General features: G+C 39.6%; 14 protein-coding genes, 2 long non-coding RNA genes and 1 other non-coding gene across 67 annotated transcripts in view; 8 read left to right on the top strand and 9 right to left on the bottom strand.

The window, feature by feature from the left end:
* The first annotated feature begins 2,788 nt into the window (after positions 1-2,788).
* On the top strand, positions 2,789-16,444 carry LOC111248360 (uncharacterized). 2 transcript variants are annotated; one of them, XM_086985575.1, is made up of 6 exons: positions 2,789-2,927; positions 5,397-5,527; positions 8,993-9,190; positions 9,939-10,168; positions 11,088-11,191; positions 13,611-16,444. In XM_086985575.1, exons 1-6 carry the CDS (start codon positions 2,925-2,927, stop codon positions 13,737-13,739), a joined length of 795 nt encoding a protein of 264 aa, XP_086841701.1. In that variant the 5' UTR covers positions 2,789-2,924; the 3' UTR covers positions 13,740-16,444. The 2 variants fall into 2 exon arrangements, with proteins under 2 accessions (XP_086841701.1, XP_022656297.1); XM_022800562.2 differs by lacking the exon at positions 2,789-2,927.
* LOC147756968 (uncharacterized) lies at positions 2,917-8,996 on the bottom strand. Of its 2 annotated transcripts, none has more exons than XR_015325154.1 (3): positions 8,098-8,996; positions 7,625-7,804; positions 2,917-4,463 (listed from the first exon to the last, which is right to left on the bottom strand). It is a non-coding gene; the product is annotated as an uncharacterized LOC147756968 (long non-coding RNA). The 2 variants fall into 2 exon arrangements; XR_015325155.1 differs by having other exon boundaries at positions 7,594-7,804.
* A 10,315-nt stretch (positions 16,445-26,759) lies between the features above and the next one.
* LOC111246577 (uncharacterized) lies at positions 26,760-38,793 on the bottom strand. The gene is made up of 3 exons (XM_086984582.1): positions 30,871-38,793; positions 28,228-30,394; positions 26,760-27,656 (listed from the first exon to the last, which is right to left on the bottom strand). Exons 2-3 carry the CDS (start codon positions 28,228-28,230, stop codon positions 26,895-26,897), a joined length of 765 nt encoding a protein of 254 aa, XP_086840708.1. The 5' UTR covers positions 28,231-30,394; positions 30,871-38,793; the 3' UTR covers positions 26,760-26,894.
* Positions 38,794-38,945: 152 nt separating this feature from the next.
* On the bottom strand, positions 38,946-43,347 carry LOC111248428 (thiosulfate:glutathione sulfurtransferase-like). Its single transcript, XM_022800768.2, has 5 exons — positions 43,236-43,347; positions 42,269-42,381; positions 41,420-41,596; positions 41,149-41,311; positions 38,946-39,542 (listed from the first exon to the last, which is right to left on the bottom strand). Exons 2-5 carry the CDS (start codon positions 42,375-42,377, stop codon positions 39,470-39,472), a joined length of 522 nt encoding a protein of 173 aa, XP_022656503.1. The 5' UTR covers positions 42,378-42,381; positions 43,236-43,347; the 3' UTR covers positions 38,946-39,469.
* A 3,318-nt stretch (positions 43,348-46,665) lies between these two features.
* On the top strand, positions 46,666-49,518 carry eIF2A (eukaryotic translation initiation factor 2A). Of its 2 annotated transcripts, none has more exons than XM_022800765.2 (3): positions 46,666-46,814; positions 47,694-49,019; positions 49,188-49,518. In XM_022800765.2, exons 2-3 carry the CDS (start codon positions 47,835-47,837, stop codon positions 49,329-49,331), a joined length of 1,329 nt encoding a protein of 442 aa, XP_022656500.1. In that variant the 5' UTR covers positions 46,666-46,814; positions 47,694-47,834; the 3' UTR covers positions 49,332-49,518. The 2 variants fall into 2 exon arrangements, with proteins under 2 accessions (XP_022656500.1, XP_022656498.1); XM_022800763.2 differs by having other exon boundaries at positions 46,764-47,080.
* Positions 49,144-67,844, bottom strand: LOC111248425 (uncharacterized). 4 transcript variants are annotated; one of them, XM_086984557.1, is made up of 14 exons: positions 67,092-67,844; positions 65,057-65,429; positions 64,670-64,878; positions 64,101-64,323; positions 62,431-63,483; positions 61,734-62,198; positions 61,396-61,582; positions 60,931-60,989; positions 55,509-56,141; positions 54,153-54,882; positions 53,519-53,997; positions 53,051-53,356; positions 52,462-52,627; positions 49,144-52,085 (listed from the first exon to the last, which is right to left on the bottom strand). In XM_086984557.1, exons 2-14 carry the CDS (start codon positions 65,411-65,413, stop codon positions 51,394-51,396), a joined length of 5,559 nt encoding a protein of 1,852 aa, XP_086840683.1. In that variant the 5' UTR covers positions 65,414-65,429; positions 67,092-67,844; the 3' UTR covers positions 49,144-51,393. The 4 variants fall into 4 exon arrangements, with proteins under 4 accessions (XP_086840683.1, XP_086840682.1, XP_086840685.1 ...); XM_086984556.1 differs by having other exon boundaries at positions 65,057-65,420; positions 67,092-67,843; XM_086984559.1 differs by lacking the exon at positions 55,509-56,141 and adding an exon at positions 57,934-58,518 and having other exon boundaries at positions 65,057-65,420; positions 67,092-67,837.
* Positions 67,845-68,063: 219 nt separating this feature from the next.
* On the top strand, positions 68,064-74,391 carry LOC111246857 (uncharacterized). Of its 3 annotated transcripts, XM_022797162.2 has the most exons (8): positions 68,064-68,386; positions 68,662-68,794; positions 69,245-69,363; positions 70,729-70,849; positions 71,545-71,777; positions 72,307-72,516; positions 72,857-73,163; positions 73,436-74,391. In XM_022797162.2, exons 2-8 carry the CDS (start codon positions 68,666-68,668, stop codon positions 73,565-73,567), a joined length of 1,251 nt encoding a protein of 416 aa, XP_022652897.1. In that variant the 5' UTR covers positions 68,064-68,386; positions 68,662-68,665; the 3' UTR covers positions 73,568-74,391. The 3 variants fall into 3 exon arrangements, with proteins under 3 accessions (XP_022652897.1, XP_086840699.1, XP_022652898.1); XM_086984573.1 differs by lacking the exon at positions 68,064-68,386 and having other exon boundaries at positions 70,683-70,849; XM_022797163.2 differs by lacking the exon at positions 68,064-68,386 and having other exon boundaries at positions 70,707-70,849.
* Positions 74,387-83,343, bottom strand: LOC111246856 (acetyl-coenzyme A transporter 1). 3 transcript variants are annotated; one of them, XM_022797160.2, is made up of 9 exons: positions 83,088-83,343; positions 81,117-81,246; positions 79,962-80,146; positions 78,149-78,308; positions 77,590-77,790; positions 76,963-77,300; positions 76,587-76,879; positions 76,080-76,292; positions 74,387-75,942 (listed from the first exon to the last, which is right to left on the bottom strand). In XM_022797160.2, exons 2-9 carry the CDS (start codon positions 81,167-81,169, stop codon positions 75,778-75,780), a joined length of 1,608 nt encoding a protein of 535 aa, XP_022652895.1. In that variant the 5' UTR covers positions 81,170-81,246; positions 83,088-83,343; the 3' UTR covers positions 74,387-75,777. The 3 variants fall into 3 exon arrangements, with proteins under 3 accessions (XP_022652895.1, XP_022652896.1, XP_086840698.1); XM_022797161.2 differs by lacking the exon at positions 81,117-81,246 and having other exon boundaries at positions 83,088-83,341; XM_086984572.1 differs by lacking the exons at positions 81,117-81,246; positions 83,088-83,343 and adding an exon at positions 82,222-82,786.
* A 75-nt stretch (positions 83,344-83,418) lies between these two features.
* Positions 83,419-98,024, top strand: LOC111248398 (uncharacterized). 9 transcript variants are annotated; one of them, XR_015324476.1, is made up of 11 exons: positions 83,419-83,616; positions 84,736-84,888; positions 85,478-88,407; positions 90,826-91,097; positions 91,525-91,643; positions 92,184-92,402; positions 92,893-93,067; positions 93,641-93,766; positions 94,125-94,658; positions 95,495-95,558; positions 95,772-96,265. XR_015324476.1 is itself a non-coding variant. In XM_022800681.2 (10 exons), coding segments are annotated over exons 1-9 (4,221 nt in total). In that variant the 5' UTR covers positions 83,419-83,614; the 3' UTR covers positions 94,350-94,374; positions 97,581-98,024. The 9 variants fall into 9 exon arrangements, 4 of the variants coding, with proteins under 4 accessions (XP_022656416.1, XP_022656413.1, XP_022656414.1 ...); XR_015324477.1 differs by having other exon boundaries at positions 94,125-94,374; XR_015324474.1 differs by having other exon boundaries at positions 94,125-95,558.
* LOC111248400 (ufm1-specific protease 2-like) lies at positions 96,000-100,925 on the bottom strand. Of its 2 annotated transcripts, none has more exons than XM_086984571.1 (9): positions 100,784-100,925; positions 99,642-99,845; positions 99,270-99,471; positions 98,795-98,964; positions 98,239-98,448; positions 97,533-97,994; positions 97,204-97,408; positions 96,690-96,814; positions 96,000-96,129 (listed from the first exon to the last, which is right to left on the bottom strand). In XM_086984571.1, exons 1-9 carry the CDS (start codon positions 100,823-100,825, stop codon positions 96,088-96,090), a joined length of 1,662 nt encoding a protein of 553 aa, XP_086840697.1. In that variant the 5' UTR covers positions 100,826-100,925; the 3' UTR covers positions 96,000-96,087. The 2 variants fall into 2 exon arrangements, with proteins under 2 accessions (XP_086840697.1, XP_022656417.1); XM_022800682.2 differs by having other exon boundaries at positions 96,000-96,140.
* LOC111248401 (uncharacterized) lies at positions 100,591-107,520 on the top strand. 8 transcript variants are annotated; one of them, XM_022800686.2, is made up of 8 exons: positions 100,592-100,734; positions 101,649-101,733; positions 102,593-102,700; positions 102,891-102,995; positions 105,930-106,023; positions 106,223-106,372; positions 106,739-106,879; positions 107,178-107,520. In XM_022800686.2, exons 1-8 carry the CDS (start codon positions 100,662-100,664, stop codon positions 107,277-107,279), a joined length of 858 nt encoding a protein of 285 aa, XP_022656421.2. In that variant the 5' UTR covers positions 100,592-100,661; the 3' UTR covers positions 107,280-107,520. The 8 variants fall into 8 exon arrangements, with proteins under 8 accessions (XP_086840701.1, XP_086840702.1, XP_022656421.2 ...); XM_086984575.1 differs by having other exon boundaries at positions 100,591-100,734; positions 106,739-107,520; XM_086984576.1 differs by having other exon boundaries at positions 100,591-100,734; positions 102,596-102,700; positions 106,739-107,520.
* Positions 102,142-112,132, bottom strand: LOC147756969 (uncharacterized). Of its 3 annotated transcripts, none has more exons than XR_015324481.1 (3): positions 111,819-112,132; positions 108,600-108,800; positions 102,142-103,629 (listed from the first exon to the last, which is right to left on the bottom strand). XR_015324481.1 is itself a non-coding variant. In XM_086984588.1 (2 exons), the coding sequence occupies exons 1-2, from the start codon at positions 112,130-112,132 to the stop codon at positions 108,734-108,736; spliced, it is 381 nt and encodes a 126-aa protein (XP_086840714.1). In that variant the 3' UTR covers positions 108,394-108,733. The 3 variants fall into 3 exon arrangements, 1 of the variants encoding a protein (XP_086840714.1); XR_015324482.1 differs by lacking the exon at positions 102,142-103,629 and adding an exon at positions 108,394-108,499; XM_086984588.1 differs by lacking the exon at positions 102,142-103,629 and having other exon boundaries at positions 108,394-108,800.
* Positions 112,133-114,647: 2,515 nt separating this feature from the next.
* On the top strand, positions 114,648-118,402 carry LOC111248402 (RNA-binding protein 1-like). Of its 10 annotated transcripts, none has more exons than XM_022800690.2 (5): positions 115,047-115,397; positions 115,812-115,862; positions 115,959-116,107; positions 116,293-116,465; positions 116,661-118,026. In XM_022800690.2, exons 3-5 carry the CDS (start codon positions 115,994-115,996, stop codon positions 116,902-116,904), a joined length of 531 nt encoding a protein of 176 aa, XP_022656425.1. In that variant the 5' UTR covers positions 115,047-115,397; positions 115,812-115,862; positions 115,959-115,993; the 3' UTR covers positions 116,905-118,026. The 10 variants fall into 10 exon arrangements, 7 of the variants coding, with proteins under 7 accessions (XP_022656423.1, XP_022656425.1, XP_086840712.1 ...); XR_002672546.2 differs by lacking the exon at positions 115,812-115,862 and having other exon boundaries at positions 115,049-115,397; positions 116,661-117,201; positions 117,878-118,026; XR_002672547.2 differs by lacking the exon at positions 115,812-115,862 and having other exon boundaries at positions 115,049-115,397; positions 116,661-117,201; positions 117,892-118,026.
* Positions 118,403-122,025: 3,623 nt separating this feature from the next.
* LOC147756970 (uncharacterized) lies at positions 122,026-123,306 on the bottom strand. The gene is made up of 2 exons (XR_015324483.1): positions 123,148-123,306; positions 122,026-122,870 (listed from the first exon to the last, which is right to left on the bottom strand). It is a non-coding gene; the product is annotated as an uncharacterized LOC147756970 (long non-coding RNA).
* A 281-nt stretch (positions 123,307-123,587) lies between these two features.
* TRNAL-UAG (transfer RNA leucine (anticodon UAG)) lies at positions 123,588-123,669 on the top strand. The gene has a single exon. It is a non-coding gene; the product is annotated as a tRNA-Leu (tRNA).
* A 5,149-nt stretch (positions 123,670-128,818) lies between these two features.
* Positions 128,819-134,744, top strand: LOC111248133 (uncharacterized). Of its 4 annotated transcripts, none has more exons than XM_086984583.1 (3): positions 128,819-128,922; positions 133,170-133,412; positions 133,797-134,744. In XM_086984583.1, exons 1-3 carry the CDS (start codon positions 128,893-128,895, stop codon positions 134,196-134,198), a joined length of 675 nt encoding a protein of 224 aa, XP_086840709.1. In that variant the 5' UTR covers positions 128,819-128,892; the 3' UTR covers positions 134,199-134,744. The 4 variants fall into 4 exon arrangements, with proteins under 4 accessions (XP_086840709.1, XP_022655670.1, XP_022655669.1 ...); XM_022799935.2 differs by lacking the exon at positions 128,819-128,922 and adding an exon at positions 131,685-131,804; XM_022799934.2 differs by lacking the exon at positions 128,819-128,922 and adding an exon at positions 132,602-132,888.
* The window catches only part of LOC111248072 (uncharacterized), a 14,975-nt gene continuing 5,584 nt past the window's right edge, over positions 129,949-139,339 (bottom strand). For 7 of the 11 annotated variants that reach the window (XM_086984563.1, XM_086984569.1, XM_086984568.1 and 4 more), the window contains exon 7: positions 138,613-138,825. In XM_086984563.1, coding sequence (XP_086840689.1) covers positions 138,748-138,825 — 78 coding nt within the window. In that variant the 3' untranslated portion in view covers positions 138,613-138,747. Of the gene's footprint in view, positions 130,174-137,825; positions 138,253-138,364; positions 138,536-138,612; positions 138,826-139,339 lie in introns of those variants that run through there. The other 4 variants (XR_015324479.1, XR_015324480.1, XR_015324478.1 and 1 more) reach the window with 4 other exon arrangements.

The following is a 139,339-nucleotide window of genomic DNA, read 5'->3' on the forward strand; positions in this document are numbered from 1 at the left end:
TCGGTAAAGCGACTGAAGAAGTTAGATGGTCCGAGAATGAATGCTTTGATTTGCAAATTTTTTTCTTAAAATAGACCTCAAGCTTCGGACCTAACTACAGTGACAGGCAAAGGTCTAATGTGGTTGTGCCTTTTAATCTATTTTATCTCATTGGCAGTGCTATCTTTGTTATTGCTATTGTCAATCTACCTCCATTGGCGCTTTCGATGAATGTACGGCTGTCATTTCTGGTAAATGCGGTCGTAGCAGAACCAGTCAACTGCCGGCACGTGAAAAATGTTCTGTAAATTTATCATGGCTGTCGTAGCGTTCAGAAAAATTTTCCAATCTTAATTCTACTAGCCTTCTTTTTACTACTTCATCCTTGCAGCCAGTCTCATCCCACCGTTTTTTTATACCAAGATGACAATGAAATCGAGTAGATGACTACAATACTATGGAAAGAAACGGTCGAAAGACGTGATTCACTCAACCATTCGACGCTGTCTGAACTGAGTGCAAGACGTTAAATATTCCAAAATAGGGGCGAGTCGACCCGATCCACGGAGTGGGTGGGCTACCCTAAATCCCACACGCTCCGACACTCAGCCGGCAACAATAACAGCAATAAGAATGATAATTTCAACTGAATGGATGTCCATGTACAAGGGCTGTCAAAGAGAGCTTATTGTTCGACCGAAGCAAAATGCGTAAAACATATCGCTCATCTCTCAGTTCGCGATGGTCTACCTGCGAGGAAAAGAAAGCGAATCGGAATAATAGCAAATAGTGTGCTCCGAGAAAACCACAAACCGGTATAACTATGACTGGCCTACATAAACTCGCTGGCCAAGATTCGACCTGGTGAAGATCGTACGTTCATTCGCCAGATACAGTAAACACTACCAACACCGTATCTATGATTTTACTAGACACCTTTCTCGTGGGCTCATTTTTCTCATGCCTATAACACCTCCCGTACGTACTACCCATTCTAACTACATTCATGAGAATGTACAGATGTTTTGTTCTGCACGTCTATATCTACAGAGTTTGTCCTCTCACCGTGACTACACGATTGCTCAGTGTTGCTTTTGAATGAGATAAGGCTTGAATAAGATAGATAAAACCAAAATCTCAGTAACAATTCACATAATAACTTCTTCTTTATAATACTTAGAGCATTTAAACTATTTTGGTTGCTCGCTGTAACGAAATGTTTGCCATTGAAACGTAGTCTTGTAAATGGCCCGTTATTGCTTTACTGCGGTTAATATCACAAGCCGCTATTTGAACCCCGTTTCGAAGCAAGCGCAGCGCCACCAACGCAAAATTACAATCAACTTGGGCCCTCGGAACTTATCCTTTTAGCGCTTAAGTCAGCCAGGCGGATTTTGTTGAGTCACAGAATGGCTATTATTGTTATCAATAGACACCTTCGAAGGCATCGTGTTATCGTACGTTAACTAAATGCCCGAAGCGCGCAGATCTTCGAGCTGAGCAGACAGCTATTCTACTTTGAAATTTTTTACGTAATATCCTTCTCTATAATGCAGCTATCTTCATTGAAGTAACGAAGAGTAGCCAAACAAGTGAGTGGCTTTATTGAACCGTAGTGAAGAAAGAATTCAGGCTATTTCAAAGCTGCACCGTATTAATTTGTCTGTCTAACCAGATCTGTGAGTGTATTCTCATGTAATGTATCTCAGATTTTTTTCGAAATAAAACACACTATTAATATAAGTTAGACTTTCAAGTCTCGCACTTCTCAATGGCTCCGCCTCAACGTAACAAGCAACGTAAACTAGCTTTTTGTAGACGTCTTAGCAGCTTCGACTGTTTAGCACGTAAGAACTATTGCACGAACGTCAATATTGTGCTCTAATAATAGATGACATCGTCAAATCAGGTTAATCTACCTCGTTGTCGTCGTCGTCGTCGTGTTAGTGGATGAAGCCTCATCCGATGAAGCAGACGAATTCTCAGTAGACAAGACTCAACTGCGAGGCAGAAAAATTGCCTCGTCCCACCAAATAAGTTAAACAAGCACCATTCGGTAATTCAAATGATCGTAAATCTTCAATTCGATAAATTCTAACGGGCATAGTCGTTTCTGAATGCAGACTGAGCTGTTTTTTACAGACTAGGATTATCAGGGATCGAGTTGACTAACATCTCGACCCAAACATACCCTACGGGGGCTCGAACTGAATATGACATTGTTACTTGCCGTTTGAACGCCGTCGGTACTAGTTAAAACAGCGTATTGAAGTTGCGAATTAAAGAAACGAAAGACTACAAGTTATTATTGAAGCACTACCTCAATGTAGGGTTGAGGAAAACAATGACCCGACGTTTTGCTGGTTCGGCCTTAAATAATTGCACCGTTTAGTTAGAGGACGGCGCAACAAGTAGCTCGCAATCGAGTAATGATCCATTGCTATTGTAGGAGTTTGCGCACATTTCGTTACTATATGAGCAATATTCTCAGTGATTTGCTATTGTACGTAATTATCCGACTTCAGCGGTCACGCTCAATACTCATTGCATCGTGTAACGGCAATGGACAACATTAATCGGCATTACAGAGCATGGCTGGCCGGCAGTCAAACGTACCCAATGGCAACCGTCATTTTCATCCGCCCGCGTTCTATCTTAACAATACCTCATATACACTATGAAGATCAATGTTATTTCAGATTATGAGTAAAATTAAAAAAGAACATCGTTATTAACTACATTAATCTTGATATTACGGCTCCAAGCCAAAACGAGCGTCACGTCGGGAAGGGTCTCATGGCGAGGGCCTGATACGGCGGTTTGTAGAGTATTATAATAACGGATACATAAATATGAGCGTACGACCTGATCGCCATAAGCGAAGAACTTTGTGAAAGATCGTTGGATAAACCTAAGTGAACCGGAATAGCAGACGACACCCGAATATGGTATGACAATATACGAAATTAATTACTATTATTTATTGACTTTTTAATCAAGCTATCATAATTCAGGCTGAAAGATAGGACGTGACGTGAGAGTCAAAGCAAGATACATTGAATTACTTGTAAAGGTAAATACTCTATAGACGAGATCAAATATTTTCTGTTACGCTTGATATCTGTTACATGCTCGATACTTTATATATATATATATATATTTAAGGATTTTTGTATGCAGGAAAACAAAACACTTCCTCATTTTACACAGTCAGTTGCAATCAATGGTCCGTTCACGTCCAATTGTAAGCGTAATATTAAAGAATCTCGATGAACATTAGTTAATGAACATTAACTATGAACGTGGGGTTGAAATCCAAAGTCTATATGTAGAATGAACTTTTGCATTTGGTCCGATAACAAGCGATGCCAGAAAGACGGAGACATAGATAAACTGTGGCTATCTCGTTTTTAGACGAAACATGTTCGACTTAGCAGACTACTGCTACCAATCTCTAAAAATCACTTGCATACGAAGCAAGGGTAATCGAACCTTAAGTCCTTTTTGAAGTTTCGAACATTCTGAAGTTAACATCTATGTAACTTATGTATATATAATTCAGTTCAAGTCGGTTATAGGGCATAAGGCTTACCGGTCCTTGAACGAGCCTAATGACTCACACCAAAACTCATTAGTTAATGGGTGTAGATATTTTCATACGTGGGTTTGGTGGGTAATGAATATGTGGACCAACGAAGTTAGGGAAACTCGTTTCCCACCGATAGGTTATACTTGTTAGGTTTCCCAAACTTCTATAAATCTATGATTCTTTAAGTTAAAGTAAAACGAGATACAATGTGTAGAATTATGATGTGTAAACAACGACAGGGTGCCCGATCTTAGGCTTGAAATGTACAGAGAGCATCATCTTTCTTACGTATTAATGTGACGATTGGCTTACACTCGTTGAAGTTGAAGTTGAATCCACATGCAACTGGACAATGAATAGTCAATAAGGACAACAAATACAGAACAAGTTTTTTCATAATTAAACACATTCAGTTTCTTGTGACTACATCTCTAAATCGATAGGACTACATTAATCAATGCGTAAGATTGCACTAGTATCTGTATTTCGGTTAGCCATTATCATTTTTCGTTTCAGTGTCTATTCGACTTACTTAACAGAACTGTATTCTTCCTCGGCCCGCCCAAGGCTAAAGCTTTTACAAAGGGACACTTTTTTAGTGGACCCTTTTGTCGCATCAGCTTGTGGCGGTATGTCGCCATTTCGTTCCTTCGCGTCCCTCAATGACCGTCGATGGCGATGACGACGTCCACCATAGGAGGGTTCGGTCCGTCACTGGCGTCTGTGCCTATGCTGAGTGCTTCTAGCCGTCATCGGCGTATCTGTCCTCCACCATTGCCTTCCTCTATGTTTTATTTACAACAGCCGTTTACAACAGGCTTGAGAGCGCTTGTTGCTTTGTTTGTCCGGTAGTAAAAATGTCAATGTTTTTTCGATGATATCTTTCGTTCACCCCCTAAAATAGAGAATTGATCATGTTAAGACGTGCTAGCCCTTCGGGAGCCATCTAGTCGAACTAGCGGTGGCAGCAGTCTGCTACAACTGCCATAACTGATAACATTGCCACAGTCAGTAAAATTAAAAAGACCAACACTGAGTTCCTTGTCGATGAGCCTTTGATTGTTGTTCACGCCGCGCTCTGCGTCCAGTTAATCGAGTCGGACGAAGGCCGAAGGGGGCTCATTAAACTGGATATAATATAGAAAGTGACCATGAGAGCGGAAATTAAGATATATGGTCTTGCATATTCATGATACTGTACATTTCTAAACTAAAAGTCGAAAAAACGTTGACAATGATAAATGAAGTTGATGAAGACTAGACCTGGATCCAACGAACTGTGATGTAAAAATATTCTCATTATAGTATCGTTATATCTCTAACTACTATAATATAGAGAATAGTTAGTAATTGCTAGGGATATTCTTAATTAATTCGTTAGCAAATGAATGTGACGGAATTTACTCTCACTTAACTTACTATAAATTAAAGTGTTGTTAATATTAGTTACTAATTCATTTCTAAGATGCATTTCTTACAACAAACTTTACGTAAAAGCCTTCAGTGTTAAATCTAGAACGAGCGCTGACAGCGTGTACTGATTAAAGACAAAACAGAGTTCCGTGGATTTAAAATAACCCTTGTTTCAATTGGAACCTACATGAAATGTGTTCTCTAAAATTATCTATCGTATTTACGAATAGATCATAAGAGTGAAAATGGTTGGATGTTGACAATCCTGGTAGCCGAAAACAAAAAAGGTACCTCATTTAATAGATAACATACTCCTTTTTTTTTTATAAATTAATTGTTTAACAGTTTTGTCTTTATATAGTAAGATTTGTTCGAATGTGCCGGCAATTAAACTGCTATTATGCATTCATTTCAGTTGCTTTTAATACTGTTTATAATGCCCGGCCTTGTGGCTCTCGCTTTCGATCAAGTTCGGACCTCGTTTACTAGCCCTTATGCTACTTACACAACGGACTATAACCCAGATGGGTCCCACTATCACCCCAGGTAAGCTGCGTAGGCCAGATACACGTCATAAGTTCTGTTCGGTGCCTAAAAACTGTGCAGTACGTTCATGAAGATTAATGGTTGGGGAACGCGAATACTTCTTCGGAGGAAGATTCTTCCTTCAGTAGTTTTATTGAGTTCTATAGCGTTGAACAATGAGTCACACGCCAGCTTTTTTCCAAAACGAACGATACGATAATAACCTATCTTTTTAATTGCTTTCAATGTTGATACGCGAAGGCAAATTTAATTTATATATTGGAAAAACATTCACCTGATAAATATAGCCAACCTTTTTAAGGAGAACTAGTACTATGATACAATATATCTACTGGTAAGTTATATGTACGAATATATATATGGGCTCTAATCGGTTTGCTTCCGGCCTACGAATATGCTGAAATTTCGGTCTTGATTTTTCTCAGTGGTCAATTGTTCACAGAATATGTAGTAGTAACCAAATAGAAGAAATGCTTACGGAAAGCAGCCAAGGAACAACGTTAATTTCTCGTATTAAGACGAGTAGCAGTCCTAAATCTGTACGAAATATGAAATCTTTTAGAGACATGTATAATCGCATGCAACACCGTCTCGACATTATTTTGAAAAAATATTCGTTTTAACGGTACCAATGGACACGACCGTTTTTCCTATGACCGACCGGTGATCCTAGGAGCTTATTCACATATATAACGTAGCAATGTAGTTTTGGTGGAAACGTATTCTACGTGCGTTATCAACTGCAATCATCTGAGCGTACCCTATTTAGGCACGTCACGAATGTTCTCACTAATCTATACACTCACTGTCATGCGTCTTCGAAGTTCGCGCGACTGAAATCAACACGACGTTTGTCAAGCAGTCACTGATAAATTTGACCTGCTGTATACGCCTGTCATACCACCTCAGTGGTGTAAACAACCTTTGTGAGGGATAAGCCATATCGTGTTTTCCCATGTTAAACAGCAAGCACGCTTTTTCTCTTATTGTTCCCGAATTAACAAAGAAATCTGGCAATTTCTCACTTCCTTGAGCATTAGGGCGTGCCGCCTATTTCACTGACACCTAGCGGAAAAGTTCACTTTATCTGACAGCAAGCACTAGAGAGCACCACTCCCCTTGAAGCTGTCCTACTTCCCTTACAGTTAAGTTAACGCGACAGCTACCGCTCGGCTAAGCAGGGCTACCTTAATTTCATTTTCCGCCGTTCCTTTCAACCCAAGTCTCTTGTCGTAAGCAATAACTTAACCGTTACTTCAGCTTCGGCAGTTACCAAAAAAGAGGATCACGACCCGCACAGCAGTAGTTGTAGACAAGCTGCTTTTACCAAATAGGTGGTTGTCAAGCCTAGTTTTTTAGTTGTCGACAAGAAATGACAAGGAGAAAAAAGGATTCTTTCTAAATATTTTGATACTGATCTTTTATGTCTGCTTGCACTTTTTTAAGGTCCTATAGCCTTTGGTAGTTAGAGAAACCACAGAAATAACACCTGCTACTGACGTTAGCAACTATTAATTTCGGCAGAGCGATGACAATGCTCAAAAAAAAAGAAGGATAAAAAACGTATCGAGAATTTGGCTTTATGCCGGCAGCAACTTTCTATATTCCCAAAGTCGCAGTTGTCTCTTTCGAAGTAATTTCCGGCGGATCCGATGTACTTGTGCAACCGTTCTCCCTAATAGCTAAAACAGTTTTCGTACTCCATCGTAGAAATAAAGCTCAGCTTGCTCTCGTTTTTTCGAATATTCTCGGTCTAACTTTTCACGCTTTCTTGAGCTTCGACACTGAAGGAACGATACATAGCACTACATCAGGTTAAGGTAGAGCTTTGCACAACGCAGGCGTTAGGTTTTTCTACAAAAACGCAGGTAACGACCTGACGAATCGGTACATTACAATGAAATGTATACATCCGGCATATTTAGAAAAACGCGCGTCTACTTGGGATGAATTCCTAATCGACAATTTCCCGTTATTTAGTAAAAACAGTTCTGGTTTTTAATCTAGACCTTGTGCATTTCGCTCGAATTTAACACGATATTCAGCCCTTTACGTTTTCGTATTACCTGCATATTTACGTTTTGCACCTGTAATGACCTGTTAAGGCAAATCCTCTTTGAGCAGGCCAAGCTTGTTCTAAGACAGCTGTTGACGGGCCTGCATTTGCTCGAAATTCAGATCCTTCGACACAGTGCGTACTGTGAGCCTTCGTCCTTGTAGATTACTTTTCGAACTGGTCTGGCATTAATCATGTGAGATGTCCAACTCCTCTGCAAGCTTCGTAAAATAAATTTGTCAACGTAAGTAGTCTTGTTTTTTGCACGCTTTGATCCGTACTTGCCGAGACAAGCTGTTTGGTACGTAAATCGCTTTCAGTTGTTTCGACATTTACCAAACTGTTGGTACTAACTGTACACCTAATCAGTAACTTATTCCTAAAAGCTTTTTTGGATAATGGAAACATTTGTGGGAACTTGGCTTTGTTTTGCCACAAAACATAATGCAGGGTCTTTGCTATCCCATTTTTGTTTTCCAAAAAAAAGAAAACAATTCGGCTGAAAATACCTTACCTCAAAGTGGAAAGCAAACGTCAGCATGCCGCCAAATTTGAACGGTGTATAGCAGAGCATTATCCGACTGGGACCCAACAAACTCAGTTCCGGATCGGCGTTTAACCGACAAAAGTCGACCGTTTTATCAATGTTGGAATGTTTCCCCGGCCAAGCTCTGTTTCGTGCGTCACTACGTCGGCTTCAACTGCGCGCCTGTGCTAAACAACTATTATATCATAAGCCCACATATATGCGTCTATGGATATTCGTTAAGGTACAACAAATTTATCAACACAGAAAAACGAATCTGAAGTTAATCTTTGTCACCGGGAGCGGACCCTAATTCTATTCTAATCTTAGTTTACATCATGTTTCTATACCGGGACCCCTTTGAATACAACGCAAGACTTGGAAACGAGGGAGGCTAGAAAACTCTTTTGGTGTTTGTCTCTTTTTTTTTATCTTTTATAATGAGAACAATTAGAGCCATAGCGAGTGAGGAGAAGATGCCTATAAAAAGTATATATAGAAGTTATATACACTTAAAGTTAGCGCTACGGTTATTATGTTAATTATATGAAATCCGTATTCGCGATGATTTCGGTCTCGCTACTATGCTAAATGCATGAACTGCTACCTCTGTAGCCACTAATAATAGAAATAGAATCTCGACATTGTTTACGTATGTCTGCTAGTGCAACTTGAACCAAATTGATTCTGTGTAACAATGAAACATTTTCTTTTACTTATGATTTACGAATAAACAGCGAGCTCGAATAAAAGCACCGCCTCACTTCGCGTTAGACGTAAGGAGGAATTGTGTTGGAAATAGGAAGAAGTCGTCTATGACAAAAATTGTTTGCTACATATATTTGTTTGTCGGGCTAAGAGAGGTTTATCCTAACCCTTTCAGGCATAATGACGCAAGACACGCATATAATCACGCGTATGGTCGTTATGAAGCGTACGCGATTTTGCCTTACGATTTTCGCCACGATCATAGCCGCAGGGCCTATATAGCAAACGGGCACTACCGACCTGAAACAAGCCATAGAAACAACTATCATCGATACGGCGGCTATGGCTATCCTTATAACAACTACTATTACGGGTAATGAAAGCAATTCTTGTTCTTAGATTAGAAAGAAAAAAATTTATCTTTTTTAAGAGAGAGAGGGATAGAGACCTGTCTCTCGCCAACGTCCCGCAACGAGCGGTGCCAAGTGTGATTTACGAAATGTCGTCTTAGATTATTTCGTCGAAGACAACAAACAAAAACGCAAGACAATGCACGTAGGTACGCCTGCATGGGCGATAAACTACATTAAACTCAATACATACGGCGTGTGCTTAGGGAACAAGCAGTTAATGGTATACTATTTCTATAGGTCATATTTTAGGTTTGATAATACGTGAATCCGTTCTTGTTTTATATATATTATATTGTATAGTATATATATATATATATATATATTGTATAATACGTGTCATCGCCCTTGTTATTATCCTCTGTTCGTTTCCAAAAGTATTCAAATTGTGAGGACTATTCCTTTTGTTCGACTCATTTATAACGATCTATACTTACATATGAAAATGGCATTAACAGTATGGAATACAAAGCATAATATACAATGTATGTTATAAAGGTCTATTCGATGAAAGAGATGGCTTTGTTCGGATACTCACAATCGCCAATGAGATAAAAACTCCCCAATAAAACATAACGTCTTCTATAGACACTTATGGCGTCACCATTTGTGTCAATCAAAGAAGATAGTCAGTTAGTTTATAAAGCGAACAATACAGGTTTTAAAATATGCGGCCTTCAGGTATATTTATGGTTAACGATATGTCTGCAGGTATACCCCTTACGGCACTGTTGCACGTTATATTCCGCCGATATTCAACGCTGCGATATCATCACCGCTCACTGCTCGCACAGTTGAAAGCAGCCGAGTTACCACTCAACCTGTGGTAACCATCCCACGCACAAGTCGGAAGTTTGAGGTTCGTTCTGCTACTCCGACTCCGTATCACTTCGTCTATTTGATCAATGGTGCTGATGGTGCCCAGATTCGACAAGAGTCAGGTGAGACAAAAGATCGTATTTCTAGCTAGTTGTAAAATAATACGCGAAGAATTCTTCATATTTACTACAATAGAATAGTTTCGGATCCCTTGGAATCCACTTGAAAGAAGCCTGGTTGTGATGGATATTCTGACCGTGATGAATCGATTGCTGAACCTGCACTTGGCACTAGCTGCGAGATTGTCGTTGGGCTAAGAAAGAAATAACAAAACGAGTCGCTGGCTTTGTTTACGATACCCCAGTTTCGATTACGAACCCGATTGAGACGTCCGCATTTGAGGAACGATGAGACCCCAGAGAGTCCGGCTCTCTTCAGCCTTGAGACGTATATAAGCACATGTACACACATCCGTTTCCCTGCGTCTCACTTCTTCCCGCTGGATAAGACATCTGATGTTTGTGTCGGCTTAATAGTGACGGAGAGAGAAAAACAAAATACGAGTCAAATACATCTATGTACGCGTAAAATGTTTGTAATTAAACATATAGCAACATCATCTTGCGTATCGGTTGTTTTATATCCGTATACGAAACCCTGCAGTCTTGCGTTGCGAAAGTATAATATCCCTGTAAGGATACGAACGGTTTTTAGGTTGCCAGCTTTTCGACGATTAACATAATAGAGACTTTATAGCAGCGTTCGTTTGTTATGCACCCTGCTACGTACTGAAGTATAATCCCGTTAGTCAGCGCAACATTCGCCTTTATCGATGAATAAAAAGTTTACGTGCGCACAAAACTGGTGTTCGGCCGAAGCAATGCCATTGTGTTCCTTGTGTAAGAACTCGGCATATCAAGTCACATTTGATATATATCATTATACTAAATAAAAAAATACTGGCATTTTATTGTTTGCATAAAAATTTCTCTTTGAATTAACTTTAATTACATGTCTCATTGCAATTGGATGATTTTTTAGGAGATGGAGCTAGCCATATAAATGGAGCGTACTCGTTTGTTCTACCTGATGGGCGCCAGCGACGGGTTGAATACGTGGCGGATGAGGATGGGTTTCGAGCCAAGGTAAACCCTCAGTAGCCTACCTGGCCTTTGGCACTTTTTGCAAACCGGCTGTTCTTAGCGGATTTTTCCTCTATGATACTACCGCTCGACAGTGAGTTCTAGCCGGCCTAAACGTTAGTCTACAATGTGGGCCAAACGTAACAGGGATAGAAACCTAATAACTTTAAACTATACCTATTCTGTCCTTTTTTGAAAAACTGACTGATGCGTCAAGAGTCGATGTTAGCACAGCGAAAAACCAACTGATAAAAAAAAAGTTATAGAACAATGCTGCTAGTACTATTATTGCCAAAATCGTTTAGCTCAATTTTCGCGGCAAATTGACCGAGCTGTCGCAGTCAATCCATTTGACATACGAATCGAAGAAAAATATCGAGCGCATTGTTAAAAACGTTCTTTAGGAGTGAATAATTAGTAGTTAGACAGATGAAAATGTCAATCAATTTTCTGCTTGTTCAGTTTCTTGCTGTTTGTATTAGCGCCACTTCATCTGTTCTACACTTATTCTGGCCCGGGGTAGCGTAGAAGCTCAGCATAACGTGAAGTGCGTAAGTGGATTTACGTTGTACTTACATGATAAGGTTGAGTTAATAGGATTTGTCATTGTTCTGAGATAGGGTAATCTCCGCAGAACACGACGTTTTACCCTACGCAGTGGTTTTGAGCCCTGCGTCCAGCTGGGCTGCAGGCTTTGCCGTCGCGGCTACCATCAATGGTACCCTGGCCATCGTTGCTAAAGCTGTCACGGATGTAGTCGTTATGACTTTTTGAGACGTTTATTTCGCTATAGTTAGCTAGCCAGCAAACCAACTGCCTTGGGCCTTCGGTCCAGCCGGGTAAGCGTGTCCTTTAGTTTAATGATTGTTAAGAAACAGTGTGCATAATGCTCAAATTTAAAACAACTCTCTAGAGTGGCTTGCAATAAATTTCTCCGCACTGATTACCTACCAGGCATCAGTGTCTCGCCGGGTATATCTGGCTGCTCGCGTGCATATCGCCAGGCTACACTGCTTGACTGATTAAAACCAAGGCAATAAAAGAAATGGCAAAAATTATTCGGAAGTTACGCTATCGGCTTTATTTTAAGAGTCACCCGCCGTTACTACGAAAACTGAAACTGTACGAAGTCAGAAGATTTTGACATGTGCAGTTAGATACAAAAGTTCAATTTTTGGTGTCTATATAGAGTATAGTTTGGCTGGTTGTTCGTTAGGTGATTCGCTCCTCTCGGCTCTAGAAAAAAAGCCGATTTTGTTCCAGGTAAAAATCACCAACCACCATCATAGAGAAGACAGAGGTTTGGCTTAGATCCGCCTGTTTTCGATCTGAAACCGAGGATTAGTTTTTGTCTAGTCTTTACGTCGGACGAACTCCTATCTAGTTTACAAACGTTCTTCGTTAACGGAAGTCGACGATTCACCACAATGCGATAACGTACGCTGCTGCGGAGAGAACAGAAGCGGGTTCTTTATATGCCATAATGGGAAGAGCAAACTAAGAGACCCGCTACACCAACCTCACAGCTGCCTAAGAGATGCAAAGGTGTATTTTTAGCAATACTGGTATTTTTGGACGCGATTTGATTAGGCAATCGCTCGAATTGTGCACGAAGACCACAGGAACAATTCCCATGCTATTGAAGCCAGGAAAAAGCTCTTTGAGGGCAATGGGGTCGAGAAATTTGACCAATGTTATTAGTTCCCGGGTCTTCTCAAGGCGAGAAGAAGTTCCCTTTAATGCTTTAGTGACGAAAAATCATTCACTGAGGTCGCTCATCCACAATCCGAAAAGTGTACTTATTGTACGTTAAAGTCTACCTGTTCCGTACAATAGGAGTGATGTCGCCATAGTTCTTTTAGGAAAGCTTACCTGTTACAGAGTGCTGCTTATACACTAGAAAGAAATATTTTTCACAAGCTGCGGCAAAGTCTGTATTAAATGGTAGGGCATACGTTTTCCCTTTGCTGGAATAAATTTGCTGCGGTCCGGATTAGAATTCGTCAGACAACTATGCAGGGGGCTTGTTCGCGCAAAGTTCTAAAAGAATCTGAATATGACAGTTTCGTTCGCTGTAGCTAGCAAAAAAGCCTTTCAAAAGACGAATGAACACATTTAGGCACGGAGTTGTGAGCAATTGAGGTTTCATAGGCAGTCGTTATTATGATACACCAAATAAATACATTCTGACTCTATCGAGGGAGGCAATGCGTTTGATTTTCGCTTCGTACTAGAGTGACATCATGCCAATATACAGCGAACTGGCTAAATTTTTTTAAATACACTACCGCTTTACAAGTATGTAAAGCAAGGGGCCAGCGTATATTCCATACTATAGAATGAGAAAACACTCTGAGGAGCATGTCGTTATTAAGAAGCTAACTCGTTTTCGTTATATATGTGTATATACAACTGCCTGCAGGTGGATACGAATGAACCAGGAACTGAAAGTCAAAATCCAGCGGCTGTGCTACTCCGTTCAAATGCCATTCCAGCAGCAGAGGCCGCTATCTTGTCCGATCTATACAGCTATCGCTACAAACGACAGTAGCCTCAGTAACACAAATCGATTTATTGTTTTTCAGTCACTGAGCTATTTTTGCTAAATCCCGCTCGTATGAAGTTCTACTTCATCTGTACTGGTTGCACTTAGGCATGCGATATGCTCCGAACACCTTCATTCAGTCAGTTAGTTAGTATACGATATATACTATACCATCTATATAAAGAGAACACATACATACATTTTCCACTAGGTAATGCTAGGATCGTAGTGAACGAGGGCAGTGTGAACAATTAATAATGGGTCGTATGTTGTTATAACGCGCCTTTAAAAGTTCTACGCGAAAACAAAAAAAAAAGGCATCTAAATGCCGACGAAATGGAGAAGCGCCGGAAGCGTTTTTGCCTTATAATTGGTCATATGTTCTACAAGTTTTAAATTGCAGTCCCTAGCGTAGCATACAGTACTTTGATATATACTGTTTTGGGCCTTGGGTGAAAATATGGAGAGTAAGGGTACAGAATAAGTCGGTTTTTGTTAAAGGGAGTCAGCATGCGAAGTACGAAGACAAGGCACATCCCTAACGTTATCAGTATATAGGGCCTGAACTTTGTACGAGGCATTAGATCAAATAAGCGCTAAATAATAATACTCCGTCGAAAGCGTTTTCATTTTGCGTTCCCACGAAAAATTTAGTGTTAAACATCCCATTCACTGATACTGCCGAAACTATTTTTATCGTAAGGCCACTTTCCCTAAAAGGTTGTTCTTAAAACACCAATAGATTGGCGCTATATAGGAATGTTTATTGAACCCGATGGATATTGTCAAATACGTTTATTAACTAGTGAATAAACAAATGAGTTGTGTACGAAAAAAAATTCTACCTATATTTTCCATCAAGTCATCACTTGCCCAATGTATGTCAGTGGCACAAGTAAAAAAAGTATGACATCATTAGGAGGGTGCTCTTACTTGAAAATCCCAACTGATGTACCGTCGATTTAATTCGAAATTTGCCGCCTACCAACAAATAACGCGGTCAATGTAAATGCGTACGCCAGCTAAAATCTGCTATCGAAGATAAAACGGCATAAACGTCGTACATCACAGTCAAATCAATTCATACGAGCGATCTTTACGTCGTTGTCCATGCCAAATTTCAACTATTTATTTAACATAACTATTTATCGTTAGAAGTCGAGAAAAGCCAATTTCAATAACAATCTAATAGCCGCTTGACCGTTTATTCGCAAGCACTACTTGTGATAGTTATTTATCAAGTATCGGTAGAGTATCGGCTCCGTCAGACAGATATTTGTCGTGCAGAAAAATAGCCGAGACGCTGTTCTAATGCTGGTACATTAAACGCTTGTTACAGTAGCAATTTCAACGATTGTGATTTGGGCCCGAAATTTGTCGACATTACAGGTGCTAGGGTTGTTAGAAACTGGGTTTTCTAATTAAATGTCCTAAGTAAATAGACGTAAAACGATACCGTTCGTGTTCAGTTCCTATTAGGTTAATTTGGCCCAGTATATATATATATATATATACATAATATTCAAAACGTATGAGTGTTTATGGTATAAACATTACACGACTATTATTTAAGCTTATGATGCCTTACACTGCTTTAGTAGGTAAATCCCCGTTGTCAACTGGACGAGAGTATGCTTATAAATGTAACTTGATGAGTTTGCTTCATCTAAGTTAAAAAGCATCCAGTAGCCCGATTTAAGTATCGTTTTATTTACTTTAATTATTAATTATGCTTTGAGTAGTGCTGTTTCTGCACAATCAGGCCCAATAGAGGGACACACTGTAATAAGAAGTTACGCAGTAAACGAGCTAAATAAATCAACAACGATGCTTCAAGATTTACGTTGCGCCTTCTGCAGGGGATGCATACACTGTGCAATGGTTTGTTTTTGTAACAAACGTATTGCATGCAATTCAGTAAGCCATTTTCTTTGCTGTTGTCATTTTTCGACTTGACCGCCTTTCGTATTGACGATTTGGCCTTGTTTCATTATGCATTTCTATATAAAATGACTCTAGCTACTCCCATAATTGAACACTGTCCAAAAGGGTAAGTGGCAGCCGACATTTATCAGTAGAATATTTTTTACCTTATTATACATGTATATGTAACGTTACGATATAAACTTTAAAGCTGTTTAAGAAATGTTCAATTTGGACATACATACATACATGCATAGATGCAAACGATTGTCGCGGACTAGCTTTCTTCTTCATCAACAAAGCGTAAAGCGTTTTCATACTGAGGAATTATAGTGAAAAACAAAGAAACAATCGAAGTTTGTGTGTGTCAAAAAGACTCTAGCAGGGCAAGTTGAGGCATTCCAGATCTAGGGTCTGTCAGGGAAACACTTATGTCCTAGATCATACATGTGAATCTGATCTCTGGCTGCGTATTGCTTGGCTGGCATAGCCTGATATACTGTTGGTCGACGAATCAGTCTATTTCACCACGTATATATGGATCAGGTTGGAAAACGTGCGAGTAAATTCACAATTCACTTTATTATAACTAAGTAATTTCTGGAAATAAATATGTATGTTATCCGTACAAATAGCAGTGGATTATTTTTCAGAAACATTAGTTGTGATGTATCTACAAACGAAGCCGGTTTCCGGTTAAAACTCATACAGAAAAATTAAAACGATTATTGTAAAATTTACTTAAGGACTTCAAATAAATGTTTCGAGTTTTACGCGCAAAACTGCAACTAACGATCACTTCATACGAGCCCTTGACATCAGGTTCGTTCTCATGCTTCTTACTGTTGTGACGACGATAATTATGTACCCGTCTGCTCGTGATGACAATAAACCCGTTGAGCACAAAAAAATCTGAAAAGTAATACAAAACACGAGGTCGTTTCTTGAAGTGACTCCAAAGTATTCTAATTGTTAGATATGAGGAAGACTTGCATAGTAGCCCTCTAGTGCGCATGCGCTGATGGTCATGTTTACGTCGTGCTGCCGACGGAATGTATACATGACGAGTAGGGATATCCACTACGGGTATAATTGGAGGAGGAGTCAAGTTCTTCTGATATATCTCCAGCGGGTAGTTTCACCACTGCAGGTTCTCAGGTTTGTTCGAAGGTAGGCAAAGGTAGAAATAACAGGTAATAAACAAACAGTAGGTAGATAAGGCTACGGGCAATCATTAGACGGGCAGTTCAAAAACAATGAACGTTCTCTAAGTAGGACTACGTAGAGCTCCGAAAGCAGCTTCAAAGATCTATCGCAACGTTGATCACGATGCTCGTGGATGGAAAATCATATGATTTGTTAAAAAACGACTGTGAAACTTCTGTGCTCTATCTTATCATGATCATGCGTTTGTAACTTTTATCAGACAAGACAAAAGTTGAAAAAATCGCACAGGTGCGCGTATTGCATTATGAATCCATAATCGAAATGCGCAATAATTCAAGCAGCTTCTTCATTGATCCGAGCATTTACAGATCCTGGGCTAATGTATCAAGGCCGCCATACGATGACAACGCATCCTTTGTTAACAGCTACGATATACCGCTCTACAGAAATAATCAGATAGTAATTTATTTCTAAATGAAGCATTGGCATATTTGAAGTTCTGTGTTTAGCTTTGATTAGTGTTGGAAAGTTACCCTCGGAGCATTTGTTTCGCCCATGAGTCATATCACGTCGGGCAGTGGAACGTGATCGCTTTGACCATCATTTGTCAATGGCTTTTTGTTCACATAGAGCTTTAAGACGTTGACGCTACGCGGTGGTGAGCGGGGTCGCACATTTCAGTTCTCATAATTGTTTAGCAGTCATTTTGTACGCTAAGCCTTACCTCTGCAGAAACCATGGACTTTCACCGTATTCAAATAGCGCAATTGAACACTTGTGGAATCTTTAGAAATGCTTGATTGCCTTATGTGTTAGCCATATCGTACGTAATGTAAAATATACATATATACGTATATATGCACACACATAATAAAAAAAATATATATATATATATATATAAATTTCGAAGGGGCCTTGGTATAACCTAAGTTAACAGGACGCCACTAGGAAAATGATGTTGCAGTTCTGTCTTACTTCAAATCCAACATACAAGACTTCAAACTTTAGAATTATGTATTCTATTACTATACATACAATGCAGGTGTTTTTACTGGCAGAATAGAGCAGAATGTCGCACCATTGTCGTTTTTAACATTAATTACAAGTGGCCTCATTTGCATGTTTATTTCCTTGTATGTTGGAAACTTGAAAATAAATACTGTTCGTTACAGTCCAAGATGGATTTCATATTTTCTACTAATTTGGTTAAACCGTAACTTTAAAATGCTGTTTGGGAAAACTCGCGCTGATCCAAAACGGAAACGATTTCAAAAGGAAACGTTCAATAAATCATTCTAATGGCTGGTGCCCCTTTAAACTATACGTGTAATTTACATGAAATATATTGTGGACATTGTTTTTTCAAATTCAGATTTGTTAGTTGTGCCGATCGGAGTGTTGTGGAAAATTATCGCCGTTCTCTAATATGCCAGTACTTTTTCTAGGTCAATAGGCCCCTGTACGTTATTGCGGACGTTCTGATAGAGGAAGTTATTTTGCGAGAAAGCGAAAGAAGCTTGCTTTCGAATTCAACAGAAACGCGACATATGTCCAAGGGGCGTTTAAAAAATTACTATTGCAATTAAAAATTTGTCACCGTATTGATTTTACAAATTGTTTACAGATAGTGGTAATATTTAGAATGGTGAAAATGACAGCTTGGGATTGTTTGTCTAGATCAGTGGCAGTCAATCAGGTGCAGAAACGCAAAACACTAACTATATAAATCTAGTATAAATATATACGCAGAATCTGTACGTGGCAAATTGTGCGACGACCAACCTGTCCTATTTCTATTCGTTTCATTCATTGCTGAACTTCATCGTCACAGACACCGTTCGTCGCAATGCAATGGCTCATGTGCTATGGCTATACTATTACATCGTTTAGGCAAACTCGGTGCTCAGCTGTTTCCGCTCAATTCCCCAAAGTGGTACTGCCTGAATCTAAACCATTGGTCACTAGGATCGCCGTTTCTTCAGCTGGACAAGCGGCCATTTAAGCTGGAGTTCGATTCACTCAGACACCCAGTTGGGTGATGGTCGCGAGCATGCGATCGAGCGCATGGCCGACGAGGTTAACGAAAGCTCAAACATATGAGTTTGGTGTCGGAAGCCAGAATCCTGGCTGGGTATCCTTTTCCGTTCGTCAGCCAGTCAGGCAAAGGAGGGGCCGTTGTGTCCTACGATTTTTCCAATTTCAAACAATACGGGCCAGCCTACCGTAGGATTCGAACGGAGATCTAATCCGATTACTACCAGTTCCAGAGCAAAGCTATATTTATTACGCAGAAGTAGCCCGATTCGTATGGATGAGCTATCAATTTGACTTCAGAAGAACGTAATGTAGCTTCTCTTACATACTTAACACTGTTGTGTTTAAAAACCCTACACATCCAGTGATGCCTTTCGCATGTACGTGATTATTCGCTAAAACACTTCTCATATTTTCAGATCGGCACTGATACGTTTCTAGGGAAGTTATCGGCGCTGCTTTGGTACGCATTAAAGCTAAAACAAATCTTCGATTTCTCTTCAGTATACTTTGCCAAAATAAGATTAGAAAACATTTGGAGACAAATGGCCGTTTAGGCATACATCTGTTCAATTCTGCTGAAGAAACTAAGCAAAAGTCAAATATTTTTATTGTAGATTAGTTTGTTCGGTTGAACAGACATCTCTGTGCTAGTAGATACAAATATAATTATATTTCTAGACTAAATCTATTTTGGATAATTTAGTTATGTTTGTAATACCCCGCGTCTCTAGCAGGCCTTAATGCTAAATACTGTTCACATTAAAGGCCCACAGTAAGAAAGAGTTTTCTCAGAGTGAGCAAAGTATCCGGCTATTGTCAGGTGTATCCTCTTAGATCCTGCGCCAGTCCTTACATTGACAACGTATTATAATAGCATGCCGAAAGTTAGCCTTTAATACATTCAAGGATCGCTCACCTGGATACAAGAATGTGTGCCAGCCAAGACCCTGCTTTGCTTAACTACATACGCCATATTATAAGAAGTATTATAAAATATATAAATTTTCATTAAATAAATTTTTGATAAATATATATCAGCGCAAATAACGTTATCCGTAAATAGGCGTTCTATCAAAAAAAATAAACATTCTTATAAGCAAAAGTTCAAAGTACATACTCTCTAAGAAGAGCAATTACATTGTACCGTTTGGTGGTAATTTGGGAAAAAACAAGAAGCAAACTGGTGGATGAAAAATGTGGACAAAAGGCAGTCTTTTAGGCATCCTTCAGTATATTTCGCTCTGTTAAAGAAGGCATAGCCAAATTCTCTATCGATTATCCCATACGCTGTGCAACTTAATTGACCAGCTGTAGCACTCTTCACAATAAACCTACATAGATCATCATCATCATTTTCTATTATGCAATAGTGAGGGTCATTTGGTAGAAATTCATCGACAAACCTTAGAAAACGAAAATATAGACACGTAACTATAAGGTTAGAACGACTTCCAATAGCAGAAGAGAGCCTAAAAAGCCTATTACAGTATATAAGTTGATGTATATTTATACGAATATAGCGCAAGGGTCCGCTCATGAAAGCTTGCTTTATTAAAACCTTAAGGCGTACACAGATTAGAGGATGTATATGTTACTGATCTACCTATTATTATTATTAACGTAAACACACTTTAATTAATACGTGGGGCATTACACGAGGATCTAAGTAGACTTGCTACTGTTTCATTATGTTATCAGGTCACGTAGGGCATCTTTCTGCATAAACACGCCGTCCATCACGCTCAGTATACAGCGGTGCCACGCCTTCTCCAACCTCCTTCACATATCAACGTATGGCACACACCAATGACAGCCGCCGGATACGAACACTGCGTTCTGTCTGAACCCTGCCCACTAAACGGCGAAGACAACAGGATACTATGGAATGGTGCAATGCAGCACCGTGACTTAACTGAAGTATTAGTCACAACCTCTAGGATCTTTTAACATCTTTTTGTGATGTTATAGCGTAAGCATCCATCCCCCCCCCCCGTTTGATAATAAAACTAGAGCTTGAACTAGAAAGCGGTACCGCTTGGAGTGCCATCGCGGTCATAGTAGAATTAATCTGCTCGTTACAATTTAGATGACTGCCTGTGGTGCAGAGAACATGTCAGCGTACATCCGGCATTCTTCTCAGATGTCTCTCGGGAAATCCTTGATAGTAGCGAATAAGTATCGGCATAAATTTCCTATAAAAAGGTACTGCCGTATTTGACGTATTCCCAGCTTTTAGAACAATGCTACGTGTCATGCTATAACGAATATCAGACTAGCTTGAGTTATGCACAGTCAGCAAGTGACGCATTGGGTGCGGACACTGAGCATTAAAAGTAAAAGGCATAACTCGCTTTCCCATTACATGAAATTAAATTTACAGTGAAAATCTTCATTTTGGCTTTACGTTACGGCTGGCGTCTATTACTGTCACCTTATGTGTACGAATTCTAACGCTGAGCCAGCAGGTGAAGACCTTCCATTCAAGTCCAGCGTCTTCATATAGGGTCGAGAACGCACTCGAAAGGGCGCCCTTACAACAGCAGTCTCAGGCAGGACTAGTCAAGCAGACGAACTTCGCGCATCTGGCGCCGATTACGCCAGCGCCTGCTGCGATGCCCGCAGCTGTATCCCTTGCTGCAGTAATTTTTAGAGCAGCTATTTCTGATGGCGTCCTAAATGCAGCTCCACGGGCGCTCACATCCCTCTACTGGCGCCCATGAGCCGTGCTCAGTTCTACCCCGCTGAACAAATCGCATCTATATGACCACGTACAGCGCCTTTCGACGTGCTTGTTAACAATATTAAGACAAGTGGCGTCACAGCCATCCCAGCGTTTCCTCTAAGTGGTAGAGTAAAAACTGCAACGTCCGTATGCATGCAACGGTTCCATCATTTCACGACCGCACCAATTACCCTCCGACCCCGTAAGCTTTTAAGTATTAATACAGCCAAAAGCAATCACGGTCGACAGGAGAACGGTGATGATGCTGGCAGGGCGACGGGAAGCTACACGACCCAGCTGGCGGACGGCCGAACGCTGGTTGTGGAATACAGCACTGATGAGATCGGCTACAGGGCAATTGTGAAAATGAACGAGTTCGGCATTGAAAGCCAGAATCCAGCCGGTGCCGCTTTTCTCTCGTCGGACATTCCCTCACGTGAAGCTGTACTACGTGTCGAACGCGGTTTGCCTTTGCAACGGTACAGACCTGCTCCTTATGCGTAGGCTTTAAATAGAATTAGAACGCCCTAGCACTGTTAATTATTGTTATTGAATAAATGGCGAACCAGTTTAGCGCGGCGATATGTGTTACTGTACTCGACATATAGATGCGCGCTCTAAAAATTGCAATAGGTTTTTTGCATAACAATAAAAAATCGTCTATTTTTTGCTTTCTCGACCAAACGTTTACTTACTATTTGGCGCCAAATTGCAAAGATGCTCGAATATGCTAGGTATGTTGAGATATACATAAGATTAAAAAAAAAACTTTTAATTCGAATTGGCGCCCGTAAGTGATGTTTTTTCGTTCGAAGCGGAGTGCAATTGGAATGCGTAAAAGTATCCCCACTAAACACAAAAGATTCTATTACGAGGCGAGCAAAACCTCTCAATACAAAGCTATCTATATCTCTGCTCGTAACCAATCCAGGTTGCGCTTTTGGAGCAGTTTCTTATGTGTTCTTCCTCCGGTGTGATACAACCTAGATGTATGCAAGTAGCTCATGGTAGTTCATTCATCAATTTATTGTCAATGATCTATATAAAAGATACTTGTTCTTGCAGCGAGACCGCTGCGATTCTCTGATGCCACGTAAGTTAGGTCCTATGGGGATTTGGTGTATACCTTAGGCGCTTAGGAAAAACAGCCCCATTATTTGCCTAGATTCTGAGATGTTTGCTACTGTTGCTGCTGCCGGTACACAGGAAACCGATCCTGCAATCTACCGGAAGCGCAACTGGATTCGCTGACATTTCAAACGAATGTCTATCGTGGGCTTTGGAGCAAAAGAAAAGATACGTCTTTCATATTATTCTAATAATAGAAAGCGCATTTCTCTCAAGACTACCCACAAGTACGCCTAGCAAAAATCACAATATGGTCACAACATAACGGTGCCTTAAACAAAGGCATTTCCGAACAACTTACGTGTTTGCTCTCGAATGTTGACGCTAGACGCAGCCAGCATTAGCGCGACGCTCGATTTTTTTTATCTGTTTATTCCATGAATGGGGGAAATGGTCTTACGAAGAATATTGGTAAATGGCTCCAGTTAACTTCATAAAAAGTTTGAGGTCATTTGGTATGTGAAACGCGTTTCGATTTATTCCTCCAACAGAAACCATTTGAATCTTCATCGGTCGGGTCAATTATCGTCGAGTTTAGTATTCGGCGAGACTGAACTCACGGAGGAACTGCTACCCGATAGGTTGAGGTCGTATGGAAATAGGCCGACCGAAAATGAACTTTGGCAGCTCTTAATGTTTGCTATTTCTCAATTTTAGTTAGTCAAATTTGACATGTTCCTTTGATGAACACTCCTGCGTTTGTGGCCCTTCTGACTCCCACTTCGCCGGAAAAGTTGTGCTCTAGTATTGTTCAGATGCATGTCTGACGCTTCCTAACGGGAGTTTACAAAATAGGACGAAAATCTGTTGTTAGCTTGAGAGCTTTCATTTTATAAGCAAATATCAAACATGTAGGAGAAATAAGAGTGAACAAACAAGGTAAACTGTGCGTATACACACAGGTGTTTTTCTTAACTTTCATACGAGCTGTGGCTTTTGGAGTAGGACACAAATTAAAGCGTATACAAATCCGAACCTAGACTTTCAGGTCCACTTTTATATTCACTCCTTCAAAAAATATTCAACTCATTTTTGCGTTGTAACGCTAGGGCTTGTTTGCCTGCTGCAGCCAGCCAGCCAGCCAGCCATACCTTTGTATCACTTGAATTCAGACAATTTTTTAATCTTTTCTATACAGAAAGCTTCCACGTTCCAACGCAATTCATCGTATGAGATTCATGTATAAATTTCCCCCTGTCGGCTTTTTGTAGGGAGTCAACTAGCAACCATTGTCATGCAAATACACCTGAACCCTATAGGTTCTAACTACAGTGGCTTTTTACCAGTCCTTCAAAGTTATATGCCATTTTCCCTCTACGAACGGAACACAGGTCAGTGTCGGTCCTTCGAATATTTTCAAGCATGAGAAGCATTATTCCGTCTCGGCCGCTTATGACTCAATCTATTAAGTCCCTATACTGAACCTCGTTTATTTCTCGATTGAGCCACTGGATTGCTCCAAGAGCTAGTTGAAGCCGGTGTCTATATACCTGTATCTAGAGAAGAAGATTGAAAAATTCCAAACCCCCGTTGAAAGTCATTTCATCGAATGGCTTTGTTACAATGATAAATTTTTTGGTATAGTGCATGTACCTAGAAAAGGTACTGCTTTACTACGAAACAATCAATATACGCTAGGAAAAGATGTCTAGGATACTAGTTGTAATTATAATTAATATATAAGTATATAATTCTATCTGTAATAATATCGATAGCCTAATAAGCGAAGCCTGATATTGGCTTATCTATGCGCAACAGCTGCCTTGAGTGCAGAAATGAACGCGGGAACAGCTTTAAGTGGTGTTGATCTAGAGAAAAAAAAAGCTGTTATTATCAAAAAAATAGAGAAATGTATGCCAAATTTTGGAATAATTTGTACAGCGGGGAGTGTGTGGCACATGTAGTAGGCATTTTTTTGTGATGGTACGCAGCCTTCCCCTTTTCCAAAAGAGGTCCTTGTTACGAACTGGCGAAGTATTTCAGTTTTTTTTTCAAAGATACATCCCGGTTTGTCCTGCGTTTTAACGAGTTTGAACTGCCCGAATGAAAAGTGCGTCGACAATTTAAAGATGTGGCCTAGCGTGTGCTACGGCGAAGTGCAGGCATTGAGTCCTTTACATCGGTGCAGCTGATAACGAAAAGTTTTATAAACCTGTCGTATTCACACATGGTATGTTTGTCTTATGGCACTGTCTGTGCAAAATGCTTTTTCTGTGTGTGTGCGAAAATGGAATTTTCGATAAACAGGTAGCTATAGGTAATGAAAAAACAGTGTAACTACTATAACATATTAGAATATAACACCAAGTTTCTCAATTATTCACAACTCCAGGTTTATGGTACCTCCCGCAAAGAGGTAAAGGGCAAAAAAAAAAGCTTAGGCATTACAAAAGTGTGTTTTCTCTGCTTTTGAGGCCGTCTTCTACATGTGACTAATTGTAAAAGTTATCAAGTTAATATTGATTAGTTAACTGATTAAAACTTAATTCAATTAGGAAAGATTGTATATAAAACCCAAAACTAGTTTTAATCTACCATTTAGGGTAAACTACGCATTTACTAACTAGCTAAATGATCAACAGTCCTATCTCGTAGTGATTAACACAAATTTGATTCACTGGAGAAAATTTATTCCTTTTTGAAGAGGAAGGCAAAATCAACCAGTAGCGCATAGAAAACATCAGAGTAACTTAGAAGATTTACTCTGTTATCAATAACACCGCTAATAAATATGATAGTCAAGTGGGTCGTCTTTCCGAAAGGCAGTATGTGATATTACTATGGCAGTTTTTCTCTGTCCTTTTCGACGCAGTCCCTTTACTTCGATAGGCGACTTACAGGGCGTAAGTCGCCTATCAAGGCAGGTATCGAGGGCTGAACGGGGAAAAATTAAGATGTACGAACATTTGCATACCCAAATGGCGTATGTGTTGTACCAAACTGATCAAAGTAGTCAGACTGTTTAGATTAAGTAGACATGCGGCTATGTAGAATGATAATAACTTCTCAACACTCCAGTTTGGCAAGCATACAACTGTGTTTTTTTTTTTTCTAAACAAACAACATATTAGTGACCTATGAATAAATGTATGCACTGTAGGTTCGTGGGACATAATAACTGTAATATAAGCAATTTAGTCTGTTTAGGTATACCATTTGCAACTATAAGAAATTATCTAAAAATATTAGACCTATGATACTAGCACTTTAAATTTTATGCACATGATTTTCATTTTTTTTTTGTCCGACTATTTACCCAAAAAGTTATATGCTTGGCAATAATAACTGATATTCTAAAACACGTTTTCGACCATTTAGACGGTCACGTTTATCTAAAAATTCGTGTGAATTTCAATGTTCTAACAGAGTAATGTAATAGGTTCGCGTAAAGAACAAACTGGCAGTGGTTTGTATAATTCAGAAAAATTCAATCCAACATAAATTAGAAGTAGTTAACTTGAATCGAAATTGGGATGCTCTTGTGCAACTTACGTTATAATCCATACGTAAAATGTGCATTCCTATTTACTGTCCGTGATAATTACGAAAAATATAAATACTAACTCTTGAAAAGATGCCAGTAGCAATTTAGCTGTTAGTATCTGATTTTTAAAACGCAACGCACTTTGGCGTGTCATACAGTTAAAGTTGGATCATATTCAAATCCTTCAAATTCGAGTGTACTGAGGTTAGACAAACGAGAATGAATATATTTGCAAGTATTTATGTCATGTAGCGTTGGCGGAACTACAAGAACGATTTGGGCTTCAGAAGAGTATTCTGCATAATTACCCTCTGATCCCTTTCGAGGAGTAACACTTGATTTCAAGTTCGAGCTCATCTTTAGCATGAAATGTACAGCTGGCACTCCTTCGTCGCTTCTTCGATTTCTAACTTACAGATTTCCTCTTACTTGGATCCTTGCGGTGGTCTCTTGTTCTCATTTTTTCTCCCTTCCGCACTAGAGCCCTTAAAGGTGCTCCATTGATGTCCTGAAGCCTTTATATTTCTTAAATAAATAAAACACGATTTTCAATGAGCACACTCGATTAACGTTACATGTAAATACGATGCGCTCAAACGATTTATTCCTTCGTCTCACGAAATTACATTAATTAATGTGTTTGGTTTGTAGCCTTTTTTAAATTTATTAGCAGAATTTGAGTGCAGCAGTGGTTTGATCCTTACGCCTGCCTATGGTGAGAGGGTCCGTATTTCCGAAAGTTGACGTCACGTTCGCCGAGAAGTACAGCCTCGCGTGCCGGAATGGCAGAGGACAGAAAGGCTACATTGGCTGGACTCTGACTTTCGGTTCCGAATTCGTTTGTCTTAATGTTAGCGCGGTAACCTCCCTCGTCAGCGATGTACTCCACAACGCGGTTTCGCCCGTCGGCGAGCTGAATGGTGTAGCTGCCCGTTACACGGCCAGCGCCATCTGCACGTTCCGTCCTGCTTTGGCCGCCCTCCGCCGAGTTGACCGAGTATTCGAACGCATATGGCGTCGGAGGGTAATTGATACGGTCTTCGATGCCAGAAGCAATGCGAACCGGGTTGGCTACGCGAACGTCAGCCGAAACGGGATAGGCGGGCACGGCCACATCAGATACGCTAGCTGGCCGGAACGATGCGGCGTTTGCTCCGATGGACGCAGCAGAAAAGTAGCGAGTCCGAGTAGTCGGTCCAGAAAATGCGGGAGCAGCAGAAATGCCTTGAGTAAGGACCTCAGCCGGCACTTCACGGGCGGCAATCGACGGTTCAAATCGCCGCGACACTGGCGCAGATTTGTAGACATACGCAGACTGGGTCTGCTCTTTGTAAGGAACGTACTGAGCGCCACCCAAACTGTACTTAGTAGAATACGAGGCAATAGGACCAGAATAGAATGATTTGACCTGTTGGCTGGCGACCAATGTCACAAGTAACAACACGACAGCTAGAAGCGGCGACTAAAGAAAGATTTTAAATAAAAACTCAAATTAGCTTCACAAACATATCCTGTTTGCTGAGATGATTAGGTAGCACGAAAATGAGCAACAGTCGAGGAATTTATCGAAATATAAATAGACATACTTGCACTGTGTAAATAAGCTAAACATTTAAAGGCCTGATCAATGACGAATTTCTTATACATCAATGTTCTGCCCGACAATCGTTTTCGCCTGCAACTCAGTTAGTGAAATCCCCTCTATTTGACTACTGAAGATAAATTTCATTACAGATTCTATTGAATTATAAGAGAATATCATCGTCAGTTTACTCTACGGTCCAGAAAAGGACGAAACAGGCAGGACCTGTTCGTGACAATAGCCAGGCATAAACAGGTGTATCTTGTGAACCCAATAGTTTGCAAGAAAGAGATCAGCTGCACACGGTATTAGACCTTAATAGGTTACGTTATTTACAGCGCTTCCGATAACTCGTCATCATCAGCGTGTCACAAGACAACAACCTTGAGCTTCTCGCTCGCTCTGAACCTCACGTTAAATCTCCTAACACTCGTCACAGTACCCCACGTACCATAATGACTGGAGCACACGACACACAGTTATTTCCGAACAAACAAGTAACTGACCGTTGCTCATTGTGGTAAGTGGTACTTCTTATATACGGCCGTCGTATGGGACAGACTGACAGGTAACCCACTACACCGCCATCAAGGAGACTTGAGGGCGTTCGTCGTAGATTACTGCTGACACGGATTGCAATCGGGGAACACTGAGGCGTCTACATGTATGTATACGTGAATACAACTGTTCGTCCATTGCCCTATAGGGCCGAGTATCTTCTGCCACTAAATCTTACCGCGCACTGTATATGCGGTTTGACTCTCGCTAGTGGAACTTACGCTAGCAGCGACTTATTCAAGTTCAGCGCTGAGGCCAACCCGTAACTGGTAGTTTTAGCGTGGACCAGCCCGTCAGATGGGTGGTATGGAGGCATTGTGACAGCGATTTATCGCCACTGTATTTTCTCTAAGGGCTATGACTCATATATACGGTAGCATACATTGAAGGAGACAGCAGCATCGGTATCTCATATCAGCATTAACATACTCGTAGACCATTGTCTTCTGTCTTTTGATCCTGCGGGGGACGCCGCCTTATTAGCATGACTATACAGACGTATGGCAGTGGCCGTTTCGTCACATCTTATACTGGTGTCATGAAACGAATACAGTGAATGAGAAATCACCAACGATGATAGGTAGTATTATAACTGTTGATTCTATTCATTTCAATTATTTGCATAAATAATCGCACATATGAGGTACTTCCATAGTTAAAGTAGTAAACCAAATCTTGAGCAAGACGACATATAGCAACAATATAGTGACAACAATAAAACCATAATGACCGCAGTGCGATAAATGCGAAGTTCAGTACCAGCACGGAGCAAAGGTACATGAAAGATCTTAACAGCAGTAAGTCCTGTTAGCGCCGCGGACTCTACGTAAACACCAATACGGGTTACACTGGCAGGTACATACGATCATAGCTTTATGATTAACTCTGATTCTACACAGGCTTTCTTTGCGAATATTTGTAAGACATGATGATGCTCTACAAAAATGCATTGACTACTTTTTTTCTTTCATAAATTTCAAAATTTTGCGAGCACCGTTGGCCGAAATTCCTTGAGACCTTTGTGCTAAGCCTTCCACACACTGTCTTACGTAGCCGCTATAAATCTCTGGATCAGTTAGCTAATACTTCAATTATCTCTAACTTTTATAACTTTGAGTGCCAAAGTTAAAACTTGAAATGTTGACTTGTACATCAGGCCCCAAAAGTAGCTGTAACCTCAGAGCTGTATTCCAACACTCATATGCAACTTCCTTTATAGAGATATTTTGTTGATTTTGATTATTGAAGATAGCGTTCAATTTATAGCATATATGACATATATCTGCTTTCGTACATGAGTTTCTGCACGCTTAGGTAACGAATTTCTGTGTCAGACTTAGAGCCTTTGCGTGGGTAATAGTGAGATAATTGAAGACGTCTTCCAGTTATCAGTGGTAGTTATATTGTGATTGCTTCATAACAGAAAATGACGGAAGAAAACAGAAGATCACCCTTGTTTATAGTTTTTATTCGGATATTGAGTGTACGAGCTGTTTTTCATTTTTAGTTCTAATCGTTTTTAGCTAAACCCATCTAGGGGACTCTACAATTTTCCGCTAAAACAGCTTCGTTGTCTAGGCGTGATACTCCCACGACGATCACGATTGTCTTCTTCAAATTCTAATTTTACTGTAAAGTCGAACAGGTACGCTATACAGGCCGATTCTCTGACGAAAATATGGTGGCAAATAAGTATGAAAATATAGGGATCAAAACGGGTAAAAAAAGGTAGCCTCAGTATATGCAAGGGAAGAACTCGAGAGGACACTTTTTCTTTTGAGGAAGTACTAAATGACAGGTCATCTGACGACAAGCGATGTAGAATTGTTGCCGTACTCTGAATGGTGTAGAAACCGGTCCTTTGTACTTGAGGCAACAGTTCCGATTTGGTTTGTCCGCCTTAAACCGTGGAGCCTAGGCCGTCTTTTTATTTACCAAGGCTCTTAATAACAGATTAGCGTAGCGGTTCGTCCAACTACCACAGACCCAGTTACTCATTCCACGTCTAATGTAATTCAACCATTATGAGTGTGATGTTAACGAGGTTGTACGCCTGTCTCCTGCAACGAAACAATGTTCATAATGTTCAATTCAGTGTAAGACATGCGTTTGTAGGCATCGGAAAAGGCCAGACATCCAGTTAGCGACGGGCGCTGTTAAAGAGTTTATTCTCCTTTTCTTCCTATAAATACGCTTCCGTTTTTCTGCATGCACTAGCCGCACCAAAGTTATTATATCTTGGAAAAGAATGTTAGGTAGTGCCTGGCAATTAACTTAGTATTTATAGTCAACATATTGTCCTATGCGAATGTAGTGAGACGTTCCTTTGAAGTTAACTGCCATTGAAACTTCAGTTGATCCAGCGATGCTTAAACTAAATTTCGACAGTTTTTTCAATTCAAATATGAAAACTTGTAGGCACACAGTCGAAGCTTTTGTCCCACTGGCAATTTTTGTCTGAGTTTTTACAAAGTTAAAGCAATAATAATATTATGTATCATGTAAAATTTATTTCTAATGTTGAAATAGCGCTTGCCTCACTTCCCGCTTTGAATAAAACTCCTTTGCTTCGATGACAAATAAAGTTGACTTCTTCGAAAGTAGGACCTGTCTGTTACGTCTCGTGTAAAATAAATCCACCAATTCTGGACTACTGAAGAAATCTGAAATCAAATTTTGATCTCACGTTCATAATCCCTGGCATAAGCTGTGTCGTACTATCTTGAAAGAATAACACATGGTCATCTTCGGTTCTGCGGGATCAGCGATTCCGCAACCATCATCCAAGTATCTATCCTATGAGTGCATTTCTGGCCAAGCCTAGCACAATGCTATCTGCTCAGTCTACAACGATCACCCCATTAAACTTTCTACTTGATTATTATCGCTATTATCTATGTACGTTTTATTACTAGAAATTTAAATACAGCCCCTGAGGGTTGTCCATTTGTCTTCTTGTTACACGTGGCCTCTTGCTTGTTGATTGTTGAAGTTTTCTATTGTTGATCCATCACAGAAATTGTCTACGAGTCGTTATGCTGGGACTCTACGTGCGTGCTAATGCGGTGTCCCATCGTTTCGTCGGGAGGGTCGTCGTGTTCCGCTGCCGCGCCAACGGAAACTCGCGAAACGCGCCGTTGACCACTAAACAAGGGAAGCCCAACGATGGGCAGGACTCACTCGGCAGATCGACTAACAGCTACCGCTGCTTTGCCATAAGACCCTGTGATTGTGTGGGGGCGGACCTCCGTTTACTGCTCATTCATGTTTGATACGAGAGCTTAAGCTAGCTAACTGTATATTAACTGTAGGGAATGTGTGTATGTATATATATATATTTTTTCTTTCTATAAATTTCGTTCATCACAGCGTACATTCACATTATACATACATGTGGGCAAGTCTCAATATGGTATTTATAGATGCCGTCCCGCGCGACTATAGGACATTGCACTATAAGGACAGATAGTCTCAGTGATATGCACCGCGCACGATTGCCGGCGATACGGCTACTGATGATCACGACCACGAACAATAAAACGATTTAATTATTAATACGAGTACATATACATATACGCATAGGTCCACACTATGGTTACGTACTGTATAGCTACTATAATAGCTCTAAGCAATACAGATTCACTGGACGACGTACGCTTCTATTTCTCAGCGTTCACTTGACTATACTATAATTGACAATTTTTTCTATTATATTAGTATACAAATATAGCAAAGTTGACTAACAATAATAATTTGGTACAGCACCGAAAAAATCTATCTAAGTGTACGTTTTCAGAGAACTTCCGACATTAAACGTATATCTAACACAACAGAATTTTGTTTGAAGAACAAAAACACTCTAGCACACAGTACGACTTTCCTCAGTTCCTGTTATTCGGGTAGGTAATATCCAGGTGTTTTTTTGCACACACAACAATTGTTATGTGAATTTCAGAAAAAACATTTTATTAATTCAACTTGAAATGTTTCTGATGCATTAGTATTTATGTTAGCCAAAGGAAAAATAGGGTTTTGCCAATACTCTGTACGGTATTCGCTCATATATTGTAATTGAGACACGCACTCTTACCCATTGTACACACAGTAAATAAACGATCTATTTTTTTGAGTAGACATAGACTGTTCATGCCTGTTCTGAGGTGCGACAGTATGCATCTACGAAGAAAAATCGTATTCCAATTGATGATTGATTAATTACAATGATAAACTTGATGTTCGTATTTGGCTGACTGCAGTACGATTATAGATTGAATTCAAAAGTAAAAGTATACACTACCTTTCGCTATATTTATGTGGCACTAACACGTATGAAGCGCAATAAACACATGCAAACAAGTGTACATAATAAGCTCATTATATTGATTTTTACCGGAAAGTTGGCAACTGCCTTGTCTCGTTTTGACCGATTCTACAATCTAGCTTCAGGGGCTACCTATTCGGACCGCGATCTTCGCGCTCCATTGATGACTTCGGGTATCGGGTTTGATAGTCAGGTAATCCCGCTGTAAGATCAGGCCCTAGTTCTCTTTAGGTGATCAAATCGCCCTCTACCATTACAATTTAAATTCAAATTTATTTTCATTGGTAACGTTTGAACATCAAGCATCAAGGCTTTTAGCCGATTGTCAGAACCTGTTTTGCCTAAGAGCTCGCGCATTCTATTAAAATCTTAGCATATAAAAATATTATGTACATTTATATTGGCCACATGTTACTGCCCGAGCATTAGATTCTCTATGCTAGCGGAAAACAAACTCAGTTGCTTGCCTGCTCGTTTATTGCCATCTAAACTTATTTTTTCTATAAAGCGAAACTGCGCTTGTGTGTATATAAAATTGTCCACATCAAATCAAAGCAGTATGTAAAAAAACAGTTTGAAATCTTCATTATCGACGTTGATTTGTGCTCAGGATCACCTATACGGCCAGACAGGTGTCAGGCAAATTTAACATTCAGTGTACACCAAAGTCCTCGATAAATGGCTTCAGCCTCAGCTATCTTTATGCAACAGTATATATACTGCCTTGACAAAATGAGCATCGGCATAGCGAGATCATATGGCGAGCAATACAGTTCATTGCTATAATGTACATGTAATATTGAAGATAAAGCTTAGTTCTTTCTGGAGATTACGTATGGGAGATCTAGCTCTGTAAATTAGTTAACCGGGGTGCCATATTGTCAGAATGACGGCTAGAACGACTGAATTTCATACGCAGATTATATCGATGATTTTGATGAAAGAGGAAGTTCATGCACTTTTCTTCACCGCACGTGGATTTAAATAGTTATTAACTAATAATAAAAAAAAAAAAAGCAGCTGAGCTCTCGTCTCTTTCTAAGTGCGATAAAACCGGCTTCCAACGCGCGTCGAAACAACGCACTACTCAAGCAATTTCTATCAGGGTAATGTTCTCAGTTTTAAACACGTAACTATCTTTGGGCGCAGAATACGATCGAGAATACGTATTAAGTGCCAGTTTTACAACTGCCTGATATACACAGCTGCGGGTGATCAAACACGTACATATGTATATCCATTTCTATATATATATACATACATATTGACATACACTTCTGAGACCGACTTTCCAAGGAAGGTATTGCTCTAATATTTGAGCTGATTTTCGCTCCGGAGTTTCCCTACGCTTTTTGAAGCATTTACGCCATAGGCTGAACATCTAACTGGAGTTCTAAAAGCTGTGTATTATTCACCTTCCAGGTGTCAATCAATACCACCGAGCAAATAAAACTGTGGGTAAAATACGTAACGTATTTACTGCACTCCTTTAAATAATAGCTTTCTAGGTATCAAGAACACTGCTATAGTAACCTACGCTTTTTCTCGTTTAGGAACATAAGCGTCGACGATACACGCACCATACAGATGTGACGAGTGCAATTAGTAAGTAAAATTCTGGGTTAGCTTCGATAACAGGCGCCCACGTATATTTCTCATAGTTATTACTGCGAGTCTAAAGCGTCGATCATTCCGATCCGAAAATTGCTTAAAATAGCAGCGTGATAGACGTTCACTGAGCAAATGCAAGAAAGCCTGCTTCGTAGTAGCTGCGTATTTGTTTATATAAGCCATTTCCTTCTGCTTGTGGGCTCTCTTATGGCAATCGTTTGCCATAGCACTAAAAATACAATAAATTATTCACGATAATATATTATTCATTGATCAGGAGTATATCCCCTAACCGTTGTCGTTTGGTTATAAACGCATGTACGTCATTGAAGTACGCAAGGCTACGTCCGAACGATGAGCGGCCGGGACGAACCATTTCCCCATGCCCGTCTGCGAAACCGCCCGTTCTTTGCCCACTAAATCTGTTACCATTACTACTCCGTAGCAGCTGAACAAATTGTTATTAAGTTCACATCGTTTTCGCACTGTCTCGGTGGGGTAACCAAAGCGTGCGGCCAGTTGTACCACGCGCTAACCAGTACGGCGCAGCCGTATTTTCCATTCTAACCATAGTACTGGAACGCAGCACACGTAGAGGGAAGCAATACGAAAGGAAACCTCGACACCACGCGAGAAAATGTGGCTAGCACAGGACTGCGCATTCTGTTCGTTAGTGGTTTTTGTGTTTTATGCCCGGTTCTTAAGCCGTTAAGAATTATTATAGACGGCTAGCTCCCGGATTCGAACCTAGATCGCCATATATCCCTAAGATTAATACGCGAACCCGTTAGCCACTGCTCTATCACAAGGATGAAATGAATCCAATTAGTTAGTGTGTGCTTTCTTCACATATTAAGGCTGTAGCAGCACAATCGGAATCCAACAGACGAAAGACAACATGTGCTTTGCTAATTAACAAGGGACCAATGGCTTATCGCATTTTACGTTTTCAGAAGACGGTTAGAAGTCGAGGTATGGGCAAATATGTCAGACGGCGGGCACGATCATATATTGTACAAAGGACTGAGCTGACGGTCGTAAATCCTAGCATGTGACTATCATTAAATGTTAACTTGCTGCAAAATGTATACATCGACATATGGTATCTAAATCAACGTTTATTCTTACGAATGGACCACGTCCGACATGTTTGAGACTAGCCCTCTCAGAAAACAACTGTTAGTGGTAGTAGATAATTGTTGGTATTTTCCGAAGAACATGATGAGATTTTCTATGCTATTTTTCTAGACTATGTACTAGATTTCTTTCCAAGGAAACAGCCATCTTCGTTCAAATTTGCCATCTTGACAGGTAAGTTACATTCGATAATATTTTCTCAAATAAAATATGCATTCAATACGTTTTTGGAACAAAAAAATGCACGAAAGATTATCTTGGTAAGTTTTTGTAAATTTTTCTAAGTTTCGTAACATGGAACAAAGGAAATATTTGACAATCGATGTTATTCTAACGTTTTTTTGTGCTCCTAATAGTGATACAGTAATGTATTATTTATCTAAGTTTCAAAGTGCATCCAAGTTCATGTGGATAACATAAATCCTTATCCATATCGTACCGTATATGTTCACGATAATGTTATTTAGAATTACGTTAGATATAGTATAATGCTTGTTTTATGGACAGTCGAGGCAAAACATTACAGATACAAACATCATGCACACGCTATACAGTGAGTTAAATAATATAAAGCTTTTTTTTCTATGCTCTCTACGCTAGTTTAGAGGTACTGATTAACACTGCTCTATTGTACATGACCATGTCGCAACATGTATAAGGGGTTTTGATAGAATCAAACAGTGATTACAGAGACCTGATAGGAAGTGCTAAGATAGCTTATTGGACTTGTGTAAGGTTGCTAGCTTCTAAATTAAACAGAGAAGTGTATAGGAAGAAGATTATTTGGAGTCTGAAACGGCCATCAAGTGAAACTCTCTGCGTGGGTTCTATGTTACTAAGGGCATTTATTTGAGGTCTTTTTCGCCCTATCCTAGTATATTAGCCTCAAAAAGTCCAAATATGTTTCAACTAACTTTCATTTATCTGTTATGAAAGCACATGAACATAAGATCGAATAACGAGGTATCCTTACTGCTTTTCAACAATTTCTTTTGTGTTGCTTTTAGGCTGGAACCTTTCGGCGCCGGTATTTTGGGCAATAATGCCTGTGCCACTGTGTATGTCAATTTATCTTAAATTTGGATAGATAGTTTTACGTTCTCTACGTACGTAACTGAAGGCTTACTCCAATATTATAAACTGAAAAAAACGCCGAGTTTCCTACAAAGATAGAAGTTACTATTGCTCGATTGTGAGTCCAACAACTTACTCTATCGAACTCAATTCTACCTAGACAATCGTATTTTCTTGTCGTACAAGGGCGTTACATGCGCCGTAACATATAGAAAATAACGATAATTAGAATAGAATTACTCTAATGAGAGAGCGACCTGCGGGTATCGCTTTGCACCCACAGACGTCAGCCACCTGCCGCTTCCTTCGTTTGATTGCTCGGCCGAGAATGACTAAGACGAGAAAATAGCAAGATGTGAATCTGTCGTAGAAATATTCACTTAATTTGAAAAAATTTAGGGCACAGGTAGTCCCAAAGCAAAAACTTTCCAAGTACATGTTCCAAGTAGGAGCTAGATGTTCAAGGCCAGACCTGTAAAGGATGCTTTGACGCAAGTCACCAAAAAAAATTTTAAGCACTTGCCTATTCAGATACTGTTGAAAATATTTAGATTGACCTTAATTCAGTTTATACCCGAAGGAGTCCTCTTCCTCAGGCCAGAGAACCTTCCACCGAAAAATCGATAACCCAATATAAATCTGGCAAAGTCCGTTGAGAGTTTGACACTGATACAAAAGTGTCTAATTAGAAGTGCATTGACACTGGCGACGAAGGCCACTGTGGCCTGTGGACGAACATAGAGGTTGAGTGACTCCACACCACTATTAGCATCGTAATTCCTTTACATTTACCATGCCTTTGTTAGACTAAGGCTCATAACTTCAGTTTTGTTTAACGTCATATTTATCCTAAATGTGAAAAAAGAACTACCATCTGCGTGTAAAAAGCTAGTTTTCGGTCCCACAAAGATGGGTACTCTAGAGAGCGGAAGTATTTATGCCATAGATTAAAACGGGCAACGGCTATTTAGGTGCAGGTCTCTTGCCTGCATCTTTCAAAGGAGTCACGTTACCCTAAAAGAGCCCCAATTAGGACAGCTTTTTTTTCTACTGGTCTCTATTTGTGTGAACACTAAGATCTAAAAGTATGTATGACAAGTTCACGCGGTATCGTACGGTCTACAATTTTGATTGAGAAGACCAGAAACGCCAATTTGAGCACCCCTATTTCATATAATCATTCCGCATAAAATTTGGAATAAACTTCCGAAGTCTTTAGTAAAAAATCGGGGACTCCTTTCGATGACTGTGTGTACACATAATATAATAACATTATGCTAATAATCATTATTATAATAATTAATTTTTTTCTTATGAATTGGTATCACGAAGGCTAATTATACCGTTATGCAATTTTAAAGCAGAAAGCAATATGGTACGATGATTTTATTTTTACCCTATTTGTTGTACATATTTAAATAGTTCGAATGTCTCCTACACGGCGACTGACTGTCTTTTTCCAGATTGCTCGTTGAATGCATCGTTTCTATAAACTCTCGTTTTATCCAGTTCTGTATAACTATAACACAACATTTTTCACTTTAATATTTTAATATATTCATTCATTCGTTCGTTCATTTTAAGAAAATGCAATGGGGTTTTTGTTAGATTTTCTTGCAGATTTGCTAGGGTTGCTACGATTTACGCGTAGGGTCACTGTTAGGTGTTGTATTTGCCCAGGCCTATAAGCAAACCTCATAAGGCTGCCGATACCAACATGTTCTATGAACCAGTCAGTATGAATATATTGTTCCAAATGATCTCTAAGCAGAGGTTGAACTATTAGTGCTGCTTGCTTAGCTCGCTCGTGGCAAGCCTACTTGTAGCGTCCTTTAACTGGCTAGTAATCTGGGAATTAAGTTCTTAGGACAAGCCTGTCGATGACTGGATTAGATGATAGAATACCAATAAAAGCAAGTCAGTTGTTGAGAAACTCCTGCATAATTGGCTTCAATACGTAAATAATAACGAGAAACATATTTAATATTTACAGGATTGTCGTTGTTTTACTTAAAAGACGCCTTGAAGCTGATGAACTTTCTAAAATGATTAGTTATGAATGTGACATATAAAACACGCTCGCCTTCCTTCTTGACAAAAGGTTCGGACAAAAACAAATTGGATTTCCGCAGTACTTCAATTGCTTAGAGCAAACATTCGTTCGACATATATACTGCATAATGAGTGGCCATGTAAACCCTTTATTGCTAATAGATTTTATTTCATCTCCCACCATTCATGTCAGAAATCTTAAAAAGAAATATGGAAGATATCACATCATTGTGTCACATGCAAGAGTCGTAGGAAAATGCGTAAGCGGGCATATAAGACTCTCTGGTTGCTTTGAAACAAATTTTCGAAAAAAGCGGAACCTAATTTTTTGCACACCGCGTCCACCCTAAGCTTGATTTCGACCATCGATGTATTAATACCTTTAAGAAAGAAAGTGAGCGAAATACAAACATACATTAATGGCCAACCGTACATAGAAGTTTATTTTTATGTTAAAAGTACTAATCCAAAGCGCATATCGTCCTAATCTCGTGTTCGGCATCCCTAGTGCTTTATTGATATCTAGCAGTTTCATCTCTAATTCGCGACGACATCTCGGCACAAACTTAAACGCTGAATATTCATTTGCTAACATTGTTATCGTTTCCACTTACCACGTGCCCATATGCAACAAGCGACATAATCACACACAGAGGCGTTCGTAACCACTTTTCTTCGTAACATTTACCTGTTTAAATACTGGTTGAATATCTGCTACCTCTATGGATATAGCCCAGAACATGGTTCAAAAATGATTTTCTACAAAGACGAACTTGTTTATTCTACTTCTTGATCCTTACTTGAATGTCGTTGAGAGTGATCGTCTAGCGGTTTTAGTGCATATACTTAAAATTCAATTAGAACTTGAAACGGCGATCCTCCGTAGAAGTTCTACCTGGCTGAATATGTAGTAAAATCAACATGGAATGTCGAAAACTTTTCAGCTTGAAACACGCTCCACGTTTCCGTCATGCTTTAACCAATCCTCAAGACCTCCACTGTACTCTCGACAACTGGAAGATAGAAAAATAGTCAATAAACAGTAAAATTGTACAAAAATCAGATGTCACACAAACATGATTCTGTTAGCACACTAGACTTTCTCATACAATATCGTCGTGCCATTAAACCGCTGTAAAAAGTACTCTGTTAATTACGTTTCGTTACTTGCACTAGGTAACAGAATTTTTCGGTGGTAGAAAATTGGCAAAACAATGCCAACGAATTCGTGCATATTTTGGAGGCATAGCTTCGAATTCGTCGGCAGCGATAAAGCAGAAGTTAATATCCAATTTTCAGAGAAGATTACCTTTGCGATACGCCCGACAAACTGGCCATATTAATCTTGAGTACCTCCGAATTGTAGGCAGATATTAAGTTAAATTTCAGTTGTTTTTTTAGCCATTTACTTTGTTTTATAGTTGTAGATTATTAATTGTAGTCAATTTTTAATCGAAGTAGTGTCCTATTACTTTCGCCGATCGTGCTGGCACCCCATGTGCCTGCAAAGTAGGAAAGGTCTCCTTGGAAGTGATTCGTTCGTCGATCCATTTACGGATCTCGGCCTTTGTTCGAAAGTGCTTATCTTCCTTGCCAAGCTCCCTCAGCCGCAACAAAAGATAATCAAAAGCATCGATAACCAGACCGTACGTCGGGTGGGGTAGCGTTTACGATTGGATGTCTGTTAGCGCTCTCTGGGTCATCAAAGCAGCAAGGAATATAGCACTATCATGCAGAAATACCTCTTTTCTCGTCGCCCTTTGCCAAGGCCTTCTGTCATTTTCGCGACAGATAAGTCATTCTGTGTAAGAGATCTACTGTAATTCTTTCCTAAGTTTATGTACCTACACAGTATAACACTCCCTTCTCACCACGCTATATGCAAAAGTGTAGCCTTTAACCATGAATATTTCTTCGCGGAATCGAACTGGAAAAAAATCTACCAATTGCAGTTTGCAATCACAAACGATCAGTCCTTCATCGGGCGAAACGATCCTGTATAGAAATGTTTATATCATGCAAGCAACGAGGGGCGGGCTACCAAACGTCTTTGTCGTTTCTACCAAATTCATAGAAGTCCAGTTTTCTTTGATTTAGACCTTTGCCAGCCCACACAAACGATTGACAACTGTCATCTGGATCACTCGTAGTTGTACAGAAAGCTCTCTCAGGTCGAGTGCACCGCATTTCGCTTAAAGAGTACCCGCAGTTCACCGCCGTCGTTTGCTTCTGGTAGCCATCCAGAGTGTGGCTTGTCATTCAAGTAGAGTCTCCTATTCTGCAACGAAAACTAGCATGTGGTAACGCTTACCCAACGTTCCTCTTCGACTTTACAAACAATTATTTTTGTTTTGACAGCACTTTTTCTAGTACGAAAATAGTGCAGAATATACCTCGGCATGCATCGTTTCAAGCTTCATGAGTGAACGTGCCGAATTACCACTTCTAACGATAACGAGTCTATCGTACCTACGGCCGACTGTCGAAACAGTCATCCTCGTAAGTTTCGGCTTGATATGATCAACTGGTCCGACGCTAGCGCCATCTGTCGGTTCCTACAGGAACTTATTAGATTAGGTGAGAAAAATCAGCTTGTGTGTGCTGTTTGCTCTTTCTTACCTCTTATAGCCGGCTTTACGAGCCAACTCGACTGCAGCGCGGCTCTTAATTGGTCCGAGGCCGTAAAAGATGAGGTTTGTATCATGCTTCAGCGGCTTCTCACAGCGGAACCGTTCCTGAAATATCTCGTCGTCGAGAAGCAGTGCTTGTTTTACCTGACCAACTGAAATACATAACGTGTTCTTGTTAATATTGTTATCATTACTATTATTAGAGAGTAATTGTAGATTGTCGCTAGATCTCAACTAGTGACTTGAAATCTTCAACATACGTGGGATGTTTATGGCGCCAGGAATTCTGCCAGTCTCACGAATTTCGCTCGGCTCTCTCACGTCAACAAGATGCAGGTTTCCTCCACCCAGAAGCGCGACTAGATCTTCGTACTCGAGTTTTGTCATCACCACTGATGACCTGTGCAGCATTGCGGTTCGGAGACCACTTAGATCTCCTAAAATTTATTACAACAGCAAAAAGTGAAGCGATGTTGCAGTGGAAACTTTGCAAAATCATACCTAAATTCGACGCAGGATAAGGCGCGTTTTTAATGTATGGGCCTGGTTGAAAATTGAGTTCAACTGTACAGTTCTGCTTATCCTTTTTTAGAGATCTAGAACGGTGTTCGAGCCAATAAGATCTACGCCAAATTTTTCTATATATACGCTACTTCGCAGGAAGCTAATAGCAAACCAATAAATAACAACAGACTAATCTCGTTCTCTTTTAAAGGAGAGTGCAGCCGGACCGCTCAATCACAATCGTTTGAGCCAGCCACGACGCGTATTGCTATATAACAGTCATGAGCACTTAACGAAGTAATAATAAATAAACGACAGTTTTTCAATACGTCGGTTCAGTTTCTATATATCAGATATAGATCGCATATCTTCGATAGTTTGCTGATATAAGTATCGTCCCCGTGGTGCCTCAGTAGGTAACGTGTTTGTCTGTGAATCTCAGAAACACACGGTGATCTAACTTGAAATAAGCACACTTCGCCTTGTGCTGGGAGCTAGCTGCCTGTCTAGATGTAAAATGTAACACTACAAACATTTAGTTTAATATGTAGCAATTACTTCAGTCACAGCCCTGCTGTCATACACTTACCGAATAATAATCTTACCGAATTTATGGTTTTCTAGTATTACCGCTGACGGGGTATTGGCAGTGAATTTCCGCGTAAACGGGTGAACGGCACGAACCGCCACACGTATGACCGCCGAAAGGGACATGATTCTGAAATGCAAAATAAAAAAAGTGCTAAATCTCGACCTCAGGTCCAACATTTACCGGAAGATGCTCAATAGCAGATTATCCCTAAAGGTGCTGAGGTTCATTTAATAGATTATAAAATACAACTCTACTATACTGTTGTTCATTATAATAAGCCTATATTATAATAAAACTTCAATAGTTCAATGATCATCGCAATATGTTTTCCTATTCTAATTTGCGTAGATTCCTTGCATATATTTTTATTCCAAGTCGGACACAGCTACATGTCTATAGCCAAATTATTGTTTGATATCTGTCTGATTTAAATGCAATTTGAAAGTATTGAAGACTACAATGAAACTTCCTTTTCAGAAGATTTTAAACGTGGCTTTCAGCCTGCGGCTCATCGAGGGCGAGAATAGAATACAATATCAACGAAAAAAATAACAGTGATAGTGATACTAAAATTCACATGGTTTATAACGTGTAGGTCTCGGAACCAAGCATGAAAGCCCTTAAGAAGGACTCAGAATCATGCTTCAATTTTTCTACCGATACTTTGTGACACTCATAATTTGACTAGATGCTGACCCTCTGAATCTACGTCATATTGTATATCTAATATGCATAGCATAATAAACAACCTTGTCTTTAAAGATATGATCCATTAACGGCACCTGACAGCAGCCACTTACAAGAATAGAGTTTAATGTTACTGATACAATGTATCCTTGTTGCGTAGACTCGTCAACTATTACATGGTTAGCTATTTGCTCACTCAGCCTCAGCTGATAATTCCATCATCAGATAATCCAGATTAGAAGTTATCTGTATGTAACGATAACAGGAACAAGCCATTCCGACACGTTAATTACCTGGTTATGTTGGTAACCACGTTTTTATTTTTAGATGAGTCTCGATAGGTTTGGGTCACCTGATGGAAACTATGCGATGATAACCCATAGCGATCAAACGTCCCTGCGATTGTTTACACTCAGGGCAATGCCCACGACCATATCAAGGTTAAAACACGTCCACAGGGCAGAGCTGGCACCATCTATGCCTTAAGTTCTACCCATTCATCATTTGACAAGCCCAATACATCCAAACGGGAATTTATTTTTCTTACAGATACAGCAAGAAATTTCGCTCCCAGTAAAGAGATGTATGCTTGGATAGCACCGATCAAATAATTGCTTGTTTAAGCGCGAAGCAGCCTGTAGTGGCACGAGTAAAAATTCAGGGTCTTTTAGTTGGCACACAAATCGTGGCGCGCTCAAATGGCAGTACCTTTCTCTCACATAGCTTGGTCAGGTGGTCAGATTTCGAGGTGCGATTTCTGACCCCTGATCTGATCGTAGTTCCACTTAGTAACTCGCTGGTCGGTTGGCGAAAAGAGTCAAACCAAAAACACTTGTGCTCTCTGTTAAAGCTTGTTCTATTCACAACGAACATACGTAGCTTACTTTTGTGTTGCAGTCACATCTTACACAGTACATCTTACAATCGGTTAGTGGGGAAAAAACGTCGAGCGTTACTACTTTAGCGCCATAGCCGTAAATATGATCGGTTGTTGTGATCACGTATAGCTTCGTTTTTACTTGAGGCATCGGCGTCAAAACAGTCGAGCGTTATCATAGCTAGGCTTCATTTCATCTTATGATGAACTTGCAAGCAGCGGACAATATTTCGTAATGTCAGTGCCAAGATAGGTAAATAGTGTTGCATTATCCAAGTAGAATTGAACCAACCCATTAACTATCCTGATCTATGTACTACAAAAATAGACGCTAAGAATAACACACCAGAATCTCAAAAGATTCCGAGGGCAACATTTCTGTTTTTGTTCAATGGCTGCTCTCTGAACGTCATTAGTCCTCTCAGTGTCGTTTTGTCTCGTTAAATCGCTACTTCCCTTTTAACTGATGAGTAGTCTAAATGTGGAAGAAAAATCATTGACAGCACCAATTGTTAAAGTTAAAAATTTTACTAACTATTCATTTTCAGCAACTTGGCGTCACTGTGCATTTATGGTACAGTTCTCGAAATGCAATTCTCTGGGCAGCAAAATCAATCTGTTAGTTTTTTCGGCTCATGTATCGAGCAGAGATGTCTAACTAGCGTCGATAGATTTTTGAAAATAAACTCCAGCTTTTACAAAATTAATATTAAGAGGTTTTGTCTAAGAAGCTTATAACAACAAAACACAATATTAAGCATCTATAACAAGAAGCTCAACTCACGCGATGCTGTTTACGGAAGACAGGCTACAATGACACACTTCGATTACCGGCAGCAGCGGGCAGCAACTAACTCCGTCCCTCTGTCAGTCGGTCAGCTTGTCCGATATGGATCGATTTGCTTGTCTGGCCGGTCGTCTAATATTTTTGTGTTCGTTACTTTGTTCGTTAACCACTGCGTCCGTAGGTACGAGAGCGCTGACCCGCTTCCTTCTCATCCATAACACAGACTGGTTGTACTCGTGTGCCCCTCATACATATAAAGTAGAGAGAGAAAATGCGGAAAAATGTGTTTCCCTCGCCATGCGGCTGCTGTTATGTTATGTGGTGCGGCATATTGACGCGGCACTACTAGGCGGCGCATTGTGCCAGAGTCATTCCACATTTATCCGTGTCGGTCTCGGTGGCAGTTTACAAAAACTGCTGCAGACTTCGTCGTTGGATATTGCTTTGGCGTTTACGTTTAACCGCTACGCAGAAAGCAACCTATGCTCACGTGTTTAAGATCTGTGCTCTTGCTGCTGTCGCGTGAACTAGAGAACGGATGCACTGTCTGTTGTAGTATCTATTGTACTGTAATCATATATCCGCTTGATGAAAGACTGTCGGGTCGGCCAGATATGTAGATAGGCACCAGACAGCTAGAAACTGCCAAGAGTAGATCAGATACGGGTGGTTGATGACGATATCTGTGTTCGATAGCTTGACGGTGGCGGCCGCCGATACAAGTAATGGTGTTTGGCGATTGAATTGAGGTGACTGAGTTTAGTAATTAAATTGCCGAATTGGTCTTTGCATGCGCTTCAATAGCCAAATAACTGAGCGGTACTGGCCAACGCCGACCGCGGTGAGGCGGAACTCTCGTACATATTTCTTCCAGGCGGCTCGTTCTCATGAAAGCGTCGGGTTGCCGTTCTATGCCGACCGCTTAATAGAAGGGATGGGCAACCGAAATGCTTATTCTCAGCTTAGAAAAGGTCGACTGGGTTAAAGATTCAAAAATTAATATATCTATTTATAGATCTTCTTGCATTTTCTATATAGCAAAAGAGAACTTCTAAAGCGTTCACAACTAGGCATGATTGACAGCGGCTTAGCGAACAATCGGCAAGGCCTACGCCGGTACAGGCGCGCTTTCTGTAACAGGCACAATGTGTTACAACATGCTAAACGCGAGCGACCATCGCCACAATTTTTTTCAAATGAATTCTCGCTTTAATTAGATCTCGAATACTATACGGTTTCTTGTTGGATCTCGTGATATCTAATGAGCCTAGCTTAGGCAGCTCAAATTAGATGTATTTAAGAAAGTATTACTATGAAATGTCTTGGATTTTTTAGCATACCGATGATGCTCGGAACTTTCAAACGAAAGGATTTTGGCTTTGAGAGAAGAAAGGAAAAGATAAGGAAAATGCTGAACTTCCGCCGAGGCCCAGGCATCACCGAATTTGATGATTAAGAGAAACATCACTGGGTACGAAAAAAAGTTCGTTTAACGCAGGGGTGGTGTCTTTATACCAAGATAATTATTCATTTACAGAATATGAAATCACTTTGTACACATTTGCTCAACGTGATTACTTCTTCGGGTGTTTATGGATATAGAGCGACAGCAAGGTTGACCTTAACGACCCATTGCACTAAAGGAGTTATGCATTTTCCGTATTTTCATACATTAAACGACGTATATGAGATTGAGAAAAGATATAGGCTTTATTTTCAATGTGCGTTATCCCATATCGACTGCACAGATTTACCAGTAATTATATATCTGTGCACTTATAGACAAATTCTATGATTCCACAAAATGATCCACTATTAAGCCTGTTATATGGTTAACATTATATTATGAAGAGGCTAAGCATGAAGACAGTTATGAATTCCTTTATTTTTAGGTGTAAGCCATGGTGAAATCGCCTAAAAACAATTGGTCCACATATACCGCTTCCGCGATGAGGCACAGGCGATACGATCAGTGCGATGATAACAAACTCTTTAGCAAGATGGCGGTTTCTTGTGACCACGGATTCTTGCCCCTTAATTCTTATCCGTTGCGTTAAACAATTTCGACAACCTTGATGTAGCTAATGCAGCTGTCAGTTTAAAATACGGCGCTCCCATGACGATATTGGTATTCTCCGACAGTCGCCTCCGTAAACGGCGACTCAGTTTAGAACGTGTGGTCAATCTGTGTTCTTGTTTAGAGTGCAGGTAAAAAAAAAATAGAGAGCGTGAACGGCAAACGATAAGGATAGTAGGAGTACTGTACACTTTTCTTAATATTAATAATAATTGTTGATGCCGCCACTATGGCTGTTGATGATGTGAGACTCGTCTTTGCATGTGGCAACCGTGGCCTATTAGTGTATTCAATCAATGACAAGTCACAGGCGATCTTCAAAGAGAAGCTCGATGACGATTGTAAATTTATGGATCAGAGTGAAGATGGCAAGATGCTTGCATATGCTAGCCGGAAGGTACACCTGTCATGTCCCGCATTTTGAATATCACGCTAATTCCTATCGATTAAGAAAATCGTTATTAGGAAAGGCGCATTTCCGTCTTGAAATGCGAGTGTAGTTTTTTTTATACATCAGTGGATGTCCGTCTAACCTACATTTCCATAAAGAGACAATGTGTGGGGAAATTATAACTACTCAATATGTGCGCTGGTATTCTTCTCCACGTTAAAACGTGCCGCTCATAAACTTGTTTCTACTTATTCATCTTTTGACATCTTTCAATCTCCCGCTATCCCTAGGGTACATAGTACTAGGTGTCTCTTTATTACAGCTTACCACCCAACTTTTAACAGTTAACAGAAATATACTTTTATTACGTCCTTCCTATTCCGTGTTTCACGGAGGTGTACCAAATGAAACCGTGGTGCATTGGAATTTTCCTCTCCTTGAATTGAGCAAATTTTTTTAATTATGGTATTCTATTCTACACGTACTATCTGTCCTAATTAATCTCAAAATATATTTAAATTGAAAGGGCAATATTTTTTTATTTCCATAAGGATAAACGCGATGTGCGTTCTAAAAACTGACACGAAGTTTTTCTCCAATAAACTTCTAATTGTTTCAGGGCATCCATCTGGTTGAGGTACCCTCGCTCAAACGTCTTCAGACTCTGCCATTCGAGAAAGTGCAAGGAATTCAGTTTTCACCTAGGGCAACCTTTCTGAATATTCTTACAGCGTTTCTATGTAAACCTAACGAGCAACCAATGCCAAATGTTTTTATCGTCAACTGCACCACGGGCGAAACAGTTCACTCGTATGTACAGCGCCGGCAAACGGGCTGGGAACCACACTGGTTCGCCGACGAGGCGTATCTAGCACGACCGTATAACAATACGGTTTTATTGTATGAACCTACTGATTTATCGAAACACGTTAAACAGGTCAATATCAAACGCGTAACTGATATTCGCTTGTCGCCGTCGGTAAGTAGAAAGTTCTTTGCTTGTTATGTGCCGGCAAGCGGAAAAGGGGAACCCGCGTTCTGTAGAATCTATAATATCGATATCTCAAGTGATCCAGTGGCGTCAAAATCGTTCTTCACATGCGACAATGTCACGTTCAAGTGGAATGCGAAAGGCACTGACCTTCTGATTCTTGCCGCAAACGAAGTTGACAAAAGCAATACTTCGTATTACGGCGACCAGGCGTTGCATTACGCAAATGTTGAGGGCGACAGCTGCATTGTTCAGTTGAAGAAGAAAGGTCCAATCTACCATACGGAATGGTGCACTGACACGTTTTGCGTTGTGTACGGCTTCATGCCAGCCAAGGCGACCATATTCAACCTTAAATGCTCTCCCATATGGGATATAGAAGAGGGTCCAAGAAATTTAGCCTACTTCAATCCACAAGGCAACATTCTACTGACAGCGGGCTTTGGCAACCTTCAGGGCACCGTCGAAACATGGGATGTCGAGCAGAAAAAACGTATCAGTATAATGGAAATACCAGATACAACACATCTCGAGTTTTCCGTTGACGGCATGCATTTTCTTACAGCTACACTTTCACCGCGACTTCGAGTCAACAATGGCTTTAAGGTGTGGCACTACTCAGGGGCGTTAAAGAGCGAAATTGCCTCGAGTAAGGATGGCAATGAAAGCTTTGACGAACTGTGGCAGATTTGCTTATCAAAAGAGTCAACCAATAAATACGCCAAGCCTACGATTGTCTTTAAGAAGGTTGAGGGCATTAGGCAGTCGACGCCTAAGGCGTCCAAACAAGCCTACCGGCCCCCAGGTGTTCGAGCCCTTGAAGAGGCAAAAAAGGAAGAAAACAGAAAGAATAAAAATAGGAAGAAATCTAAGACTGCCAAACCATCGGAGCCGCCGGTGGGAAATCCTGTGATCGATTTTGGCTTCAGCAAACTTGACGAGGACGATCGTAAGGTAGGCAATTAGACAGTACGAGAGAAATATTTTTATTACAAACGTGAAGTAATTCCTTCTTGACCTACTGACTATTAACCAATTCGTACATTTTTAATATTACGAAATTAAAAAGACGAGGAAATTAAAAGTATTTTTTTATTGCTTATTGCGTTCTGCGATTTTCAGGCGACAGCTATTAAGAAGAAATTGTCACAAATCTACGTATTGAAGCAACGGTTAGCTGAAGGAGAGTCCCTCGACCCGGAGCAGATGGAAAAAATCTCTAAAGAAAAAGAATTGTCAGATGAACTTAAACGGCTTGAACTTTAGGTAGAAGAATAAAGAAACTTGAAATTTACGATTGTCCGATAGACTTTCTCTCACTTTCAACGATATCGTGTACTATTAGGCCCATAACGTTGTTGTGTGTTGCTAATAAGCGTTCTTTGTTTATATATATATATATATATATATATATATATATATTTTGAATAAATACAACGTTTGGATTTCTCTAGTAGATTTCTTTTTCTTCATTAAAAAGTTCGTTGTCATGTTTGATCGTCGATTTTTTTGACACCGCAAATCTACCCGGTTCGGACATGTCCAACGATGGCCCTGTTGGCCATGTTCTTCGACAGAGTTCTTACTAAAAAGGTTCTCAGGTTCTTGATTTGCAGAAAAACCCTATAGGATAAACCTATCCCCTTTCTTACCCAGGTAGTTTCCCTTCCCTGTAATTACCTACTATATATCCAGCTGGTCCTCTCGTTAATGGTCCAGCTCTAATTACGACAATTTACACGGTTATTTACATTTCATATTTCATCTTTTTCCCATTTCTAACGTCTTTATATTACATCGCGATATAATATCAGCAGTAATAGTGATATAGCATTGAACATACAAACAATACTCGACAATTCAGATTACAACGGTAAAATAATTAAGTCTATATAATCATAATAGAATTGTAATATCATTTACATGGACAAATGAGTGAGATCGGTACTGCATTTAGTCGTAATTTTTCTTTTTTTTCTCGCATACTCGGTACTTGTCAAAGTAACAGAACACGCCGTCCGCATCGATGCCGATGCAGTACTATCGATGTAAATCTACGAAACTACCTTGACAACAAGTATCAGTTTTTAGATCACACATCTAATAGTATTTTAGTTATAAGCTCTGTTGCAGTTTCTCGTCTATTAAATAACGTGTTACATGTGTCTGATTTAATAAATTTGTCTATTGTTATAATTACATGGCATTAACGCTGCGCATATGAAGTTCAAGCTGTGCACACGTATAATTTGCTGATGACTGGAGATAGTCTCCATACGAAGAGGTGAGGTGGCGGGAGGATTGAACTGATGAAAAAATTCAATAGTGTACATCATTGTATAAAAAATATACGCAAGTCGTACGCAAATAGTGAAAACGATATGATTCAGTCAAAAATTGATAATTTCAGCTACGAAACAGTTTTCCACAAAATCTTCAACCTAAACTACAGTGACTACAACGACTCAATTTATACAGATTTATGAGCTACCGTCTCTCTTAATCTTCCTGTAAAATGACAAACTAACGAAAGCCAAAACTGAAGGACTGCGAATTCTTCTCTGCGTCACTTGTGATTGAAAAGTGTGATTTTGCTTCTATGCAATGTCAGTATGACACGATACAAAGGTGTGTCGTTTTCCCTTATTTTGCTAATGCCCTATGAGGAAAATATGCTTACTCTGTCATGTAAGGATCGTCCGGTACACCAGCGTAGTATACACAATCACACGTGTATATCGACTTACGGGACTCTAGAATTACCTTTCACTATTTAACATCTGATGGACGATGAAAATCCACAACGATGTTTCCCTCTCACATATTCTAGTTGGCATCACTATCGTCAGTTAAATCCTCGAACGGGTTTAGTTCTACTTGTTCTTCCTTGGATACTTCCTTTTCATTGCACACACTACCTAGATCTTTCACTTATGAATCCTCAACGTGATCGTACATAGTTCCATTGTTTCGCAAGTCGCGCTGTTGTTTACAACCAATCAATTGCATATATATATATATATATATATAAATTCTACTATTTTAATATACATTGCGTGCGCGTTCGATGCTTGGGCGAGCCTAAACGCGCAGCACGCACCGGAATCTATAGATTTTTTCGCATTTTTTTTATATCGCCTAGACCCACGACAATAGTTCTTTTTTTCGTGTAATAATAAATCTAATGTACTATTTAGTTGGCTCGAGTAGCTGGCACAGGCAGATCAGCTCATGTGTGGTCCAATATTCAATCAAAAACTTGAAAGAGCAGCTTTGACTTTGTATCTCTACAAGTTCCTCTCGTTCACATTTCTGCAGTCATGTTTTCTCAAATGCAACAATCGAGGACGTACTCGTCAAGTTCAACCTTTTGCCGCAATATGCTTGTTAAAATCACCTCGACATTGTACAGCCGCACGCCCCTGTCCAGAAGTTCTTTGCACATGTACAGATCGTCCTCGCACGTAACACATATGAATTTACTGGAGGCGCCGTCATTGGCAGGGGGTAGGCCGCCATTAACGTTCGTCGTCGGCGTCGTCACACCGGCTCCTGCCGAGTTGTTAGTTGTCGTTGTTGTCGTCGTTGTCGTTGAGACTGTTGTCGTAGTTGCTGTTGTTAACTCACTATTGTCCTTGTTGCTGCCGTTATTATTTGCACTGTTTCCAGTGCAGGTACTATTCATACTATTGTTGTTGCTGTTGTTGCTACCAACGCTGTTGTTGTTGCTGTTATTTGTATTACTGCTGTGATTATTATTATTGTTGCTGTAGTTGTTGTTGTTGTTAAACTGATTGATATGCTTGAGGGTAGGTCGCTTGTTGAGGAACATACTGCCACCAGCCGCTTCCACAACCTCTTTCAGGACGGGTATCGTCGGTAAGCATCCTGGTGTGACGTAGAACACGTAGCCTTTGAGAGGCGGAGGAGCATTTCGTTGTCTCTGCATATGGATATAGCGCAAGCTGAAGCCAAATTGCTTTTCAGCATCAGAATCCTGCAGCCAATATTCGGTGGGGTCTAAAAATAATGGAGATTAGAGATTAGCGCAGTAACAGGCAAAGAAAAACAGATAAGAACCTAGTGAACTATGTATCTAGCTATTACTTTTATAATTAAGACAAAAAAAACTGTGAATTTTATTTAGTGCCATTACTGTTCTAATTTTCTGTAATAAAAACAAATATACAAATACAAACAATAACGACTAACTAAATATAAACATCGTAAAGCTTTTGTGATGACTGAAAATATATACAATGGCCGGCACAAGCAATAGACAATATAATATAATAAATAATAAAGTAAGAAAAAAACCAAGTCATTATTTTAGATTTTACCTACATATGTATATATTTAGAGGATGCTATTCTTTAGATAAATATAGGATACTCACCAAGGAAAGTATTAGCTCTATGTGACTCGTGTACCCACTCGGGGCAACAAATATGCTTGACATGATTAACCGCACACATCACCTTGATAGTGCGCGAGAATTTTGCTAATACCAGATGCGTTGCTTCCTTGGCATTCTTAGCGATTTGACCACCTAGTTGGAGGATCTGCACCAAGGGAACAAAGCTTACATACGTTAGCACGAATGAAACCATAATTAACATTTTGCTTGCAACATTGAACATCTAAAAAATCTATTGTACTTACTACTTAAATCACTGCGGAATTTTTTATGTATGAACACTACATCAGCACTTCAACTGATTAAGAACTTTAACAGTAAGCAACGTATTCGAAAGCAGCATAATAGGTATCCTGTCATTCGCTACTGGTTCACCAAGTTCATTTATGAATGCAGTCGACAAGCTTTGACATACTTTGGTCTTCAAGCAGCTTAACGCACTCTCACCTTTCGTGTGTTATTGATGAAGTTTTTGAGCACAAAAAATCGGCGATGTCGACCACATTTTGCTCAGATGTAGCCATGAACGAACGTAGTAATAAAGGTTAAAAACTATATATATACGCACCATCTTCTTGAGGGGTTCCGGATCTTGAATTCCCGAGAACAAGACTAGTGGCTTCTGGCCCTCGGACGGTGGATTCGGGTTAGTTACAGTGACACAATTTTCATCGTTTGCGGGTTTCTTCTTGCGAATCACCTCTTCTTCCTCGGCGATTTCTAGCTTTCGTTTCTGTACGCGATGGTAGAGATCTGACTCAGAAAAGCTCCTCCATTGATCTTCCGATATCTTGATAGGCACCTTCCATGCCATCAAAAGGGCTTGCGCTATTCCGTAGTCGATGCGAAGAAAGGGTATGTCCATTTCACTCACCTGAAAATTAAACATAGAACCATGAACATTCGTCTGTTACCTCTTGTGTCAACATTTGCCTTTTGCTTTATTCTGAAAGGTTCGATGATAGCATTAACAACTGGTAAAAACTGTTATTTGAGTAACAATAACAAGCTGAGAATTTTGTCGCATTAAACGTACCTGGTACTTAGGTGACATTGGCATTCTGACAGCCTCATAGTGCCCCAGCATTACATCGCTGAGCCATTGCGCACTGACGCACGCCATGTTCCACTCATGGGCCTTTTTCAATTTTTCACCGCTTTCAGCCCAACGACGAGATTTGACAATTAGTAATGAATTTTCTCGCGTCATACACGCCGAGTACTTGGCACCTACTTTATTAATCATCGTACGGATACGCAACCGTTCTTCGCCGCTGAAGCCAGTCGACGATATGATGTGTTGCGCGCAAGGCTGCTCTCGTGGCCCAAACGCAGCTGGCAGGTGCAGTGCTTGCCATGGAGGGGCCATCTTGCCTTGCAGTACGCAGTCATTGATCCAATATACAGTGATACAACGCTTGCCGTCCCGAAGTGCTCGCTCCACACCAAGCTGATTTTGATGCGTACAGACAACATGTGTCACTTCCAGGCTATACATTTCAGCCACAGTACCGCCTTATAGAAGACCATAGTAAAAACCAGTATTAAGTCACTATACGACGTGGACAATGATAGCAAGGGCGCACAATAGTAGATTAGCTTATTTTGCGATTAGATATTGCATATCTAGATAGATAATAAAAATAGTGGCCGTAATGAATGAAACATACCTTTTTCCTCACACACACCCTTTGCTATACTGATGTGCTCAGCGTTGAACTCAGTCGAGTGATGAAGCAAAAAGTAAAAGACGCAGCCGAGGAAGCACGTGTCAGCAGATAGGTGGGGCGATTGTTCATGGCCAACTAGCGTCTCCTGAGCGATTACATGGGCATGCGGATGTTGGCTATGTGCCCCTATGAAAGGACCATGCATGCTACCGTCGGGACGGACAGCTCGAACCAAGGGTGCTCCAACCGGTCGATAACTCACTGGCCCACCCGAATGAGCTTGGCCTGGCTGCATTGATTGACCCTCACTAGGCCCCGTCGGCTGATAGCATCGCATTCCGCCTTGTAATAGACCTGCTTGGGGTTGTGGTTGCATTCCCATTGGAGGCTGCGGTCCATTTTGAGGGCACATTGGTCCCATTTCACCCTGCTGTCCTCCTCCACCAAGCCTATTATTGAGTAAATTCGCTAAAGCGGTTTTCGTTTGTGGATTAACTTTGACACCCGGAGGGGTTTGACCTTGTGGTCCAATCATCTGCTGTCCCATAGGTCCAACGTACCTCTGTTGACCACCCATATGAGGCCCTCCAATTGTGCCCACTTGAGCTTGTGTTCCAGGCGGTCCAAGCTGCATTTGCGCCATGGAGGGTCCACCAGGGGCCAAAGGCATTCGTTGCATATGAGGCCCCATTATCATACGTTGACCATTTGGTCCCATCTGCGTCGCCATCTGCAAATCAGTGTAGCTACATAAGTGACATGTACATCTAAAAATGGATACGCTAGGCGACTGTTATTTTCCACGCCCGTGTTATTCTTATTATAAAGTAATTCAAGTTAATGACTCGCCATTTCGCAGACCCAGGGTGCACCCATCGTTAAGTTAAGAACACGCACAATAGAGCTATAGATCAGAAACCAACTATTGTAGCTTTCTTCAGAAGAGCATTGTGTTTGTACATTGCCTTGCTTTAGTACTGCAACAAATCCAATAGGAGGTGCGCACCCAAACATGTGCTATACATCATTTCTACTACAACCTTTTGATAACACCGACCGAGCAGAATCTTATTTCAAAGGTGTTTGTTTTACACTATATGTGCCATAACTCTGTTCTGTCCCCATGCAACATGTCCGTCTATCTGTGATTCTACAATACATCCGTCTACGCATTCGCGAATATCGGGAATTAGCATCGATGCCACTGAGTGTCGAATGACGAGGGTCCTGTCTGGCTTGCACAGCTTGCACAAGAACAGTTGTTTTATTTTCCTCAACAGCTATTACTGCTGTCCCTAGCTATATTTGCTGCTTTTGTTGACGACAGTTGAACCTAAACGGATGACGAATGTCTACCTTCGGATGCACGTTTCCGGGCAACTGGTTTCCTTGAACCTGTGACTGCTGTTGTGAAGTCTGGATTTGTTGCTGTGGGCCACCAGGTTGTTGTTGTTGCGGATGAATGTGTGGTAGCAGACCTTGTGGATGTTGCGGATGCTGAGTCGCGTGAAGTGGATGGTGGGGCTGCGGTGAAGCTGAGCGTAACATCTGGCTAGATGTAGCGGCGCACACGGCTGACGCTCCTATGCCTGATGCGACGGAGGGGGACATCGGCATTGCTCGAGGTGCTATCACCTGATGATGCTGTCCCGGGGAATGATGTGGATGCGGAGATCCGCCGTGAGGACCACCGTGAGCGCTGCCATGGCTATGGGAACTCCCATGGCCATGATGAACCCCTTGATGCACCACACTGCCAGAACCGTGGTGCGGACCATGGGGGCCACTCATATGATTTGGATGGCCTCCGGGGCCACCACTTAAAGGAGGTGTGCCTGTGTCTCCTCTGTGCATGGTAAGGACTCCGACGCCTACTCGGCCGGGGGGAGGGGTACTTGCAGCACCTCCATGGCCACCCGAAGGACTCAGTTGCGTATGCGCCTGATAAGATCCAGCCATGTGGCCGACACCGCCAACAGCCACCATCGACTGTCATCATTTTGGATTATCCAAAGAAATCGTAATCAAATGCCGATGAAGCAACCATTGGCACCAAACACCAGGTGTGTATTCATATGGATGAGAAGCACCATCAGATGTCGAGTTGTCGTTAGTTTTCGTAAATTTATGTCGATTAAGGTACATTTGAGCCGAAGCCGAAGTGAGTCGTTGCCGTGTGCGGTTTCCGCGATCGCACGCACATACCATCGCACGCGTGTGCGCCAACAGGACATCGGTAGATGGAGACAGAACGGCACAAAATGGTGTGGAAGAGGCAGAGCGTGACAGTGAGACAGAGAGAGAGAAAGAGAGACACACAGAGAGAGAAAGTTGCCAGCCAGCCAGCAGAGTCAGCAGCAGTGTCAGCATCAGCAGAGGCAGCATGGGAAAGAAAGAAATCGACAAGAGCAGCAACGAGAAAAGACAATAAGCAAAACAACAGCAGCAAACGATAGCAACAACAACAACAACAACAGTAACAACAACGGCATACTTTAGATCAAATCTCTCTATTACCGTGTAAGAACTCTCAAACTTCACTCACTACCGTCAAAAAATGCACAAGATATATATACATACCTGCCCTGCTGCCGCTACGTGGCAACTTAGATCTGAGTGCATAGTAGTATTATATGTTAGTATTATTAGCTGGTTAGTGATCAGTTCAGTTGATTAAGTTAATATCAGGTATACCAGCCTAGATTGGCGCGTCTCAAGTATGTGGCTTGTTTGAATTGGCGTCATGCAAGGAAAGGTACATCTCAGGGTTAACATAAAATATATTCAAAAGTTTTATAACGGTCTTATAGCTATAAACCACGATGCTAGGCGCAAAGGTAATTTCCGTAACGGGGAAAACGTTTATTCTAAGCGCATGCAATAGTATACAGGTATATAAACCATTTGTTGCTTATAGAATAGCGCAAAGCAAGGTGTCTTCATCCGAGGCCAAATCAGCACCACAGCAAACCATTTAAATACAAACATGGCTGGCCTTTGTCTTCACAGGTCGTTCACTTTCATAACTAAGCTTAAAATTCGCGATCGTTTTAGCGTTTCCATAGGAGCGTATTTTCCCTTATTATCTCTGCCGAAAATAAAATCACCGCTGATCTTATAGTCTAGCCAAGAGCAAAATTATTACAGTTCTTCATAGCGCTTCTTTAATCACGATTTGGAGATACAAAAGCTACTTCACACTCCGTTCAATTTCATAATCAGTGTAAAAGTTTTTAGCACTAGCCTGAAAAGCTTTCTTAATTTTTTGGAATTTTGTTTTATTAATACACTATAGTATCCTATGTTGTGGATAAACTAATACTTAATAGCCGAGCTGGTTAGCCTTCTCTGGCGTTGACTAATTCTTTTCTAATTGTGTATATTAGTTATTTCGTTGCCGAAGACGTTCATGACAAACAATATGGATAGAAACAAAAGGTGGCTCCGCCAAATAATCTTCTTTCTGTTAACGTATAGTTCGAGAATACACCGAACTTTTATGTGCACAGATTTTGCTCTCGACTAGATTTATTAAATGCCCTATTAAAAGGTATCGAATTTACAAGAAAATAGACTATTACCACAATAGACTAAAGATACCCAATTTTTTAGTTTGGGGATGCCCCAATTTTATAAGCGTACGACGACAAAGACAGACCACGATTGTAGTGTAATCCTACAAAACAGATCGCTCTGTTTCCGTTTTTTCATTCATTTTGCCCTACCCTTGCTTTCCCCTTATTAACTGATGGTTACATGGCTCGATTACTCAGCTGGGTACCTGAGGCTGACTGGCGGTTTGCGGACTCTGCATTTGCCCCGCTTGCGGCCCCTGCTGCTGCTGTTGCTGGTGGATTTGCTGCTGCAACAACTGGCCTGTTGCTGCCGCAGCAGCTGGCTGCACCTGCCCGCCGAGGCCAACGACGCCGACAGTCCCAGTGCCACCTGGTGGCTGCTGCTGTTGCGTTTGCTGGACAACGGCGGTAGATGATACCGGCCCTTGTAGCTGAAGGCCCGGCGAAGGTTTGAGCTGATTGGTAACAGCGCTCGGGGTAGTCGGGGTTTGTTGGGTTGTTGGGTTGGGCGGGATCTGGGTTGTGGCTGTAGGGGCGGACGAAGGAGGCTGTGCTTGCTGGACGACAACAGGACCTGGGCTCTGGGAGGTTGGGGTAGAAGCTGGGGTGATGGAATTTTGGGTAGCGGTTGTCGACGCGAGAGTCTGTCCCGCGGCTGTGACAGGGGCGCCCGGTGATGCCAGGGGTGACTGGGCTTGTTGGCCCCCGACGACTACGACTTCACCTGCCGCCGGTGAAGTGACCACCGTCGTCACCCCAGCAACCCCAGTACCGCCAGCTACCTGCTGCGGCTAGGAGACAGACCACGACCGTTACACACATACACGCGCATGATGACATACACCCACACAACAATAATACGGAAATAACGAGTTTGACGGAACAATCATTAATCGATCGTCGATTGGTTGATTCATACGGATGACAGCAATAACAGTGACAACAAAAATAACAAGAATAACAAGAGTAAAACACAACAACAATGATGTCAGCAACAGTCAAGGTCATGTCAACCAACGACATTATCGAGATTGTTAGCATGTCAAAAAGTAAACTAAGAAATTGAATTACAATAATAACATAAAACATTATAACGGTGTGTGTCATTGAATCTTTATTTCTTTCGTGCGATAATAGATCCAAACGTAATTTAACCTCAGAGCTTTACAGTAAAGTAAAGAATACTTATATTACATAATAACACTTAAGCTTCTGCATCGTTTCAGTTTTTCGAATCACGCCTGCTTTACAGTTGTATATATATGAAAACATATATTTTTCTAATTTTCGAATGCAGAAACTAAATCGTTATAAACGCATTTATCAGCTTGGGCATCTATTTCGGTAACGACTATAATTTTAATCGTAAGAACAATGTTCATGGAAATGTTCAGCACTATGATATAACATCCATACTAGCAAAGACTATCATAAACCAAAGTATACCAAATAAATCGCTCGTTACCCGCTGAATTAGTTTTGCATAATACTAACTGGCTATTATCAAACATCTGAGAGGTTAGCGGAGCACCTCAGAACATGAAGTAGTGGCTGCACTCATTATTGATGACCATATCATTGTTACATACTAAAAAGTCTTCAATGAGTAAATATTTGAAATAATGATTGCTTATGGAAAACAAGAATGCCTTTCACTTTAGGCACACATCTGAGGATAGTTGAACATCTTTCTCTTACTATACTCCTTTGAGCTTTTGAGAATCAGTTTATGCGTAATTGGGCCGCAGTAGTTGGGAATTTCTATCATTTAAACCAAGGTGTTGCAGCTGCACACAACAGTTTTGCAACTTAGCGACTCAACACTTCAACTTCTTTAATATTGGAAAGGGCCTTTTAAAAGGAAAATTTCATACAGCCAACGAATGGTACCATCGACGAGTTCGTTAAGATGATTAAAGGAGATTCAGACTACTCTTAGGGAAGAAATACCTGAGAACAGCAAAGCACGAGATAACAATTTTGACTCTGCGTAGTATCAGAGCTCACACTGTATATGCCCCGTAGAATACACTTCGTGTGACTAAACTATAGAGTGTGCTTAAAAATCAAGGACGATATTGGTGCCTAAAAGATTATTATAACCTGGTAGTTAAGTTGATTGTTCGTTTAGTGTAATCCTTTGTACGGATCAAAATTTTTCTATTGTGATACCCCAGAATCATTCCATAGTCATCCGAAACTGCTAAGTATGGTAAATACCGAAAACGAAGGTATGCAAAAGTATAAAACCAAAACAAAACACACTAAAGAAGGTTACCTTAGTTATTCTTCGAAAGCAAAGATTATGCGGTAACCGAATCTGTAGCATGAGGAGGAAATGCAATAGGGGAATTGAGCTCCAAATGTGACTTTTAAAAAAGGCAGTTTGACCCAGAATGTCTAATTAGATTTGTAAACTTAAATGAAAAATGAACAATACTAAAAGCAGATATGTGTAACTTGCGTTAGAGAAAATCGAAAGGCGCTAAAATGTATTAGTCACTACAAACGTTAAACTCTAAGCCATAGCCTTTTCATGTCGTACAACAATGCTGCAATTGTAAAACTCAGTGGTATATTTCTTCTGTTAAAGAAGAGATCTTCTTACTTATGAAGCAAAATTCGATAGATATGTACACAGGCAGGCAAACGAGCATATCAAAACGGCAATGGTCGCAATATTTGCAACGAATTCCTCGCCGCGGGGCTATTTTAACATAAGTGAACATAAATGGCGGGATTGTCTACGAAATGATCGCCATTCATCATATCGGGCAACAACCATGGAACAGGCTAACGCCAAAAGTACGTTTTTGATACTTCTCTAAGTTAATCATGGCAAAGACTAAGCATTAATTAGAGCCAGAAAATCTACTAGCAGCAATTAATATAAGTGAGAAGGATAACTGTAGATTCTTATGGATAGATGAGTGACTTGCAAACTACTACAATTATTACCCATTGAAACCCCTAGAGCCCGTAATCTTGAAAAGAATAATCATACGGATAGTAAAACTGGAACCACACATCAAATAATTTGAAAACGAACAATTGCTACGAAAAAAAAATCATTATCATTCTATGATGCTTAAAATGGAGCATTTAAATAACCTAGTGCTTCCAGAACTGCAATTATTTAGTTAGTGGTCTAACATTAACACTTCTATATTAAGTGTACGTTTACTTATTGGAGCATCACCTACCTGTTGCTGTTGCATTTGTATATGGCGACGCTGCATTTCTATTCGCTGTTGATAGTGAGCTGTAAATTCATAGGTCGTGACACCAATTAGAGTATGCCACTGATATCTTAAAGAACATCAATTTAATTTAGAATAGAAAACGAACATATGTCTGGCAGCTTAAGCAGGAGCGGATGCCTTTCAAGAAAAAAAATAGCACACTCATTATGTTGTTTGTAGAGGTAAATGTCGGGGCTTCTGATATTTTTCGAACTCCTATTTCGCTTTTAATCCTCCTCGTTAATAATACCTTTTCCTTGAGAATGGTTGTATGACTCAGCATACGAAGGTGACTGAGAATGTGACACCCACTAATATCTTCAAATGCACAATTGAGCTCGCAGTCTTTTGTGACGATTAAGAAACGTGTGTTCTAATATACTTAGATGTTACAACTAAGCTCTCATACAGACGTTGTTAACTTACGATCATGTTGCTGCTGCAGATGTCGTTGTTGTTGCATCATGTCTTGAGGCGGTTGTTGTTGCACGGGCGATAGAGGCGGGGTGCTCTGCTGTGGAGGTCCTCCTGTTTGGCCAGCCCAAGACGCACCTATTCCACCCCCTGGGCCTCCAGGAGGACCGCCAGGGAAACGCCACTGACCGCCCTGGCCCTAAAAAAAAGTTGAATAAACGCATGGCAATTTTAATTAACATATTAAAGCGTGTGAGTAGCTATTGGTGACATTTAAAAGACGGCTAAAAATGATTTAAAAAAAATATGCCATAAGAAGTAAGATCATCTATGATGATGACGATATTAACCTGTTGCACTTGTTGTGGCTGTTGTTGCTGTTGTTGTTGTTGTTGAGGTTGTTGTTGTTGTTGCATAACGATTGGGGCCCTCTGTTGAATCAGCGGTTTTCCAGGTGCGGGCGGTCCCATCGATCGAATTGGTTGTTGCTGGCCCCCGGCCATAACAACCATTTGTTGACCACCCTGACCAACGCTACTCTGCATGACCTGCTGTTGCTGTTGCTGTTGCTGTTGCGACTGAACCATCCCTGAACCACTTGTAACTATCTGGCCTCCACTTTGCTGAGCCTGAACCATCTGTTGGTTCGTTGGTGGCATCATTTGCTGACTAGCACCTTGTTGTTGCATATGAGCTGGACCTCCAGGACCAAGTTGTCTAAGCCGCATCTGCTGGAGCTGCTCAGGAGTCGCTACGACCAAACGCTGGCCGTTTGTCCCGGGAGGACCGCCTGCTATTACCATACGATGTCGTTGCTGTAAACGTGAAAATATATGATCAAATCAGCATACATGTAAATAAGATGATCTATAATGCTGCTGAATAGTTTGTTTAAGAAAAAACAGTCAGTTTTCATTAAAAGGGAAAATGAGATGAAAGATATAAAACTTTCAAATTCTATATTTCCTTCCTTCACAAAAATTTGGGTTAAAGATCATCAAAAAAGACTACCCTTTTATGTTTTTTCACTAGTGATACGCTACTAACCTGACGAATCATTTGAATTTGTTGTGGACTCAATTGCTGGCCTTGAGGCTTGGAGACCCACTGCTGCATTCTTACCATCTGCGGACTCTGCGTTCCTGGAGGCATACCTACGCCACCAGGAGTTTGTTGTTGCGAAGGCATGCCTATCTGTTGGCTAGATATCTGTTGAGATGCCCCCTGTTGGAACATCATTCGCTGAGACTGCTGTGGAATTATAGGCCCGGACTGTTGCTGTTGTCCCATAGGCACTATTTTGCCGCCTTGGTTTATCATTACCACCTGCGTCCCCTGCTGTCCTTGACCCGGTGACATTTGACCTGTCGGAGGACCTTGTCCCTGGACACCCATTTGCGTCGGTCCGTTAGGTGATGATGTCATGCGTTGACCCCCCGTTAGCATTTGCGCAAGTTGGCCTCCCATATTACCTTGACTAACCGGTTGTCCCCCTTGCATATTTACCATGCTTATGCCACCGGGGCTAATCTGACCACTCTGCATAACCCTACCCATTGTACCAGGTGGTTGCCCCTGTGGGCCAGACGACGCTATTGCCTGGAGACCTGCTTGCATGGACTGTCCTTGTGATACTTGTAATGGACCGCCACCTGGTTGCTGTCCGGTCTGCATCGATCCTGGGGGTCCGCTTGGCCCAGACATTAATGATATTTGTCCCCCAGATTGCACCTGTTGCACATGACCTCCAGCTGGTCCCAGAGATTGTGGGGCCATACTCATTTGTTGAGTGGATCCCATGCTGTTAACCTGCTGGAGTTGTTGTGGCTGCTGTTGTGGTTGTCCCGGTATTTGCATCTGTTGTCCTTGCTGCTGATTGTTAACCAGCTGTATTTGTGAAGTGTACTGCATCTGATTTGCTATTGAGTTCGGCGGTTGAGACTGCCCACTTATGTCGGGCCCACCTGCACTCTGTAGTTGACCTGTAGGTGCAGAAGATAGCTGTTGGGTCATTGGCTGCACCTGCGGCACGCCAAGTGGTGTTGAATTCATCATTTGCCCAGCAGATGGAATTGGTGACGGTGCAGTAGCAGGCTCCGGCTGAAATGAAAGACGTTACGAAATAACGCATTTTTGTTTACACGTTTTCACTTCTCAACATAGCAGAGATGCTTCGAATTTTAAACATTATACGTCTTCAGTGTCAAAAAATATATTGCAAAACGAATTCCACTACCGAAAAATTAGCACTTGTCAACTTTAGTTTAGTGCTTTGACTTAGTTAGTCAATTTTAGTAAAGTGCACGGTACTGATCAAGTTGTAGACCATGTATCTCCTCTGCATGCCAGGAGTACGATTTTATTCAAAATATATTTTAACACAAAATTTATCCTGCTAGTCTAACCCGCTGCTTTGACGGAATTTATGTAATTAGATATATTTTGCTTTGTATTACAGGAAAGCCAACCCTATATGCAAAAAATTGCAGTAAAACAATGTTTGCTTCTTCCCTGGCGCTCAGCTAGATATTGTCAAATCTCTTACCGACATTCTATACCTTCGATGGAATTGGTATAATTGCTAATCTCTGATTATCGAAGTGCTTCGAATGGCTGATCAGTGTTTGAACCATAAACCACATTTAACGATAGTCCAAGAAGAAACTGCTTTGGAAATGACTATTTTTACAACCCTTTTTTGACTTAACAAAAAATACCTTCACTTCTGGCAGAATAGCAGAATTCTGCTGCGGAGGCGTCGTTGTCAGTTTCGGTGGAGTCGTAGAATCTGCGATCGGCGACGTCTTTATTAACAATGTAGGATGAAATGGTTCCGGAGGTCTCAATTCTCGCTGATTTACGCACTCAACAATCCAATCAGGTGTGACAATCGTTATCCACGGACTGTTGGCAGCCCGTGCGTACTTTGCACCGCCAGGTCTATACACCCGAAATGCACAACAGAATTTGCAAACGTAAATTTGGAGAATGTCAACCTTTCCAAAGTAAATTTCCCAGAGGGACTGCATTAGCTTTTATCCCTTGCTTTACAGTTGAAATATAATTGTGACGTCTTCACTGCTTAGAGAAAGGGTAATTATTAATACTTCTCAAGATAGATAATAAGACTTATGTGAAACTGATGCGGAATCCAAACTTTATGATGCCACTTGCAACAGCCTTAAGTACCACTGACAATAAAGGGATGTTTCATATTAAGGTAGTAAAATTTAAACATTGCTTTTCCTATGAGCTGAAGTGTAAAATATTCCTTTATGAGTCTAACCTTGTTGTCAGTAGGTGAGTGCATTTGTTATCAAGTTTTAGTTGCATCCGGCCACCATGGTAAGAGATCATCCCCCAGAGAGCGTGAATATCTTTCCTAGCCAGCGCTGATGGGCAAAATAATTTGCCATGGAAGAGTCGGCGTTGGGGATTGAAGCCCTCCATTGGCAATAGATGATTAGCCGCCAGGGATAGCGTTACCCATCGAGGCTAGAAGAGAAAGCAAACACAATGGTACTACTCATGAACAAAAACAATATATATTTTATTTTTTAACCAAATATAGGCTAAATGTATGTCACTATGCCTTTGTTCGATTGGCTTGTAGGTTAACAACTGAATTATCAATTGGTTCGCTCAAATGAAGGCTGTTGTCTACATTACACACAGTGATAACAGGTTTCTCGTAGAGATCTGTCGCTTCAAGGATAAGATCTGAATCTCGATCATGATCTAATACAACGACGTGTGTCGACATATCCGTGAGGTAGTTGTCAATCCGGCCACCATGAGCTTCAATTTGTCCGGCCAGGGCTGGACATTCTTCTGCTGCGGCCGGAGATACGCAGAAGCGACATGAAGAAAATAACGTGACGTTAGTGCTTCTAATGTTGCCGCTGCTGGCTCCATTTGCCCCTGCTGTGACAGGCCCCGCGGGGCCATTACTGTTGGTGCCGTTGCTCTTGTTAAGACTGCTATTCGCATCGTTACCGAGTCCTCCTCCGTCGTCCGGAGGAGATGACATCCTCGAGCTGAAATTTCTCATGACAACAATTGGAAATACACAGATAACCAGAAATGGGAAGACATTACTAAGCTGTCTAATCTGTATAATCCTCCTAGTCGATTGTTTTAAAAGTTCACTCATAGGGTATGATAAATATTGAACAGTCGAGGAAATTCGAACAAGAAAACTTCGCTCAAATATCAGTCTTCCTCAGCTGATCGAACATAATCCATTTTTAAGATGCCGTTCGTTAATACCATCTATCACCTAGCCTTAGATCTTTAAAGAAGCATATTTACTAATATTTAATGCACAATAAATGTCTTGAAAATAGGTCATAACCGATTCCGACTCATTCAAAGATAACTAACGAAGAAAAATAGATCATTTTGAGAACAAAAGTATGTTTAAACAATTTTTACCTTTTTGCTCTTCGTTAGAGTATTGGTGTTGAACATTTAGATTGTGTTTACGTTTCCTTTAACTAATTATGGCTGATTAATTCAATTATATTTACTTAGTTCAAGCACAGTTGTGCGGCGGGATTATACGAACAAAACAAGTTTCTTAAAAGCAATTGGCAACTAACTTTGAATTTGATATACACAATCCTATTGGGGTACTCTCTGATTTTTTCTATGCATATAATTTTCTACGTTTTTATTACAAGTTAATTCAAACCAAAAAACTTTCCTTCTTGGTTTCACTCAGAATAACTGTGTAGAACATTGGCATTTAGTGTTAAGCATTCAAGTAATTGTATTTTTCGAGACATTTTTTTATTATAGATGTGAACAATGGTAAATTGGATAAAGCGCAACAGTTCAACAAATTGAAACACGCGTACCTACTGCGCGCAACACTCTACTGGGTATTCACCACGTTATCCCCCCTACATCACCATTGGAAGATAAAGTGCAACCTAGCAAACCACGTCAGGACAGATTTTGATATTCAGAGCAGATCTATGATGTATTTAAGGTGTAGGCGTCGAATTTCTGGCACACATTTCCATCTACCGTCAAGCTATTTAGCAAACACGACAGCTAATACAGAGGATATTCGCCAAAAGTTCAGTAGAACTGATGAGCGTTTTTATTAAGTAACAGTTTTGAGATTCATTTATACCCGAATTCTAAGTCATCCCAATTTGACCCATTTTTCTAAATACGTACGTTAAAATAAGGACCGCTGGATACATGTCAAAACACGAAAGTGTATAAAATTAACTGAATTCCTAATAAGCGTTTTGATGGCAAGCCTGAAACGTTCTATTAAGGATACCTTTCGCTTAGCTAACTTAAAGCTAATTAAGTTGTCGTTCAGTCGGCTAAACATGAATCTTTTGTTTGGGCGGTATCTTTGGATTCGCTACTCTCCTTGCCTTTTCCAACCTCCGAATACTTACAACAATATCAAAAATGTACCGCCGATACATGGAGGGTGAGCGAACAAGAGTTTAGCTATGAGTCCTTTACAAACGTGTATGAAATGCAGCTACCCATGATGACTGGAAATCGCACATGATTCTACCTTTTCATTCAGTCAGACAGTTCTAATTGTTACTGATCGTATTGAATGCTGTCTTCGTCTTAACGTATTTGTATCAGCCAATGCGGATGACGTAAATCTCCATTTAATACTATGAACCTCACCTCCTCGACTCCCCCCACAGGTGATGAGAGCCGCAACTTACCCGTTGCAATTCTAACAACTCGGAGATGTCACGAAGTGGCGACCGTCAAAGAGAGCAACACCGCAACAGCATTATTGTTATTATTATTGTTATTATGAGTCTGTTTGTCCATTCAGCAGCAGCGGCGCTTGTAGCACATCGACATACATTGGGGGCATCCACTGCAGTACGGCAACAGTTACAACACTAGTAGCACTATGTGCAAATCCGACTGACCAACACACTAAATCAATAACAGCAATTAGTTCGATAGACTACGACTACACACAAAATACACGATAGTCCCCCGATAGACACAAATGCATGCACGCGCCGAGGAGAACGCCCCGTGAAGGCAGTATACATATAATGTATATTAGATCTCTCGTCGCTGCGATAGATCTTGTTATTGGATGATGATGGTTGAAGTGGTAGACGAATGGCAAACTGGAGAGCACCGCCACCGTTGTTCCGTCTCACGGCACGGTCACTAGCGATGTGTCGGTCGGTCCCTTCTCTTTTTCGGCAGCGGCAGCGGCGGCAGTAGCAGCAGCAGCACGTAAAGACTAGCCAGACGTGTAACCGCCGGCGTATTGGCAACAACACCCGTAGCGGAGAGTCTAGCAGCCGCCCAAACAGCAGAGTCGTTATGAGATTGTGTCTAACACTCGAAACGTACCGAACGCTTTACCTCTTGTGAGCTGACTACCCTCCTCTTGTTGGGGACCAACAGCAACAAGACAGGAAACGGGAAAATAGCGAGAGCGAAAACCAGTGAACAGCAGTATTACACGCAATCTATGCACAGACACACATCTACTATCGCGGGCAGGGTTGGGCCGATTGGGTATTTTTGTTTGTGCGCTAAGCGCAAAGCGTGTTTATTCGCGCTCGCGCCATATCCCTAACGCCTGAGCCAATCTCAATCAACTTTCGGGAAACGCTCGACTATTTGCGGAATGTCTGGCGCACTGGACGCAGTTATCGCGCACAAATTTCGAATAATTCGTCAACTTTCAATTTGATATAAGAGCAAACACGGGCACACGTTATTGGTTATCGAATGCTTGATTTCGAAGTGAATGTTTTTGTTGTATTGAAAGGAGGGCAAGAGATAGAAAAGGGGAGAGAGAACGACACGATAGACGAACGACGACTCTTAGAGAGAGGGTTTCTCAGCTGGGTCTGTGCTTCACAAGATTATGTGCTCTCATTCTGTCTGTGAAACCTTTCTATAATTTGTGTCGAAGAAACTACTCTAGATCGCATTTTGTTGATTTCATGACAGACAAATAGCTCACTGCGCCAACCGCACTGTATGTATCTTCTTTCCACTGAAACATTATTTGTATTCAATTATTTCAGCAACTAGAGGCAATCCTAGCGCATGCATTAATCTCAACAGTTGTGGATCTTGTACTAACGAAGAGCGAACTTTTGAACTTATTTCTATCTCATTATATGTATGTTATTTTGTTCGTAATGAGCAGTTAGTATCATATATGAACAGGGGGTGGATTTAGTTTGTTGTCTGCTTTGTTGTGGGTATTGCTTTGAGTGTAATAGTTAAACTGGCCACTTTTTCTTACAGAAAAATGGCTTTAAAGCGCGTGGTTTTTCTACAAGAATTTTGCCCTCACCCAGTCAGTTCGACCACTCTGCTCGAAGTCCTTTACACACGAATACCAGGACTTTCGAAAGAAAACCAAGCCGCATTGTACAGGGTAAGCTGAGAAAGCGTGTTTGTGGATCATTTTAAAATAAATTGCTAGTATGGTAGAAACTAATCCTTGCATAACAATGTAGGTAGAGTTTTACTGCTAGACTGAGTATCAAAAGGCAAAAGGCGATACCTTTGCTTAAGTAATATATTGGTGAGTATTCTCAATAACAAAATATTTTAATGTGGGGATGACTATCCTCTTTGGTACGAACGGCCAGTTTACAAATTAGACTTAGCTCGCCGATTTAAACAGGTCTAAATGGGTAATCCACTGTGATATCGAGAGCAATCCGTCGTTTTAATACCATGACTTTTTAAAAGCTTGTAGCATGATTAAACTACTGAAATATAACTTTTGATGATAAGTGTTACAATACTAAATATTCCTTAAAGGATACATGCAAAGCATGCTTTTTCTATACATCAAACACAAAAATATTACATCTTTTAGGTGTTTGAGGATTGTCCAGATATACGGAAACAAATTGATCAAACATCAAGCTTCAAGGGCAATCATAGATTTGCGAACGAAGAATTGGAGCTTATCTATGATGTGCAACTGCGACAGAGGTAAAAGTCCGGAACCCAGTAAGGCCCACACACATTACACAACGGTTCTCAAGTTCAACTGTCTACTGTATTTATCTGACGTAATATTTGTCTAACAACGGCTTTTAAATGGGCTATTCGAACGAAATGGCTTAGCTAAAGTAATTAGAAACAATGTTTTTGGCCACATCATTTCTTAGTTGCATCTCTTCTCTTTGTTAACGGTCTAAAACTAAATGCGGTATGATCCATAAATGATTTCAATGCGATTGCAAATTAGTACGCTATCAATAACGGCTATTACTAATAAATAGCTTTTATGTTTTTAATAATTTATTATGCTGACATATTTAGACATATAGACTTGTCAAATGTTATTTTGAACATTTTTTTTGTTTATAGAAGCGCTTATTTAAGTGAACATGGCAACATGAGCTAGTAATAGATTGCTTCATGATGCTGTTTTTTTCTAACGCGTACTTTACTTTTGGTCAATTGTTATATGGTCAATGTGCTAACGAGTCCTTTTAATCTTCCATTACTGGAAGACAGTTGCACCAGGTAGGACGAGTGCTCTATAATTTATAATAAAGCACATTTTTAAAAAAAATCCTACTAAAGAACAAAAGTTTGGACTCGTTTAACGAATTTGAATCGATCTTAGCTGTTTTTGAGGATTATTGCTATATGTGTCTACAGCACCTACCTAGCCTCATTCTACGCCGAGCAAATATTGTCGTCGCGTCCGCACGCATTCTTTTAATATTGCAGTCAAATACAGCGTATGCTATTCATTTACATTCCACTATTGCTTTCTCGAAACTACGGCATCATTACAACGGAAGGTGACAATAAGATTGCAATGCACTAACAGAATCAAATACCAACTGATCGCTAGAAAACGAAAATAATTACAAAAGAAAAGCAAAAACAAACATTACTCTTGTACCATCCTGATACATAGTGTGTTTTGATCAAATTTCAATCGTTTAATCGAGCGTTTTCGACCTTTGTACAAATAGATTAGTAAAGCCGCTTTTTTTTTAAAATTCTGTTTCATTCATTTTCGCTAAATTGTCTGAACTTACACTTAACTGGGTTTAAGCCTGACATAACGTTTCGTATAAAGACAATATAAAAACTATGGTCGTTGTATGACTCTGAAAACCAGTCTCTTGCAGTTTAAGTTTCCATTGAGAAAAATATAGCGCTTCTTTTTTATAGCGAATCAGTAATACGGTTAAGCTTAAGATTATCAAGAAGGTCGAATAACATGGTGAATCTAAGGAATACGTACATATATATGTATGTAGGTATATATACATGTTTGTATGTCGTAGGTAGGGTTTTATTCCGTTTTTTAGGTACCTTTTTAAATTTTGCCAGGACGGGTTATCCGGATGATGCCCTTCGGGACATGGTGCAGCAACGCCCACAAATGAATGTTCACTTTTGCGTCTACACCCATTTGTTTCGTTTCACACATCATCACATAGAATTTCTTCAGGTAAGATAACGCATTATTTCTGTCATCGGAGATATGAGATATGGGATATATATTATAATATCCCTAATGTGCTAGATTCATCCATAGGGTAGTATGTTTAATGAGACTGTGCGGATCTGTTGGCGGATTGGCATTGCCTATATGCAGAGGTTATAATAATAATTAGACTCATCTCAAGCCACTGCTGATTTCTAGTTCTCGATGGTCTCATTATTCATAGCACCTACAGCATAACAAATGGGCCGGTTACAATGCTGATTACTCAATACGACAGCTAAGTTTGGGAATATCATTGTTAGCGTTTAAAGAACTTCGTGTTGGGTAAAAGGGTTTGATATACTTAAACTATGATGGTGCTACATTGGAACAGTATATATTTAAATAAGGACTTGAGTCCTACGCTTAGAACAGCGCCAGTGTTATGTCAGGAGCAAAATACGCATTCGGGTCTTTTATCAATGCAATGGTTCGAATTTGAAATTCACGGCTCGTTGTTTTTCTTGATATGATTCATCGTTCCACTTCTATGCTGGTGTTTTTTTAACCTCTTGTGGTTGCAAAAGTCTTAAGAAAAATTGGATTACCTATGATGTTCTCATCGTTACCTGTAAATGCAAATTAACCTGTAATAGATAATTTTATCCTTTTTTGATATCCTCTTGGTCTTTTCATTTATCTGTTTTGTTGCTTTACAGGAGGTAAACGTGCTCCACGAGCTGGCAAAAGCTGCCATCTGGGTGTCGGAGATTCTACGATCATTGTCTTTGTACACAACGTGCTTGCCAATCTTTATGCTCCCATTACTACTCTCTGGATACCCGTATCGAACAATGCTAAATCATATCGCTCCAGGAATTTTCATCTTTGATATGATCCATCTATTTCCTGAACTTTTTCCCTTCTGCACACAGCACCCGAAGATTTGCAAGTACTTATCGCTACTAAGCATTTTGATTCACCTAAGTTATTTGCAAGCAATTTGTTTAATATGGCTTGCAATTGACAACGACTATTGCACTTTTAAAGGTATGATTGTATCGTGTGTCAGTCCTCTATATCTGACATTTACATGGGTTGATTTTCGTTCGTGGTCACAAAGCATGCACCCTGCAATTGCAGCACACTTTCGCACTTTTTCGCGCAGTATATGCGCTCTTTTTAACGAGCTGACATGTTCCTTAAATCAATAAAAAGTATTAAAAAAAAAAAGAAAACCAACCGCCATACAAAGCTCGATTGCACTTCATCGCTGTGCAACCCAAAAAAGGTGCTCAACTTCAAAGTTCCACTAGAGCATCTTAATTATTAACCCACAAAACGAGAGTTGCAGTTTGACACTAGTGAAACCTCAATGATAAATGAAGTCGATAAACTTTACTATAGGCGGCAGCGCGGACCAAGATTAGTTACGTCTTTTAACGAAGACATGTACTCTGTATCTTATCGTCGTGTTTTAGAAACTTCTGTTTAAACTACAACCTGCCATTGACGAGAGAAAACCGTCTGTTAAAGCTTATTGAAGGTATGTTGACGCTGACACCAGTAAGCCGCGCACAGCTGGAGACTCTATACGAGTATATCAGAAAACTCGACAAAAGGGCCTATTCGTCTTTCACGGAATTTTTGAGCGAAGCTAAGTTCGTCATGGAATCCGACCAAAATGATTGGTAAGCTGTATATGATATTGTTTAAACTATTTAATTGTAACACGGTATCAGAGATAAGAGGTAACATTGTAGACTGTAAATAGATTTTGCCTTCAAATTGTGTTTCCGAAATGGTAATTAGCTCGTTTGAAGGAACTTCCGCCTGCTGAAGGCTGTTGATCACCATGACTTTATTCGTCAGTAGGCGTTAGGCTCTACCTGTAGATATTTATGTACCTTTGTAATATTTAGACGATATATTGTGAACACTCAAAAGAGAAAGAAAGTTGATAAACGTTTAAACGGACAAGAATAGTGTGATGAGAATTAGCTCTAATAGCTGGCTTTCCGTTCAATGTAGGTTTTATTTAAATCGTTCAAGACTAAAAGGCTATGTGGACGGATCTCAACCATCGTTGACATTATCAGATAGTGATTCGAGGAGCACTCGGCAGATGACGAGCGTGAGTTCTCTCTCCAAAGAAACAATTAAAACTTCTTGCCGTACTTCAAGCGGGGAGAACCTCTTGTATCAGTCGCTTCTTACAGGCAGTGGCGATTTCGCAGATGATTTGCTAGAGCAGCCCGAAATGATCGTCAAAATTGCTCGGGACTTATTCAAGCTGCATAGTACCAGTACCGTGAAGCTCAGCACCTTAATGGTGCAGGTAAGCTAGACACTAGTTTTTTAAACCGGTTCATGTAACACATAGCATGCTTTTTATAAAACGCTTTTTCTTTAACTGCTAGATGAACCTATAGTATAGAAGGTAAGGTGCTCGGTGCTTTATTCTCGAAAATCATGATCACTTAATTTTGTACGCTTGAAGAGTTTCTGCTTCTGTGGCACGTCGTTGAAGTGTTAATAGGCCAAAGACAAAGATTAGAAGTCGTAAACTCCATATTCGATCTTGTGTCATATTCGATCGATGTTTTTCAGATTAATGAAGCTTACGTAAACAAGAGCGGCCAGTGTGCTGCTAATATGGATATACTGAGCTCGTTGATGGAGTCGCCGCAGTTCAGTTTTAATTATGATAATTCAGAGATAAGTTTCGTTCCTTGCTTATAACTTTGATGTACTGCGGTTAATTTTACGTATAATATGTAGGCTCACGTTGTAAACAGCATATGCATGTAAAATAAGACTTTATAAGTAAACAAACGTTTATACCAAGTGCCCACGGACCCAATGCCTAAAGAGCTATTCTCTACTGGCAGTATTATATTTTGTGCAAGCTAATTTAGTTTTTTTATTTAACGCTAAGTTAGTAAGCATGACAGCTATTGCCTCATCGTATCCAAATACCAACTTATATGCTAACACAGCAATGCAGCAAACAATAAAATGTGAAAATAATACATTTGTTTCCGCAGTAGTAACAAATATATTATTCGTTTACTTGTTTATTATTTGACCATGTTTTTGGTACCCACTTCGGGATCTTTAGTATAAATCAAAGGACAATTATAAAAAGTATTAAGAATGCAGCAATTCCACGTCAGTCAGATAAAGGTTCAGTAGTGTCGTAGGAGCATACATATGCCTTTAAATCTGCCTCATGTTTGCGCCAGAACTACAAAGCGCACGTCACCAATTCAAAATAATATATTATGGAGAATAATAATCATACTTTTTATGGTTAAAATTAGTTCGTGGCAAATGATAATACCTCACAAATTTCGTATTTTAATTTATTTCGTGCTATTACCATGTTTTTTATGATGAGCCAATTTTTACACGAACGAGAATAATATAGTTTGCCGCAGGTAGCAATATTATTGTTATCACGTCATTTGGAATTGCTGTTTGGAACAATTGTTAATGCTATAATCTTCTGTTATTTTGCACCTACGTATACTTTTATACTAAAGAATAAAAAGAGTAAAGTCTAATTACGAGTTGTATTTATTCTGCGCTTGTAGAAACATTTATTATTCCTTATTTTTTCGTCCCATTAGTTAAACGTACTTATAACAGCAAATCTCGTAGTCGTAAAAAATACTTGAAAACCCTATTCTTGTAAATTTAGTCAGTGCGTATCCTGACCCACGTATCTCATCGGCACGTGACATCTACTGATCCATGGAATGAATTTTTTATATAAAACATTTACGACCGTCTAGATTCGTCACTGTGTATATATTACGGTCATTGCACAGTAAGGTTCTTCTAATGCCGCGTCCCTCTTAATTTTAGGAACACTACTAAATACCACGTGAATTATTATCCGTCGATACTTAAGAATACCCAGCCCTACATTTCCTTGCATTATAGATGAAAGTTTTCATCGCTCTCATGTTAAGCTGATATTACCATTTTAGATTTGGTAGGACATGATTTTTAACAGTTTTTAAGTGAACCAAGTGACATGCACGCTCATACCTAATACAGTAGTTTCGCTAAACGCAACTCGATTTCCAATACCTAAATTTGCACATATCGTACATGGATTTAGAAAACGATGATTGACGAGTATCGGCCAGTATTATACCATATTCAATATTTAGTTACTGGATTGACATAAACTATGTTCATTATTGCCAGTCTTTTCTCTTGTATATTATTATGTTAGTGTATAGCCTAATCATTCTTATCGGCTAAACACTGCCTAGATAAGGAGCAAACATACCGAAATTTGCAAAAATATTCCAATCAAAACGTAATATAATCAAATAAACAGATCGAGAAGGAATTTTTTATTTGGTTATCCTTGCACTATAGGTAATGCATTTCAACGTGCCAGCACTAAACCACAACCCCGAATCGCTTGAATTGAAACAATCGAGATGCACCTTAATCGATGATCTCAGTTATTGGTCCCATTTCTACATATCTAAACCTAATTGGAAATGTGTGTTCACTCCGAATGAGATCAAAACGTTATACTGTTAGCACCGGGTTTTTACTTGTTATGCTTTAACGAAATAAGGCCGGCCGTTTTGAAGCCCAGAAATAACAAGTAGTTGCCTGCCAATAGTAAAGGCAAATTGATGAGGAAGCCCGTAGGCAAGGCAAGGCTCTATATTCCGTACGAGTGCAGATGGGCTGATAAAGAATTTGATCGAGAAAAAATTGAGTTTCCTCTTTTCAGCTTTTTAATGTACTATAGTACTAGACTATTCTCCTATCATATACTGACATTTGGGAGAGTAAATTGCGTGGCCGATAGTTCCCGCATAAAACATATAGCATGTATCAATATTTACGCCCAATTTCACATAATGCGGAGCAAAGTCTCGACAATACGCACAAGATTGTTGCACGGCTTGCACCAGCTCTCATCGAGGTACCGCCCAAGCATCGTGCTTAAGTCGTTGGAGGTACTGAGCTGTTCGCTTGCCAAACAGCGCGAACCAGAGGAATCCAATAACAATGGAAACGAGCGACACGACGTAGTAGCCATCCAGTAGAGTTCTGCATTGTCCTCCTAAATTGGTACATTCCTGGAAATCAAGAACAAACGTCGTCTGCTATTTGCTTTGTCATTCTACTTGTACATTGTTGTACGCTGTACATGAATATCAATTGTGGCAATAACAGTAATATGACAAAAAAACGACCTCAACAAAAGAGCACCAACCTGTTGGCCTTCTTGCCCGGAGCAATTATGCCCACCAATAGTACAAGATTTGTACGTAGTGTAGTCAAGTGCCCAAAACGCTAGAGTGGTTGGCCAATTGCCACCTAGGTTAGAAAGAGTGTTGAGAAAAGTCATGTAGGTGCCACCCAGAGCAGGATCCGACACCCGAGCGAAGAACGCCATAAACGCTACGAAACAACTGTATACGAGGACCTAGGCGCGGAAAACATCGATTATGAAAGAACAGCCGTTGTGGTGTTAAGGATAATAAATTTCGAGCCAACGTAAAGCATAAAGTCGAAATAGTACCTTTATTTCAGTCATATACTTGCACTATCGGGTTGAAATATTTTTTAAAGGCTCGCATTCCAATAGTTTCAACGCTTTTCTATTTATCAAGAACTATTTATAGCTCATTAGTAGATATGGAATGATTTTTACATACAACATTTTTTGTTCCCTTTAATAACCCATCCTCATGCTTTTTAAAACATAGTCCAGCCTTACCTGATGGACCGCATACACCAGAACAACGACGCCATAATAGTACGCCGGGAAAGTATCTTCAAACGAAAAGGTCCACCATACTACAACTGAGAATACTAGACCCAAGACCAGGCGTGGTATATAGGCTTTGACAAAAACATCGAGCGGTCGGTCGCTCGTAATATACCGGGACAAGAATAATGGGAGTATCGTTTGTAGTGGTATAATAGGAACGGACAAAAGAGCCAATTTTTCTTTAGGCACCCCTGCCTCGATCAGCTTCAGATGCGTGACGCCGTCCGTAATGCCGAATCCTAGAACGAAGTTCTGACCGTTAGATCGATACTTGTTTTTATCTGAGAATTGATTCTATATAAAACCTATTTGAAGTGCATACCGATTTTTGCCGTTAACAGAAAAACCCCCGCTGTGAGAACAGACGGCATCATAAAAATTCGCGCGGTAATGCGGTACGTTTCAGCTACAGCCATCTCGGCTCCTTCAGATGCTCGTTCAGTTTTGAGAAGAGCCACCAACGTTGTTGTCATAAAGAATACTACGGCCCAGAAGCGTAAGAAACCCTCCATAGTCACGAGACCAGTCTCTTGCGGTTTGCTATAGATGTAGGTGTTCGCGAAGTCTTTGGACTCGAGTGTCATAAACACGACATAGCCCAAAAACATGCCCGCTGTCTGGCCGACAGAGTTACAGGTTGAGGCGTGTCCCACATTGCGCCTGTTCAGAGCCGACAACCACAATCAATACAAAATCAACAAGACACATTGCAACCGTATATTTCCTAAAGGTATTACAAGCTGATCCCATAATACATCGTAATAATCTCATCGTAGTGTAGGAACAGAAGGAATCTTAGTATCAGTATCGAACCAATAGAAGGGTATTCATAGAGAAGCGCGCTACACAGCTACGTAGTTGAAGCCTCGAAGTTTATAAAAAAAAAAACTTCAGAGGGTTTACCTTCGCTAGTCTTTATGATAAATAATAAGATGTGATGATAACTAACCTTGACAACATAGTCAGGGCCCATCCATCGACAGCGATATCTTGAGTAGCTCCAAGGAAACTTAAAGACGCGAAAACAATCGTCAATAGACCAATATCAGGTTCGTGTTTTTTTTCACCAAACCACACATTAAGGTGGCATGAAAGTACTGCCAAGAACAACCCAATTAGATACTGAGTAGGCACAAGCCAGGATTTGCGCCTGAAAAATGCACCAGAGCAGAAGTTCGTCACAAGTTATGTTAAAGATTTACCCGTCAAATTGGCACAAGCCAAAACTTGCCGAGACTGGAACTAGGGTTTTGTTAAGTAAAATGTATAAGAACACCACGAAATAATTAAATCGTCACATTTGAAGCCTAATCTACATAGTGAAATTTGACCTAATTATAAATAAACAAATCTCACACATATGTGGTTTACGTGATTCTGAAACAAAGGTAGATTGATACGACTCGGATCTAGTGTTGGCTCTCAGCAACAATTTTTTAGAACAATAAATTATGCTTATATTTGACGTATAATGCTGGAAGATATAAAGTTTTTTGTGCAACCCTAACCTGCCGTAGGATTTAAAATAAAGACTATCCACTATCGGAGCCCATAGAATCTTGATGCTGAATGGCCAGATCGCAAAGCTGAAAATAGCTTGCTGTGAGTAGGAGACGTTGTGATTCTGTAGAAACATTGTAAATGCATTTCCAATGCCGAGTGGGACACCTAAAACATCGAGTAGAATTCCCCGTTACGTCTTTGTGTGTATCCGAAACGCATAGCGCAGTGCACAGATCAGCAACGGCCCATTCTATAAAATAATTTACCTATAAACAAAGCAATACCTAAGCTAGATAAAGCGAAGATTGGTTACCTTTACCAAAACATTTCATAGTTATTTATTTGACTGGTATATTGAGCATAAATAGACTCATTAGACATGGTATAATGCTGTATTCAAGCTGATTACAGATTGGTCTGGATAGTAATTGTTATTTAGTACAATTTAGGTGAGGATAAAAAAGGAAAGTCATTTTTATCGTAATTGAACATGCAATTGTAAGTATAATACACGATGGCAGGGAGTTGAACGAGCTAATTTTTAATTTGTTCTCGTCTTTTTTTTAACCGCTATTTTTCTGCCATTCGCAAGAGAGTCAATGACCTTTGGTTTTGACTCAAGTTAAGTAACTGTGCTGAAATGCATGTAATGTGCTTGTTTAGGTGTACAGTATTTTGATCAGATAGAAAACAATTCGTAAATACTTAGTGTTTTGTCGCCAATAAGAATCCAGTAGTAGAGGTATGTGAAGCTGAGTCGACGCGTGCGATCGCTGGCAGACCATGGCTTCACATAACGATGACAATGATTATCAATTATTATAATTATCAGCAGTTGCTTTGTCTTCTATAGTGTATTTACTATATATTAACATTTCAGTTGAGGCTTTTTCCCGTGCGCTGCGCTTTAACTGAAGGACAACTTTAGTTAACGACCCTTTAGTGCTGCCTAAATGTTCAAATAAATGTTGGCTCAACAAACAGATAGGAAACCGGTAATCGCATCTTCTAGAAAGCATGTGATCTTTGGTAAATACTAAATATAATATCATGACTTTATTTTTATTTGCATACACAGAATAGTATAGTTGTTAGCAAAAAAGGTTGCAGTTGTATTAAGATTTCATTGAATTTTTGATTGAAGTGTCTAACGTCACAGGAGAAAGAGATAAGTCGACAGCGGAGGGGAGTGCTTCAATAGTGTATATATATATATGCTAAAAGTATATATCGCATTTTTATAATTGCCATGCATTATGTGCTGCCTTTTTACTTCGACCACGCAGTTCCAAGCTCTCTCAGACAACGTATTCACTTTACAGTCTTACATCGAAAGGACATTATCATCAGCAAAAGCAACTGGTGTAGATCTATTTATTTGACTGGTTACTAGGTCATTTGTATAAGATATAGAACATCAGTCTAATAAAATTCACTCTAATAATGATGTTTTGGGGCTTTGATGTACAACTTAGATTGCTCAACCATTTTTCTTTTTTTTTTTCATTAGATTGTCGCATCTTTTTCTCTTCCGTTGACAGCCAAAGTGGCATATTTTGGTCGGTATTATTCCATATCATAAAGCTTGCCACTTTTTCTGCTTTAATAGAACGAATACTTAAGGTAGGTCTTACCCTGCATTGCCTCAACGGCTTGTACTTCCGCTGGATTTGCCTAAACTGTAGGACTTGTGGGATCTTTGGTTTAGCAAGTTAATTTTAGAAATGTAAGGTGTGAGGCTATTACTCAGTTTACCAATTATCTCAATATATAAACGTGTAACGGTTACACGCACCAAAAATGACGAACATATCAAACCTTGCAGGACGTATAGAAAGAGCAACAATAAGATGTCTTGCCACTCCTTCTGCCAATCTCCGGTTACAGTTTCCTCATGCTTTTCGAATTCGACGTTTCCTCTCAGCTGATTTTCTTCATCGGCGTTGCTTCTCTTATTAGCAGTCTTAATAGATGATGATGTCCGCTTGTGAGCATCCATCTTCCTGCAAGCAGGGGAACAAGTGCAGTAGCAGATAACTGTAGAGAACTATGTAGAGAACGGTTTTCATTACGTGTTCGAAATAGTCCTACTTCACTCAGCCTTTAAGGATCACACGTGAAATGAATGACATTCGGCGGATGTTTAATAGGCACTGCGATTGTGTAGCGCCAGCTAAACTATTGACTGCGCTCCTGAAACGTCACCAAGTAATTTTTGATATCATGTATTTTTTTCATATGAAAACTAGTCACACATAACATGTCAGATCAAGATGAACTCTGTTTCAGAAACATCAAGGCTTAAGAGTATCTTTTTTTTTCTTTTTAGAATAAATATTTCTATGTCGACCCTTTTCTCGGGACGTCACCAAAGCTTAAAAATGTTTTTCCGTTTTACATAGTAGACAGTTGCTCATATTCCATTAAATGAAAATATAATACTTCATAGTGATCTGATTTGTTTCAGTTGATGTAGTGAACCTATTCTTGATATATTGTTAAGGTTTAAGGATTTTTTTCTATATTTGCTGAGTTTTCCTTTGATAATAAATATTTACGTTTATTTTTTTTGACATTTAAGCTTTTTGTAAAAAGGAATTAAGATTTTTTTGCTAAATTTCTCCAATTTTGCTGCTTTAACTTTTCAAATAATATTTATCGGCAATGCGATTAAGGAACCATTCGAAAGATGTTCAAAATGCATCTTTACGCCATTATTACCAAAGTAACCTAATTCAATCAGGTGGATTTTTCGCATTTTCATTCAAAAATAGTCATTTTAAGTGAATATATGATTTGCATCTTTATTCAGCTGGCGTCAACTATTCAGCATGCTAAGTTTACACTCTTCGAACAGCATCTTCAATCTGAAAACTGGCTTATTGAAAGCTTTCCACTGCCATTAAGAAATACAACCTAGATTGTAAAATATTCGGCCACCATTTTGTCAGGAGAAAACATTTTCTTACGAACCTTACCCATACAGTTGTTTTATTGACAACTTCCTTATGTATACATATGTGCATAATTTCTATATAAAATGTCTAAAAGTCGCAGAAAATTGAATATTGTATCCCATTATCGGAGAGACAGATACCACCAGCTGTAATAAGGACAAAAAAGGACAAGATTAGCATTACGTTAGTCTATAAGAGGAAGGAACTACCCTTTTGGAAAAATATTCGCTCACCCAACGGCGATGATTATTACACTAATTATGAACTATCTAAATAAAAATTACGATTTTATTATTAAATTGGATCAATAAAAATTACGCTCCAACGCTCATACTGTGAGATTTCAAATATAAACAAGCTTCCGATATAAACGTTTCTACAAATTTCTAACGGTTGTTGAAACTGCCAAAAACAATACAATTTATTAATCAAGTTAGTATTACACTATATAAGAAGGGCAAACTTTTCTTTAAAGGAAAAGAATTTGTGAAATCGGCTCGATCTTTTGTGCAGATCTTCCCTTGAGACACCTTTTGCTTATTAGAAGGTCAGCGTAATTGGTACTTTCTACGCGAGGATAGACCTGTTTTCTAATAATTAGTAGTAAAGCAAACTATAATAACCTGGCGGGCTAGTTTTTAAAAGGAAAAAACGTTTTTTACAGTACAGAACACCACAAGGATATATCAAAAAATCGCCTAAATGCAGATCAGACTGTGAGGACGACTGCATGGAAGTAGTCTCATCCCACTGAATCACCAAGTTTAGGAGCACCCCTGTTAACTCACTTTTCATAACACATCCACACAGGGTTGGAGCTACTGAACCGCTATTTCAGCTTTGTTTTGCTATTAAATGCATTTAATTTTACACGTGCAAGAGGGGGGGAGAAATATGAGGAAAAATACACTGTCCTTCAAGGCAAAATTGTGTGTCTGATCAGCTGTATCTTCATCACAGACCTTCTCACTATGGCCAAAAGAATCAGCTCAATCTGTCCCTCTAAGTTTGAGTCGGAAAAACCTGTTTCTCATGATCTAGTAATATAAAGCTAGATAAGGAGCAAAGTTCAATTGCATTAAAAAAAATAATATTGATGGTTTGAGGTATTTGTGTCATACCATAAATAGCACTTCCTTAACACCCAATTGCATGCACCAAGTAACTTATCCATTTTCTAAAGATATTAAATAACGCGGGTCGCACATAAGCTGCAAAAACCAATCGAATCAAAATCGGCTTTTAGGAGCTATTATACGCTGTAAACACAAGTCAAATAACCACGAGTGTTCGAGGTTTGTTCAAGATTTTAGCGGGCTCCGATGATCGTGAAACATGGGTAGAGAATGGATAAGATATACATCTGAAACAGACAAATATTTCCGTGCACTTCAAATTCGTAGGTAAGACAACATCATTTAACTCAGTATTAAAGTGTATAATACGTCGGTTTACAATAGGTAAGGAACTCATGTGAAATCCGCACATAAGGACTCTAGGAAGTACCTCACAGATGTCCTATATCCATCTGGTTATTGGGGTGAAACCCTTAAAACGGATTTTAGATCCATACTTTGAATAACAAAAGTAGCAAATTCAATACTATGGTTAAAATATTTTGCCCACTTTTAAGTTTTGTTAGATTTAATTCCTAGGCTCTTCTCTGACCAGGTGAATTATTGACTTTTGATTTAGGCGTACGTGAATTTAGGAGTTACTGAAATGTTATATATTTCTAGCTTTTCAGCATTTTGAATTTTCATGGAGATTACATAAACTGATTTTAAAAATCCTATACCTTTTATACAAATAAAACATGCTTTTACAATTTTGAGATATGCTCAAATCATTTTCGATAAGCAGAACATGAGAAAATGAAAGTGAACTGTAGTAACGTTCTTAATTTCCATATGGTAATAAGCGCCACTGTTTGTCACACAAGTTAGAACAGAGATTTGATTCTCTAGCAGCTGAACTAGTCCAATACCTTGTTCAACGCTTTCCGTGCCAGTTTCTCCCAGATCACTTTTATCGATAAGTTCCAGACAGCCACAAAGGGACCACTGCATCCCCCCCCCCCCGCCGGAGAACACTTCAAAAACTGGCGCTTTTTGCGATTGTCATATCGTTCACACAGACACGAACTTTATAATTCGAATTGAAATACAGTGGAAAGAGAATGGAAATAAAGCTGGAAATAGCTAAACAGAAGCCGGCCCGCTTAGAGGCTATCTTGTTTGTGCAAAGGGCTTCTGTGGATTAGCATCTCATTTTATTGTACGTAATACCTTGATGTCGTCTGCTAATAACTCGTACTCGATGGAACTTACTGAGCATAGCAGACGTCTTGTCGACCTCCATGTTTTTCCTATATTTTAATGAAAGAAATTTACCAGTTTGTACAATTTACTCGTAATCTTACTAGTCTCTCCTCTAGGAGTGTGTGTGACACTGGTTAGAGCAGAAACACGTGTTTAAAGTTTTGGACTTCAGACAATTTTTGCAAGGAGCAATATGTAAGCATATATTTCACTCACATTTCCTTTTAGTAATGCACATTCATAACTGTGAGATCATTGTAAAGTATTGCGCCCAAGAAATCTATTGTTTACGATTTAGTAATGCAAGCAAATTAAACAACTGAAGACAAATTCAAAACCAATATAGCGCATATGTGCAGTGTAATGCTGGTAACGTTGATAAATAACCTATAGGTCGAGTGGCTTGGGTAGAGTTAGTGTTTTCACATTGAACAGATTTAATGTACAAATGTAAGGGCTGCATGGGCAGGTTCAACATGATGTCAATTATGAGATGTAGCTCAAGGATATAGGGTGCTGCGGTTGCTGAAAAACGAATTAAAATAATATGAAAGAATAATAGCTCATATTTTTTTCATGAATGGATCGAACAAAATGCTGACAAAATAACTAATCCTATCAAAAAAGTGTTTGGTATAACAAGTCGAATAGAGCAAATTATACCTTAAGATAAATTTGCCTAACAAGTTCGTTAAACGATTGTCTGGTCTTTAGTGTGGTCCCAAGACTTCATTAAAACAGTATGCGGTTGCTTTCTAACAGTTGACAACTATTGATTGGCCGTTATAAAAATTCAATAAAAACTGCTGCCGTAAACCCGATCTATTAACGTTTATGAGCATAATGGTAAAGTAGAAAAGATTACTGATATAATCGATGTTTTAATATTGCCTTACACACCACATGGGAGCATTTGTAATAAGTCGGTCACGTTGAAATGTGTATAATAAGTGTTATATCTATCACTGATTACAGCCGGGATTGAACAGTAAACTTTTAGAATATTTGCGTTGTCGATACGATACGTTACCGTGGTGAAAAGAATTATTGCCGGATTTTAACAGTTGCTGTTTCAATTGCTCTTACTATTGTGCTCACCATAAAGTCTCATGTATTTGTATCAAGTAAATATAGAATCTTATACTCTTTTCATAGAGTCGAGTTCTCTTAGCGGGAATATTTCTGAAACCAAGTTGCGCCGCGTTGTTAGATAGGAGGGATATAATATTTCAAATATTGGATCGATCTTGGATGTGAAGCCCGTCCTTTCTATAATGCTGTGTCATTTCTTAATCTTCCATTTTTTTTTAATAGGTTGGAAGGTGACTTTTCGGAGAAGAAACTCACGGTGCAAGTAACGTCATCTGAGAAAGTTTCGAGAAGAGTCTTAAGTGAATCCTTTGGAATTGACCTTTGCAAACATCCAGAATGTCAGGAAGTAAAAAACTCCCGTTTCGACGTAACAAGGTTCACCACGTGAAATACATACCCGATTTCCGAAAAATAGTTAAAATAAGATACTAACACTACTATATTCGTTTTACTGATTCTGTGCCAAAACTTAGAAAACCATATCTATGTCATAATAAAGTTAAAAGGAGATAACACTATTCGATTAATGTGTTTTATCCAATCCGACTTAGAAGTACAAACAAGATACACCAGAAACGTAAGTTATACTTATTCTATATAGAGCATTTAAATATGTTTAATGAGGGCTATTCACTCAAAAGGGCGATTGTTAATTTATTTAAGACTAAACACAGTAATGATAGAGCAAGCACCTCAAAATAAAGCGAGGCATACGCTTGTTTATATATATACATATATATGGGATTCAAAAGAGGACAGGGAAAAAAAGATAAAAATTCAAAATCGGTTAAATTGAAATCAGGATATATATTAATATTGTTATGCGAAAAAAAAAGAGAGTTTCTATTAGTATAGTGCTATCCGACCCAGCTCTGTGTCCCTAAAAATCACACCCATAGCTATTAATTTTCCTGTTCTGTAACTCAATTACCATAGAACAGTAATCCAATTCGACTGATTACAGGTGGTTATATACGTGTACTTTCGATTGCGAACAGAATATCGAAACGTTTTTGTACGCGGTGGACCGCTTCTGCAAGCACTTCAAACCAAATGGCTATGTGAGCGGAGAAACCTTACTGGACGAGATTCAAGATATCGTCGAGTTAGACCATAAATATCTGGAGGTTGATCATTTTGCTCTCGGCCATTGGAGTGATTTGGACATTTTCATAGAGCGCTTCACAAGTGTGCCAACAAAGGACTGGCAGGCTAGGTTACGGAGAATTCAAGCCAGCTTTTATCACGACCGTGGCAACCTGGAAATCTACTTCAGAGACGATATCAGAGGGTCTACTAGTAAATTTCCACCTGTGTATAAACTTTTAGTGCGCTACGCTGACATTAAAAAAATCGTCACCTGTCGCAAATTGAGACACAAAGACACATTTTATGATTGCAATAACAAACGGGAACCCATGGAATTGTACCTACACGTATCGAGCGTATTGGCGTTTAGGTGGAATTCAGTAGGAGAAGATGCATACGAGAATTTTTTCGAAGGGCTGTGGACTCGGCAGGTCAGCTTCGGAACGCTAGGCACATCTACTCGATGCAACCACGTTGGGGAAAACAGAGTATTTAAAATCAAACTTCAGCATAAAGGGACGCAGGAAGCAGAAGCTATTTATTCGCTATTTCGTGCTTCCGGTGCTCCAATGGTGTTTGCAAACGTCAAGTGTGTCGAAATTCGAAAAGAAAATATTCAGCCACTTCCTAAAGAGAAGCTCTCAGACGAGCTACAATATGCAATCCAGTGCATTCAGAGCATAGCACCAGAACTATCTATTCAAATTCACTTAAAGAACATCCGAAAAGATATTCAAGGTACGTTTGAGAGTTTTGCCAAAAAAAATAAGGCTGCATTTTTCGATTCACTTTACGAAATCTACTACGAAGCGAAAAAGGGCTTTATTATAGATCTCAAGACGGCTATTGAGGATACGTTTAGACGAAACTGCCAGGCCAATCAGAGCGGCCAACATAGTGGAATAACACAAAACTTATTACCCATGGAACTATGTTTAGTTAAAAAGGCTACAGTTTGTCCGAGCAAAATCATTTTTGAACCTCCGACGATTGTCCGGGCAAGCCCTTTACTACGTCAGTGTGACCTTAGTCGCGTATTGTTGGTTGATCTTCGTGATGATAACTTCACTAAAATCCAAACAACAGGAAGGTATGAGACAGAGGAACTCATTGAAAACTCACTCAAGGTAAAAATTCAGAAGGGTCTAAAAATTGGAAAAAAGAAGTATACTTTTCTTGGCGCTTCAAGAGAGCAATTCAGCGAACATTGTTTTTGGATGTACGAGAGCGACAAAAACGACAATCTTAAAGAATTGTATAAGCGACTCGGTATTTGCGGTACTCTTACCGAACGGATGAAATCAGTGAATGCACTACTTACTGACTTTATTTGCGAGGTAAATATAGATCAGATTTTGGTTAAGGAAGATGCTTCCACGGCAGAGCCGGACTTCAAACGCGGCTATGGACGCATTTCGTCGAAATCTCTCGACTATATTTGCAGAGTTGGAAAGTTGCAAAAAACAGCAGCTTTAAAGGTTGTTCATGGGAGATATACTGGAATTATTGTTCTCGATCCAGAGCTAGAAGGTCTCCAAATTATTTACCGTACGTCACAACGCATTCTAAATTGCGACAGCAATATTATCTACATTGTATCTACTGCCAACTGTGAGCCAGCACTATTTGACAAGGTACTTTTGTCGACCCTGAGCAGTAAACAAGATGGACATTGCCCTGAAATCAGCATCGGTAAATTTGAAGCGTTGGTGTCGAATACATTTGCTGAGTCTGCCGCTTCATTTCTCAGTGAGCCGCCTGAATTGGCCTCTGAAATCGACAAATTGTTATCTCGCACAGGAGCCAAAATGGCGGAGTTATTTCACTATGACGTACGGAACGACGTGTTGTTTCGACAAACCCTCAAATGCAATCAGTTAAAGCGGATTCGCAATTTGAAGGAGCTGAAATTAAATATTCCAGGAACGTTCCGATTGATGCCGGTCGTAGATGAATACGGAGTTCTCGAGGAAGGACAAATTTACGTTCGAATAGGGAATATCGGTAACGAAACAAAGTCTCTGTCAGGTTGCAAACTTATGGTGGCTCGCAAAGATGCTATGCACCCATCTGAGATTCGTGTATTTAAAGCCGTCGAAACTAACCCAGAGACCGACAAACTGCAGCACCTGACTGATTGTGTGGTATTTTCAGCAAAGGGAAGCACGCCCCCGTTGAAACATTTCTGTTCTAATAATGATTTTCCAGGTGAATCTGACGTCATTCTTATTGCAAACGAAGATTTCCTATTTAAACAAAACACTAATGAACTCAAGACTACCCTTGAAGTTAATACACTTCCTTGTGAAGACAAAAGTCTCCTAAGCCATTATTTTGATTGCCTCAAGTTCGTGGTAGCAAATAACATAGCCGAGGTTTTTTGTGCCCTCTCGGACCGTCTTCCAACTGGCGCGAACTCTAACGCATGCGCAAAAGTACGCGCGATTCGAGATCAGTTTGAAAAGTTCTTTTGGGGTACTGGTGGTGAACCGGAGCCGCTTATAGAGTTGACTACATACCCCGATTTTCTTCAAAGAATGTCGGACAAGGGAAGTTATTGCTCCGACAAAGCCTTAGGGGCATGCTGTAGACAACTGCGTCTGATAGATATTCAAGGTTTAACGAGTAAAGGTTTTTGTAAGCTGGAAATAGATAATCTCAGAACAGGACAAAATGCGCTACTCAGTGAGCTCGAGTCGAATGAAGAGTTCCACAAGGAAGCTGCCAAAACCATGGCTATGTATACGAAACGCCTCAGAGCCCTCGAAGCCATGTACGGGCTTACCACAGAAGAAGTTCGTACAGGTATGTTCAATGCAATTTGTTTCTAGCTTGTTTGTTCTTAGGTGAAAAACTATCACCTAATACAGTGGCGAAAATAGGCGACAATGGTTCCTAAATCAATTATTCCGCCTTTTTGCCGCAGCAAACTTTTTTTGACGGTTGTTTACTTAATACTTAATGGCGTAGGCTACAGTATTTGGCAGATATTCTTTTATTCAGAGGACATTATTAATTAGTAGAGTTAATCAATACTGTCGAAAATATTATATACACTCTGTGTTCAACATGTGATTCAATTGATTGTCGGATATTATTTTTTAGATTTATTGAATTAGTTAGATTTTGCACATGGTAATTACTTGAAATTGCTATTGCTAGTGAGTACCAAGATTTATTTGCGTTGTTTAATATCCATTACCCTTGCTCACAAAAAAGTTATATGTTTCTAATGAAGTGAAATTAACATATCTATTGGATTGTGGAGAAATATTTACGCTTTTTATAACCAGATGGCTTTAATTAAATAGTTCAGGAAATATGAGCCGCATCGTCGTTGGTACTGCCTGAAAGCTGAGACAACACAATAGTAGAGGTATTAAAATCGTTCGAATAATTTCATTCAGACTTCAGATAGAAAGTCTTGAAGATGAGTAAAATTTCTGCAGAAACATGCTCTACTTTACAATTTTATTACGAAAGACACAAAAATGCTGCGCAGGCCTATAAAAACATTTGTGCTGTTATTGTCAGAATGCGTTATCAGAAGAAACGGGAAATTTCGATGTAAAAGGTGCTCCTCAGAGTCTTAAAGCATTTGATGATAGACGTATTGCGAAAATTAAACTATACCGACGTAGATGGCCGTCACGTTTTCAATCACTCAAGTAAAACTGGCGACAAAAAGTTCGCTGTCTAAATACCACACAAATGAATCCAAAATGACTCAATTGATCCATTTTCGAAAATCTGCAGAAATACAACGAAATCAAGCCACTTCTCAAGGGGTTGATCATTAGTGAGAACACGGTAAACAGATACGCAGCAATGTGGGAAAACAAGTGACAAAAATCTGTGGCAAAAATTGACGCCAAAAAAAGCGGTGTTATGGGTTTAATGGGATTGGAACGAGATTGTGCATTGTGAATTACTGGTGCCGCCCGGCAAAATGACTGATTCGGAGTTTTACTGTCGAACTATAGAAATTCTACACTGGTGAAAATAAGGTGTTATAAAAAAAAATAGCAAAGATCATTAATTCGTGTGGCATATAGTTTTTTTTTATTAATACTGTTTTAAAATTTAAAAAGGATTTGCTTCAATTTTAGTTTAAAAAAATGTCGATATTTTATCGAACATCCAAGTTATAAGTCGTAACTTACTTGAATATTTTACTTTTTCTTACCTTTTGTTTCTGAGACTGTATATAAAAACAAAAACTGGCGTTTCAGCATATTTTTCCATATTCTAGAATTATCATTCTATTTACGTCTATACAGCCAGCAGTTCATAGTACGTGCACATTTATTTTTTTAGTGATACATTTGTTTTTTTCTATCTTAGGGTACCACACTTAGAGCATAAAAATTAGCAGTTGATTTTTTTTGATTGGCCAACACTGACCCAACATGACTCATATTACGTGACGTAAGCCATTTCCAAGTCATTTTCGACCCTCCAACATATCGTAAAAAAATATTTTTTTTTTATAAAAAAAAAAACAAAAAAAATTCCTCATTCTTGAGAAAGCTAAAAAGCAAACAAGTTTCTTAGTTTCAGAGAGCATCTGACTCTTATGGCATATGAAGTAAACCTGTGGTTTTCGTGACAAGACATCCATAACAAGATAGCTCTACTCATCCTTTTTTCCCCAAAGATTTTATAGAAACAAAAAAAATTGCCAAAATGCACTTATAATCAGTTAGTTTTCCAAGTCTTAATTATCTGTCACTTGTTGTAGATTCTTCGTTTGCTGTAGTGAAGTCCGCTTCTACTTTTCTGCAGTCGTAGGTTGCTGCTGAAATGCCCATTTTCAGTGTTATGGAGTGTCGATTTAGGGTAACTCAAGAAGTTTCAAATCTCGATAGGTACCCATCGAATGCGAAGCAATAGCTCATTTTTGCTCAGATTCCTAAGGCTCGAGAAGTAAGTACCTTCAAGAACACCGCTAACAGACGACTAAAAAATGCAAGGACAGCACATTTGCATTGGATCCGGCATAACTTTCTCCGGAGGGAATGATATCTACACGATTGAGACATGCGTAATTAGTAGAAAGCCAAAGCTCTCTATACTCTTTTGAACCAATAGTGTATTAGTAACTGTGTTCTATACGTAGACTCGGTCTAGCAAATTTTCAACCACTCTGTTAGGACAGTCGATTTTAAGCCCACTACCGTTTTTTGCCTTTAACTTATATTATATGTTTTTTTGTTTAATCAGGGATAATATTTACACTTCCTGAGTCAAGGTGCCCGCCCAGCCGAGTTGCACGACTCGAGTCAACGATGCGCTGTTATATGCGGCACCTGTCGTCAATCATAGAGGAGCGATTCAGTCGCTCGAAAATGCGCTTGACGAAAATGGAATGTGCGGCCAAGATGTCTGCCTATTTTGCGCAGGCCATCGAGAAGCTGGATGATGGGGGCTACGGGTTGCCGTGGCTGTTGCCAAACCAGATGCTAATGTTGCTTGCTAGCGTAAACTTAACACCTGTTGGTTTCGTTATCTATTTTAATTTAATTTCAGTTAATAGTGTGATTATAATAATAAAAATAATAATGCCAGGAGGCTTCTCCAGTTCTTCGAAATTTTGGGTCCTTTATAGACGAACAATGCTCTCTTACAACTTGCAACGTAGCTACTCATTTTCGTTAAAATCTTAATTTATGACGAGAGCAGTCCTTTGCTTGTAGCCCTAAGAGATTTCCTGCTGGCAAATATGTTGATAGTTAATATCTAGAAATGTTTTATTGTTTTACAAATTACAAAAGGAGAAAATAGTTCCCGTTATACAGGCGTATCATTACGGTTTATATTAACATTTTATAATTCAATCTAAACAAATTTAACAAATTAAGAAACCCAACAACAAATAAAATAATAAAAACAAAACGCTAATCCCTTTTCACACTACATTAGGCATCGATATATACCGACGACTTCGTTCAAAAATACTTTTTGAAGAACAGAAAGGATACAGATAGCTTATTCGATTTACAACTACGAATAGAAGAGCAAGTTATGTTACTAATAGGAAGGTAAGTTTTCTAGTTGTCTCATTTAAAATTAAATATTGTTCAATTGCCATTCGTGAAATTTCATTTTTAACTTGTTTTCTCAGCTTTTTGCATAGACAAGAAACGTTAGTATCAAAGAAGAATTAATTTTTTTATTGTCTTTGAGGTCTAAACTCACTAAAGTCGAACGTTTTTAATCAGAACAAAATTGTTACGGGCTGAAGACTAAACGAAGCTTCCCAACTGCGTAGAACAGTTGTCTATCAGCCAACAGTGAAGGGATGCAGCTAGCAAAAATGGTGAAAGTTCATGTTATAGCCTAATAAAAATTCTGGGGTCGTTATTTCAAATTGAAATAAAAATAGTTTATATAAAAAAAATTGACACATACATTCCCGCATTGAAGTTTTTAAGTTGTTTCGAAAGTACTCTCTGTCTTGTTTTAGATGAGATGCATTGCTTTGAGGTCTTCAGATAAACAATTAAAGGTTCCTTCTGAATACACGCGAAAATCGAAATTTTAACATTTATAAATTCATGTGCTGTGTCTAATAAACGTAGGTGGGTCAAGAAACACTTGAATCTGATAGTCTTGAAACGTGACGATAAAGACTTAGTTGAAGATTTGCTGACAGAGTTAGTGCATAAGGCATTTATGCAAGCTTGGGATCATCTTTGGCTTGCGAAAAAAACGGATTCGCATGAACGTCAGCTTGAAAGCTTGAACCAATTTCTAAACAATCCGCATGTTTCTACGCAGCTGCTATCATGTATTCTCAGGTAGGTTCTTGACTTCCAAGGTTCAAGCTCATTAATATGATGAACCAGACATTAAAATATCAGCACTCGAAGAGTATTATACATTAGTACAAATATGTACAAATTGGCTCAACTGCCATTACTTAGGCGATTTTGTAGTAGGTTTAAAAATCACTCGCTAAGTTTTTTCTTACTAAGAGATATGCCAACATCGCTAACCAGTTTCTCTTACTATTTTCTATTTAAAACATAAAGTAGCTGAGTGATTAATCTCATTTTGAGGTGCTCATCTGCTAGACCTCTTGATAAAAACTTCAGTTAACTTTGCAGTAAAGAAAAAAAATTGAAAAAGTTTAAGAAAGACTAAATAATATCTGCTGAGGCATGAGAACTCACTCGCGTTTCCATAAAAAGAACTGATTAATATGCTACGCCACAACCCTTGCAGCTTTACTATAAGGCAGCAATACGTCTGATTTAATTGTTGGTGCATATATGCTAACTTTTATAGGGAAGTAATACTGGACGGAGAGAATACCCAATCAGGGTTCCACTCCAATGATTTGAATAGACATCGTTTCATAGAGATGTCTTTGAAGTCACTGTTGTGTAACGTTCTGGTGAAGGCAGCTATTCAAGGCTCGTTTAAACCGCTCATCGAGAGAAGATCAGTCCTTCATAGCAAGGTATTTTGTTGTGTTCCAGAAGCAAAACTTGGTTCAGATATGGCATAACGATTAGAGTAGGAAGTTCTGAACAATCGAGCTAAGTTTACACGTCATCTAGGTAAACACGTCAGTTTCACTACAGTTTGGCTAGAACTACGAAAAGTCTCTTACATTCAACAAAAAGTTAGTCTTCTTCTTCCTGGATTCATTTAAAGACAATCTGTGTTAGGCAAAATGTTTTTTCCATGTGCCCAAAAAGGTATATTCTTTTCATGTCTGTATTTTACGAAGGTTTGGAATAGGACTACGCAACAATTAACAATTCTTCTCGATGAATGGAAATGTGGACACTAGGACAAAAATTCCAGTTTTTACGCATAATTATTTGCAAGTTGTTGTTACTAACAAGTCACACAAAATTGAAAAAATGTTTTTAGTTGTTTTCACGTTTTGTATCGGAAGGTAAAAATATGAGATCATATTATTAATAACCAAGGGTTCTGTCAATGTTATGCTAAACAATCGTAAGCACAGTGTATTTATTAATTTCGTATTATCAGGTCGATTGGTTTGTTTTTTTCTCGCGCACAGATCGTGAGCGGCGTTTTCCTTTTACCACTAAGTAATTCAGAGCTGGACGAAAAGTACGTCAGGTATACCCAAGGAAACCTAGAAGAGTTCACGGAAATCCTGCAGGAATACAGCGCGTGCAACCAGGTAACCTTCCTAACGATAATCGGTTTTATGCACTTCATCAAAAAAAACATTTGGGTATATCTAAGTCTCACGACGTGCGCTTATCACCAATTCTATGCTACCTATTCTATCGCTATGAAAACTTAGCTTGCAGGAGTCCTCTTATATTGCATCGAAGGTTAATCCTCTCGTTATGGCTCATGACCAGAAGTGCCTTGGGCGCTATTTGTTTCCGTTGCATGTGTCAGCCTTTACAAATCGATTTTTACCAAGCAACCTTCCCTGCACATATACTCGTATTGAGCAATATTGGTGATATCGGAAGAGATCAATTAGATTCACTGTATTAACGTTGAGCTTTTGTTTGGCATTTTACCAGGTACAAGTTAAAGTACTTCCGCCGGGCGAACGGGATGATAATGCCTTTGAAGAGGTGTTTTATGAAGGGGAGTGGTTCACGGTAGAAAACCTAAAGACAATCATGTTATCCCTTGATTTCCGCAGAATCATATGTACCTTGTTTGAAGACAAGTATAAGATTCACCATCGAGAGCAAGTACCAGGACCACTGCGTGAAAGCTTTTACGACGATGAGCTGTATTAGTGCCGCTAATGCTTCATTTACATATGTGGGTATACATATATTTAAGCAGAGTTTTATTCGAAAACATAATTTAACATTCTATTTGCAAGCATTCGCGATTTTTATCACTGCAGGATGCAAAAAACAACACACGTCACATAGCGTCAGTTAGGTCAGATTCTTTTATTATTGGCAGTCAAGTTTTAGGTTGACCAGTGGCATCTCTGAAGCGGCTGGCAGGGATATTTGAGCGACCCATTTTATTCCTGCACGAAAAACAAGCCCACATTACCTCCCTGAACAGATTACAACTTATTTTATAATAATAAGGTTGGTATTTATTATAAAAACCGAAAGCTAAGCAATATTTATCATGACATCTGCTTAAATTAAATCAGTTTTCACGTTGCAAACATATCGTGAGTTGCGTTTTATGGTTATTATTATAGGTGACAATTATGTATGAGAAAGTTTTGGGCATCTCTATGGAAGTACTGTATGAAATTTTCAGTAGAAAACAATTTAACAAAACTGTATTTTTTTAGCGAGTTCAAGGAATAGTTCCGAAAGTTCGAAAACATTTATACATCAGTTTTGGTAAGCAAGCATATGAATCAAATTCGCAGATTTGGCCAGTAAGGGAAAATTTAATGGTGACTTAGATGTTCTTTTGTTATTAATATGTTATAAGCTACCGTCGGCATGTAATTGATTTTTGAAACTACATAGTGTGTTGCGACTGTGACCTATTATAAGAAGCTTTGCTGGGAATGAATTTTTTTCCATAGCCCTACTTAGGCCATATAAGCAAGTCCTTTCCGTTTTCACTTTACTTCCTCCAACCTGTAGAGGCTTAAGTTCAAATTTATGATGAACGGTTTATGCAGCACCATAACATGTCAATTAACAGTTATCGAACTAACAATGATTCGATTGGTGACCTATCCGACAGTGTTCTTGACAGCTTATATACATACGAAGTCAGTTATATCTTTTTAAAATGTGTATGAGGCCGAGGTTCTTTGAAGCAAATCTCACCATTAAAAGCGCCCCAGGCGACGTTTCAACTTTAAGCCGTATAATTTTTTGGACTCGAACAGACTTAGCCAACAGCCATTTGTTCACAAAAGGACTGCAGCAACAAACGTTTGTTTCTTATATGGCAGGTAACCTCCTCCGCTAAGCAGAAGCGAGACCACTTTCAAACAGGTGTTCTATGAAGAGGACTCGGTGGGCTTTATTTTATTACAATTTTTATCTGTTCCTTTGGAACGAGAATAAAAGAAAAGTTTTAAATAGCTAATTCTTCAATGTAGTTTGCGGTCTTGGTACGAACATGCATGCGGCCGTGGCGACCAAGTAAGCAGTTAGTAGCGGTATTGTAAAAATAGAATGTGGCCAGTGGGCTCGCTTATTTATGCTGATAATGTGCGATTTCCACAGGATCAATCAGAAGTAAATTGGTGCCCAGCTGGATGATGATGAACACTGATCAATGTAGTATCGTGTGTAGGAGCATGCGTACCACATTTACCGTCGCTAATCACCGATTTTTCTGGTTGTGGCAAACGACATTTGCATATAATGTGTTTGAATATGCATTATTATCAATTGTTGAACACTGTATCGCAAGTAATGTATAACATCCTAAGACACTAACGGAAGAGAGCATTGCAGATTTAACAACTTTATTATATAAACTAGATTTTTGCTAATATATTATCAAAGTGTATATCGGGAAACTTGAGGAAGACACATATTATAAAATGAAGCCTTGTCCCAAAATGTCGACGGTTTCCAGCTACACCATCCCTGAAAAATTCTGTTGTTAGAGGTTTTCTAATACAATCTGTGATGTCGAGTAATGACAAAGTCACGTCTAACTGGACTGCGTCTTTATAATATGTATTCCGAAATAAAATTCCGCTTGAATGATAGTTAACCGATTATTTTTAAACAGGAATATATACAGCTATAAGAAAACTTCATTTGCTTAGCTTCTAGCGTTTTGGATAGTTGAGACATGAATAAACTATTCGAGGTCTTTTTTTTGTTATCTAAGGATACTAAGGAGTAGAAAATATGTACCATCAGTGTTCTGTATCGCTTTTACGATTGTAGATCAATGAAATTGACAGACTGAATTGTCAAGCTGTATCAGAAATCTCCTTTGGTTACTAAAAATTGCATACGACTAGATGGACTAATTAGCTTGAGTAGAAGACTATTTTCATCTTTTTGAAGACATTTAGAAAATTAAAATGGTTTGTATAACGATATCGATACTTTGCTTAGAGACGCTGGAGTCTGGAATAAATATTAGTAATACCTGTACCGTAAACAGCTGTACGTTATACTTGCCTTTGCGGTGATGGTATGCATGTCCTCTGTGCCTGTATAGTGAGGGTCGAGGATCAGAAAATGCGTTTCTTCTGTTTCACTGTTGACTGCAACTCCTAAAATCGTATGAGCCAGCTGGCCCCCACCTGTGCACGTTTGTTAACGGATTCGTGTTAGAGTCATATTTAATTTGAATTCGTAAAAATGAAAACGTGCAAATATTTAGCAGATGATCCAAGGTGGTACACGTCCCGAATCTATGAGATCTGACCCGTGTCATAATATTTGCACTGCTTTTCTTATTAAGCGTTACCATATAACGACTAAAGGCAAACGTACTGCATCACCTGTATTTTAGGGCTAGCTGTTGTAGCTTGTAATTTTCGATGGAGAAACCTGACCCATGCTTTTTAGGTAAAGGAGTTTAGAGAAAAGTTACACAAAGCAATAATTCTATTTGTAGTAAATTCCTATTTAAAAGAAACCACTAAAAATGAAATGGCGCATCTTTTGAAATTGACGTTGGTAAACTCACCAATCATTACAGGCGTCCCGTGAGTCTCAAAGTGTGTAATGAGATTCTGAGCTTTAAATGGCAACTCGGAGCCTGATGGGACACTAATAATCTTGCTGTCGATTTTCATAAGTTGGTTAAGGACGAAGGACACCTCCTGAGAGCCAATCCATTGTTTTGACCCAATAAAACTGCTCTCCTTATCGCCGATTTCAACTAGCGTTTCCTATGTTTACATAAAGGGCATGGTTTCTATCAGTTAATCTACCGTTTAGAAAATAGTGCAGAAAAATTGTCACGCCAGTGCCTAGCTAATGACACAATGCAATAGATATACGAGGTCAACTTACCTGAATTTTTTTGTGGTTCGGTATTTTCACATCGGTGTAACCCTGCAGAAGGAACCATGAGGAAAGCGTCTGTAGTGATCGGTACGCACAACCCCAGCCGCTGTCGTCAAACTTCTCTTGCATATAATGAAAATATAGGTAGTTCCCGCGAACAATTGCTACACGATCGGCGCGCGCCGGAGGCTTGACTTTCGCGTGCGGATTTACGAGTAACTTGCTATAGATTGGTGAGTCCTTTGCGAAATAAATATGTTGTCCTAACGAGAACAATGGTCCCTTATCATTTGAAAGTAGAAGATCCGCGTGGAGCGCTAGCCTGTATGCAGGCAGGACGCGATTAGCGGGAAATAGTACCGTAGCAAATGATCGGGCACCTCCCGCTTGAAAATGCATCGGGGTCGGTGGAATCAGCTGGTTACCATAGACGACAGAGCTGCAAATTGCCTCGATGCTTGAGAACGCCTGCGGAGCAATTTATAAATGGGACAAAAGTTGTGGAAAAAAATAATCAGCTGACTGCTGCCTCCTAGTCTTTTGTTATAAATGTTATAGCTATAGTGACTATTAGCAGCTTATCATCGAAATTTAATAGCCCAGAACACATAAACAGAATCGCTATAATATAATAAATAAACAGTAAACAGAACCGCTAAAAACATACGTAAGTAAAAAAAAACGCAGTTTCTTATCCAGCTACTGGTCTAACCTGTTGGTGAAGACTTCTAGTAAGTAAAGTGGTAACGTGTTCCACGGATAAACTATACACAGTGAACGAGATTACGTCGAGATTAAGATGGAACTCGAAGCGTTGCGAACGGCGGCGCTGCACGTCGATTATGGGCGTATGAGGACAACCACAGCTTGACACAACTTTTTCGCCGCTTAGTAAGCGAATCGTATTTACTTCCTGCTTATCCTGAGCATTTGGAAAAAGTGGCATATATTAAAAATCGGTATATTACATGTTTGAAGATGAAGTCACGAAAACTATTTTATATTACCATAAAAACTAGCAAAATTTACGAAATCTAGCGAAAATCTAATTCTTGTTGACGAAAACGGACAAAATTAGTACAGACAGAATAGACACGAAGATTCTCCTACAGCTAAAATTAGATTTGTAACACAGTACTACCAACTACACTATTTCAAACAAGAGGAACTTCTTGAGAATTTCTAACTTGCATGCAGTAAGTACCCTTTTTTCAAACACTGCTGATGTAATTTTCTGTAAGCAATAATGTATGCCATATTTCACATACCATGCCATCGGGTTCAGACTTTCTTCCCAGGACCTTCCGCAAGAATTCCCCGAGCGTCACTTGCTCCTGACCTTTCATAAATTGTTCGCGTAACTCGAACGTTACACATGATGGGGCAAGCCATCGGCACGAGGTGCTTATCGCGTGTTTCACATCACCACGAAATTGGCCTGATGGGTATTAGAGAGGCAGATATGTATAGACACAGTGAACACATAATAGCACAACCTACAAAGGATGCACGGCGAGCGCACCTTTTCATAACTAGAGGAATACGTTGACCTGTTTAAACAAACGTATTTTCATATGTTAAGTAACTTACGACAATGGTGTTTTCTTTAATACGAGTTTTAGTTGTATCAACATCGTATGGCGATTTTAAATATTCAAAGTCATCTGTTTTTGTTGTTTCCAAACATCGATACTTGAATAGATTGTCGTAACGAGTAGAAGGACTTTGATTTTTCTCTGTTACCCTCAGCTCCAGTGTATTCGACACTTAATGGTACACTCAGTCGCGTTCTGAGTACAACTCCTTGTGTTGAACTGAGGTCTGCGAGCTCACAAATGGCCGTCTCTTCGTATAAGGCATCCTTGGCGACCAGCCGAGCTGATGGCGAACCATTGGCCTTAGTCGTTAAAAGCACCAGGTTTGGCAAATCCAGAGCATCTAACGCCTGCAGGGCAATGCGATTGTATTTGTTAGTGCAAAGACCCTGATCCTTGGTGTTCAAACGAACGACGCCTTATTAATCGCCTTGCCTAATACTATACGTGAGCCTATTGTTTTAAGCTGTCCCTTTAAATGCAATTAAAAATAATGGTCTAACATAGCTAAAGAGCTGACCTCTCGAATGCATTGTAGCCTTTTTTCGCAGTTGGATATTAGGCTGTGCGCGTCGGCTTCCGGATCACTGGCAAATACTCCGAGCGCTGGATGTCCATAAGGGAATGATTCCCGCAAAAGTGTGCAACCTGTTAGGTTATGTACACCATCTTGAGCGACGAAGCCATATAATGTGCGGAATACGTCTTTGCAACCTTGGATTCTCTGGAAAATGAATACTCATGTTGCAGACATGCAATATACTAAACCGTAATGCCAGGCCGCGGAACTATTCCTAATGTATGCAGAGTAATGGATAATTAAGCCCACTAAAAAATAGCGTTGCTTATAGGAACTAGTGTAAGGGCTGCTATCTGTCGAATGGGAAACCACATCATTATAATTCCTTAACAATTTTAGTATTTTGCCTGTATATGACTCAAAAAAAACTTTTCAAAATAACACTCCAACTTATAAAAAAAACATTGCTTTGGTAATCAAATTGAAGTTGACTGCTAAATGCCATGAGGTCAGATTTCTACCTTGATTACACTCAACTGAAACTACCCTTTTGATATAATTAATTGTCTAAATAAATATATAAACATATATAAACAAATAGAAAAGAATAATGTAATAATAATAATAATTTGTCATAAGATAACAAAAACGTACTTAATACTTTTAACTCATAAGAAAAACTATTATTTTTCAATATAAGAACTTTTTACAATAGCGACACAGAAAAGCGTTCTTACAGAGGGCTGGCGCAACATTTATGGTCCCGCAATGTTTTCGAGATAATGCTAAATGAGAATTACGACTCTGCGCTTAGAATTCGCATGGTAGAAAAATAGAGCCGCAATAGTTGAGGTAGCGGAAACTGTAAAACGATCCATCGTTTAAAGCAACGACTACTGATTCGTGATGGTAAAAACATCATAGCATAAGACATTATATAACGCTTCGTCGCGAAGACAACATACGTTTTTTTGCTTGCTTTATGTACACGATTTGAAAGAGCGGTTTTGAGTAGCTGTCATGCAAGTAGTAAGCACGTCATTCTCGTGCACTAATCTACCGCTTGCTGGCATTAGCCACCTTCAAGCTTTCTGTGAGTAACTGCATTCAAATAACTTACGGCTCATTTTATTGGTACAAACCTTCCAAAGGTCCTCACACACGACAACTTTAAGCCCACCCATCTTGTATACGATTCACGAAACGCCACGCACGAAAGTAGTTTTTCAAGTAGTAAATGTTGGAAAAATTCATATATTGTCGATAACCAGCTGTGGCTCTGGTACTGTTTGATCGACGCTTTCGTGTCACAGCTGACCACGTTCTCCCAGCCCCGTGATGTTTGTTGATGACTTGATGGTTTGGAGATCTCACTCCAGGATTGCCACCCGGTGGCAATGTGATATCAGTACCACTCACGTTTTTCTCCAGCTTTTATCGTTAGTACATAACTTTGCATTCACCTGGTCGTTGTATCGTTATGAAATGTTAATTTAAATGAGATATCATCTGCTTCACATCACTCGCCTGTTTTGAAAAAAATCTAACAAGTAGATCATTTAATGGGATTTTGTTATAATATATTTCTTTCACTATTGTTCATTATTGTTATTTTTCGTCAAGTGACTTTACAATACGGATACAAAACGGATAGCCATTTTTTTTTCTAAAAGCATATTCACCGTAATGTCAATCTATTTTTTAGTTATCCTCTTGCTAGCTTCTGCGTTTCGCTCGTGGTTTCCCTTTCCTTCAGCCGTCGCCCTCACTGCATTGTAAACAAAGCGGCTAGATTTCGAAGACGGTCCTTACTAGTCTAAATTCTGAGTAACAAGTCCTTTGGAAATAGATAAACAGATTCCGAGTAACAATCGAAATCAGTCCCGAGCTTTTTGATCGGAATGAAGGGTGCGTGAATGAAAAAAAACTATTTTAAAGCATGAACCTATTGTGACTATATAAAGTTCTGTATTGCGTGCCGTAAATGTTCATCTCTCCTAAAAAAAGTAATGGCTCGTTCAACTGATTCGGACGACTACCATCGCTCTTGCCGAAGGAAACGTTACAGGAGTTCTAGCTCTTCATCAGCAAGGTCCGTCTCCATTCGATAGATTAAAACTAATACCTTACGGTCTTTTAGTCTTAGTTCTTTTAAGCATCGTTACCAAAACTACTCCATCTTATTCCATTCATGGCAAATGTCAGTAAAAGCAAATGAATTCCTATTATAAGCGTTTAGAGAATATGCTATGACTGAAATATAATGGGGTTTAAATTTGCTACAAAGGAGGCCTTTTTAGCCAGCTTTTTACGGTACAACAAAGATTGAAATTTAGAAGTCTCGTGTTTCTGAATAGTAATATGTATAAAGAGCTTTATGTTCCGATTTTAAAGCTTCACATAGATGCTTAGTCTCAATTTTGTCAATAAAGGCTTCTATTTGAGACCATGGCAGTAGCAGTTATTAACTTAAAAAAATCGACATTTTATGATACATTAGTGCAATTGTTTTAATTAATTTTATTATTCAGCAACAACAATTGGACATAGCCAAAAATTTTCAGGCACAACAGTGATCGTAGAAGCAAAAAAGAACTGAGAGTTTCTATACGGGAAACGCATCTGTTAAGCTACTCTAGAAATGTTTTGCGTTTTACGTTCGGTACTATCATTAAGCACTGCCTCAGGCGACTAGTTTCCGGCATGAAACGAGGTAGCCGTATTGGGGTTTTAAGCTAATAGTAGTGTATGACAAAAATCTTCCGAAGTCTCTATGCTATAATTCGTGCCGTGTATATAGCACCTGCTTCAATACTTATCTTCATTTTATTTTTCTGATTTGAAATTCACGAGCTTATGTTTAGCTGTATTATTGGTGGACTTAACTATTTTGTGTAACATCAAAAAAGTAAATCCGATGATATTGTTATATTTTATTAACTGATTCACAGCAGTTCCTCATCGAGCTCTTCCGACGACTCACGGGAACGACGTCGGCGCAGAAGGTCTCGCTCGACTTCACGGCGGCGAAATAAATCGAGAGATCGTTCACGAGAAAAGTACGTAATGAATTTCATACGTTGCTCATATAATGCCATCAGCACATACATATGGGCACCTGTTCTGTGTATTGCTAAACAACAGGTGGATACAAACTTCGTAGCGCTGTTTACGTACTGTATCAATATACCCAAGCTATAGACTTATTAGTATCCAAATAGTATTTTCTGCGTTTTCCTTTTATTATAGGAATCGTCGCAGTCGGAGTAGATCAAAACGACGAAGTGGCTCGAGGGATCGACGAGAACGATCTAACAAGAGAGACATAAAACGACGACGCACGCGCTCCCCAAGGTAGGCGCATCGCCTTCTCGTTGTCCCTCAAGGTTCTGTTGTTCTCGTGTCCTGTTAGGTCACGTAAGCCGTGCATTTTTAGTATGTCATAAATATTTTTATCTTGTTGTTTATATAGTGAGCAAATGAAAAGTTAAGCACGTAACAAGCGGATGCCATAAAAGGTTAAACTGGGGCACTTGTTGTTTTGAAACGCGTCGACGATGCACAAATGTGAGATAGTACTTGTCTCCTGCTGTGAGTCAATTAAAAAAAAACTCTTACGTATGTCAAACCTCTTCTGACTACCTCCGCTGAGGGTACTGTAGGGTTTGGTAGAACTTTCTCTTTGTCCGGATGCATATTAATGCGTTTGAGCAGGCTGTCTGTATGTCTTATCTTGAGATCTCTAGTCTTTCTTATACACGTTAGTTACAAACGTTTTAGAGCTATGCAATGTTATGTTCATAAAATGTCGCCTGTGATATTTATAAGTTTACTGGAATATTTTTTCCTCGACCGCTATGTCGTGCGAAGTTGATTCATTCATGATGCAATAAGCGCCGCATTGTAAACAAAATAGCTGACGCAAGCTCGAATTGTCCTCGGATATGTTTTTTTGTTCGTGCTTCTATATAGCCCAGGCTGTCATATTCTGAAATCAAAAAAAAAGCCGATGAACGCAAAAACCTCCGTGTGTTGAGCATATCAAATATACTTGTCTTGTAAGAATCTTTCCAGACTATGTCAACGTTTAAGCCTGACTTTGGGTTCGGCTTATCGTGTCTTCTGTCAGACCTTGAAAAGAGATAAAAACAAGGTCTGCGCTTTTTGTTTCATTAAATTTCGCAAGTTTCTCTTTTTGTACCATACGCGTTGACTCCTGCGTCATATTACTATCCTGATTGACTGAAAAATTGAAGGAAAAAAACTTTGATGGGCTCGAAACGCTTTTCTTCTTAGAAAAATTCGTGTTGCATTGCTATACGCTTATGCAAACATGATATTATACTATATACATATGAACCTACATTTGCCTCTTAATTCACGGTTAACATACAGTTCCTGTACAACATTGTTATGGTTTGTGCCATTACAGGACATTACTGGATAGGACAAACACGAAGCTTGTAATATGAACAGTATCTTGCCAAACGAAAACATTGTTTCGCTTCTTCTGCGATCTATCTTCAGGTTTTTAGGCCAACAGCCTGATTTATATTCTTGGATGTGAGTGTTGGCGTTATGAATTTACGTAAACGTTTCAAGTAACGTTCTATTTTCTCGATGCGAATTATGAATTAATCACAGTTCTAGAACAAAGGTATAACCAGTGAAATAAATGATAATATTAGTAGTGAATTATTTGGCATATTTTGATTTTACAACATTACTAACTTCTGTTGTTATTTCTATTAAGTTTTTTTCTTAGTAGCTTCTTTTCTCATTTGTCTCATGAATATCGGTACCGTAAAGTGTTATCACTGTTACATGACATATATATATATATATATATATACATACACAGAAGATGCATCTGAGATGATGACTGAAACTAAAATCAGAATCTAGTTTGTGTGATCGAATATAATTTGATATAGTTTAGATATCAGTTGCGCTCCTTAAGATTCGAAAATTAGCCCAAAAAGCAGAAAAAAGAAGCTAATAGATAAGAAGAAAAAGAAAAAAAAGAGGCTAATAACAAATGGCAGGCAGTTTTCAATGCAACTCGCACCTTATTCTATAACCTGTCTTATTTTGACTTATCGACTAACAAGGCATAAGGGCTTGTACGAAAATGTTAGTGAGTATACCATCTTTAAGAGCTAGTTTGAACACCAACGACGCAGGAGACCGTGAAGCGTAAGCCGTGGGAAGGAAAGGTGAAATTGTACAGCAGGAAAAACCCGTTGTCGAAAGTAGCCTGATGTACAGACAAAAGATAGACAAAAATGTCAATACGCGAACGTCATCATTCGTTAATTATTCATCGAGCAAACCTGTAGAATCTGTTAAGGACGCTGCGGCCGATGAGAATGGACAGGCGTTGGTGGGAGAGGGCAGGAATAAATACGAAACCTATTTCGTGTACGGCTACCAGTAGGTGGTATAGGAGAAGTAAAATGGAGGCGAACAAGAATGAAGGAAACAGCGCGAAGCGATGAAACGAAAAGTTAAAGAAAAGGTAACAAGAAAAGCAGCAGCAGTCAAACGACGGTGAAGCTTGGGATGGGGGGGGGGGTAGGAGGTAAGGAACAGCATGTAAATATTGTCTTCGTTACAATCATCACATCACTAACCGTCCGGCGATATTTGCCATCGGCTATATGTGTCGCTGTTCAATCGAGCTATACAGCTAGAGTATTGAACGATGATTGGAGCGATTTGTTGACGGCCAAAAACTGCCGACAGTTCATAACCAGGTCTAGGCGAATCCCCCTATTGCTGCTGCTGCTGCTGTGCGATAGTGGACGTAAAACAATACAAATAGAGCTTTTTTTTTGTGATTGCATCACAAACACTGTATTTATGCCTTTTTTACCTCTTCATTTTGTCAGAACCATAGTGGTTATTAGATGTGTTACATAGACTGCGCGTCTGGTTACTTCTTACAGATGCGTATGTTAAGTATTGCCGTTCACGGTACTGATAAAAAAAGTTATAGGGGTTTACTGAGAACTAGGTTTTTGCGCCACTCAAATGCTATAGATACGTAGTGAGGAAATGATAGCTCTAGGTTACATTAAAATGAAAATAGCTGCGGCTAAACTTATTAGTGATTAGCGGCTCGCAAGTGTTAAAAAGCGATTATCGTGCCACCGAAATGAAAGAACTGCGTTTGACTTGAAGGCAAAAATAAAGGTTCCACATTGTAACTATATTACATTCAGGTTTACAGATTGTGCACTTTTTAACCATTATATGTATATTGTTTACATATGGCGTAAATTTTAGGAGGCGGCGTAGCCGTTCTAGTAGTGGTAGCGCTGATTCGAGGAAGCGAGACACGAGAAAGCGTGATGATCGCCGAGAGTATATAGATACGAAGGTAAATACGAGACGAGACTCAATTAAAAGATTTTTTAAGCCGATTGCTGGTATTTGATAGAGGTAAATATGCGATAAGCAATGATACAAGTCGGTGGGAACGACTTCAGATGAATAAGTAACAAACTTGATTAATCGATCAGGTATGGGTAGGAAGCATGATTTTTAACAAATCTTTTCACTCGTTTGGCATTTTCTAGGAGTGTTCTCGCGACGCATTTGTAGTGGAACTACCGACCGTGCAAAATGAAGCAGAGCGTTTACGAGCTATCGAAAGTATCAATAACGCAGGTTTCAGCCAGCAAAATTTTCTCTCCAAACGAAGCCAGCAGCCGACGAAAGCAGATGAGGTTGGGGCCGAATTTGAAATTTCCCGCTGAAAATTTCTTATCCTACGACCTCGTTTATGATTGTTCACGGCCAGTTTTCATTAACACAGCTTGCCGAACAACGACAACAACCATCGAGTGATAGCTGACTCAGAACCTCCTTATGAAACTTTATTGTAACAATTTCAAACAACGTTAATTTCGAAATTATTCGTACATCCACAGTAATCGCTACTAATTAAATGTATCTCTAATAAACTGTAAATAGCCTGCAGCAAAAGGCTAAACAATTGGATAGAGTATTACGAATAGATTAGATGAAACATTGCCAATTTCGTTATGATCGAGAACAACAATAGTAACTTTGTAATTTTGCTGACATTTCAGGGCATTGGCAGCGCCGGAGACGCACACGTCTCTGCGATGTTCGGCACTACTTCACTAGAAGAGTTTCTAGCGGCACAGGCCAAAAAACCTCCGAAGCTTACTGATTATAAGGACACGCCAGATCTTCTACTTCATGAAAATGTGCATTTTCCCGATAAATTCGATCAAGACGTCATTAATCAGTGGCTGCCATCAACTCTGGCAAAAAAAACTACCTATCATCCATTTGCGTATTGCAAAGCATCGCAAGTGCTGCTCTAACACTTATGACAGTTTTGAGCCCCACGCGTGATTTATTCTATAAACGAATTATTAGGATGCAGATATGTGCACGGAATTAAGCGGAATTCTTTACACTTACAAGATTCGGTTCTTAAAATTATGTAAAGGAGCTCAATTAATATGCTTTTAGCTAATTACTGTTTTTTCTGAGTTTCAGCTATACGACGAACCTGAACGACGCCAGGAAAAATGGCGGAAAAAGTTGCAGACTGAACGTCGTAAACGCCTTGTCGCACAAAGTGTACCTTCGATTGTTTAAATCCTTTCAAGGTTATTAAAGATGGCTTTAAGGAATAAATACAGTTGACATAATTGTACAATATGTGAACAACTACAGAGTTGTAAAAGTACTTATTTTTTTTTTGCCGTCTTAATAGTTTTTGACAACGCACGGAAAACATCTTAAATACGGATTTTGTATGTATATACCGTATTTTTGGTGAACATCAATAAAAGTGCCTTTATGAAGAAACCTCATCTTGGTAGAGATGTAAAATAAATATGCCTTCTCCAATAGTTAACTTTTCTCAGAAATCTCTGTAGCTGGGTTACATTGTTTAGTACATTTATTCGTAACGTTAAAAATAGGTGGATTTATGAGCTTAAATCATTCAAAGCAGTTTATGCTGACCATATTTGGGATTTGAATTGCGAATGATAAGAGTCAACTACCTATCTACCTGAATGCTCGACATTTTAAAAGACTACATAGTCTTTGTTAAATTTATGGTAAGTGTCCGTTTGCAGAAAATAGCGAACACGCATAAAAGCGTAAAAGTTCCCGTCTTTAAGCTAAACCTATACAACACTAATTGTATAGATTGTACTTCACAACCTTTATGCAAGGTTGTTCAAAATTCTGGATATAGTAGGCTCTGTAGGAGTTGAGAAACTAGATCTAACGATAGGGCCAGCGATTTTCGACCTTCGATATGTTACGTTAAAACCCGTGAAGTGTGCTGAAGGCGAAACATGAACGTTTCATGTTCAATGTTGTAATCCGTGTCCAAGTGTAGGCCAAAAGAAATTGCTACTACAAAAGGAGCGAAAGTTTAGTTCTCTTTAGTTGATGCTGTCATCTCCTGTGAGCTCTTGGTAACGATTATTACCATGCTGGAAAGATTCAAACTAAGGGCGTTGTAAATATAGCCACTGGAAATTACCATTTCAAGAAAACCTGAAAGCACTCTAAAGGCTAACTAAAAACAGGACATGAAAACGATCAGTACGCGTCATGGATGTTGCAGATGGGTACCTCATTATTTAGATCCGAAAATCAACACTTTAATGTCATCAAAATAAGCACTTTCAAATTCGACTGAATATACCTGATTTTTTCCGACCACCTCGAGAGGTTAAATAAATTGGGCCAGTTTTTGTTTTTGGATGAGGACCTTCATAATGGCAATAATTTATTTTTGCTCCCACTAGGGTCTCCACTGTTCCATTGTTTGGCTTCGCTGACGGGCTCTCCTTCTTCTGCGTGGCGGATGAGCGACAAAAAAAACCTACGTGGTTATTACTAGTTATATTTCTCAATGTGCGACTTCTCATTTTGTATATGGGAAACACCACTGACCTGTTTCGTATCGATATGCACGGCTGGAGACTTTAACGTAAAGTCTCCAGCCGGAGTTTTCGTCGACATGTCATGTAATCAACTCTGATTTTACCCGTCCGAAAGTCATCTGCCTGTGGACACCTTTGAAAGCTTCATCGTCTTACCAAAATGTAGTTGATTGGAAGCGTTTGTTGTCGCCATGGCTGAATATTGTCACACCTATAATAGATACAAGTATTCTAAGTACAGAGAAGAAGTCACTGCTAATGCGACGCAACTCGCCAAATCGGACCAGTCACCTCGGATTTTGAAACGTTTCCTCTGTTTCAGTCGGCTTCTTAAGAATATAGCAAATGGATAGCATTTGATTGCTACGGTCTGATTCGAGTTCTTCGTGGGGTGTCACACTATAAACGAAGTGTGCTTTGTCGGATCTGTACACATATTATTGGCAGACAGTACGATAGGCAATCCTAATTATAAGAGGAACTCGTTTCGAGTCTAATGGAACACAATGATGCTAACCATTACAAAAGGCAAACGTTTCTAGGAACCTATTACAAGCAAACGCTTGTAAATGTGTGCATCCATTATTTTAAACGATCGTTGTGTTGACAGTACATGGCGAATTTTCTCTGCTTTAATTCACTATTTATCTGCAAGATAAACAACGGTAAGTTATTACAAACAAAACAATTTAGGTTGTCTAAAAGCTGTTCCAACTTAGTGCCAATGGCTCCGGAAGGAGGTTTACCTGCGATTACCTGACTTAATCCATAATCGATATGTTTTTGTAGTTCAATAATATATTAGTTTTGCATAGAGTTATGCTGACGGGTTTTCTGCCAGTGGTCTTCATATTCTATTTTATTGAATAGAGCTGGCGTTGCTCGATCGTTTAGATCTGACGTGGCACCCATGAGCGACGCGGCGGTTATAATGGACGCCTATTCCCCGTTTTTATCTTTATACCTCAATATGAGCCAGGGCAAATCTTTTAGAAGGACCTCCATTTACACGTAAAATCTGTGAAAAATTCCGCATGTTTTACGAAATAATGGCGGTTTATATTATTATAATTATAAATATCTGCGAAAGCTTTTTGGCTAGTGCTGCTCGTCGCCAAGCCAGTCACGAGGCTTCAAGGACAATAACTTCTTGATAAAGAATATTATACTGAATGGAGGGGGGGGGGGAGGGAATGTCTCTTGACAGTTTGCAAACAAATGTACTTGTTGTGTGTATGTATGTATGTATATATATATATATTTATATAAATTATGCAGTCGTATGACTCACAAAATGTAAAGAGGCTTCTACCTTACCCAGGATAGCGGCCGCGTTGTATTCACCGAAATTTTTTACAAATTATAAATTATGTTCTACTGTGAGATAATGGCATCTCTAGCTTTAATATTAGTTATCAGATATTGCCTTCATGAGGCAGAAAACGGTGGGCTAAATCATATAACCATAAATGTGAGTTCAGTTCAGGCCCTTCGGAAGCAAGACCACATTGCTCATGCGATAAAGTAGGAACTAAGTCCTTAAGGATACAAAGACGTGATTTCCGTCGGTGTAAGGACTAATTAGTTGCATGTATTTTAACAAAATCGGCCAGTCTCTCAGTTTGCCGATACTTAATTCGTTAAATATTAGCCAGCAGCTCTATTAATTTAGAGGGCGTTTTTCTTTTTTAGCATCTTTACATTATATTTATGTTCTTGTATGTATGTTGCGAATATGTTGTTCGTACCGGGGTGACTTGAACGAACTAAAAATGAGGAAGCAGACATAAGAGTCGTCCTATAACAAATGTAGCAGACGAAAAAGAATAACAACAATCGAACATAATATTAGAGCAGAAAAATTAATCCAATAGCAGTAAAACTAATCAGTGACACGGGCCAGGAAGTAAGTGACATCTTGTCGTTAGCTTACCGCCTTTAAAAAAACCATTAGCGGAGGTGGGTCAAACATAGTACCATACAAATATGCGTTTTTTTCCTCAGTAAATTTATAAATAAAACCCATTGTAATAACTAGGGTTTCATTTGCACTTGTCACGAGTTGTACAATGCTGATCACAATGCAGCAACTGCCATTGCAAGATTTCTTCGCCCTGGTAGCCTTGCATCGTTTCCATAAATCAAATACAATCTCTTCTAGCTTCGTCAGCAATGCGCGACAATCCTCGTGCTCGATAGAGATCTGATATCAACTACAGACGTTAATTGGATAAATATTCGTATCATTTTCCATATAAAAGTGGCCTCCATGAGGAGGAAAGTGCAGCACAGTTTCTGTTGAATAATATTTGAGATTGTCTCAGGGGGACTGCGTGGCTACCAGGCCAAACCTGCGAGCCTTAAGGCTTGCGTGGTAAAGTTCGAAGCGATTCCGAATTTATAAGGCATTACGGAGGTTAGGGGTCGGCCAAGAAGCATGTCTCGTACCGCAAAAACCGCAAACCGCTAGTCGAGCTTCGACGAATCGTTGTGCAATAAAAGGTGTTTTTAAGTGGCGGACACATTATAGATGAGACAACTATTCGCTTATAACTTGTTTCTCTATCCCTCTTTAACAAATCCATATTCTCTTTTTAATCGAATTATAGACGGATACCATCATTTGATATGGATTCCAACAAAGTATCGAACGAAATAGTGCATCAAGAATACAAAGGGCTATATTATAACACGTGCTCAATCGATAATGATTGTGCCTCGTTTAATTACAAGTTTTTAGGCCATTCGGCCATTGGCACCTAGGCGATAGCTATTACGAGTATTAGCCAACCTCACATTTCAGTCGTTTGTCTCGTTCGATGTCACAAAATTAGTCGTTTCATTGACAGTTTTGGTCGTCCTACGAGGTGTGTGCCGCGTTCGCCCTTGTGGCATAGTCACAATCGACAAAGAAGTCAACCTGATAAAGTAACCGACCGACTCAGCGTTGTGTACGTTCGTTCAACGGCAACTACTGCCGCCGCTGTTTCAGCTGCTGTGTGTAGTGTTATGCGATGTGACGGGGTGTGCCTCTGTATTGATCACTCGTCAGCTGGCAAGCTATATTTCGCGTCTTCGACAACAACGACGACGAAGGGTACCACACGTCGCCCCCACACCGAATGGCTCCAGACTCGGCCCCTCCGCCGCGAATCTAGCTGTCCCTGCTGGCTCAGCCCCTTCTGCTTACAAACCGCTAGCAGTGAACACTATGCGTCTGCTTGCTTACCTTGCTCCCAGCTCATCATGTCTGACATGAGATGTCGCCTTCCTCAACCACATCAGGCACCACCATCCACAGCAGTTGGCGTAACAGCATCTGTAAGAGCTGAAAAAGTCGCTGCCACATTGTAAGCACCATTGGTATGTAAGGATCGTACGCAAAGAGTACTTTCTTGGGCGAATGCTGATGCGGTTCCCAGCAAGCCGCTGGTGCTGGAGTGTCCGCGTCAGGCACCATTCCCCAATTTGCCCTTCCATCCCTCGACACATTCCGTGCGCGTTGTTTGACACGGCTAAACATACGCCACAAATAAGAGCCATGGTCGTCGTTGTAGTTGTCGCCGGTGCCGTTCACAGCGATGAAACCACTTCGCTCCTCTTTTTTCCTTCTCTTGTCTTTTACGCCACTATAAATATGCTAACACAATCCAGACAATCATCACTTAGCCAGTAGATCGGGGACCTATCACCGGAATACCGCCAGATAAACTAGGTAGTGGTGGCTCTGTAAAAAAAGTAGACGGAGACCAAATACTCAGCCTGTAAGTTCTATATTGTGATACTTTGTGATTGTTTGATAAGGCTGTTCTATTCCCTAATCCAGTGAAGCTTGACTTTGCATCCTATCTTGTGCGGCGGCCGTAATTTGCTTTGCGATTTTTTTCGTGCCTACGCTCCCGTCTACAAGACGTTCATCACAATGAAGTTTTTCGCGGTAATAGTCTTATGCGTGTTACTGCTGAGCTCGGTGGAAACTCTTAAGAAGAAGAAGAAGAAGCTTTTTCTGGGCGGCGTTGTTGTCGGTGGCCTCACCAAGCTGAAGCTCACGGCAGTGGTCGGCCTCGGAGGCCGAGGCGGACATGGAGGTTACGGAGGTGGATATGGTAGCAGAGGCTATGGGTATAGAGGAAACAATTTTGGGGTGCCTTATGTCGTCGGCGGCGGAGGATCGGACGGACACAGTTCTGCTTACGGCCACGGGACAGAACGTGGCTCCGTCTATGAGAACTTCGGCGGTTATTCAAGCAGCTTTAGCGGATATGGCTACCAGCCTAGCTACTATCGAGGAGGTCGGGGTTACTCGTCGCATGGACATACGAAACAATCATACCAAAGCTACTATCCCGGCGGGTTACACGGGATTTCTACATGCAGCCCTTGCTCATTTAAAGATAAGAGTCCACTATACGCCGGAGGATGGTAAAGCTGTGCTAACTAGAATAACGCAGATGCAGTCGACGTCTGCGTATGCGAGAAAGGCAAAACAAACAAAAAGGAGTTACATCAAATGTAGCACACAGTGCAAACAGCGCATAGACCCTATGTACAGCATATCACAGTTAATTGCATCTATATGTATATGTTGGTCTTGTTTATAAGTTTCTAGATAGTTATTTATGTGGCTAACTTTGTGATGGAGTATCTGTTAAGGAAAATATCTTCAGGACAATGATATCGTTGTAGTTTCCAGTCCCAGTGAGACCACTGACGTTATATCATAGGGTTTCGTTTGTCCATGTAAATTTCTAATGAGTAATATGAAATAGGTGCGTTGTGTGGCAGTCCTCGTCAAGATCATGTCGCTCGTTATGTTAAATGGAAATATTTCTAACGACAAACCTCTTACAAACCGAAAACAAGACAGAAACGTTGAACCGAAGGATTAATAGCCATGAGGGTCATGTCTCTACCTAAGAATCAGTTGGACAGCCGAGAGGTGGCTTAGCCTAAGCGCGAAAAAATTGTGCGAACTCTGATGTTATTATATTGTGCAACCTTACGTAGAATCGTGCCATGCTGTGTACCCATGCAAGACAAGCCAGGTTAGGTTAGGTGATCGAAATATGTTATTGGTTCATTATTTTTTATCCTTGGCGGCCCATTAAAAGCCGTCACGGGCTTTACTAGTAGCATTTGTACCTGGTTAATGAATTAACAGGTGTATATTGTATATGATACTCATATTATTTACTAGACTATTATATTTTTATATTAATGGGCAAGTAGTCATACTATCTATTTGCGACTTGCATAACATTTAAACACTTATAATAAAGATAATTACGGCGTTAAGTACACAAATCGATTGTTGCCGTTTATTTTCGACCCACTCTCGCATTGGATAGAAAAAGCGAGACCGTCGTCGGTGTAATCGTCGAAGAGTATGACCGTCGAATATGGCTGCGACTAGGTCTACATAAAATTCCGCAACGAAAAACACCTGGCCACCAACTAATTTAGACGTAAGTGTTTGATTTCTGTGACGTACGAGTAGGACTACCCTCCTTGAGGCGCCATTCGTAAATCAAAAAAAAAAAAAAGTTTCCTTCTAACCTGTTACTCCTATGCCAACTGAGAGCGTTGACGTTCGAAAGACAAGACGGGCTCTGTTATCTGCACTTTGTATAGCCCATAACCTAGGTTATCGAACCTTTTGAATGCACGGCCGATCGACAAGAAGTCAAACTTAAAGGCAGTTAGACCTGAACGACTTGTTTTTGTCGTGTATACATTCAGCGTTTTAATCGGTGTAAGAATGACCGCTATAGCAATAAGGGTAACATAGACGCGCTTCAACGTAATTATCTATGGTTGAGGATACTCACAACTGTTATGTGTGTAGGGCTCAATTTATAAGAAGCCGCTTTCATGAATTTAATGGTACGTTATCCAGTCAAAGTTAACCAAGTTAAAACACTGAGATGCTTTTTGAGCTCGTAAAACGTTTCCAGATTAGACGTTGACAGCAACTGATGAGGGCCCTCATCAAACCTCTGTAGAATTCTACTAACCTTGTCTCAATCCATTGCAAACGACTTAGCCAATCAATAATCCAGTTTATTGATTCGCTGCTTCAAGTCCTTAACTATTTGGTCTTAGGTTTGTCAGGACCTGCACTTCACATTTGGTGCTAGAAAAACTCCAGCTAATCCTGAATCCTGGTTTCGAATCGACTTGGACGAGGTCTTCCGAGTAACATACATTTCTGAGTCTAACACTTGGATACCGTGTTTTAGCTGAAAATGATCCAATAACAAGCACTACACTAACTGTTGTTAATTCGCAAGATAACAATTTTCGAATTTTGGTGCCATTCGTGTACGAGTCGCCTGTCAGCTGTCTTTCAACAACAATTATGTAGATTTTCATTCGGATCCTGGCAGCAACGACGTTGCCACGAGTCTTACGCCTTTGCTTTAACATCCCTGGTAAGTAGGAAATGTTGAATAGTTAGCACACGTAATTGGTCTGTGCTTGTGCAACATGTGCAATGTCTAGATACAAGTGGCAAATGAGAGCGAAGGAAGATAACGAATCAGCAATTTTCCCTCCCCGATAGCTTCGAGAGGTCATACTGGTATTCGATCGCTGAGTGTCAACTTTTTCTATATTTTAAATCTTATTGTGTGCAGACGCAGAACAAATGTTGTGTATAAAAAGTATGTATTGATATGACTCTCGAACTGGTAGAAGTTTAATCTGTACAATGAATGAACAAGCACATTTACAGTATTCTCAAAAGAAATTCAAGGTCATTTAAGCACAAGCTAGTTATCTTTGTGCAAACGTAATGGAATCATCATCGGTAAGCTTATAGACGGGCATGTTTACTGTTCAAATAATTTGTCTGTTGTGCTACAAGTGTAAGCACTGTTTCAAAACGACCTCGGAATAAACCCGAACAAAACGATGGTCGAATACCCATGGCTTACCGTAGTGCGGTTCTAGTTTTTCACCGTGGTGCCATAAAGTGAAAGTTGATTAGAATTTTTATTCTCCAATGTGTGCTGCATTATTTGAACCCGATAAGAAGTGACGGGTTACTAAGTACGTATGGGAAAAACAGAACACTGCTTGAAATTTTATGCTCACGTTAATGGAGAAAAGTCTCGCTAATGCTATACTTTATCTGTACGGTTTAATGGGTTAATGACGCTGATGACTAACGGTGGGTTCACTCGATGATCTTCAATTTATTATTACTGGGTTAACACTTTAGGTTGGTGACATATGTTACGCGTCGCTTGATAAGCACCGATTTTATTCAATAGTAAGTACCCAATATATTATCCAATTTATTATGATATTCAGTAATAAATATCAGGGCAATTACGAAGTTAATTTAAATTTTCGAGTTTCTTTTTAGCCGCTATAAAAATAGCGTGACTGACACAGGGTCGAATGGGTCGTGGCGGTTCGTTAGGGTACGATGGAGGGGCAAAAGTATACGTGGGCGGACTGCGTTACGGAGCCACGGAACGAGATGTTGAGAGGATGTTTGATAAATACGGACCAGTAAGTGGTAAAACTCCTCCTCAGTTACTATGTCTAATCGTCCAGCATTTCTGGCCAGCCTGATTATAAAAGTGTTCTGTGATCAGCCAATGTAGGTGGCTCACTATCGACTTTAACTCGGTACGGTAAACAAAAGTAAGGCATCTTTGTTCATTCTTCCGTTTTAAAATCCTCTTTTAACCTAGATTGAGCGAATATTTGTCGCTCGACGTCCTCCAGGATTCGCGTTCGTTCACTTCAGCCGAGAGGAAGATGCTGAAGAAGCTGTCAGACGATGCGATGGCCGCGAACTAAACGGCCATAGCATCCGCGTCGAGATGTCACATGGCAGGCGAACGAATCGCAAAGCATGGTGGAGGTCAGTAATTGTTATCATCTACGACATAGATTTTCGTCTATAAATGAAACAGCACAATCACAATTGGCTAACATGTAGCTCAACGATCTACTGTTCAATAAATACGTTGGCGATTTAGTTTCTAGCACAGCTAATTTGTTGAACTCGACAAACGAGCAATGCTAATCTTACATTTTGTCCTTTTAACCAAACCAGAAAAACAACACAACAACAGCAGCAGCAACAACAACAACAACAACAACAACAACAACAACAACAACAACAACAGCTCGCTCGACCTTCTCCGAAAACACGAGCCTATTCGAGTCCTTCAGTCTCGTTCTTCTGCAACTTCTGGCCATTCCTCCTTATCACTTGTGCAATGCATGACGTAATTCGTTCAACTCGTCTAAATGTGCCGCTCGACAGTGTACTTCGGTCGATAGACCTTGAAACATAACGGGACGACCTCACTTGTAACGCCTCAATTGTGGACGGCGAATTGTACGCGTCAGCGCTGCTTAGGGGTCAACTCTACCACAATAACTACCACGTAGAATTTTCGGGGCCCCTTTGCCATTAGGGCTTAGGACAATGTCTACAGTAAAGTTACGTCAATTCTACATTGTCGACGTAGAAAGGCGACGCGGTAAAAATCAGCAGTAGTAGGAAAGATGAGCTCAAGAGACGTAACAGGTTACAATTTACCCGAACAAACTGTTAAGTTGAGCCTTCGTAGATGCCCACACCAGTGGTGGTAGGTGACGACAATTCAAAGGACTGCTTGCAAGTTAGAGATATTCCGCCACTTTGTATTGGTTTACCAGCTGATGTCCATTACCCCCATACGGTCTCTGCGATTTTTCTACGCGCATGTAGACGTTTGCTGATTAGTTATTACCCGGCATAGTCTAAGCTATTGTATTTCCTGGAAAGTTTTTGCTTTGAACATACGAAGTTGGTTCGTAATGTGCAGAACCAATTAAGTGAATTGCAAATTTTACAAAACAAGATCTGTACGCCGTAAAATATTTATGTAAAAATACGTGACGGGCGTTATAAATTATATGGGTCATTATACGGGCTGACATCCTTGTAATATCGTTTTTTTCTTTGGGAAGGAAAACCTTCATCGTCCGTTGTCTTGATAAAGAAGAATCTTACGCTAGAATATCTGAGAGCAGTAAGTTCTATTATGTAGTAGAGGTATATGGTGCAGCTCAAGCTCAACGATGATTTCGATTATTGTTATAGCTTTTTCTTTGCTGTAACTTCTGACCACTGTTAATATCGTAGTTGTTTTCATCGATAGTGACGTACACGAATCAGATTAATTGTACTGAAGTATGTTACATACTTTCACGATCATTGCGAATTATCGAAATGTTTAGATAAGTCAACTCCAATTTATTGTACATTAATACCAACAAAAGGCAAAATCTAAAAGACAGACGGGATTCGCGATCTCGGTCACGCTCTTCATCGAGAGGTCGCGATAGGAGGGTACGAAGGGACTCCCGAAGTCGGTCGAGATCACCACGGCGGGATACAAGAAGTCGTTCGAAGTCGGTCCGTAGAGATACCCGAAGGTAAACTTTAAATTCGCGTACAGCGTAGCGCGTACAGCGTAGCGCGTATAGCATTTAGACAAAATAATAATTCATGAACTACTTTATACGGTTTCAGATCGCGTGCTAACAAAGCTACGCTACCCTTGCGCTAGCAGGTGCTATTACATCAGGTTCTGAACGCTTTTTTTTTTTGCATGGGTCTCATTGCAGATCACCGAGCTACAGCAGTTACGATGCTGAACGTCGAAAATGAAAACCTACACAGCTGGCTTTCTAAATGTCGTAACCTGATTTGTGGCAATGCCTTAACTTACTTAGCAAGCGCTTCACTTTTAAATTAAATGATAAACATCAATTTCTTCAAATAAATTTCATTGTAACGAACAAGCCCCGTTTTTTTCTGCTGCTTTACTAGTATACATTAGCCAGAGCGACCTCATCAAAATGATGAATTACCTCCCGAATTCATCAAACTAAGCATTTATATAAATAAAAAAATACGTGCCCTACTAGATCGAGCCTCACTTCATTTAGTAACAAATTGTACTTCTATATGTAATATGCTCTTGTTAGGTCATATTACTGGCGTCAGTATCATACCTGTAGATGTCCGTAACCCCGATGAACTCTGAACAAAAATCCCAGGAAATTGTTTATAAATCCTTACCAGAAATTACTACGCGATATATTAGTGAATGCTCAACTAATCATGAAACATATCGCAGTCTTAATGCGGTAAGTTGATTTCGGCGTTGCCGATAGTCTATTCTCGTATTTTGTTCACTCTCAGATCGAGGTCAAATAAAACCGAGGCATTTCTTCCTTTACCTCGAACACGACTACGAAAGAATTTATTATTCTTTACTCTTATTAAGGGATTACTGTTATTATAACTATTAGCCATATTATTATCTGCCACAGTCAGTGTGACGCCTACGGGTCTCTGACAAGTTACATTTCCCGGTGGAACTTATCGTCCCTTTCGGCGTTCCTGCTTCAGTAACGAAGTCACGACAACGGAGGTACAGCTCACATGCAGCGAAAGGTTTGCCGATGGCGGGTATGCACACCTGTAATAACCGAAAACGTTGTCAACGTTAGATAGTCGTTTTAGATAATATCATCGCTTCGATTAGAGTTAAAAAGTTAATTACTAAACACAGTTTGTCATTACATTTGCACTGGCCCCCTGGTTCTTGGACTGAACATAAATACGTAAAGTATAATACGAAACAACACGACAAGTTAACGTCCTGTTCATTTCTACTTATCTTTCGATTCACTGTTGTCGTCGCCTAACTTAATGGATATAGAAAATCAATGGTAGCCCGTTTATGCCTCGTAGTGAAACGTAAGACTGGTCAAGAAAAATGTTATTGTAATATAAGTAAAACTAGATGGACACCAGCGTACAAGAGCGGACCTATTGGGTAATTGTTGACTGTTGCAGTGGTTGTTCGTTTTGCCCTTTGTAAACGAACGGATACGGCGATGAGGTATATAAGACATTTGCATACAACATATATTTCGTTAGGCGTTAGGGCTAAATCATACCGAAAGCTTGCAAGCAATATTAACTAGCAATTATAATTAAAAATAGGAGCTATTGACTTGTTAAATGTAAATGAAAATTAAAGCTCTATTTTAGCAGGGAAAAGTTTTTTTCTCTATAGGTATTCAAAGGGTTCATAGATCACTAATTATCAGATAGATAGATAGGCGATAAAAGATCTCTCGTGAATCCATTGAATTTCTTCTTAAAGAACGCGTCCAATTTTTGTGTTTCATCATGTTTAATTTCATTCTAAATTTAAGGAACACGTCGTCTTAGGTAGTTGTTCAACAGACCCAGACAAAACTGCCTTCATGCGTATCTAAGTGGCGACACTTTTTCCCGTACATGATGACCAATTTATTCAGATCGCAACGTATTATGTGAAAGAAGTTAAGGTTACTAGACGTAACTTTTTAGATTGTATAACTTGCTATATCACAGTGGACGTTTTTGTGTTCTATTTCTTTCGAACAAGACATATGCCACATGATGTGTAAATCATCATCCGGCGTATGTCTTATTAAAGAAAGCGACATCTCGCTCATATATATAGTGCAGTAACAAAGATACTAAGCAATTAAAACGTTTTTGGCAGATGCCCCAATATATGGCATACGGTTATCCTCACTCTGAGCAGATTCGTGTTAGTGCCAGAGTGCCAACCGCGGAGACATGCGATGACAGGCGGTCGACAGCCGGCCATAATTTACTATAACGAAGTTTTCCGATAAGGCCCAATGATCCGACGCTGTTCCTGAACTACTACGGCGCCTGCATTGAATCGGGGCCTGCTGCTGGGCCGCGTTTGTTACCATTCACAGGTGTGCACCTCAACATCTTTTGCAACCGACCGGGTCTCGAATTGAAAATTTCCTCAAATGGTAACGGACTCCGAAATAGGTGCGTCTCATTTTCTAATCGCCAACTTAAGGGGCGAGTTACCATTTCTCTAACCGGGTCCGATATGGACATGCTTCAATATCCATTGCAGTTTCTTCAATGTTTACCTGTTGACCCGTCTTCTTAAAATAACAGAATGTGATCGCGGCTTTAGGTTACGCTCGCGCAACAATGCTGTTTTTACTTTGATTTGAAGCAGGTGCAGTGGTCTTGACGATACCCTCCAACCCCATGGCGGGTACTGTCAAGAGCATTGTGTCCAAAAACCATTCGAAACCACCATACAGAATCACGAGTAAACTTCTTACGATTCCTCAAGTCTACCAGTGAGACCGCACTGAAGCGGCTTGCGAAGCCATCATAGCGTGACGATTCCCTAGTCTCTCTTAAAAACTATTCAAATGCAAACGTTTTTCTGTTGTGCACGCGTGCAGGTTTTCATCTTTTTGTACGCCTGCATAGTATTCTGTTGCAGAACCGCTTATGTGAATTTTAAACTTTTCCCATGTACCTGTGCTATCCACAACTGATTCGAGCCACTGTTAAGTTGGGTGTTGAAGAAATCCATAAGCATGCCCTGGCAGGCGCTTATGAGACCAGTTTTCTACGCTCATCGGTGTCTCCGAAATCACCATCTATTGCACAAGTCTCATATAGGCAAAGTAGTTGTTCCGGTTATAGCGCGGCTCCCTTCATACTTTCTGTTTGATACTCCACCTTTGCCTTGCAGCGTAGTGGCTCATATCTTGCATCAGAAATTGGGCCACGACGATTCTCTCTCCTCTAGCTGCCACCAATTACGGTGATGTTAATGCGATTTTTTCCGCCATCACCTGCTCGGTTTACGTTGCAAAACTGATATGTGCATATATATTTTTTTTACTCTAATCGTTTAAATCCAGATAGGCTTCAGTAGGCCGTTTGCCGCAATGGATATGTGTTCATCCGCCACATTTGGTGCCAGGCGAAAGCTAGTTTCTTTTACAACAACATTTTCAGGACTTAAGCGAGGATTGACTCTCATCCAGTCTTCTCGAGCTTATGGAATGGCCACCAAAATTATAAGCTTTATGTTTTTCCCGAAATCGACGATTTACTTACTGCCAGTTTTTCACGCGACTTCTAAAAACCCAAGGAAGATTCCTATGAGGAAGGCTGGAAGATCTTCAGGAAAATTTCAATTCAAACATTTTTCCCAATGGCTCAAAAAGCTATTTTTGGTACATCGTCATCTTTACTATAAAAATAAACAGCCGTTTTCGAAAGATGAAGATTAAGTGCCAATTGGGTCGTTCCTATATTCTACAATGGCTGGACATTTTAAGATAATTTTTTAGCCGTTTTTAGATTATTATCCTAATAATCAAATTTCATTAGAGTTTTCTTATATGTAATCAAGAAACGATTTCTTGACGTAAGATTACTATTAGAACTATTAAAAAATTCTTTGCAAGTAGGTCCATTTTTAACACAACTCATGTATGGTTTACATTCCGAACTGAGGCTGTAATCACGGGACATGGTGATTATAATAAATAAGTATGAGCACCAGGAATGGTAGTTCTAGCACATGAAAAACATTTTATTGAAATATTTAGTTTTATCTAGATATAGCAAGGAAAAAATGGTCCCAATTTACGTGATATACTTTGTATACATATGTATATATAGGGCTGTCAGACAAAAGTATTGAATATTTCTAAGTGCATATTTTTCATGTTTGTAAAATAATTTGATTGAACTAGACACGCGCCATATTAATTGATGATATTCTGTCATTTTCCCGAGAGGATTTTAATCCCATCACTGTGGAACATCGGCGAAAAGTTGCAACAAGCAATTTTTGTATCCCTCTATTGAAACTGAAGACCGTTAGGAAATATTGTAATGATCAAAGATCACAGTCTGACGGTGTAAAATCCGAGCTATACGGTGAATGCATTAAAATTTACTGTCTATTTTTCTCGATTTTTGCTGGCCAACTAGAAATGTATCTGGTCTCGCATTGTTATGGTGAAAGACAACCCGTTTTCGGTTGAGCAGTTCCAGTCGATTTTGTGAGTGGCTTTTTGTAATCTTGTTACTTATTGTATAGGTCTGGCTCAATCATTTTCCTGTAGAAATTTAGAATGGAGGATTCCTTTCGAATCCCACTAACACATAATATCTTCTTTGGCGTTTGTCTGAGTTCTGCCACAGATTGTAGATGACATTTCGTTCATTTTCTTTAATCTATTCATTATTGCCGGATGTGATACATTTTTCATCAATCGTTATGTAGAAATGGGTTGATTTCGTTGCGTTTCTGTGAAGTCTTGCAGATGGAAGCACGATCGAGTAATTTTTTTGCATTAATTCGAGTGGCACCGAAACGTCGAGTTCTCTTTGGTTAGCAGATTCCTTAAATTATAGAGAAATAGTGAAAAATTATTTGGTGTTCAGTGCCCTAGTAATATCATGTCTACTCACGTATTTGAATTGCTGAACTTCCGCAATAATTTCATCACCTGTTTCCATAATTAGTCGACCACTACAGAGGAACACCTTTCATATTGATGTTTCCTGAACGAAAGCAATAGAACCAGCTTCAAACCGTTATTTCCGATAAAGCATCTCGACCTTAAACAGTAACAATTCTAGCGTATCTACTACTGCCAAATGTCAGCTTTCAACTTACGCTAGTCCGACGCGACTCATAGAGATGTGTGATTTCAAAGCCACTTAGCTAGAAAAACAATTAAAACCTAACCCAAAAAAAAATTATCAGCCTTTACTTTTTGCATATTAAATAATGGTGGGTCTGTTTACGTCCTGTGTCGAAATACGCGAAGAACAGGCTTACATTGTGAAGTGTCAGCCCCGATATGAATCATATGCCATGTTATTTTTTCTGTCGGCTGTTGACTATCCGTTCCGTTATATCAGTGACGTATGGACCCACGATGTCTGTACACCTTAAGGACGAACAGGCACGTAAAACGTGTTACCTGACGCAACGGTTACAGCAGACGGGACTATGCTCGTCTTATTTTTATGACTGCAAATACAGCCACCATGTAAATATTTCATGCGTAAAAACCGGCTTATTTGGATAAAGCTTTAGGGCTTATTACGTGAGGTAGCGTGGCCGAGTGGTCTAAGGCGCTGGTTTTAGGCACCAGTCTCTCCGGAGGCGTGGGTTCGAATCCCACCGCTGCCAGACCTTTTTGACAGCCTCCAGCAATGTTGGACTAAAATATTCAACGAAGTGATACTCCTGCAACTAAAAAGAAATATACGTCTGTTATAATTTGAAAAAATACTAGTGTCAGCAAACTTTTAAAAAAGTTTTTGCTACACTCCTGTGTGGCTTTAATTTATTTTAATGACTAATAGCCGCATTCGTTTTTGCTTAGCCTATTTATGGACATTCGCAGCCCCAGTTTCACTGTGTTTAAATAGTTAGCTATTTCCTGACCAAAATTCACGTAAAGTCCTGTCTAACATTTTCAGATCAATATGTTCAAAAACATTGCAAACTATGTTTTTACATGCCACTTTGTTGTTCTGCTGTAAGGCATAGCATGTCATAAGCCTTTTGGGAAGACACGCTTCCTATTTAGCTTGTAAAATTGCACTCGAGTTGTGATCTCGCTATGACACCCTATTTTCACTCGGCTTGGAGAGATTATACAACGATATGCCTTAGGTTTATGAATGCGAATAAACCTTTCGGCGTGAAGATTAAATATAAGAAGGTTGTTTACTTTAAAAATGAAATAATTGTAAAAATTGTCCACGGCAAGCGGTGGGCCAACGAGCCGCTATACTATTACTAGGGTGCGACACTCGTAAGTCCCATCACGAACGCTAAAGCCGTTTTGTGTAAAAGGAGCTCGAAACTTTTACCTTTATTCTCTTTTTTAAGCAAGCAATAAGCTTTGCGAATCTCATTTAGGTAGAGCGCAAAAGAAATTTTATTTATAATAAATTAGAACTACGAAATTAATTAGCGAGTAGCAATAATTGTCATAATGACTAAATTAGAAAAAAATTATAAATATGACGAAAATTTTTGCGTGACAGGGAGCCGTACATTGGTTGCACTCTACGAGCAGGTTTTAAAGAGGCATGAGAAGCATTCTGATTATATGGAAATACCAGGTACCGGTAAGCAAAAACTTAGTTGAACTTTTCTTCCTTTAGCGATCTGTGCTCTGCAGGATCTTTCTAAGCCAAAGTTGACCTACATACTACAGAAAAACAAAAATCATAATCACAGGGTGAGGCTCTGCTTAATCGTTTATGCAGACTATAGATTAAACGTGACAAAGAGAAAATTGCGAAGGCTGATTATCAGGACGAATCACTGTTTTATTTTTGATAATCTCTTGTATCTCCCCACTTTTCACTTATGACATGATAGATTAGTTTCGTATCTCACACGTTTTTATTGGACCTTAGGTACTGTCGTACCCTTGTCAGTTTAGCATAAACCGCGTGTTTAACAAAGCTGGGGGTACATATACACAGACTGCGTGGCTATAAAGCCAAGCTTGCGAACCTCACGCCTTTCGTAGCAGTCTTTGAGGAGATTTGTGAGCCAAAAGTTGTGGGGAACTTTCTTGTGAAGGTTGATCAAGAAAAAATATTTATCCTTCTTAGTTAGGAAAGTTAGACTTACAAAATTACACCTGGCTTGATGGCAATAAAATATGTAATTGCAGAAGAAACGGTTTACCGAAATTGCTTACACCCGATTAACTTAAAGGATCACTTAAAAAACTGAATCAGAATTAATATGTTTCCTCATAATTTTATATGTCAGTCAATTTGGACAGAGACACATTATGTTCTACATATCTATATCGAACGTATTCGCAGTTGACATCTTTACTTAGTCCTGTACATTTCACCCTATTATGCCGACGTTCTTAAATGCCTAACATGGAACCGTTAAAAGTACAATTCATGCATACACCACACAAAAAGCCCTTTCATTGCTATTATATATAGACAATTTAGACAATTATATAGTCTAAATTGAAGCAATTAACTAGCAGTTTCATAGGAAGTAGAAGTCACGACCTTTTGGAAATATATTTGGACAGCTGCCATTTCTGCTCGTTTAAAAATCCATTGTTATTATGTGATTGAGAGTAATGACGACAAGATATTACCACTGAGCGTTGGTTTTCAAGACCGATGATGTTTTTCCTAAAGCAAGCTCAATCGGTTTCCAATGACAAGGTTTTAGAAGATTGGAGTATTTACCAGCCAATCTTCATCTGCTGGCGTCACGTACCTCAAAAATGATTCAATTTTGAAGTCCACCAAACCGGCTTGTAACAGCCTAATAATATTTCATTGCGAAAGTATATTCTTTCTTCGGTACTTCTCGACATTTAACGATTTTTGAGACCGTTGATAAAGTGTTACATCGAAAAACGTCTTTTTCTTCAGTTAGCTAGCATATATATTTTCGTCTCGTTCTAATACCTGTTTTTTGTTTTATCTGTGTTAGTACAATGCTTTGTAAAGCTTGCCGCTCTCTTCCATGACTGCTCGTCTGTTAATATTGCAACTATTATACGCATGAGTGCTAGCCGCATTGGTTTGCTATCTTCCTTAAACGCCGGACAAGATTTGAATATACGCTGGGACATGCACTAATACGACACCGATATTTTTCGAAGTTCTGATGGCGTGTAGGCAGCTGGGTTAGTGAGTTCGTTAACGACTCGTGTCCGCATTCGTACCATACACCTAAATTAGGAATCAGAACTTCATACAAAACCGTAGTTATCTGGGCACCTGCAATTAATTTAACTGCGGCTCCTTCACAAGAAGGTTTATTGGCGGACATGAATCCGCTTGTCCTTCAATTCCCGGGTCATACGAAGTTTTCAGCGACTGAACTGGGTGGAAGCCGTGGCTGCACTGCAGTTTTCTCTTCGGACGCTGAGGGTCATTGTGCGCGTTGATTTTGTTATTATTGATTTTTTTTAGATAGAGGCAGTATATAGCATAATGCTACCACTTGAGGCTACCTTAGTCCTTCGGAGCAGGAATCAAAAGTAGGACGCTGTTTAGATCGCGTACTGAATGTTTGTTGTGTCATTGCCACTTTGGTATCGCGAAAAACCAAATCTTTGCACTTTGTAAGCCGCCTCGCCGTGGATCGCCCATGTCTCGCTTAGGTATGACCCTATAATCCTCCGTAGATATGATGAGATATCGAATGATCTTAAGAAGTCATTTATCACTTCCTAGGTTACCAAGTTGAATACATTTTTAACGCCCAGAAGGACCGTAAGACAGCATTTTCTAAACTGAGGGGCATAAGCTATTCTGCAGAAAACCGACTGCTTTTCTGCATTTTCGAGGACTTTCATAATAACCGTGTGTGTAGAGTGTTTTTTTTGACATCATGCTGGTTGCCTAAAGATGCGTTTCTTTTGTCCTGCTCCCTTACTGGCCTGTGGTGAATTTTGTGCTTCGCGACATATGACAGCACTGGAAGCATGCTTATTCGTTGGTAAGTCAATAGATTCTCTTGTGATGTTCCGGTTTCGGGATACTTGAAAAGGGGAACGTACTAAAAAACATGCCGATGAGCCACCATGATGGCCCCGCCCCGCTTTCATTTGTTTGGCGTCCCCGACAAGACATTAAAAAATAACTGTATTGCGACTGGGTTTTTTATTCATTGATTTTTATAATATAGTACCCTTAGCCATTAATTCTGAATGAACAGTCGTCTGAGTTACCTTTTTGTAAATATATTCAAGGACTTGACCCATTAGGAATTCAGCCGTCATGAGTCTTGCCGGGCTTTTTTAGAATTTTTCTAACGGATCTATAAGGCAGCATGCCAACCATACAAGCAGATAACAACTTAAATAGTAACTCTTTATTTTGCATTAGTTCCTTGTTTCCATGGTTATCAATTTCTGATAAGCACTTTTATTAACGCCAAGATTTAAACCAACGCGACTGGATGATTGTTATTTAGTGATCCTATGCTGCAACTAGCTGACCGGAACCTAAAGAGCAAAATTTTCGATGTGTAGCATCTCAGGCCTTCTAATTCGACGACCCCTCACGTGTATACACGTCGCAAGACCGATAATCTAGTGCAAAGGTTCTCAATGGAGATGTGTTTGTTTTTTTGTCTTGGTCATGGATATGGTGCCGAGAAGGCGAAACTTCGATAAAAGATAATAACTTTCGTTCTAAGCGGCCGATGGTGATAATCGACGTGTTTTGATGGTCTCTGCGAGACAGGCCCCAGATCACTCGATTAGTCAAGCAACTGTTGTTCTAATCTAACGAGATATCCTGAATTGCTAGTACAAAGTTTCGCATGTACAATTTCAATACAGAATCATTGTCGGAACTTGCACTATTTCTCCGCTATTCAGATCGCACTATGTTTAGCAATGAACCCTTTGAGTCCCACATTTTACCTCAACCAACTAACTACTACTATATCGTAAACATTTATGTTTAAAGTTCTACACGTGGTACTTTTTAGTAGAATGTTTAAAGTAGAGTACTTGTTTAATACGAAAACAGAATTAGTTCGTATAACTCATCAAGGTTCTTGCCTATGACATTGAACCTATTACGCGCACAACCTCGTTTGTAGCAAGCATTATCTACAAAAGCCGTAAGATCAGTAAGATTACGTTTGACCCAAGTCATGGTTTTGCATTCCAATGTCCCAATAGACAACGACTTACAAAGATTACAAGAGCTTCAACTCAACAATTGTGAGCTTCGTTTCTATTCATTCTCGACTACATGCCACCCTAAAATGAAACAAACAGCTAAATTGACTGGATCAAGCGAGACAATGGCCTGAGAGGCCAAATTTGACCAAAGAGATCAAGAATAGTTTTTTCATGGTTCGAACAAACCAAACAATACCCGCAGGGTTGCCTGGCTATATGAGATTTGAATATCTATTGATATAACACGCATTGTTTATGTTACATTGTTCTTATTCGTATGCATGCTTTTTTGTACCAGCATATACCATGGTTTCAATATTAATATTCAAGAACAGACACGTTCGAAAAGACGTTATTGAATTTGTGCGCGAAATATTAATAAATGAACTTAGAGCACTGTCCTGTAGATACACAAAAGTTTGAACTTCACATAATAACAGACGTTTATTAATGCGAACGCGCGAAATTCAAAAATGTACAACGACAAAATCTACTTCAACAGGCCAGAGTCAGCGCTCCGTAGTTTGATGTTGAGCCTCTTTGTGCGTAACGATTTTTAACCAAATCGAAACAAAAGACATCGAAGAGTTAAACGATCAGCGGGGAATGCCCCACAGTTTTGCCAACCGAGAAGTTTAGACTTCGCAGATCCTCGAGCCACTAGGCACATTTTCCCTCAAGGCCATATCATTTTTTTCTTCTCGTAAATGGCTGTGATGATGAGTCCTTCCATTCAGGTAGTGGCTTATTAATCTTTTAGACTTCAAATATAGAGCTCTTTTTTACTACGCTATTACTTCGCCAAACTAGGTCTTTAGGCTCAAAATTACTGAAACTGGTATGAATATGAAGAACGCTAACGCTGTGGCTGTTATTTTATTGGAAATTTTAAAATATTAAGTTCCCCTAAATGACTGACCTTATTTAGAGATTTGACGTTGTTTCACATGATCAGAGAAAATCCAGGGTGACTTCATTCCGCTTGACATCCTGATTTCTTAAATCTGTTATGCGAAAATATTTTTTTAATTTCACTCAGTTTGTTTTCACTGCGAGCAAAGCGTTTGTGATTCAACTTTGTCGATTGGTTTATTCATAAACATAAGCTGCGTTCGAAACATCATCTTTTAACATTTCCTAGTAATTTTTTCTTCGAAGAAGATTCTCCTAGAGTCTTCGACGGGACTTCCAGAAGTTCTACTTTGTCACATTCAAAAAACATTTGAGCTTCTCTAATATTCATTAGATAGATTTTGCTTTGATAAATCATACTTTTGAGTCGCTCAAAATTCAAAGCGATATTTTGTTTCTATAATAATATCGTAACTACGCCTCTGGCAAATGATGTAAATCCTCTATGGGAGACTCATTTACTTATCACAACTGACATGTCTTAATTATTGGAAATAAGTGCAGCATGAATAAGCCCATTTATGACTCCGTTACCTTATGACGTTTTAGACGTCGTTAAGCGTACTACAAAAAGTACATAACAGACACCATAAATCTTGCCAGCTGTTCACCCTCCAGTCACAAGTTTGGTCCTTGTTTTTCTAAGTTTAACAAAACAAGTTTTTTTCAAACTTTAAAGAGAACTCATAGGGATGCTTGCACGAGTATCGACGAGTGACCAGGACAACGCAAAGCTCGAACATACAGACACATGCTGTATATGCACATATTATTTCATTGGTCTCCCATTACGCCTTTATATCAGTTCCATGAGAAAGAATCTGCATCGAACTATGAAGGACTACGCAGCATTCATGCAACAATTCGAATCCAGGCCACGTTTTATTATGATAATTATTATTCAAGATGACAAATAAAATTACGATTCAGCAAAAACTGTTAAGTGATCTGATATAATGGATTCGTGGTCGGCGTCCTGCAATTCTTCCTCTTCCTCGGCGTAGTCGGCTGGTTTGAATACGCCTTCTTGTATGTGAAGCCCTTCCAAATCCACGCTCGGCCATGACGTACCGCTCCTAACTCATTCAAATTTGACAGGTTAGATTGTTTTTATAGGGTGCAAATAGGCGAGTCTATACGTCTTTTTGTCTAGGTAAAGCCGCTACAGCATTAATTGTAAAAACCAGAAGAAAACTTCATTCAAATCAACTTCAAAAGTGGGGATTTCGAAATTCAAATATGAGTGAAACAAATGCTCAATAAGCAAACCTAGTAATTCGGTCGCAATGTTGCATCTTTTTTTTGCATTCTGCTAAGCATGAAAACTTCCTTCTTGGGTCAACAACCTATCTTAGTGCCTACATATTCTATACATATCCTGTACCGAGTCGTTCCTCTAGTAAACTTTCTCAGATATAGGCGCATTTGTATTTCGAGATAACAACTTACACAGATATTTTAGCAGCCATTCTTTCGCTTAGGGCGCGCAAGAAAGACGCCAAGGGCGTCAGCACGTGAAAATATAAACCCAACAAAAACAAATGAGTAGTCACCAATAAGACCATTCGAACGCTTTCAGGTATAGGCTCAAGATGGCTACGGGCTATCTGAAGCCACCGCGCTTCCGGTACGGTGAAGTGCTGTTCTGATTGAAGTGGTTTTTTCATATTCGATAATTTGCGTAACGCTTTCTAGATAGTGTGTATTAATCGATTGGATTCCGTATGATAAAAAATTTACCATCACCACACAGAACTATATTAATATGATTGCAAATTCTCTACAATCAAAAAAGCATCAGATTCCTTCTTAAAGCCTTTCTACTTCGTTATTTATTAGGATTCATAATGCAAACAGAATCCCCCACTATAGGGACAGAAGCTTTCCTATTTTCATGTAACACATCGTTATCGTATTATGTACGCTATAAACGAACTGCCTGCAAATTTCGAAACCTGCTAACATTCAGCATCGTCATTTGATAAAGTTGCCCTCTTGAAAGATTTCACTCAGAGCTGCCGATAAACCAGCAACAACAATACTCTTTCTCTGGTATCGTACCTGCGATTTATCTTAATTATGCTCGTTTCGGAGTAAACAACTAGCTAACCTAGCTGCTATACATTTCGAAGTTTTCCCTAAGACCTATTCGAGAAAATTCGAGTGTAAGATGTCCAAATCAAAAGAGTCAAGAGAGACCACCTAAACAATTAACTCCTTATATTAATTGAAGTTTTGCTAAAAATTAAGTTAATGCCTTAATTAGTTAACTCTGCTAATCAATGTTTCTTGAGCATACTAATGTTCAAACATATGCCTCGACAACCTCTGCAAATAAATCAGGTTACTAGAATTCAAGCGGAGACAGGCGACGCTGGGATCTTATTGTGTGTTCGTTGTATAATTGTTACTAAATACTTAACAGAAGTTCATAACAACATGTGTTCTATTTTTGCCAGCGTATACTTTATTCGTCGTAGGCAGTATCACTACGAGTCCGAATGACTTCACCACTATCCACCACGCACAAATTCAGTCTCGTCTGTTGATTACGCTATTCTAAGAAAAGTTTATAACAGATATACGTATTTAGTTGAACAGAACACTACGCACGTGGGACACCAACCTTGGATCAAACCCCCTGACCTTGACCTGGCTTCTTTTTCGCGTCGGGAGATGACGCCTACTTTGCTCAAAGACACTGATGGTATGTCAACGAAATAGCTATTGGAATCGGTGTTGCTAGTCCTGCGAATGCCTTTGTTTCCCTCATTATTGCTATTTTGATCATGATTGACGGTCGTCAGCCTCTCCAGTATTCGCGCCGTCTCTTGTTCGCCCTGTGCGTATGGTACGATTTCAGCGACTGTATGATCAGGCGAAAAGCACCGATTTATGTTGCATGTCATCAGCCGGCTTTCTTAATGGGAAGACATTTACCAGTAGCCGTCTAATGATTACCCGCCGTAGAGCTGAAAGAATGAGTTTGAATCAGCGGCATTTGCATCATTCGCTCTTACTCGATGGATTGCTTTGTTCAGATCAGTAGTATTTTTATCGTCGTTCTCTCGCTTATCCCAGCCATTCAGCTGCAAGCAGCTTGAAACCGCTAGTTTATGGTTGAGTCGCCCAATAGCTCCTTTTTTTTTCGTCATCTTTAGTAATAGTAGTGAAATAACGTGGGCTGACAAATTATCTGCACCATTGCATATATTGCTCGTCTATGCTAGTATACTGTGTAAGCATCCGGTAGCACATCTGGCGTTGAATCCAGTGTGAGCACTCAGCCTACAATTGGGATGGGTATGTCTACGTGGTGACAGCTGGTACTATCGAAACAATACCGTGGCAGAAACTTCAGCTCCTTTTCAACACGACGGCAATTATAGGGTAAGAGAAAATGGCGGGACTTTGGGGGTGAAGGTGAGGTACCACCGGTGAAAAGCGTGTTCGCCAATAAGCCCAACTCATTACGACAATAACGACAGCTGCGGTTACCGCTGTCTTGCTGCCGAGAATCACTTGAAATTGTCGTCTGGATTCGTGTGTAAGCTCTGTTCGAGCCGGGCTGCTGAGCCATAGAGGTTAAAGAACATTAGCGCACGCCTTTGAATATGATCTAATAAATGGTCATCTCCAGCTCAATTAGCTGCTAAATTAATAGAATTGAGTATATATAATGTAAAGTGTGTACGTGTTCTCCGTGACTCCCTGTGTGTACCCTGTCGTGCTTGCATTTTGTGACAGTGTATATTTTGTAAACATATAGCCCTGGTGTGTTTACGATGAGGGTATGTACTAGCGCTCAGTGGTGGCCGTGCTCTTTTCTGCATAGGAACATAAATTCTAATCTACTTTCAACCCTATAATACATAAGCAGTGATTATTCAAGCTTAGTTTCTCGGCGATGTTTACCACGGTTTGTGCGTATTTTGTATTAACAAACGACTTGCAACTAAGCACTTTTGTTCGCTTCCAGCTATCCGTTAGTATTTTCAGAGTTGTCGAACGAGAAATTGTTACCATTCTATTCGAATTAACCTTGCATTGTTTTTCCGTTGTCTTTTGTTAGGCCATACTTGTTGTAGCATGTTCTTTGAGCTACGCTCTTGGGCAGGAGCTCGAGGTAGGGCGTGCTCGTAATGAGCGCGAGTCACTTAAAAGTAGTTCGGGTGGCCGTCAGTCTACACTCTCCCCACCGCCCGCTATCATTCCCTCACGACAGACATCATCGAAAGTAGTCTTCCGAAACGATAATCATCGAGAAAATACTATCAACCACATAGACAGCGAGTTTCAAAAGCAGAAATTGCCGGTAGGTAGCGCGGAAAATGTTCGGAAATTGTTCGGTGCTATCTAATAAGCATATAAGGCTCTACATTTGTAATACTTGCTAAAATAGAATAGCCCAAGATAAAGCATATTTGAAGCAGACGACGTCCACAAGATGTTCGAAAACAATCTCTTTCTCATATCACAATATTGGAAACAGTTACCATATATTCGACTCTGATAATATGTTTACAGTCTTGTGGGATCCCGTACCACTGTTTTCTATTCCCAGCTGGGAAGCTGATATACTCATTAAGCAACCTCTAAATGCTCGAGAAAGGGAAATATGAGGACTACAAATAGCTGCTTCGATAGAGGTTTTGTTTATCACTATGGTGCTACATATGTCTTTGCTTCCTAATTTTAGGAAAACACTCCCCAGCCATATGATTTTGGCTACTCTATTCAAGATGAGTATGGAAACAGCCAGTATCGCCAGGAAACTGGCCATCAGGGCGGAATTATACGAGGATCATATGGCTACACAGATGCATTGGGGACCTACAGAAAAGTAAAATACATTGCTGATGGGAACGGTTTCCGCGCTGAGGTGCTATCGAATGAGCCTGGTGTGAAAGGCGAAAATCCTGCGTCTGCATCCTTTATCGTCGATGTACCGCGTCAGACATTCCAGCCTGCGGGATTTTTGTCGCCGCCATCTTCAATCTCTAAACGCTCAAACGTTCCGCGGCGTTTTCCGTCGCAACGAAGGTTTCCCTCAGCATCAGTAACTTCTGCCGTTGTTTCGACCGCTGCTACACTAAGCTAATTGAATAAAAATAAACAGGCTCTTGGCTGTAGGCAACCAGTCACTGACCAGTGGCTGCACCCTATAAGCAAAAATTGTTTACTTAACATATAGGACTGTTCGGTAAGGAAGGTCTGTGTGATAAGAATCAATAAGTCCAATCTCGAAAAGGTTTGTAAGCATAAGAGGGTATGCGATAAACGTTTTAGCAATACGCATCGTACCCATAATGAATGGGCAGTCCAGAAATCGCATTAAAAAATCTAAGTTCAGAGCAAAATTTAAATCCTCGTTACATGAAGACTAAATTATTTCATATTTTCAGTCAATCGACAAAACTGCCAAAGCTCCTCGTGTTTGAATACCTCAAGTCTAGCGAAATGCTGTTTCTGAGTGATTGTTGAATTAAATAATATGCAAAGCTTATGTTGCGTCTATGAAACTTCTGCTGTGCAGAAAAGCTTCATCGCGTAATGTATAAGTAGATGAACTTTTCAACATTGACATCACCGTAGCATAGCTGGGCAAAGCTCAAATAAAGCATACAAAATAATATAATGTAAAACATTTTAACGAAGTTTTTTTTACTTCTCAACATCGTGGCATATATAGACAACACCTCCGCTTATGAAATTATAGTTTTAACTACATATTAATTATATCTGCTCATATCGCAGGAAACAAGAGCCTGACTGTTAAGCTAGTATTACAAGTAACGTTGGCAACGAACGCCTGGTTCGACTGTGCATAAGCCCCTATTTTTATTCTTTGAATGCCGTTTATTTCGGCATGCTTGATTTAACACCTCAAAGGAAGTTGTACATTAATCAAGGACCTTCATTGCTTTCATTAGAATATATATTTAAAGGGTGAACGTTTGTAAATATATGTAGGCGATTCTTAATTAGTCTGTATTTGTCTAAAATGATTTTTTTTACTTTTTCTTTTCTGATACAAGTTGAATTTGAAGGTCGTCAGTCTAGAATTACATTTGAGGCAAAATTAGCACAGTAACACTCTCGATGATCTTGATGACCACCGATTATTTCGGAGCACTCAAGTTTCTTGAACACTACCTAAATAATGTGAAATTACTTCTTATCCAAAATATATAGATTATAACAAATTTTACAGTCTTCTATATTCTTCTTATATTCATTTTAAACGATCACGTCTGAGACGAGTTCTTTGTCGCACGTGTTTTCTTACAGAACCCTTATTCCTCAAGCTGGAGGTTGTGTGATTAAGCTTTACTATACGAATCTTGCCCTTATTGCATGGTTAACTGGTTCGTTTAGTACTGCGGTAAGGTCTAAATTCCACTTCTACTGTCAGTTTCATAGCTTAAGTTTAAGTAAGCACTTAAATGATGGTAGTATGATTTATTCTTAAACAGTTTCCTAGTATGCAATGTTCTCCTCAATAAGTTCCATAAACCATCAAATCGGAAAACATTGCACCTTTGAGCTTCTCGTTAAACCCTAATTTGAAACATAAACGTAAATTAATAGTACTAAAGTTGTCCAAAGTTTTTCAAAAAACTGCTCCATTATGCTGTGTTGGGTGTGTTAGCGCCGGTTGTGGTTAGATTTGAAGAACAAATAAGTTTTATTAAGTCAAAATGCTTATAAAACGGTTTGCGTCCGACACACCAGTGACGAAGCTTCAGATCATTCAAACCAGCGCATGCAGTCTTGTGTCTTGGAACACTTTGTAGTTTGGAAGACGAAAATCGACTACTAAAAACCACGCATCATGTTTCGTGCCACAGGCGCGAAAGTCAACTTTGCTCAAGTTATGCCGGTACTGTAAAAGACTCTTGGATTTCACGCTATGAGTCTATGTCAAGGGCACAATTTTTCAGGGTACAGAAGAAATCACGAAAAAGGCAATATAGCCCATGCAAGTGCATCGCCGAATTGCAGAACAATGATGCCCCTTAGACGAGTCAACCTGAGACGATCATTTGGAAGCGATAAGGTTTACATCAACGATTGTCCTGAAAGACGTCAATGTCGCGTAAATGCAGACCTGTCAATAGCCTCTTTCAGGAAAACTTAAATTCACTCAAACTTGAGTCAGATTACGTCATTACAGGTGGCCAGACGTGAGTATGACACAATCGTAGGTGCAAGGTCCAAATTAAAGTGAAGCTTTTTCTCGTCGGATCTCGATTATCGGAAAGTTGTACGTTATGGATTTGTACCGAATAGTTCTACGGTTCGTTTTAGGAACGTCGCATAATACTGTTCGTTCAAATGGACTAACCCCACGAGAACAAATTGTTAGTTTTGTATCACGATCACACCGGCTTGCTGTCACTATCCACATTGCTTTGCTTACAAAAAAAGCTTAACGCCTTTGTTTCCTGCACCAGTGCACTAAGAAGGTCTAGTCATCGGTGACTTTTTTTGTTCACAAAGCCTGCTAGACGCTTGACAGCAGGAAACTTTAATACAGATGAGGGTATTTGAAAAAAAGAAAGTTGAGGCCTATATTTAGAAAATAGCAGGAATTATTTTAATGGAGATGAGGTTGATCCTAGGCACTTTAGGTATGGACAGTTAGTAATGAGCGGAATGCTCGATTTTTTTTTTAACCAGCAGTACACGACATAAAATATATTTTATACCAATTATCAGTAGTCCTGCTAGTTTAAGTGCGGAAATTTTTTTAATAGAATGTGGGGGTAAGATTCTCATTCGTAAAGATATATCAAAACCTAGATCGAAGAAAAAAATGACGGCAGGATAACATAGATATTTTCTTGTAATGGCTAATTTTTCTTTTAAATCTTACGAGTGCGAATATACTAAAAAATTTGGTTCTATATAAAGGAACAAGCTATTACAAAGACCTACACTAAATTATGCTGGGGTTCTAGTCCGATGTCAATGGCATACACTCATCCGCAAGTATTATTACTACTTTTAGGTGAAAAGTAGTTCTTTCTATAAGAAAACAACTAACCCCTCATCGCAGACAACAATGCGTCATTTTTGGAATCTGAGCGAGAATTAGTTATGATCCAATCCGTACGCGCTGGGCAAACCCCCACCGAGACTAGGAACTTCTTGAATCATACTGAATTGACAATAGAACTCGCAAGTTAGTATGCGACTGCAGAAGAAGCAGTATCATAAAAGTTAGACAGGTTCTCTCTGAGCTCAATAAAGCCAAAAATATTTACTAGTATTTATGATTTACTCTTTTCAAGACTGAAGCAGCAAATCGTCTTCCAGCTTTCTTTAACAAGAACTGTTTTATTCTTGACATCACTAAACCTTTTTTCTTCAGAAAGGGGAATGTGAGGAAAATTCACTATAGATATTTATCTACATTACCTACAAACTAGTGTGCAATTATGGATAGCTAGAATATCTCAAAGAAGAAAAGACATCAACAAGGTGGTTTACCGATTAGTGCAGATTTGACTGCTTGAGAATACAAGCGTATTCTGTGGAGGATAGATTTGGCCGCTGAACAGCCTAGATTTGAACCCGTTGGATTCCTATGTCTGAAGTTTCATTGAGCGAGAGTCCAACACGTCTCAACATAAGAATGCCAACTCACTTACTTGTGCCTTTTTCAAAAAGGTCTTTCGCAAGGGGAACATTCGAAACGAGCATAGAATGAAAGCTCTGTTCGTGACAAATAATAGTTATATTTCGCAGACATGATCGGCAGGAATGACACTACTAATATACATAAGAAATTCAGTTGAAATATTCTTTTTTGTGTAGATACTATTGAAAACAGCACAAGAAAGAAGTCCCTGTATCGGTGCCGTATTAATATATATTAGAATTAAAGGGTTTTTACTCGCGAGTAATTCTTAACCTGTACCCCATCTACATTGAATCATCCCCCGACGTGAACCGTGAGCTATTACCGCGGAATTCTCTAGAAGGGGGCTCAGCGTGTAGCTTGGCCCATCTCAGTTGCCCGCCTGTTTTTATTCACCACAAGCGTTGCGGAACATCAGCCCTGATGTGAAGCACTAAGTCACGTTACTTTTTCCACCGGTTGTTGACTATCCGTTTTGTTGTGTCACCGACATATGGACTCACGATGCCTGTACCCATTAAGACGAAGAGACACACAATACATGATATCTGTTGTAGTTGTTAAGGCCGCTGGAACTATGCGAGTATTATTTCATGCACGGTATTCTTTACCATACTCGCCTTATAAGCCTAACCTCAGGGTTTATCCGTAAAGTAGTGTGCCCAAGTGGTCTAGAGCGCTGCTTTTAGGCACCTGTCTTTTCGAAGGCATCCGTTACTGTTATCGGTCTTTTCGACGGTTCTCCGAAATTCAGCCAGCTCTGGAATAAAACACTCAACCAGGTATTACTTCTGCAACCAAAAAAAAAAGCTGACATTTATTACAATATGAAAAAATACAGTTAAGAGCGAATTTTTACACTTCTACGTGACTCTCATGACCGATAGCCGGCACTTTTTTTTCTTTATTAAACTCATTCATGGACAATCGTAGCCTAGATGCTCAAGTATTGTCTCTCCGTAATTCACGTAAAATCCCGTCTAGCATATTCAGATCAATATGTTCAAAATACCACTATGCTGTGCTGCTGTAAGGTATAGCACGTTCTACACGTTTGGAGAAACATAGATTTCCTTTTTGCCTGCAAAATTGCACGCGAGTTGTAATCTCATTAGTACATTTGTAGATTAACGTGGTCGTATTCAAACGACTCGTCTGAATACAAACAGGTACGATGAGTTTTAAGCAAAACTGTTTCTGACCGGCACCACACTGCAGGTCCATAGAAAAAAAGGTACATTGAGAACTGAGTCCGGCACAGCACGAATTGCCGCTTTATTTTTGATTGTTGACCTCTAAATTACGTCAGCTTGACGGCCGTCTCTTTTGTTCGGTGTGATTATCGAGACATGTATTCATACAAGCCTTCGTTAGCAAATCATCGGTCATCATCAATAACCATACTTGAGTGTTTTAACGTAATCCATAAAGACAAATTTCGTCTGAAGTTTGTCTGGTCCTCATTGATGTGCTTTAGCTTTTTTTGTTTTGACTATAATAGATTACAACTTTAAAGTATGTTCAATTGAATCAGCCATACGTGGTTCCGAGCGCGAGTATAATATTCTAACGTAACCTCATTGACCAGTTCATAA

This window comes from Varroa destructor, unplaced genomic scaffold (assembly GCF_002443255.2).
Source record: "Varroa destructor unplaced genomic scaffold, Vdes_3.0 BEIS01000003.1, whole genome shotgun sequence".
Taxonomy (NCBI): Eukaryota; Metazoa; Arthropoda; class Arachnida; order Mesostigmata; family Varroidae; genus Varroa; species Varroa destructor.

Excerpts from the sequence above, each read along its gene's own strand:
- LOC111248401 (XM_086984575.1), top strand. The coding sequence starts at position 100,662 with ATGCAAGTAGTAAGCACGTCATTCTCGTGCACTAATCTACCGCTTGCT. Across the intron at positions 101,734-102,592 it reads TCTAGCTCTTCATCAGCAAG|CAGTTCCTCATCGAGCTCTT; the intron begins GTCCGTCTCCAT and ends ACTGATTCACAG. Across the intron at positions 106,024-106,222 it reads GAGAGTATATAGATACGAAG|GAGTGTTCTCGCGACGCATT; the intron begins GTAAATACGAGA and ends GGCATTTTCTAG.
- LOC111248402 (XM_022800688.2), top strand. The coding sequence starts at position 115,994 with ATGGGTCGTGGCGGTTCGTTAGGGTACGATGGAGGGGCAAAAGTATAC. Across the intron at positions 116,108-116,292 it reads TGTTTGATAAATACGGACCA|ATTGAGCGAATATTTGTCGC; the intron begins GTAAGTGGTAAA and ends CTTTTAACCTAG. Across the intron at positions 116,466-116,660 it reads AATCGCAAAGCATGGTGGAG|AAAAACAACACAACAACAGC; the intron begins GTCAGTAATTGT and ends TAACCAAACCAG.
- LOC111248428 (XM_022800768.2), bottom strand. The coding sequence starts at position 42,377 with ATGTCCCTTTCGGCGGTCATACGTGTGGCGGTTCGTGCCGTTCACCCG. Across the intron at positions 41,312-41,419 it reads TGGCGCCATAAACATCCCAC|TTGGTCAGGTAAAACAAGCA; the intron begins GTATGTTGAAGA and ends TATGTATTTCAG. Across the intron at positions 39,543-41,148 it reads CGTAAAGCCGGCTATAAGAG|TTGTCGAGAGTACAGTGGAG; the intron begins GTAAGAAAGAGC and ends TCTATCTTCCAG.
- eIF2A (XM_022800763.2), top strand. The coding sequence starts at position 46,913 with ATGGCTGTTGATGATGTGAGACTCGTCTTTGCATGTGGCAACCGTGGC. Across the intron at positions 47,081-47,693 it reads TTGCATATGCTAGCCGGAAG|GGCATCCATCTGGTTGAGGT; the intron begins GTACACCTGTCA and ends TAATTGTTTCAG. Across the intron at positions 49,020-49,187 it reads TTGACGAGGACGATCGTAAG|GCGACAGCTATTAAGAAGAA; the intron begins GTAGGCAATTAG and ends TGCGATTTTCAG.
- LOC147756969 (XM_086984588.1), bottom strand. The coding sequence starts at position 112,132 with ATGGCTCTTATTTGTGGCGTATGTTTAGCCGTGTCAAACAACGCGCAC. Across the intron at positions 108,801-111,818 it reads CATGATGAGCTGGGAGCAAG|GTGTGACAATATTCAGCCAT; the intron begins GTAAGCAAGCAG and ends TATCTATTATAG.
- LOC111248360 (XM_086985575.1), top strand. Across the intron at positions 5,528-8,992 it reads GGGTCCCACTATCACCCCAG|GCATAATGACGCAAGACACG; the intron begins GTAAGCTGCGTA and ends TAACCCTTTCAG. Across the intron at positions 11,192-13,610 it reads AGGATGGGTTTCGAGCCAAG|GTGGATACGAATGAACCAGG; the intron begins GTAAACCCTCAG and ends AACTGCCTGCAG.
- LOC111248133 (XM_086984583.1), top strand. The coding sequence starts at position 128,893 with ATGGCTGTGATGATGAGTCCTTCCATTCAG. Across the intron at positions 128,923-133,169 it reads TGATGAGTCCTTCCATTCAG|GCCATACTTGTTGTAGCATG; the intron begins GTAGTGGCTTAT and ends GTCTTTTGTTAG. Across the intron at positions 133,413-133,796 it reads TTCAAAAGCAGAAATTGCCG|GAAAACACTCCCCAGCCATA; the intron begins GTAGGTAGCGCG and ends TCCTAATTTTAG.
- LOC111248400 (XM_022800682.2), bottom strand. The coding sequence starts at position 100,825 with ATGGGTGGGCTTAAAGTTGTCGTGTGTGAGGACCTTTGGAAG. Across the intron at positions 98,449-98,794 it reads AGTCTGAACCCGATGGCATG|GATAAGCAGGAAGTAAATAC; the intron begins GTATGTGAAATA and ends CCAAATGCTCAG. Across the intron at positions 97,995-98,238 it reads CTAGAAGTCTTCACCAACAG|GCGTTCTCAAGCATCGAGGC; the intron begins GTTAGACCAGTA and ends ATTGCTCCGCAG.
- LOC111246856 (XM_022797160.2), bottom strand. The coding sequence starts at position 81,169 with ATGCACATATGTATACATAAGGAAGTTGTCAATAAAACAACTGTATGG. Across the intron at positions 78,309-79,961 it reads CTTTCTATACGTCCTGCAAG|GTGTCCCACTCGGCATTGGA; the intron begins GTTTGATATGTT and ends TCGATGTTTTAG. Across the intron at positions 76,880-76,962 it reads TCTGTTAACGGCAAAAATCG|GATTCGGCATTACGGACGGC; the intron begins GTATGCACTTCA and ends ACTTCGTTCTAG.
- LOC111248425 (XM_086984557.1), bottom strand. The coding sequence starts at position 65,413 with ATGTCATCTCCTCCGGACGACGGAGGAGGACTCGGTAACGATGCGAAT. Across the intron at positions 60,990-61,395 it reads TCTGCAGCAGCAACATGATC|CTCACTATCAACAGCGAATA; the intron begins GTAAGTTAACAA and ends ATGAATTTACAG. Across the intron at positions 54,883-55,508 it reads CCGGAAACGTGCATCCGAAG|ATGGCGACGCAGATGGGACC; the intron begins GTAGACATTCGT and ends ACTGATTTGCAG.
- LOC111246857 (XM_022797162.2), top strand. The coding sequence starts at position 68,666 with ATGGCTTTAAAGCGCGTGGTTTTTCTACAAGAATTTTGCCCTCACCCA. Across the intron at positions 68,795-69,244 it reads ACCAAGCCGCATTGTACAGG|GTGTTTGAGGATTGTCCAGA; the intron begins GTAAGCTGAGAA and ends TACATCTTTTAG. Across the intron at positions 71,778-72,306 it reads CAGCACCCGAAGATTTGCAA|AAACTTCTGTTTAAACTACA; the intron begins GTACTTATCGCT and ends GTCGTGTTTTAG.
- LOC111248398 (XM_022800681.2), top strand. Across the intron at positions 84,889-85,477 it reads TCCCGTTTCGACGTAACAAG|GTGGTTATATACGTGTACTT; the intron begins GTTCACCACGTG and ends GACTGATTACAG. Across the intron at positions 88,408-90,825 it reads CACAGAAGAAGTTCGTACAG|GGATAATATTTACACTTCCT; the intron begins GTATGTTCAATG and ends TTGTTTAATCAG.